The 144,179-nt window shown below is 43.4% G+C and overlaps 5 protein-coding genes and 1 pseudogene across 10 annotated transcripts; 3 read left to right on the top strand and 3 right to left on the bottom strand.

Annotated features, from left to right (window-relative positions):
• Nucleotides 1-7,388: 7,388 nt before the first annotated feature.
• LOC124017730 lies at nt 7,389-11,027 on the bottom strand (annotated as a pseudogene).
• A 1,103-nt stretch (nt 11,028-12,130) lies between these two features.
• LOC124032071 (beta-catenin-like protein 1) lies at nt 12,131-46,834 on the top strand. Its single transcript, XM_046344123.1, has 16 exons — nt 12,131-12,324; nt 12,821-13,003; nt 13,140-13,246; nt 13,638-13,777; nt 13,910-14,007; nt 14,414-14,507; nt 14,986-15,077; nt 15,265-15,337; nt 15,862-15,920; nt 20,125-20,273; nt 22,261-22,442; nt 32,352-32,449; nt 32,838-32,918; nt 41,882-42,019; nt 42,202-42,274; nt 46,470-46,834. The coding sequence occupies exons 1-16, from the start codon at nt 12,295-12,297 to the stop codon at nt 46,556-46,558; spliced, it is 1,686 nt and encodes a 561-aa protein (XP_046200079.1). The 5' UTR covers nt 12,131-12,294; the 3' UTR covers nt 46,559-46,834.
• Nucleotides 46,835-49,641: 2,807 nt separating this feature from the next.
• LOC124032069 (V-set and transmembrane domain-containing protein 2-like protein) lies at nt 49,642-86,382 on the top strand. The gene is made up of 4 exons (XM_046344119.1): nt 49,642-49,996; nt 78,577-78,743; nt 80,259-80,303; nt 84,662-86,382. The coding sequence occupies exons 1-4, from the start codon at nt 49,879-49,881 to the stop codon at nt 85,055-85,057; spliced, it is 726 nt and encodes a 241-aa protein (XP_046200075.1). The 5' UTR covers nt 49,642-49,878; the 3' UTR covers nt 85,058-86,382.
• LOC124032070 (TELO2-interacting protein 1 homolog) lies at nt 84,428-95,521 on the bottom strand. Of its 4 annotated transcripts, XM_046344122.1 has the most exons (7): nt 95,173-95,521; nt 94,260-94,771; nt 92,072-92,213; nt 91,783-91,921; nt 89,763-90,022; nt 89,043-89,148; nt 84,428-87,830 (listed from the first exon to the last, which is right to left on the bottom strand). In XM_046344122.1, the coding sequence occupies exons 2-5, from the start codon at nt 94,510-94,512 to the stop codon at nt 90,014-90,016; spliced, it is 543 nt and encodes a 180-aa protein (XP_046200078.1). In that variant the 5' UTR covers nt 94,513-94,771; nt 95,173-95,521; the 3' UTR covers nt 84,428-87,830; nt 89,043-89,148; nt 89,763-90,013. The 4 variants fall into 4 exon arrangements, 3 of the variants coding, with proteins under 3 accessions (XP_046200078.1, XP_046200076.1, XP_046200077.1); XM_046344120.1 differs by lacking the exon at nt 89,763-90,022; XR_006838202.1 differs by lacking the exon at nt 94,260-94,771 and having other exon boundaries at nt 91,783-92,213.
• A 221-nt stretch (nt 95,522-95,742) lies between these two features.
• On the top strand, nt 95,743-101,957 carry LOC124032068 (regulation of nuclear pre-mRNA domain-containing protein 1B-like). Of its 2 annotated transcripts, XM_046344117.1 has the most exons (8): nt 95,743-96,022; nt 96,355-96,566; nt 96,695-96,824; nt 98,286-98,425; nt 98,612-98,733; nt 99,025-99,151; nt 99,341-99,516; nt 100,281-101,957. In XM_046344117.1, the coding sequence occupies exons 2-8, from the start codon at nt 96,416-96,418 to the stop codon at nt 100,428-100,430; spliced, it is 996 nt and encodes a 331-aa protein (XP_046200073.1). In that variant the 5' UTR covers nt 95,743-96,022; nt 96,355-96,415; the 3' UTR covers nt 100,431-101,957. The 2 variants fall into 2 exon arrangements, with proteins under 2 accessions (XP_046200073.1, XP_046200072.1); XM_046344116.1 differs by having other exon boundaries at nt 95,745-96,566.
• A 12,643-nt stretch (nt 101,958-114,600) lies between these two features.
• LOC124032067 lies at nt 114,601-137,445 on the bottom strand. Of its 2 annotated transcripts, none has more exons than XM_046344114.1 (24): nt 137,176-137,445; nt 128,268-128,465; nt 126,555-128,055; nt 126,290-126,466; nt 126,063-126,186; nt 125,874-125,967; nt 124,301-124,387; nt 124,053-124,169; nt 122,450-122,548; nt 122,199-122,350; nt 121,956-122,094; nt 121,743-121,865; nt 121,423-121,617; nt 119,778-120,721; nt 119,346-119,595; nt 119,145-119,234; nt 118,816-119,034; nt 118,463-118,633; nt 118,067-118,244; nt 117,307-117,423; nt 116,957-117,214; nt 116,347-116,594; nt 116,146-116,203; nt 114,601-116,047 (listed from the first exon to the last, which is right to left on the bottom strand). In XM_046344114.1, the coding sequence occupies exons 1-23, from the start codon at nt 137,176-137,178 to the stop codon at nt 116,162-116,164; spliced, it is 5,526 nt and encodes a 1,841-aa protein (XP_046200070.1). In that variant the 5' UTR covers nt 137,179-137,445; the 3' UTR covers nt 114,601-116,047; nt 116,146-116,161. The 2 variants fall into 2 exon arrangements, with proteins under 2 accessions (XP_046200070.1, XP_046200071.1); XM_046344115.1 differs by having other exon boundaries at nt 116,957-117,187.
• Between the last annotated feature and the right edge of the window lie 6,734 nt (nt 137,446-144,179).

Genomic DNA, 144,179 nt, shown 5'->3' with positions numbered 1-144,179 from the left:
CACCTGGTCCTCTAGCCATCCTCCAAAGCACAGTCTCTCTCTCTCTTAACCTAAATCCAATGACATGGTGAAATGTTTTGTTGATTTCACATTAGTTGACAACTCAACCAAATGTAAATCAAAACTAAACATTGAACTGATGCCTGTACCCAAAGTACTACTTAAGTACTTTACACCACTGTTTACAGTATAACCAGTGGTGTAAACTACTTACGTAAAAGTAAGTAAAGTAAAGTAAAAATACTATTTAAGTAGTTTTTTGGGGGTATCTGTACTTTACTTTAATATGTATATTTTTGCCAACTTTTACTTCACTACATTCCTAAAGAAAACAATGTACTCTTTACTTCATACATTTTCCCTGACACCAAAAAGTACTCATTACATTTCGACAGGAAAATGATCCAATTCACGCACTTATCAAGAGAACATCCCTGGTCATCCCTACTGCCTCTGATCTGACGGACTCACTAAACACACATGCTTTGTTTGTAAATTATGTCTTAGTGTTGGAGTGTGCCCCTGACTATCCGTCAATATATATATTTTTTATGGTGTCATCTGGTTTGCTTAATATAAGGAATTTTAAATGGTTTATACTTTATACTTTTGATACATTTGAGCAATTCCATTTACTTTTGATACTTAAGTATATTTCAAACCAAATACTTTTGGACTCAAGTAGTGTTTTACTGGGTGACTTTCACTTTTACCTAAGTCATTTTCTATTACGGTATCTTTACTTTTACTCAAGTATGACAATTGAGTACTTTTTACACCACTGAGTATAACTGGCAAACCTATTTCCCCACAAATTCTAGTCATCATATTTTGTATTGAGTGATTAAGTATCAGTGATACCCTGTAATATACAGTACACTACATGACCAAAAGTATGTGGACACCTGATCATCGAACATCTCATTCCAAAATCATGGGCATTAATATGGAGTTGGTCCCCCCTTTGCTGCTATAACAGCCTCCACTATTCTGAAAAGGCTTTCCACTAGATGTTGGAACATTTCTGCGGGGACTTTCTTCCATTCAGCCACAAGAGCATGAGTGAGGTTGGCCACTGATATTGGGCGATAAAGCCTGGCTCGCAGTCGCCGTTTCAATTCATCCCAAATGTGTTCGATGGGGTTGAGGTCAGGGCTCTGTGCAGGCCAGTCAAGTTCTTCCATACTGATCTCGACAAACCATTTCTATATGGACATCACTTTGTGCAAGGAGGAATTGTCATGCTGACACAGGAAAGGGCCTTCCCCGAACTGTTGCCACGAAGTTAGAAACACAGAATCATCTAGAATGTCATTGTATGCTGTAGCGTTAAGATTTCCCTTCACTGGAACTAAGGGGTCTAGCCTGAACCATGAAAAACAGCCCCACACCATTATTCCTCCTCCACCAATCTTTACAGTTCACACTGTATTGGGGCAGGTAGCGTTCTCCTGGCATCTGCCAAACCTAGATTCGGACTGCCAAATGGTGAAGCGTGATTCATCACTACAGAGAACACATTTCCACTGCTCCAGAGTCCAATGGCAGAGATCTTTACACCACTCCAGCCAACGCTTGGCATTGCGCATGTGGATCTTAAGCTTGTGTGCAACTGCTCAGCCATGGAAATCCATTTCATGAAGCTCCCGACGAACAGTTATTGTGCTGACATTGCTTGCAGAGGCAGTTTGGAACTCTGTAGTGAGTGGTGCAACTGAGGACAGGGGATTTTTTACACGCTACGCACTTCAGCACTCAGCGGTCCAGTTATGTGAGCTTGTGTGGCCTACCACTTCGTGGCTGAGCCGTTGTTGCTCCAAGACGTTTCCACTCTACAATAACAGCACTTACAGTTGAAAGGGGCAGCCCTAGCAGGGCAGAAACTTTCATAACTGACCTGTTAGAAAGGTGGTATCCCATGACGGTGCCATGTTGAAAGTCACTGAGCTCTTCAGTAAGGCCATTCTACTGCCAATGTTTGTCTATGGAGATTGCCTGGCGGTGTGCTCGATGTGATACGAAGACAGGTGTGGCTGAAATAGCCAAATTCACTTTTTTTTAAGGGGTTTCCACCTACTTTTGTATATATAGTGTATGTGAATCAGTTGTCAGTAGTTAACACAGCCATAAAGTCATAAACCCTGCTTATTTTTAAAATGTCTCGTTTTAAAATCTGATTTTAAACCTAACCTTAACCCTATCCTGAAACATACTGAAAACCTTAGGCCTAATCGTATCCTTAAATTACAGGATTAAAAAGCACATTTTTCCACCCATATTTTTTTTAAACGATTATTACCCATTTTGACTTTGGTTGTGTTATCTAGTGGGAACCATTTGACTCCTCAATTGACACACCCTGACAGCTGTCACACACTTGCATGTATAGGCCTGATACAATTGAATGTAAATTGTTTTTTGGGGAGGGGGGGATAGCATGCAAGAGGAAGGTGGACATACATTGTATTTGGAAGGTATTCAGACCCTTTGACTTTTTTCCACATTTTGTTACGTTACAGCGTTATTCTAAAATTGACTAAATCGTTTTTTTCCCTCGTCAACCTACACATAATACCCCATAATGGCATTTTTTAGTATTTAGACCCTTTAGTCAGTACTTTGTTGAAGCACCTTTGGAAGCGATTACAACCTTGACTCTTCTTGGGTATGACACTACAAGCTTGGCACACCTGTACTTGGGAAGTTTCTCCCATTCTTCTCTGCAGATCCTCTCAAGCTCTGTCAGGTTGGATGGGGAGCATCGCTGCAAAGTTATTTTCAAGTCTCTCAAGAGATGTTCGATTGGGTTCAAGTCCGGGCTCTGGCTGTAACGTAATAAAATGTGGAAAAATTTAAGGGGTCTGAATACTTTCCGAATGCAATGTATCTCAGGGTGAAATGTGCAATTTGTGGTTGCACCATTTGACTGTGGAGTCAAACAATGCTTTGTCGTTGACTAATTCAGGCCACCAGATCACCCTGATGTTAAATAATGGAGTCACAGTGTGGATTCGGGTGCACTCAGTGTAGCTGCTCTGCTGTGATGCAATCACTGGTGACCTCTGCGGATTAGGTTAATCAGATCTCACAGCTTGTGTGAAATTATATTGTTCCGTTTGGAAGGATGGATCATTCAGTGGAACTTATTCTATGGAAATGATCCAGCGGCACAGCCCAAATACATTGGGGGGAAGAGATGTTATTAACACAGCCAGAAGACTCCGCATAAAAAGGCCCAACATCTTCAGGGATCATGGTACAAGTTAATCATTCTGTTGAACAGGGGATATTAATGGTGGCTTTGTGGTTCAGCAGGAGGAAACAAGAGTGGATTGATTTCAAGGTTTTATTTTTTATTCGTTTTTGCCAAATTGTCCTTTAAATTCATTGCTCACATGATGACTGTACGTACTGCAGCTGTAGATACAGGAAAAACCCTGTCCTCCTGTTTTATGTTTTACAGTACCTGACTTTCACAGACTCTGTCTTCTCAGGCATGCACGCCTAATGGCACTGACAAGGTTCTACCGTTAGTATAATATCCCTACATACAGTAGGTCTATTTGTTTTTCATGTTTTGAGATCAATGTGTGTCATGTCTTTCTGCAGGACGATTTAGTGTGGGCACCTGAGGAGCTGAATATAAACTCAGTTTGAAGCTAACTACATACACTTCTGGCTTTCCTTCTGTCAGGGGATCCCCTTTACAGTTGGTTGTTGATTAACATTGTTGTCAGAGCCGAGCCACTTTTCGGAATATGCTCCTGCATGTTGATTGGAATGCCATAAGGACAAAATGGAGGAAACAGTAACCACATCACATGTGTATTAATATAATAGAGTGCAGTTGTAGGCTTATACGGTTCCCTTGACCATCTTTAAGTTAAGGACCAGGTAAACTTCTTTAAAACAATAGTTGATGTTGTATCTGTGTATTAAAGATTAAACAAAGTTTTATCTGCAGTTCATCAAGTTATACATCTGGAGGTCGCTAGAGAGGAAATAATAGCACTGTATCAGGCCTTGTTTTATTGCTTTAGGGGGGAGGTAATAGAAAAGCATAAGTTTTTTTTTCAGAGAACCATAACAGTTTTTGCTAATTAGGTCTCTGGATAATGTATTTTCAGCCAAAGATTCATTTGACATATTTAATAGATGTCCCAATGGTTTCATTCAAAATATGTCTTGGGCCTGGTTTGTAATGCTGTACCATTCATCAACTGGGTTCGTTCTATAACTTCAAACCTTCACAGTAGATCTACAGTTCATCTCTCATGTCTTCGCAGGGAACTTTCACTCAAGCAAAGAATCCAGACAGACTAAAGTAATATAGACATGAAGCACTTTAAAATAACAAATTGTGCACTCCATGAAATAGAAATAGCTACATTTAATTTTGAATTACCACACACACTGCTTACAGCAAAAAGGAGTAATTCTCAGTAGCCAACCATTTACAGTTGCCATGGTTATGAGAGATGTCACCTCCAGCAGTGTTTCTTAGAGACCTTATGTTATATTTTCCATGTGGAGTGTGAGTTAAGACAGATATTAATTACATATATAGCAGGGAGACGTGTTGCTGCAGCCTGGCCTCAGAGCCATAAGAAATACACTTTACATATTTCTGAGCACCTCCAAGACGTACGATACCTACAGTACTAACGGTCTATTTAAATGAGACAGAAACGAAAGTAGGGAGATTGGTCGAGGAGGATGGGTGGGCATAATCTGTGACAGTCTAGCAATCCAAATGTTGCATGTTCGAGTCGCGACGGGGACAACTGTAGCATTGTAGTTAACCCTTCCCGTAACCCTTACTCTAAACTTAACCCAATTCACCTAACCTGCTACAGAAATTCACATAACCGAGGTAAATTCTCTTCTATTTATCATTTGGTGTCTCAGATAAAGACGTGCAATACTATCCTCCAAGACGTATGATAAGTTACATTATCCAATTCGTATGCTACTGTACAACCGGGTAAGAGGTATGATACTATAGGTCCTCTAATTCGTATGCTATTGTACAACCGGGTAAGAGGTATGATACTATAGGTCCTCTAATTCGTATGATATTGTACTACCGGGTAAGAGGTATGATACTATAGGTCCTCTAATTCGTATGCTATTGTACAACCGGGTAAGAGGTATGATACTATAGGTCCTCTAATTCGTATGCTATTGTACAACCGGGTAAGAGGTATGATACTATACGTCCTCTAATTCGTATGATATTGTACTACCGGGTAAGAGGTATGATACTATACGTCCTCTAATTCGTATGATATTGTACTACCGGGTAAGAGGTATGATACTATACGTCCTCTAATTCGTATGCTACTGTACAACCGGGTAAGAGGTATGATACTATAGGTCCTCTAATTCGTATGCTATTGTACAACCGGGTAAGAGGTATGATACTATAGGTCCTCTAATTCGTATGCTACTGTACAACCGGGTAAGAGGTATGATACTATAGGTCCTCTAATTCGTATGATATTGTACTACCGGGTAAGAGGTATGATACTATAGGTCCTCTAATTCGTATGATATTGTACTACCGGGTAAGAGGTATGATACTATAGGTCCTCTAATTCGTATGCTATTGTACAACCGGGTAAGAGGTATGATACTATAGGTCCTCTAATTCGTATGCTATTGTACAACCGGGTAAGAGGTATGATACTATACGTCCTCTAATTCGTATGATATTGTACTACCGGGTAAGAGGTATGATACTATACGTCCTCTAATTCGTATGATATTGTACTACCGGGTAAGAGGTATGATACTATACGTCCTCTAATTCGTATGCTACTGTACAACCGGGTAAGAGGTATGATACTATACGTCCTCTAATTCGTATGATATTGTACTACCGGGTAAGAGGTATGATACTATACGTCCTCTAATTCGTATGATATTGTACTACCGGGTAAGAGGTATGATACTATACGTCCTCTAATTCGTATGCTACTGTACAACCGGGTAAGAGGTATGATACTATAGGTCCTCTAATTCGTATGCTATTGTACAACCGGGTAAGAGGTATGATACTATAGGTCCTCTAATTCGTATGCTATTGTACAACCGGGTAAGAGGTATGATACTATACGTCCTCTAATTCGTATGATATTGTACTACCGGGTAAGAGGTATGATACTATACGTCCTCTAATTCGTATGATATTGTACTACCGGGTAAGAGGTATGATACTATACGTCCTCTAATTCGTATGCTACTGTACAACCGGGTAAGAGGTATGATACTATACGTCCTCTAATTCGTATGATATTGTACTACCGGGTAAGAGGTATGATACTATACGTCCTCTAATTCGTATGATATTGTACTACCGGGTAAGAGGTATGATACTATACGTCCTCTAATTCGTATGCTACTGTACAACCGGGTAAGAGGTATGATACTATAGGTCCTCTAATTCGTATGCTATTGTACAACCGGGTAAGAGGTATGATACTATAGGTCCTCTAATTCGTATGCTATTGTACAACCGGGTAAGAGGTATGATACTATACGTCCTCTAATTCGTATGATATTGTACTACCGGGTAAGAGGTATGATACTATACGTCCTCTAATTCGTATGATATTGTACAACCGGGTAAGAGGTATGATACTATACGTCCTCTAATTCGTATGATATTGTACTACCGGGTAAGAGGTATGATACTATACGTCCTCTAATTCGTATGATATTGTACTACCGGGTAAGAGGTATGATACTATACGTCCTCTAATTCGTATGATATTGTACAACCGGGTAAGAGGTATGATACTATACGTCCTCTAATTCGTATGATATTGTACAACCGGGTAAGAGGTATGATACTATATGTCCTCTAATTCGTATGATATTGTACAACCGGGTAAGAGGCATGATACTATACGTCCTCTAATTCGTATGCTATTGTACAACCGGGTAAGAGGTATGATACTATACGTCCTCTAATTTGTATGATATTGTACGACCGCTATTCCATTTATAATCTAACATATACTAAATGGAGTGTCACACATTTACTTACAAAGAAATATAAATTGCCCTGAGATCACGTTGGCAGTTGATGGGATCTCAAGCTTGACTGGTTTACAATGGCCTCCTGTTTGGATGTTGTTGCTATTGCACTACTGTCACAGATTGCTGGTCACAGTGAAGGGCGACAAGATGGAGGCCCCTGCCAGACAACACTCATAAATCCTGAATGACGCAGATTGAAAAGGTGATTTTCTGCTTGTCTCACATGCGGCCCTGAATCTTTATTTTGAATTTGTTGTAAACAGACACTGGTGGAGCATCTATAGAGGACTGTCAAGGCTGCACAGTGTGTGTATGTGTGTATGTGTATTTGTGTGTGTGTCGCATCATGCCATAATTGCTCTGTAATTATTTTATAATTAATAACCGTATTATGATTATGTAATTACAATGCTGTAAATTGCAGATACGGGCAGGAAACATATAATGAAAATCAATTGAGTAAGTCCTGTAAAAGTGATCACCTGTATAATTACCATATAACATCTCAAGTCAATGTCACTCTATGGTATCTGTGCAAACGTGTTGCCTCTGAATTTATGGAGACCAACAACTAAGGCCATTAGAATCTATGGAAGAACTGGGAACACGGACACAGAGTCATGTTAACGCAATCACCCAGAGAGGGTGCAAGATGGCCGATGGCGAGATGACGTGAGGCAGAAAGAAGGGCTAGATGTTCAAACTCTCACCGACATCTGTGAAATACAAGCCGAGTACACTTGATGAATGTGTACTGTGTCTTCCTGTCCTTCTTGGGCCCACACACATCGCAGCGCTTCTTCTTGTTGCTACCGGCTGCAATCCAGAATGATTAAAACACTTAGTTCAGGAATTTTACTAACATCTCTCTCACATATATGGTTACAGCAGGCCAAGGTAGGAGAGTCTGACACACATGCAACAACATCACTCACACTTACTTCTAGTATTGGAGTTGTTGGTTCTGTGGGTCGGGTGGATGGGGCACCAGTATCCTCCTCCTGAATCCTCCTCACGATGGCTGCAGAAGCTGGTGTCCTTGGGATATGTTGCCTCCCCTGGATTTGAGGTCTTACCAATGCCTTGCCCAGCTCTTCGAGAAAGAGCCGTCTCCTCTGGAGCTTACCTCTGTTCCAAACTGGGTTCAACGCCTTCCAGATAACAAACGCGTTGTACGGTGAGATGTCCAAGATGTTGAAGAATATCACAAGTGGCCAGTGCAGGGTTTTCCTTCTTTTGCAGCGGTAGCCAGTCACCAGCTTGTCTAAATTGTCCACCGCTCCTTTTGTGGCATTTTAATCCATTATGATTTCTGGTTTTTGATGTTCCTGGCCACAGATTCTCCCATCCCTATGGAGTGTACTCACGAGTACCACATTTTTTCCTTTCTTTGGCACGTAGGACACTAGGGACGTGTCGGCCGTGAACACAAACTTAGAGGAATTGATAAGCCTGTTCCGTGTATTTAATAGCTGAGGTGGGAGCTCTGGCTTGTTTTTTCGTACTCTTCCTACCATCATCAGCTTCCTCTGGAGGAGCTTGTGCAAAGTAAAAAAGTTATTGGATGTGATGTTGTGGCCACGGAGTCCCTGTGTCACATCCAGGACAACCTGCATCCTTTGGTTCTTCTCAGGTGCTCCTCCATCTGGCTTTCCCATATACAATTGCAAGTTACATGCATATGATAAAGCAGCATCACAGGCAGCCCAGATCTTGATTCCATATTTTGCTGGTTTAGACAGTACGTACTGCCTGAAGGGGCAGCGCCCCCTAAATGGCATAAGCTGCTCCTTCAACAGTAACATTGGGTCCAGGGTTGTAAAAAAGGGGAAGGCGGTCTAACCACTTGTCCCACACTGACCTGATTGCAGCTAGCTGGTCTCTCTGCCGCCGAGCTGGTCTGGTGTCTCGGTTATCGAAGAGGATAATCCTGGAAATAATGTGGAGGTTTTCCAGAGACATTGTTGCACTGAAAAGTTCTCTGCCAGCTTCTGCATCCCACAGGGATTCTGTAGATTCCCCATTGGATCTGAAAACACCTGCAAGGACAAGAACCCCAAAGTATGCATGTAAAATGAGTTTGGCCCATCGCTCTCCAAAAACACACCTTCCCACCAAATTAGTGCAGTGCAGAATGATTTTTGGGATGGTGTCTGGGATGAACAGTTTAAAAGAAGACATTATGTTCTGCACATGAGTAATGTAAATGTAAATGTAACCCCCATCCTCGTTGACCCTGGTTGCATCCTTATCACATTGGCAGCCATGCCTGGTAGCTCATTCCTCTGCAAGAAGACCATTCCATTTTTTTATTATTATTATTATTTTTACATATTTCTCCTCCTGCAGGCTACTGATGAGCTGGTTACTGTCGAGCTGGTACTGGGGCTGGCTGAGGGTCAATCTCATCCTCTTCTTCCATCTCACTGTCAAACTCCGAACTGAAAGAGACATGATCCTCATATTTGGAAAATTCTTCATCTTCCAAAGTGGAAGACGCTCCTTCCACACCAGCTTCTCTCTCTGCAGAAATGATTTCTAAGGCCCTCTGAGCAGAGATTATTTTTTCCACACTGATTGATTGTGGTAAGGAGCCACACATGCAAAGCTATTTATTTGTTGTCTCTCCCTCAATTTGCACCTAGCTGGAGTATGGGAAAATACTGACATGTTTACAATGTATTGAAAGAATGTATTGTAATAACATTGTGCAGGTTTGCACAAGACATTGTGTAGTTTCACACACTACAAAGGGTAAAGAGTGTGAGAAAAGCAGGAGACAGGCAGACAGGTTATTGGTGCTATGTTAAAACAGCAGGCCCAGGGAGGAGGAAGACAGAGTGAAGGCACACAGCAAAGTTTTTTTCAAATGTTTACCTGTTTTCACCTACAGACACACTTTTCCACATTTTTATTACCCTCGGGTCCAGTGGACCTGAACACCACAGTTGTAATATAAATGTGTAGGGAAATGCACAGTGTGCACTCAGTGAAAATGTGTTATTTTACATGTTCTACATAGAACATTTGCAAGGCCAATAAGTCTCAGTTTGAAAACATTATTAATTGTCAAATGTTTTTTTAGTAAAAATTGAAAATGGGTCCCACAGACCCGAACACCACACAAGGGTTAATGCCGATGATTTTACATTTACATTTACATTTAATGCCGATGATTTTGGAATGAGATGTTTGACAAGCAGATGTCCACATACTTTTGGTCATGTATTGTAGTTTAGCAAGCTGGCTAGTTAGTTAGATGAGTTGATAACGTTAGCTAACAGTCGCTAACCACAAACAGGACTCTTGGTGATGATAACTACACTGAACAAAAATATAAACAATATATAATGTGTTGGTCCCATGTTTCATGAACTGAAATAAAAGATCCCAGAAATGTTCCAAATGCAAAAAAAGCTTATTTCTCTCAAATGTTGTGCACAATCCATCCAACTGACACGTGTGGCAGATCAAGAAGTTGATTAAAAAAAGCATGATCATTATACAGGTGCACCTTGTGCTGGGGACAATAAAAGGCCACTCTAAAATGTGCAGTTTTGTCACACAACACAATGCCACAGATGTCTCAAGTTGAGGGAGTGTGCAATTGGCATGCCGACTGCATGAATGTCCAGAGTTGTTGCCAGAGAATTGAATGTTCATTTCTCTACCATAAGCCACCTCCAACATCATCACAACCGTAGACCATGTGTAACCACACCACTCTAGGACCTCCACATCCAGCTTCTTCACCTGCGGGATCATCTGAGACCAGCCACCCGGACAGCTGATGAAACTGTGGGTTTGCACAACCGAAGAATTTCTGCACAGACTGTCAGAAACAGCCTCAGGGATGTTCATCTGCGTGCACATCGTCCTCACCAGGGTCTTGACCTGACTGCAGTTCTGTATCGTAACCAACTTCAGTGGGCATATACTCACCTTCTATGGCCACTGGCACGCTGGAGAAGTGTGATCTTCATGGATTAATTCCGGTTTCCACCGTACTGGCATATGGCAGACAGTGTGTAATGTGTCGTGAGGGCGAGCGGGTTTGCTGATGTCAACGATGTGAACTGAGTGTCCCATGGTGGCAGTGGGGTTGTGGTATGGGCAGGCATAAGCTACGGACAACGAACACAAATTGCATGGCAATTTGAATGCACAAAGATACCGTGACGAGATCCTGCGGCCCAGTGTCGTGCCCTTCATCCACCGCCATCACCTCATGTTTCAGCATGATAGTGTACGGCCCCATGTCACAAGGATCTGTACACAATTCCTGGAAGCTGAACATGTCCCAGTTCATCCATGGCCTGCATACTCACCAGACATGTCACCCATTGAGCATGTTTGGGATGCACTGGATCAAAGTGTATGACAGCGTGTTCCAGTTCCCGCCAACATCTAGCAACTTCGCACTGCCATTGAAGAGGAGCAATATTCCACAGGTCACAATCAACAGCCTGATCAAGGAGATGTGTGGTGCTGTATGAGGCAAATGGTGGTCACACCAGATACTGACTGGTTTTCTGATCCACGCCCCTACTTTTTAGGTATCTGTGACCAACTGATGCATAACTGTATTCCCAATCACCTGAAATACATACATTTGGGTCTAATGAATTTATTTCAATTGACTGATTTCCTTATATGAATTGTAACTCAGTAAAATCTTTGAAATTGTTGCATGTTGCGTTCATATTTTTGTTCAGTGTACTTTATTTAACAGGCTAGGTTGGAGGATTATAGTCACATTAATGTTATACAGCAATAAAAAGCTAGCTTGTAAACATCTACAAAGAACTTAGGTAGCTACACCAAAGACACAGCTCAAAGTGCATGGCAAAATATTAGCCTAACTGACATTTCTTACTATTATTTCTGCCGACCAAGACCACACTCCGAAAGCTTGAAAATACACAGCAGCCACTCAAAACGGTTTTGAGCGGCAACAAATCTGTCCAATTAGCTAATTCGCGTTTCCATACACCAACTTCTTTTCAGCCTCCCACTTCTGTTGACACGCCCACTTCCAGACACTCCTGTTTGCAGTTTCCCATGACTCCTCGGAATATCACGACAACGAAGTTCTTTGCGACAGATTTTTCTGTTTTGAGTTGATAGCGGAAAATTGCAAGACTAGCAAGTTAGCCTGTATTCTTTGTGGATAGCTGGAGGTTGCTAACGGTTGCCGATAACTTAACATTTAATGGTTTATTTTTTCTACGTTTTGGATAACCTTTTATCATGGATGTAGGCGAGCTACTGAATTATCAGGTAACGTTCGTTAGTGAGACATATCCTTAGTGTTTGCTGCAATTGTTGACTAGCTTGCAAAATAAACGTTTAAGCCACCGCCATTGTCTTTGACCATAACCACATTGGCTAGCGAACAGGCTAACATGATTGCTAGTTAGCTAATAAACCAAGTTTACTAGCTAAGTTAAGGATGTGACAGATTAAAAAGATGGCAAGTTAGTCTTGCTACTTTGCTAACTAACGTTAGCTAGCCAACTCTTCTGTTGTAACTAGTTTGATAAACTCTTGCCTAGTTCGGCTGTATTAGCTAGCTAGCTAGGTAAAGCAGTGTCCCTCTCATGGAATATAATTTGAGCATCAAATATAAAAACTAACATTATGTTATAGGAATCAAGTACTATGTACATTTGACGATGAATGCATTTTAATTTTCTCTTCGCTTAGATACATTGCAAAGCCATATGACCTTCCTGTTTTGATGTACCTGCTTAACATGTGTTAATGCTCATTGTAGCCTGACAGGGGGGCAAAACGTCTACGGGCTGGTGATGATGATGATGATGACCCCAGAAACAAAAAGGCTGGCAGAGAACTGGCCAGACACCTGGAGGGAGATGACAGTGAAGATCCGAGTGGTGATAGGAAGAGAATACTGGAGAAACTCATGGATGATGATGAGGACGCAGATGACCAAGAGGTGGGAAAAGCTTAAGTGACATGATAATGCATGCATACATAGCTTAATGTGCTGATCTTGTTCCTAAAATACTTTTATGTTGTCTTGGTAACACTTTTCACTAAAGGGCACTCTTTTTTTTTTTGCAATTATACAGGGTGAACCAGTGGATGAGAGTTCAGTGAAGAAAATGATCTTGACCTTTGAAAAAAGGTCCTACAAGAATCAAGAGCTGAGGATAAAGTTCCCAGACACCCCAGGAAGGTAAAGTTAATGAGAGGGAAGCGTTTTTCCTGAGTTCAGCTATACATTAAATATTATTGCTTAATAAGTTATCAATCTATGTATGGTTATTTTTTTTATTTTACCTTTATTTAACCAAGCAAGTCAGTTAAGAACACATTCTTATTTTCAATGACGGCCTGGGAACAGTGGGTTAACTGCCTGTTCAGGGGCAGAACGACAGATTTGTACCTTGTCAGCTCAGGGGTTTGAACTTGCAACCTTCCGGTTACTAGTCCAACGCTCTAACCGCTAGGCTACGCTGCCGCCCCGTAAGGGTAAATTGACTTGCTGCTTCAATAACATGACATTGCATTCAACAAGACAGGACTTAATTTCCATGTACGACATATTTTATTACTCCACTGTCCAGGTTCATGGAAACAGAGCTGGATTTGAATGACATCATCCAGGAGATGCATGTCATAGCCACCATGCCTGATCTCTACCACCTGTTGGTAGAGCTCAATGCTGTCCATTCCCTGCTGGGCTTACTCAGCCATGAGAACACAGATATCCTTTCCTTCAAAGATGGCTTACTAAGCATCCTTCACTCTTTAATTCAGTTAATGTACCTGTATTTATGTTATTCTATGCATTTGACTGAACCCAGGATAAACTGAAAAAATCCTTAGCCTTTCCTACATATAGCCATTGCAGTGGTTGATTTGTTACAAGAGCTGACAGACATCGACACACTTCATGAAAGTGAGGAGGGGGCTGAAGTACTCATAGACTCTTTGGTGAGTCCAGTTTGTTTGTAAACAATCAATGCATGCATTTTGGTTCTGGCATTTTCTTATTTCTCATGCATCCACAACCATATTGTTGCTGATTATAATGATCTCAATAGAAAAAGCACATTCAATCCCAGCTAATGGCCATAGTTAAAATAGTCTATTTTAGCCCTCCCTTTGCACTCACTTTGACAGCAGCAAAGTCATTGGCCATTTTCTGGGAAAGGTTGAGTGCCCCGTCATAAAGTCTGCTGACATTTAAAAAGTCCATGGAGGCAAAGGTGAAATCGCTCTGGTCTTACACGACTTATAAATTAGCAGTGGAAATGAGGCATGAGCCTTTAATGTTGTCACACACGACACAGTATCCCATAATCCTGTGATGACAACCTGTGTATTTTTCTAACTGTAGCTGGAGGGACAGGTTGTGGCCCTTCTGGTGCAGAACATGGAGAGGCTGGATGAGCAGGTGAAGGAGGAAGCTGATGGAGTCTACAACACGTTAGGTAAGCCGCACTGCACAATGTGTACATGATTGGACAAAATATGGGGATTATTTATCTTCGTAAAATGTCATTTGGGCTCAGTACTTCTTGTGTTTTTATGGCGTATATCAAGGCCGCTCTCCAGGCTTGAATAAGTATTTTGTCTGCCTCCTGGTTGGGGCCTACAGGCTCATGTCCTCAGGATGGTGTCTGTTCAGTTGGAATTAGTGATAAAGGCTTCCTTCTCCTCCAGCAGGTCTCTCTTTCTGTGTGTTTCTCACTCATTGACTCTCTCCATCTCTCCCACTACTTCTCTCTCCCCTCTCTCTCTCGCTATTTTTTCCATTGGGCTTTTGCCGCCTTTCTGCTGAATGAGTGAGGTGTCTCAGATGGTTTTATAATGCAAATATTAGCAAAGGTATCTGAGACCTCAATACTTCTCAGGAGGTGCTGTCATAATTTGATAGTCCCATATTCACCTCTCTCTTCTCTCCATCAGCCATCATTGAGAACATGGCAGAGTTCAGGCCTGGCCTGTGCACAGAAGCAGCTCAGCAAGGACTCATGCAGTGGTTGCTGAAAAGAATCAAGGTCAGGCTATAACTGAAGATGACACATTCCATTGGTTATTGAGGCCGTATGTAGTCTGCGTCAATATGTCTGGTTGAAATGTCTGTTATAGAACTATACCTACAGTATGGTGTATATAGGCTTTCAATTGCTCATGCTGTCACAGATTTTGTCATGTTATCACTGATTTTGCCCCTCTCTCTTTCAGGCAAAGATTCCTTTCGATGCTAACAAGCTGTACTGCAGTGAAGTCTTGGCTATCTTGCTTCAAAACAATGACAGTACGTTTCCAGCCCTTTTCTCTGTAGTTGCTGTACAATGTGATGAAAATGGTTTTCAGCTAATGTATTCAGCCGTAGAGGTGATTGTTGTGGCTGTGGACCAAAATAGTAGAGTATCATGACCGGTTAAAGTATACTATTTGTCTGAGTGGCTGGGTCTAGAAGACCTTGGAGTGCTGCAGGACGACAGACATGCACCATGTCCAGATCAGTAATGGACTGGGATACATTGATATTCTTTTTGAGTTCTATCTCATTTTCCTCTGTTCCCCTCTGAGTGAGTTTAGTTACCTGGGTTGGTTGTGCTGTGTTGCATATAGCAGCTCAAGAGCTGGATCGATTCATCTTCTCCCTTGGTTTTTATCACCATGTTTTTCAATGTTTATGCGCCATACTCCTTCAACAGTTCGTCTCTCTCTCCTTCCATTTCTCTATCTCTCTCCCTCTTTCTCCTTTCCACTCCCTGCATCCTCCTCTTCTATTTTTCCTCTCCTCCCACCTCTTCTCTCTCACTCTACTTCCAGGCACCAGGGAGCTCTTGGGGGAGCTGGATGGAATTGACGTGTTACTGCAGCAGCTCTCTGTAAGCCTGTCTTATCACATGTTCTACTGCTTCTCCTAGGCTTGTGCAATATACCCTATACCGGAGTATTTTGAAGTAATATATAATAATAATAATATATGCCATTTAGCAGACGCTTTTATCCAAAGCGACTTACAGTCATGTGTGCATACATTCTACGTATGGGTGGTCCCGGGAATCGAACCCACTACCCTGGCGTTACAAGCGCCATGCTCTACCAACTGAGCTACAGAACTGACTGTATGATTTTCAATACCTTGTCCCCCCCAAAAAGTATTATTATTTATAAAAATTGTATTAACAAAAATTCAAATGAGCATGTCACATGGTATGTTTGTTTTTCAAAGAGCACATGGAGTAAACGTAATGTGACAATCCAATGTTGAGCAGCACAAAAGAGCTAAACACAGCTAAACACATTATAACTCTAAGTTAACGATCTTCGATGTGCCAAATACATTTTCTCCAGCTCAGTGTTACAGCTATGCATTTGGTTTACTAACTTCAAATCAAAGTTAATTTGTCACGTGTGCCGAATACAACCGGTGTAGACGTCACTGTGAAATGCTTACTTACAGGCTCTAACCAATAGTGCTAGCTATAGGTGGCTAGCTTGCAAGATTAAGCTTCTTGGTTACAGCAGAGACAATCAAACTCCTCCTGGATTAAGTGTGAGTAGCCTTTTGAGATAGCTAGTTGTATAATTTCATGAGCTGTGTTGTCTGACTTTGCATTTAGTTTATGTTCGCTTGTTAGCATTTAACTAGCATCCGCAATATCTTCCAACATACAAAAAAAATGTTTGGTAGAAATAGTGCCGGTAATACCATATCCCCCAGTATGGTACAGGAACGGTATGGAAATCTTGATACCGCCCAACCCTAGCTCCTCCTCTCTCTCTCTGATTCATCCATGTCTCAAACTCACCTCACACTGTTGAAGTTTCAGCAGATCATAAGAACTGTACAGTCGTGGCCAAAAGTTTTGAGAATGACACAAATATTAATTTCCACAAAGTTTGCTGCTTCAATGTCTTTTTAGATATTTTTGTCAGATGTTACTATGGAATGATGAAGTATAATTACAAGAATTTCATAAGTATCAAAGGATTTTAATGACAATTACATGAAGTTGATGCAAAGAGTCAATATTTGCAGTGTTGACCCTTTTTGTTTTCAAGACCTCTGCAATCCACCCTGGCATGCTATTAAATAACTTCTGGGCCACATCCTGACTGATGGCAGCCCATACAGCATTGCATAATCAATGCTTGGAGTTTGTCAGAATTTGTGGGTTTTTGTTTGTCCACCCGCCTCTTGAGGATTGAATACAAGTTCTCATTGGGATTAAGGTCTGGGGAGTTTCCTGGCCATGGACTCAAAATATCAATGTTTTTTCCCCGAATCACTTAGTTATCACTTTTTCCTTATGGCAAGGTGCGCCATCATGCTAGAAAAGGCATTGTTCATCACCAAACTGTTCCTGGATGGTTGGGAGAAGTTGCTCTCAGAGGATGTGTTGGTGCCGTTCTTTATTCATGGCTGTGTTCTTAGGCAAAAAATCCCTTGGCTGAGCAGCAACCCCACACATTAATGGTCTCAGGATGCTTTACTGTTAGCATGACACAAGACTGATGGTAGCACTCACCTTGTCTTCTCCGGACAAGCTTTTTTCTGGATGCCCCAAACAATCGGAAAGGGGATTCGTCAGAGAAGATGACTTTACCCCAGTCCTCAGCAGTCCAATCCCTGTACCTTTTGCAGAATATCAGTCTGTCCCTGATGTTTTTCCTGGATAGAAGTGGCTTCTTTGCTGCCCTTATTGATACCAGGCCATCCTCAAAGTCTTTGCCTCACTGTGTGTGCAGATGCACTCACACCTGCTTGCTGACATTCCTGAGCAAGCTCTGTACTGGTGGTGCCCCGATCCTGCAGCTGAATCAACTTTAGGAGACAGTCCTGGTGCTTGCTGGACTTTCTTGGGCGTCCTGAACCCTTCTTCACAACAATTAAACCGCTCTCCTTGAAGTTCTTGATGATCCGATAAATGGTTGATTTAGGTGAAATCTTACTGGCAACAATATCCTTGCCTGTGAATCCCTTTTTATGCAAAGCAATGATGACGGCATGTGTTTCCTTGCAGGTAACCATAGTTGACAGAGGAAGATCACTGATTCCAAGCACCGCCCTCCTTTTGAAGCTTCCAGTCTGTTATTCGAAATCAATCAGCATGACAGAGTGATCTCCAGCCTTGTCCTCGTCAACACTCACACCTGTGTTAAAGAGAGAGTCACTGACATGATGTCAGCTGGTCCTTTTGTGGCAGGGCTGAAATGCAGTGGAAATGTTTTTGGGGGATTCAGTTCATTTGCATGGCAAATAGGGACTTTGCAATTAATTGCAATTCATCTGATCACTCTTCATAACATTCTGGAGTATATGCAAATTGCCATCATACAAACTGAGGCAGCAGACATTGAAAATTAATATTTGTGTCATTCTCAACTTTTGGCCACGACTGTATGTCCTCCTTGTTCACATCATGCTGAGCGATTAGTGCTTTTTGAGGTCGCTTCGGGATTGGTTTGAATATTTAAAATATAATTGCAGTAAATGTATTATGAAATAATGACATAAAAATATATATTTTAGAGCTTTTTAATGGAAAAATAATGAACATCCAATTGCCAAAACATTGGGGGAAAAATCCACATTGAGGACATCAATAGAAATGCAGGAAATACTTATGAAATAATGCACTATTTCAGTTGTGTATATTACTTAGTTTTTGATTGATGAGTTTATTTTTCATTCCTTAAAGGCATCATCTCATCTCTGCTCAGGCAGTAGCAGCCAGCCAGACAACGTTATCTCTGTGCTCCCCATACTGTACTGTCTTTAGTCATCCTATCTAGCTAAACTAGCCTGTCTAGAGGCGTCCGTTTGTGCACTTATTATGGCTATTTTGTGACGTCTTGGACTTCGGTAAGGGCGTTTTGGGCTGTTCGGGAACACATTTTTTTCCCCCTTGAGGCAAGCTGAAGTCGGTTGCCGAAGTCTACACCCCTTTTGTCGGTGATTGATCAGTACGGATTCTTAATTATATTATAATTATTATCCAACTACTTTGCTTTATCTTGGCCAGGTCGCAATTGTAAATGAGAACTTGTTCTCAACTTGCCTACCTGGTGAAATCAAATAAATAAAAAATAGTCGAGAAATATTGAACTGAAGTCTTTGTTAGATGTAAAATTGCGCAACTAAGATTTCCTCAGCAAACCACGTTAACATTTTTCTTGCGTTATTTGAGATTAATTCTGACTATTTTGAGGAAGTGTATACTGGCTACGGCGACTCAAAATGGACAAACAGCACTATTGCCACTTTTTTCCATTTCAAAATCTTCAAGCGAAGAGGATTGTAAGGGAGGAGGCGAGCACACTCGTTCTGTTCGCCACTCAGCAAGGCGCCAGCCGAACTAAAGCGGTCTAAACCATGCCGACCGCTTAAGTATTCTGCAGAGCTGTCTGGTAAAATCATTTGACTAGTTCATCAAAGTCTCTATCCGTGTCTTTCGTTGTGTACATTCCTCTCTCGTGCAGTCTGTGGTCTATGTTTATCTAACCTAACGTAGCAGGTGTAAAAGTATATCCATCTCTGTCCTAGCCGGAAAGAACTAAATGACTTAAATGTAATGTAATGTAACAGGCGCAATGGATTTTGGTCATTGTGGTTAATTGCAACATTTATGCCCTGAACTTCTAGGAATATTTGCTTCAGCCCAGCATCCCACAGTTCTTGACTTAATTTCTCTCTAGAGACAGGGTGTGTTGGGCTCACAAAAACAGCCTTTTGGCTAATTATTATACTATTTGATATATTCAAGGCCTGTAGTAATAATGATGTCTGACGCAAATGAATAAGACTTAGAAGTGTAACTTGATTTTAGACAGATTTTCTGCTGTGCTTTGTAAGTCTCTTCACTCTGTTGGCGATGCTGGTTGCAAGCTTTTAGTATGTCCTTAGTTCTCAGGGCACTATACAGCATTGCACCTAAAATGCATTTGGTTGAATACTGGTCTATGTGAGGTGTTCCATACACACCCCAAAATGATTTCCAGTTAAACTGTTGAAACTCATCATTTCAACTGAATTTACCAGCATCACAGTTGATAGACAGAAGTATGGGTGTCATTCTCCTTCAGGTATTCAAACGCCACAACCCAGCCACAGCGGAGGAGCAGGAGATGATGGAGAACCTGTTTGATGCCATGTGCTCCTGTCTGATGCTGGCTGCCAACCGGGATCGCTTCCTCAGGGGAGAGGGTCTGCAGCTCATGAACCTCATGCTTAGGTAAAGACCCAGATGTTTAACACCTCCTGAAGAAATGAGTCTCCACACACAGCTGAGTTTTGATGTTTCAATAATTTAATGTCCTAAGCTTTTCAGCTAAAACAAATCATCATCCAAGTACCTCAATGGGGGCCGAATGTAGAGACTGACAGTTCCCCGGCTTGGCTGTAGTCCTTTTCTAATTTCAACCCTCCTTTCGATTCACACAGGTCACTGGTGATCTGATATCATTACGCAGTAGGGATATATGTAAATTGACATCTTTGAACTCAACTTTTGTTTGCTGTTTAGGCTGTCAGAGGGCGCACCATGAACCCCAGGGTTGAGTGATGTCTTTGTTTTTGCACAGCATGTCTCTGGCTCTGCTCAGCTGCCAGTCCAATCAATCAGTCGACAGAGCGCTGCAGCACCACGACGGGACCTTAAAGAGCAATAAAGAGACATTACATGTATTTATGAAACCCTCCGTGCCCAAGCTCTAATCATCATGACGACGCCTGGCAGGCAGACCGATTTAAAACCAAAATCGATATCTAATTCTAGCGATGCAAAACCCGCTTTTAAATCATCCACAGAAGGCTCTCAGAATAGGTTATCTAGAGAGCAACACGTAACTCTCTCTTTTTACTTCTCTTGAGATTCACAGAATCATAAGTTCTGCACCTCTGCTTCAATAGTTTTCTCTATTTTTGTAGAGGTTAGGATTTATCAAGAGGTTTGCAATATGAGCTTAGGAACACGGTTGAAGGCATCTTTATAATTGTCTCTATCTAAATTCTTAACTTTAACTTTGTTGAAAAAATTACTTCCTCATAAGCTTCTTAAAGGACTGCAAGTTGCAAGGGACTCCTTGTAGCTTGGTTACATACCTTTGGTAATGTAGTGTACTTTATGTGGACACCTGCTTGTCAAACATCTCATTCCAAAATCATGGGAATTAATATAGAGTTGGTCCCCCCATTGCTGCTATAACAGCCTCCATTCTTCTGGGAAGACTTTCCACTAGACGTTGGAACATTGTTGCGGGGACCTGCTTCCATTCAGCAATGAGTATTACTGAGGTTGGGCGATTAGGCCTGGCTCACAGTCGGCATTCCAATTCATCCCAAAGGTGTTTAATGTGGTTGAGGTCAGGGCTCTGTGCAACCATGAAAAACAGCCCTAGATCATTATTCCTCCTCCACCAAACTTTACAGTTTGCTCTATGCGTTAAGACAGTTAGCGTTCTCCTTGCATCCACCAAACCAAGATTAGTCTGTCTGACTGCCAGATGGTGAATCGTGATTCATCACTCCAGAGAATGCGTTTCCACTACTCCAGAGTCCAATGGTGGCGAGCTTTACACACTCCAGCCGACACTTGGCATTGCTCATGGTGATCTTAGGCTTGTGTGTGCCTGCTCCACCGTGGAAATCCATTTCATGAAGCCCCTGACGAACAGATCGTGTGCTGGCGTTACTTCCAGAAGCAGTTTGGAACTCGATAGTGAGTGTTGCAACCGAGGACAGACGATTTTTACGCGCTTCAGCACTCTGTGGTCCCATTCTGTGGGCTTGTGTGACCTACCACTTCGAGGCTGAGCCGATGTTGCTCCTCAACTTGTCTACTTCACAATAACAGTACTTACATTTGCCCGGGGCAGCTCTTGCAGGGCTGAAGTTTGACGAACTGACTTGTTTGAAAGGTGGCATCCTATGATAGAACCACGTTGAAAGTCACTGAGCTCTTCAGTAAGTCCATTCTGCAACCAATGTTTGTCTATGGAGATTGCATGGCGGTGTGCTTGATTTTCTACACATGTCAGCAACGGATGTGGCTGAAGTAGCCGAATCCACTAATTTGAAGGGGTGTCCACATACTTTTGTATATATAGTGGAGTCTGTGTGCCTGGCAAAAGACAATCATGTCCTTGCTGCTGTTGTGCCTGAGATAATTGATCCCTTATAGTTATTATAATGTTTTATTATTTTGCACTGCCTCTTCCCAGGGAAAAGAAAATGTCTCGGACCAGCGCTCTGAGGGTCTTAGACCACGGCATGATTGGCCCAGAGGGTTCTGATAACTGCCACAAGTTTGTGGACATCCTGGGCTTGAGGACCATTTTCCCCCTGTTCATGAAGACCCCCAAGAAGATGAGGAAAGCTGGGGCCGCAGACAAAGAACATGAAGGTCTGCAAATGTTTATACTCTCCAAATTTCCTTTTCTAAACAATGAAATATTTTTGCTTGTCTGAGTTTAGGGCAATTGCTTACAGTTGTCCAATGTCTGTACCCAAAACACAATTTAACAAGGCAGGAGATCTAATCAGGTTTGTCTAATGGCTTTTTCGTCTGTCGATTTAAGTTATCAATCTAACCTTGATTGATTTTTCTCCTGTTCCTCTCAGAATCCACTCTTGAATTGTGAAATAAGAAAATGAAAGCATCGGCGCTTATCAGCCACCCCTCCCTACCCCCCTTTTGGTTTTTGCAGTGGCTGCCTCGATTTAGCAGCGGCGCCACTGCTAAATGAATATAGGGGAAACACTGCCTTCTCTGTCTTTTAATTATATCTCATACGTCTGGACGGCCCACAAATTGGCTTCCTTTGTCTGTCTCCTTCATCTGGGGGACAGAATGAATTAACCTGAGACCTGCCTGAACCTCCGAGTAGGAAGCCAGACATAACAGGGCCCGCTAAAGCTTATCCCCCTGGTGCTCCCACTGATGGACCTCCTACTAGTCACAGCCAAGCCAAACTGCCATTAAGTGTGGTTACGCTGCTGTGCTGTGTGCTGCTTTGAATGCTCACTATAATTGTGGGCTGATGCCGGAGGGCATCTAGGCCATAGAGCAGTGGACTACAGCTCGTAACATACCTTTGGATTATAATATTCCTAGGCATGTCCCTAATGCATTGCATAATTTCTTGACTGAGATAGGCCTATTTTTCTAAATGACGATGATACTAAGCATTAGTTATGTTTGTCCTTACATCGTTTGTATTGTATTTATTATTGTGAGTGATGACCGATTATTTAGTGTAAGCTTTATTTGCCACTTTCAACTTTTTGAAAGTCACAGCTTTTTTCATAGCAACAATGTTTTACCATTAATTTGATATTGTTTTGAGGATGCATGATTGATTTGTCATAGTTGTTGACAGTAATTAGTGTCTCCTCTGCTGTAGTGATTTTTTTTTTTAAACAAGAAAGTGGTCCTCAAAAATAACACAATGCAGTCATAGATTAATTAATTATCAGGGGCTACACAAATGAGAGTTTAAGTAATTAATAGGTTAAGCACTCCAAACCCCTCTCCATCATAAAAAGAGATTGATCTCCATTAAATCGCCTCTGAAAATATACTGAGGCCCATTGGCTGTGAATTGTCGGACCACATTTGCATACAGTGGTTTTGAGAAAAAAAACATTGCAGAGGATCTTTGCAGAATGTGATGATTCCAATAGCGTACCTTTTTAAGGTCTGTATTCATTTCCATGTCCTAATGTTTTGCATAGATAGAATGAGATTCTGGCAGACTATATTTAGCAGGCTAATGATGCACACACAGTGTGATGGAACAGAAGTAAACACCCCATTTACATTAGTTCTGACTGCACTGCAGCCCTTTGTAGTTGGTTTTGTTTTCCTTGGATGTCGATCTAATGCTGCTGGGTGCACATGATTCTAAAACTACATTAGAAGAATAGGAGCTGTAGTGGAATTAGATTTTTATAACTTTGTTTCAGATAATAGGCCTAATTAACAGATATTGTGATCAGTGCAAAATACTGCACTAATTTGAGTCTTTTTTTTACCAGGAAAGTTGACTTGAGAACACATTCTCATTTACAGCAATGACCTGAAGAATAGTTACAGGGGAGATGAATGAGCCAATTGGAAGCTGGGGATGATTAGGTGGCCAGATTGGGAATTTAGCAAGGACACTGGGGTAAACACCTCTACTCTTACAATAAGTGCCTTGTGATCTTTAGTGCCCACAGAGAGTCAGGACATCTGTTTAATGTCCCATCCGAAAGAAGGCACCTTACGCTGGGCAGTGTCAATCACTGCCCTGGGATATTCTTTTTGACCAGAGGAGAGAGTGCCTCCTACTGTCCCAACACCACTTCCAGCAGTATCTGGTCTCACATCTAGGGACAGACCAGGACCAAGCCTGTTTAGCTTCAGAGGCAAGCCAGCTGCTGGCCAATCTACCAATAGTCTCTTTCCTTTTAACTCAAACTGTTCATAGTCTCCGGTGTAGTCAATGAGGGAATTTGATAATGGGAACTCATCCATACCTGCATACATATATCTTTGAATTGGTTTGGAACTTGGTCAGTCCATTTTGATGTTGCTGATACCCATCAATGACAGGAGCCATAATGAAGCCATCACATGATTGTCAACCATCAAAATAGCTTATGAAACGCAGCCCAGCCTTGTCAGTGATTTCTTCCCCTGGACTATTCTAGTCAGGTATGGTGGAAGTTTGCCTCAGACAGTGTAGACGAGAGTTCGTACCCTGCAGGGGTGCCTTTGGTCTGGCCGGGCTCGGTTGATTGCTTTCCTCAGGACACGGCTGGTTCATGTTCAATCTGTCCCCAGCAGAGAACTGTCAGGACCTGCCACTGTCTACCTCCTCTACTGCTCCTCCTCCTCCAAGCTCAATTGCCTGCCTCGTGGCCCTCTTTGCATGTTAACCTGATGGCTGCTCCAGGTTATTACAAACAGAAATACTCCTCAGCACCCCCTCATATGATCCCGTAGATGAAGAAGCTGGATGTGGAGTTTCTGGGTTGGCGTGGTTTATACATGGTCTGTGGTTGTGAGGACATTTGGATGTACTGGTAAATTCTCTAAAATGACGGAGGCTGTTTATGGTAGAGAAATGAATATTCAATTATCTGTCAACAGCTTTGGTGGACATTCCTGCAGTCAGCATGTCAATTGCATGCTCCCTCAACTTGAGCCATCTGTGTGTAACAAAACTGCACATTCTTTGTGGCTTTTTTATTGTCTCCAGCACAAGGTGCACCTGTGTAGTGAGTATGCCGTCTAATCAGTTTAATGATATGCCACACCTGTCGGGTGGATGGATTATCTTGGCAAAGGCGAAATAGGGGTGTAAAAAAATTAGGGCTGACCCTAATTAGTCAACTGGTCGATTGTTTGTCAACCGAGATTTGTTTTAGTCGAACAGTAATAAATACATATCATTTATAGGTATGTATGTATATTTATTTGTGTGTTTGTTTGTGTGCGTGCATGCGTATATACAGTTGAAGTCGGAAGTTTACATACACCTTAGAAAATACAATAAAAGTCAGTTTTTCACAATTCCTGACATTTAATCCCAGTAAAAATCCCTTGTCTTAGTTCAGTTAGCATCGCCACTTTATTTTAAGAATGTGAAATGTCAGAATAAAAGTTGAGAGAATTATTTATTTCAGCTTTTATTTCTTTCATCACATTCCCAGTGGGTCAGAAGTTTACATACACTCAATTAGTATTTGGTTGCATTACCTTTAATTTGTTTAACTTGGGTCAAACATTTTGGGAAGCCTTCCACAAGCTTCCCACAATAAGTTGGGTGAATTTTGCCCCATTCCTCCTGACAGAGCTGGTGTAACTGAGTCAGGTTTGTAATGCCTCTTTCCTCTCACATGCTTTTTCAGTTCTGCCCACACATTTTCTATAGGATGGAGGTCAGGGATTTGTGATGGTCACTCCAATACCTTGACTTTGTTGTCCTTAAGCCATTTTGCCACAACTTTGGAAGTATGCTTGGAGTCATTGTCCATTTGGAAGACCCATTTGTGACCAAGCTTTAACTTCCTGACTGATGTCTTGAGATGTTGCTTCAATATATCCACATAATTCCCCCCCTCATAATGCCTTCTCTTTTGTGAAGTGCACCAGTTCCTCCTGCAGCAAAGCACCCCCACAACATGATGCTGCCACCCCCATGCTTCACGGTTGGGGTGGTGTTCTTCGGCTTGTAAGCCTCCCCCTTTTCCTCCAAACATAACGGTGGTCATTATGGCCAAACAGTTCTATTTTTGTTTCATCAGACCAGAGGACATTTCTCCAAAAAGTACGATCTTTGTCCTTATGTGCATTTGCAAACCCGGTTTTGGAGCAGTGTCTTCTTCCTTGCTGAGCGGCCTTTTAGGTTATGTTGATATAGGACTTGGTTTGAAGAAATCAACTGTGGGAGCAATTATTAGGAAATGGAAGACATACAAGACCACTGATAATCTCCCTCGATCTGGGGCTCCACGCAAGATCTCACCCCGTGGGGTCAAAATGATCACAAGAACGGTGAGCAAAAATCCCAGAACCACACGGGGGGAGCTAGTGAATGACCTGCAGAGAGCTGGGACCAAAGTAACAAAGCCTACCATCAGTAACACACTATGCCGCCAGGGACTCAAATCCTGCCGTGCCAGATGTGTCCCCCTGCTTAGGCCGGAACATGTCCAGGCCCGTCTGACGTTTGCTAGAGAGCATTTGCATGATCCAGAATATCATATGGTCAGATGAAACCAAAATATAACTTTTTGGTAAAAACTCAACTCATCGTGTTTGGAGGACAAAGAATGCTGAGTTGCATCCAAAGAACACCATGATTTACGAATGTATATAGTTGCAACTGTATGAGAAGGCTTGCAAAACTGTGCAAAAAAATGGGGAGATTTTATTAACCATTGTCACGTACCTGATGGAGGTCAGATATACCCCCTTCCCCTGAAACACCTACAACATGGTCCCCCGTAGTGACCGTAATCCCAAGCATCGCCAAGCAGTCAGACCTTTGATTTTGTACCACCGTGAATGTCCGAGTGTGACCCCCCCCCCCCATGAGTTACTGCAGATAGTGTTGCTAGCTCTGCCACTGCTTGGGTGGGGGCACCCCACCGGAATCCCCACCGGCTAGGTACAAGGTCGTCAAGGATCTCATTAGCAGCTTTGAGAATGTCCTTGTATATTATGCTCTCCCATCAGGGGGCTGTGGCTTTGCAGGACCACCCCCTGCCAGACAGGCTCAGAACCTTGAGGGGGCGCTGCTGCTCTGAAGGTCTCTGATAGTATTTCTGATTGGCTTAACGCCAAGTAATGTTTTCTTTGTCTCAAACATCAAGCAAATGTAACTCTTTTTTTTACATCCATTGAAAATTACAATAGTTCCTCAATGTATTTAAAAAACCTTTCCAACTCTCTCCCTTTTGATAATCACTCAGTGTGAAAGAGAAAAATGTCTTACTCTGATCCAGTGAAAACACCATAAAATAGGCTTTTTATCAGTGCTCGACTAGGATTTAAATAGGGTCCGGTACTCAATTTGGGGTGTTCGTACTGTTTATATTTAGGTGCAGGAGTGCCACAATAATTATGAGCTAATATTCTACACGAGGAACAAGGGGCTCAAGCTGTAGAACATTTGAGGTGCAGGTACTCAGTTCTGGTGAACTCCTGCCCAAGTCGAGCACTGCTTTTTATCCCTTTTGCAAATAGCCTACAGCTGTGTCTGTCCGGAGCTCACTGGTGCAGGAACCTCTCTGAGGGCCTAGAATATTTTATACAATGTTGCAAGTTCGGTAGCTCTTGCTTCTGGCCTGACCCAAGTTAATAGTTGATACAATGTTTCAAGTTTGTTTGCAGACAGGCCATGTGTTTGCAATGTGATTCATAGGAAATACGCTGCAATGCTTTTATTTGTTGGCTTTGTGGGCTGTTTTTATGTAGTTGGCAATAAAAGTAACTTTAGGTTGGTGTCATTTTCATTTAGATTTGGATAGAATTTTCATGAACCACATGACAATGAGTTTGCGATATGAAGACGTTATTATAAATTAAATTAAACTTTCATGAAAATGTGCATATGAAAACCGTAACTGTTGTGCAGTAGAAATGGTAAGATAAATTGGCATTCCACATGAAAAAGGTTGTTGACTCCTCATGTAGCCTATTACTGGCAACTTCAGGAGAGTAATAGCAGAATCTGCGAAAGCCAGCAGGAGGAGAATGGTTTGGTCAGGTTATGTTTTTAAAAACATTTTGGTTATCTAGATCTCTGAAACCGTCTTGATGCATCAAACTGTAAGATTAAAGCAAATCAAATCAAATCAAATTTTATTTGTCACATACACATGGTTAGCAGATGTTAATGCGAGTGTAGCGAAATGCTTGTGCTTCTAGTTCCGACAATGCAGTGATAACCAACAAGTAATCTAACTAACAATTCCAAAAAAAACTACTGTCTTATACACAGTGTAAGGGGATAAGGAACATGTACATAAGGATATATGAATGAGTGATGGTACAGAGCAGCATACAGTAGATGGTATCGAGTACAGTATATACATATGAGATGAGTGTGTAGACAAGCTCAATGCATATAGTTGATTTGATTAAAATGTCTATATATATATATTCGGTCAACCAACATTTTTTCTTAGAAGGGGACAGCTCTAAAACAAATTTGTATACACAATTTGAGAGAAATAAGCTTTTTGTGCGCATGGAACATTTCTGGGATTTTTTATTTCAGCTCATGAAACATGGGACGAACACTTTACATGTTGCGTTTATATTTTTGTTCAGTGTAGTATTTGTTCTGCTTTTCATGCAGATGAGATTTTCAACAGATGTTGATGATGGTAATACAGTAAGTAGTAGCATGTGTAACAGCATATCTTCCTTCCCTCTCCTCGTCCCTACCTGGGTTCGAACCAGGGACCCTCTGCACACATCAACAACTGCCTCCCACGAAGCATCGTTACCCATCGCTCCACAAAAGTCGCGGCCCTTGCAGAGCAAGAGGAACAACTACTTCAAGGTCTCAGAGCGAGTGACGTCACCAATTGAAATGCTATTAGTGCGCACTCCTCTAGCTAGCCATTTCACATCGGTTACACATGGACCATTTTTTGTCAAATTGGGTCACCTGGTTGTGGTTCCATTAGACTAGAACAGAAAGTCTCTAGTGCTCATGAATATGATCACCACTCTAGACTGAGACTGTTCACAGGCGCTACCCAAGCTCTCCCAGAGACGGGTATTATTTCCTCATGAATGTTTTTCACTTGTCCCTCACTCTCTCTGTGCTGCAGTGGCTGTGATACGGGAAGCATTGTTTTCTCAGTCTCTGCTGCTGCTGACTTACCGAAGAGGGGGAACTAGGGATTGTGGTAGAGGGAGCAGGGTGGTGGCATAGCCTATGTGTTGTCTAAGCTCATGATGAGTTCTACCAGCAATGTGCAACATGCATATCCTCCCATCATTCACCAAGGAGGGGAGGATGCCGTTGAAGCTTGTAAAAGCACACTGCAGCATTGAGCTACTCTCTGAGAAACCGGCAGCATCAACCATGCTGGTCCTCTATCAGTTGGGAGACCTAAGACTAATATTGCAGTCTATGCTATATCTTATTGTGATGTGCCTTTGATAAGGGTAATAGAGCTGCATCATTTTTCTAGGTCACATCTAATGAACAGTTGGCCAATGCAGCCTTCCTGTATTGAGCGAATGGGGTTAAACCGTTGTTATTATGTGTGCCTTTGGTAATGTACCGTGCCTGTATTTGATATACCATTCTGTTTTTGCTGCTCTTTGTTCTTGGTGGTTTGCTTGTTGTTGGTTGTGTAAAAGCGAGGGTAATGGGGTAATATACATACATCTCCCGCGCTGGTGCCATCAATCTTGTCAGCCATTTTCTTTACCAGTTGCATGATTCCATTAACACAAATTAATCTGTATTTAAGTGAACTGACAGCCATTTTGTTTGCCTAATGGTTTGTTAGTGAGCACAGGGAGCTGTATTTTACTCACTGATTGAAATTGCATTTATCTGCCTTATGTTTTATAGATTTGTGATAAGGAGAGAATTGGATAAATCATTGACGATACATTTAATCAACCATGTTTCACTAATTTAGCACATTCACCTATTCCTACAATAACTACATTGGAGCTTTATCATCTTTGTGACCACATTTAACCAAACATAGCCCCTCGAAGTTGGACCAATCATGTTGAACCAACCAAGTTTGGGTATAGAAATGACTTTGACAGGAACATGTCTCATACATACATACATACATACATACATACATACATACATACGTACATACGTACGTACGTGTATGTATGTAATGGAGCCATGATTACTGCACTAAGGTGTTGAAGCTGAAGCCTTCTATCACACTTGGGATGTAATCATCAGGCTGTGGAAAGTCACACTGCAACCATGACCCTGTTGCTAATGGCTTTTCTCATTGAGGGGCTCTGGAGCGTGCCATGGTCTGGTGGCATTTTAATGAGCTAACTCATAGAAACACCCTATCCTTTTACCCTTGTAACAGTGATGAGCAGGCCTGGCCTACAGTGAAGCCCAGGGCATAGATTATGTCTTACATACAGTAGTAGACTATCTCAGAGATGAGCTGCCACTCTCCAGTCCAGCTCGTCTCCCACAGCATGCTCCAGCCCAGGGAGAGTTTTAGCAGCGGTCCCAATCCTTCAGCTGAAACACTATTTATTCAGCCTCTAATAATGTCCTAATTTATCCACCACACCCCCACTGTGCCCATGTGACTCTGGTCCTCTGGAGGGCAGGTGAGCAAGAGGCGAGACGGCAATTCCTCTCTGTGCTGCTGTTTGATGAACATGCTGTTGTTCTGTTTGTGTACTTCCTGAATTAGAAATCCCTCTGATTGTACAGGCTTATCACTGTGACTGTCAAAAGATGGGTTTATAATTAGTAAGAGGATGGCTGATTTTTTTCCTTTGAAATATATTTGATTGGTCCTTCTCAATAATTTGGCTGTTCGTTTTCATAGAAAAGCTATACGTTTCTTCTCATTTCTTGTCAGCATAGTTGAGCTCCTAAAGCTTGAGGTGACGGCAGCTCCTCTCATGCCATCGGTATTCTAACTCCACCCTCACCAGATGACAAGTGTCTTAATCAGCATCAATCATCGATCTTGAGCAACAAATGCCAGACGCCCCCAAATTTTCTGGAAACCGTGTTCTGTATGTGGAGGGTGCCCTGTAGCGATCAGTAACTTCCCACTCTGGTGTCAAGGTGCTGACTATAATTGCTACTCGGGTTATGTTGACAAATTAGTGTCCCCGGAAGTTGCATTCCTCTCATTATGTGCACACAGTAGAGGGACAGTCCACTTGGTGACATTACAATGGTAGTTAACTCTCATAATGAACACAAACAGTAAATGATAACACTAATGAATAGAGGTGTGAGCTTGCTTTGTGTGGCACTTATCTCTCTTCAAAATGTGTTTAATGAATGGCACATGGAAGAGCAGTATTGAGCACCTTGCTGAAGACTAGTTTTAACATCAAGAATCAAGTATTTTGCTTGTTGCTTAGCAACTTCCAAGATGAGTTGAACTTAAAAGTTGACCTCCAATGAATAACAACATGTGACTGTTATTACACCATATTCTCTTTATTTATTGTTTAGTCAGATTTAGCCCTAAATGTCAGATGCAAGTGTAAGCCCTTAACAACATGGATGTGTCTCTGGGGTAGAGTAAATGTTCTGTGATGCGTGTATTAGGTTAACAAGAGTAGTTCTAGGACCAACTGCCTCTTTGTTAGTCATTTTGTCTGTTGACCAGATGTTTTGGAGCCCAAGCTCATTAAATGGCCACACATCCTCAACGGAAGGCTTTTTTATCACCACCAGAAATTCAATTCGATGACAAGAATAACAGTTGTGGAGCATAACAGCCTTTTAATGAAAATAGATTTTTACTTGTCATAAGTTTTTTAAATGTTTTCCCTGTTTATATTCTCCATGCTTTGCTCTGCAAAGAATTAGCAAATTATCAGTTGTAATCATATTTTTCCATTCCTGCCACTGTCAGACGATAACCTGATCTTGGAATATACGTTTTTACAATAGTCTTACTCCTATGAATTCTGAAAATGCATAATATTTTCACATACAGTATAATATTGGCTCCCAGCACTGTGGGTTCAGTAACACTAGGATACTTCTAACCCCCCATGAAGATGAAGCTGAGCTACCTCAGTGGCACTGATATTGTTCTCCTCCCTTTGCAGAACACGTGTGTTCCATCATATCTTCCTGCCTGCGGAACCTGAAAGCCCAGCAGAGGACGAGGCTCCTTAGCAAGTTCACTGAGAACGACTGTGAGAAGGTGAGATCTTCACTGATCCACCACTGTTGGCAGATCATTTTCACAGCAATATTTCTTAAAAAGCAAGGATTGCTTTTTACATATTCACTTCCCTGATAGAGATCCCCTTGTACAGGTGTGAGTATGTATTGATCAGCCTGTGACTGGTCACTGTTAATGACTAAAATATTGATCCTGTGATGGAAAGAGTTAACTTCACCACCAGTGACAGAGACAACAGTCCCTCTGCTACTTGAGTGGTGCTACAGATACATACATGGTTATAGACATACTACATGCTACTACATGCTAGCCTCTGGCTGTCTGAATCCTATTTTCTCCCTCCATGGGGTTTTGTATGCATAGCGCCTTGCATTGGTGTCTGATGTCTTCTCCCTCTGTCCTACAGGTTGATAGACTGATGGAGCTGCATTTTAAGTACCTGGAAGCTGTTCAGTTGGCTGACAAGAGGATAGAAGGAGAGAAACACGTAGGAGTCCTACACCTCCCCCTGCTATCAACAGCTTGCATTCTAACCTTGACTGGCAATATCTCTGAAACAAGAGCAGCTCCAAGTGTCTAGATAAGAAGTCCTTTTAGAGAGGCTTGTAATTGTCACAACTTCAGGACTAGAGGCTAGCTTGGAGAGGGGCTGGAATCCTTGATTCAAATCTAGTGCCTTAAGTCATTGTCTACATTAAGAAGCTCTCCACCTCCTACTGCATGGACCCACTCAGAATATGCTGCGGTGTGAGTGGGTGATGTCTCTTTGTTGTCGCTAGAATCCCTCTCCATTGTTACGGACAGAGATTGCCAATAAGATCCGATCAGCCTCAGCTAAACAAGGCAGTGTTTCAGTTTGATGCCCCGTGGTCCTAGAGAATGTGTGAGGTCCAGATTAGTCTGTAGGCTGTGCTCACTCAGACAGGTGGAAGGAGCGAGATAAGAGATGAGGAGTCTCTTCTCCAGCAGGAGAGAGAGGGCAAGAGAAGGTAGTAGAGTTTTAAGAGGGAGATAGCTTTCAGATTCATATCTGAAGAGAGATTAATTCTTTGCAAAAAAAGCAGGACAGCTTGACATTCATTTGAGTGCAAGTATAACCAAGTAATAACCAAAGAGCCGATTTTCTGTCTTCACTATCTAGATGCACCTGGATACCCCTATTTCATTGTTCAAATGTTTAGTTATAGGTTGAAGAAACTGGTAACAATTTCTTTGAGTATCTTGTTCAGTCCTGGCTAGGATGTTGTCTTGAACGCTACATGACTACAAGTATGTGGACACCTGCTTGTCAAACATCATCTCATTCCAAAATCATTGGCATTAATGGAGTTGGTCACGGAGTGGAGTTGGTCTTGCCTTTGCTGCTATTACAGCCTCCACTCCTGGAAAGGCTTTCCAATAGAGATTGGAACATTTCTGCGGGGACTTGCTTCCATTCAGGCATGAGCATTAGTGAGGTCGGGCACTGATGTTGACTGATTAGGCCTGGCTCGCAGTCAGCATTCTAATTCATCCCCAAGGTGTTCAATGGGGTTGAGGTCAGGGCTCTGTGCAGGCCAGTCAAGTTCTCCCACACTGATCTCGACAAACCAATTCTGTATGGACCTCGCTTTGTGCATGGGGGCATTGTCATGCTGAAACAGGAAAGGGCCTTCCCCAAACTGTTGCCGGAAAGTTGGAAGCCCACCATTATTCCTCCTCCACCAAACTTTACAGTTTGCACTATTCATTGGGGCAGGTGCGTTCTCCTGGCATCCGCCAAACCCAGATTCATCTATCTGACTGCCAGATGGTGAAGCGTGATTCATCACTCCAGAGAACACCTTTCCACTCTTCCAGGGTCCAATGGTGGTGAGCTTTACACCACTCCAGCTGACGCTTGGCATTATGCATGGTGATCTTAGGCTTGTGTGCGGCTGCTCGTCCATGGAAACCCATTTCATGAAGCTCCCGACGAACAGTTACTGCTGCTTTCAGGTGCAGTTTGGAACTCGTAGTGAGCTGTTGCTTCAGCACTCGGCTGTCCCGTTCGGCTACCAAATTGCGGCTGAGCCGTTGTTGCTCCTAGACGTTTCCACTCCACAATAACAGCCCTTACAGTTGACCGGGGCAGCTTGAGCAGGGCCGAAATTTGATGAACTGACTTGTTGGAAAAGTGGCATCCTATGACAGTGCCACGTTGAAAGTCTCTGAGATCTTCAGTATGGCCATTCTACTGCCAATGTTTAGATTGCATGACTGTGTGCTCGATTTATACACCTGTCAGCTACGGGTGTGGCAGCAATAGCCCAACCCACTAATTTGAAGGGGTGTCCACATACATTTGTATATATGGTGTATCTATAAAGATGACATTTCCTGCTGTGTCCTGATCTCCCTCCTCCACTTCGTTTGTTTTGTACAACTGGCTGCCATCAGCAGTTCTGTTTTTATCACTGCACTTTCGTTAGGATGTTATTTTGGGGTGGTAAGCTAAATCTTTTCCTCTCTGCAACATATTATGAGCAGATATTCCACAGGAGTATATTTCTCAGCATCTGAGGACTGGATTTAATAAGCTCCTTATTCCGCCAGGCTCACTTTTTCTTGGTGGTGGGAATAGTAGGGATGCTATTTGAGAGCGATTTAAAACTAGAGTCCCTAATTCAAACAATAACAACGTTGACACCCCGCCTCTGTTTTGGCAAAAACCTGAAGGATTGGAATCTGGAGAAATGTGACCACTCTCAAATTTATAGACCGAGCTATGGATGCAATGGCTGACCGTCCATGCTATCAAAATTATAGTTTTAAAGCTATACCGCATTTGTTTACATTAACATTGTTTTTAACATTGCTGTAAGAACAAGCTTATATTTTGGATTCTGATGGGGTATGGCAGTTGAATAAGGCACTTTAAGTTCTATTCTTCTAGAATCAATTGGTTAACTTTGAGTGTACAAAACATTGGGAACACATTCCTACTATTGAGTTGCTACCCCCCCCCCTCCTTTGGGTGGTGGACCAGTCTTGATACACACGGGAAACTGTTGAGCGTGACAATCCCAGCAGTATTGCAGTTCTTGACGCACTCAAACTGGTGTGCCTGGCACCTACTACCATACCCTGTTCATAGGCACTTAAATATTTTGTCCATCCACCCTCTGAATGGCACACTTACACAATCCATGTCTCAATTGTCCCAAGGCTTCTTTAACCCGTCTCCTTCCCTTAATCTACACAGATTTGAAGTGGATTTAACAAGTGACGTCAAAAAGGGATCATAGCTTTCACCTGGATTTACCTGGTCAATCTGTCATGCATAGAGCAAAATTCCTTAGTGCGGTATTGAGAACCCAGAAAGGTCTGTCTGTTTGCAACAAATGAAACTCATCTCATCTTCTATTTAATGGTTGTGTTAAGAAAGGCACTGTGAATTGGAATTAGTCCCCACGTTGTCGTCCGCCCCCCTCTCTCTCGTGTCTTATTGCAAGGCAGGTAGGCAGAGGGAGGCAGACAGAAAGTGCTAAGTTGCTGTGCAATTGATTGGCGCTGACAAGTAATTACTGCTGCAGCCCAGGTTTTCTGTTAGCCAGTAATAGCTAGCTTTTGGCAGTTTTTTTATTCATTAGAAAAGCCAATAAATAAAATAGGCGCAGGCCAATTGTCCGGGAGTTGAAGAAAAAAATCCTCTTTCGAAATAATGCTTTTTAGCCTCTTCATTGATGGAAATACCAGTTGATGGAAATACATTTGACTGGTCATGCTTATCGGTCTATAGGTTCATTTAGTGGAAATTAATTGGCGTGTGTGTACAGTATATTTTGTTCAGTATCTCAATCACACGCGTACAACATACAGATACGGAACCTTTTGAGCGGAAAATCTGTCAGACAGCGCGAGAGCTGCTGCTACAGCATCTCAAATAGTAAATGAGTAGGCAACAGAAGGCAGGCTTCATCAGCATCTCAAATAGTAAATGTATAGGCAACAGAAGGCAGGCTTCATCAGCATCTCAAATAGTAAATGTATAGGCAACAGAAGGCAGGCTTCATCAGCATCTCAAATAGTAAATGTATAGGCAACAGAAGGCAGGCTTCATCAGCATGTCAAACAGTAAATGTATAGGCAACAGAAGGCAGGCTTCATCAGCATGTCAAACAGTAAATGAGTAGGCAACAGAAGGCAGGCTTCATCAGCATGTCAAACAGTAAATGTATAGGCAACAGAAGGCAGGCTTCATCAGCATCTCAAACAATAAATGTATAGGCAACAGAAGGCAGGCTTCATCAGCATGTCAAACAGTAAATGTATAGGCAACAGAAGGCAGGCTTCATCAGCATGTCAAACAGTAAATGTATAGGCAACAGAAGGCAGGCTTCATCAGCATGTCAAACAGTAAATGTATAGGCAACAGAAGGCAGGCTTCATCAGCATGTCAAACAGTAAATGAGTAGGCAACAGAAGGCAGGCTTCATCAGCATGTCAAACAGTAAATGTATAGGCAACAGAAGGAAGGCTTCATCAGCATGTCAAACAGTAAATGTATAGGCAACAGAAGGCAGGCTTCATCAGCATGTCAAACAGTAAATGAGTAGGCAACAGAAGGCAGGCTTCATCAGCATGTCAAACAGTAAATGTATAGGCAACAGAAGGCAGGCTTCATCAGCATGTCAAACAATAAATGTATAGGCAACAGAAGGCAGGCTTCATCAGCATCTCAAACAGCAAATGTATAGGCAACAGAAGGCAGGCTTCATCAGCATCTCAAACAGCAAATGTATAGGCAACAGAAGGCAGGCTTCATCAGCATCTCAAACAGCAAATGTATAGGCAACAGAAGGCAGGCTTCATCAGCATCTCACGCAGCAAATGTATAGGCAACAGAAGGCAGGCTTCATAAGCATCTCACGCAGCAAATGCGTAGGCAACAGAAGGCAGGCTTCATCAGCATGTCAAACAGTAAATGTCGCTCTGGATAAGAGCGTCTGCTAAATGACTTAAATGTATGTAAATGTAAATGCGTAGGCAACAGAAGGCAGGCTTCATCAGCATCTCAAACAGTAAATGTATAGGCAACAGAAGGCAGGCTTCATCAGCATCTCAAACAGTAAATGTATAGGCAACAGAAGGCAGGCTTCATCGGCATCTCAAACAGCAAATGTATAGGCAACAGAAGGCAGGCTTCATCAGCAAATGTGTAGGGAACAGAAGGCAGGCTTCATCAGCATGTCAAACAGTAAATGTATAGGCAACAGAAGGCAGGCTTCATCAGCATCTCAAACAGCAAATGTATAGGCAACAGAAGGCAGGCTTCATCAGCATCTCAAACAGCAAATGTATAGGCAACAGAAGGCAGGCTTCATCAGCATCTCAAACAGTTACATTTACATACATTACATTTAAGTCATTTAGCAGACGCTCTTACCCAGAGCGACTTACAAATTGGTGCATTCAGTAAATGTATAGGCAATGTATGCCTATGCATCTCAAACAGAAAATGCATAGGCAACAGAAGGCAGGCTTCATCACCGTGTTACACACCACTTTGCAATGAGCTGGAGACAGTATGCATTTTGAAAACATATATTTGTTTGAAACCTGAACGCTTTACTACATATTATGATGCGTATCTTACCTTGCTTCAAAGTAGCCTAGCCAAAATCATACCTTATCCGTCGGATTATTTTATATAAACGTTCTTTCATTGTCCAGTAGCCAAAGGCACAATCCTAGTCATATTAGCAGCTCAGGTTAGTTGTTGCATATTAGAACTCCCCTCTTTCTAAATATCTAATGGATATTTTCATCCCTGTCACATGAAACCACTCCTGTGTGCGGTGTGCTTTTGACAATGTGGTTTTCCAGCTAATTGCATTATGGAACAAACTTTCATGCGTAGCCTACTGCGTTAGGACACTTGCTGTTTCCATGAGACTGACCAGGTGAAAGCTATGATCCCTTATTGGTGTCAATTGTTAAAGGTTAAAGAAGGATTTTTATGCCTTGAGACAATTGAGACTGGATTGTGTATGTGTGCCGTTCAGAGGGTGAATATGCAAGGCAAAAGATTGAAGTGCCTATGAACGGGGTATGGCCGTAGGTGCCCGGTGTATCGGTTTGAGTGTGTCAACAAATGCAACACTTCAGGGTTTTTCACGCTCAACATTTTCCTGTGTATCAAGAATGGTCTCCCATCCAAAGGACATCCATCCAACTTGACAAGACTGTGGGAAGCATTGGCGTCAACATGGGCCAGCATCCCTGTGGAATGCTTTCGACACCTTGTAGAGTCCATGCCTCGATAAATTCAGGCTGTTCTAAGGGCAAAAGGGTGGGGGTGCAACTCAATATTAGGAACGAGTCCCCAATGTTTTATATACTTAGTGTATAATCTGTCCAATGGTCTGTTTGGAATAGGCTATTTCTTTCTTGACAAACTGACCAATAGAATAAGTAAAATGTTAAACTATGGGGGATAGTAGGTTGAAATAGGATAGTGATGTTGCTGTTAGTTACTCGTCTTGTTGGCTGAGGAAAAGTAAATGTGATCAGTTGTTCTAACATCTTTAAAGTGCACAAGAAGGACCGCACATTTTTGCATCCTCGATTTGCATATTAATATGAATTAAAATAACCCAAATGTGATTTCTGAGCACCGTGGGTAAACGGCATAATTAGGTTACACACGCAATGCTTATAGATCCGGTAAATTTCTCAAATGTCCAATAAAATAAAACGCTCCCGGTCAAATGTCTGGCGACACATTTTCCTAACAGAAACCCTGCTGCAGCCACTGTCGGGTTAGTCAGGTCTCTACTGACTGCAGGCAGGGACCCAGGAGGAGTCGTAACTACCACTAACTCTAGTAGTCAGCCACACTATCCTAATGATCATGCTATAGATGTAGACATGCACACCCTGCACATTCGGCTTGCAAACTACATTCATAACTGGGCGTTTCAATGCTGAAAGGATTTCAAAGGAGAAAGGATTTCAAAGGATCCAGAAATGCAACTTGCTTTCGCCTTGCCTATAGCCTACCATACCTTTCTTCCAATTTACGTGTACGTGGTTGGTTTTCAATGCATTGGTTATTTTTGCTCTTCTCTCTCCCTGCTTCCTGTCTTCCTCCCCTGACCTGCTCCTGCCTCATTAAGGGAATGGAGCTGTAGCTCAGACATCCATTACCTCAGCCTCTGTGTGCAGGAGGGCTCTGGCTGTGTGCTGAGGGATTGATGGGAGCTGGGTAGGGATCAGGCCTGGAAAGGTCCTATAGCTCTGACTCATCTCCCAGCCAACTGCTGGAGTCTTAGTGTGTGTGTGTGTGTGTGTGTGTGTGTGTGTGTGTGTGTGTGTGTGTGTGTGTGTGTGTGTGTGTGTGTGTGTGTGTGTGTGTGTGTGTGTGTGTGTGTGTGTGTGTGTGTGTGTGTGTGTGTGTGTGTGTGTGTGTGTGTGGACAGCTATGTTTGTGTGTGGGTGGTTGCCTGTATGTCTGGGACTCTATTACCTAGGTTAGATCAAATTAGAGGAAAATGCCATTTGATTTCTGAAAAGCCTAAATCATGGTTCCCCAACTGGCGATGCAGGCCCGTGACTTTATTTGGCCCCCCAAGTTTTTATTTGATTTGTTGGACATAAAAGACCTGTAAAAACACCAGCAAATCAGCTCCAAGAGATTTTACTTTTGGAAATGTGTTCCAAAGTATTCCCCTGCATAATATGTTAATTTTATTGTATACAAATCTAAGCAAGATTTAAAATCATTGTTTTAGTCAAATATGATATCTGTTTGGGCTTCTTGCGGTCAATTTGCAGTCTACAAAGTATTTGTAATTACGTTCTGGCCTCCTGACCATCCACTCCAGAAAGAAATCTAGTTGATGATCCCTGACCTACATGGTCATCTGTGTGATTATCAAAAGGGAAAATCAGCATCTCTCTCCTCCTTAGCATGTTTTTCTCCCTTTACCTCAGCTACTCTTACACAACACAAGTGAAAGGATTCAGTAAGCCCTACAGACGGCTACAGTAAGCTCAAAGGAGGTGCTGACAAGGAAGTCACATTAATTCAGTCTTTGCATCCCACCAGAGGAAAAGCATGGAGCCAGCGTTCGTTCCATTTTGCTGTTGTCATATTAACACCTGCGCCGGAATAGGATGTGGAAAGGGAAAGGAATAAGAATCTGTCCTTATTACTTTCTCCTTGGCAGTCTGTTGTCAGACCTTTTATGCCTTTAATTGAGTCATCCAGGCTTCCTTTGAAAATGTTTTTCTTCACTCCAATAATTTACTGTGTAATGAGGACGGACTAACTGGTATGTTTGCTAGTCCCCTTGTCCCTAGGGTTTGCTATACATTAGCATATACAGCCATTTTTATCCACTGGATCTGATGCAGTAGCAAGCCTGCGTGAGAGGACCGCCTTGGAACAAGCAGCCGTTTTTTTCCTGAAAGCTGCACCAGTCTTCTCCCCAGAGGAAAAGTTTTCCTCCATTTGAATGTTTTTTTTTTAAGATATATTTTTTAAATCATGTGCAGGCCTATTGTTTTACATCTAAACAGGCTAGAGTTGCAAGTTCCCAAAATAGTTATCTGGATTTATACTGTGAAACAGACTAAAGATATTTTAAGATTAACGTCATACATTTTTCGAGCTTGAATGTGTCTTGATATGATTTCTTTGAATTGATGAAGCCCTTAAATGTTGTAATGCTTTCAAATTCAAACCAACAGACAGACCAGCTTCAGTATTTGAATCTAAATGTCAAGCACACAGTATTACCCTTTGGCTCCTCATTTGAAGAGCAATTTGTTTTCATCACAAACCCCTTTAAAGGATCCCCTATTTGTTTGTGCGCGTATATAGAGCGTTGATTTCATTTTCCTGTTGGATGCCCTTTGTTCGTCTACTAAAAGCACACTTTTGCTGCTGTGTACATGCCAGAAATATGACTCCCTCTCCAAGGGGTTCTGATGCCAGAATATCCCTTGAAAGGAGATTTAGTCCTGAGGGAGGAGGCCAATTTCCAGCAATGTGATTATATCCATTAAATAATGCCAACTGTCATGTTCCCCACCTGGGCTGGAAGCAGGGTAATGGCTAACATGCACATCAGAGTTCTGTTGAAGTTCTTCACTGTCAAGTCGTCATTGTTAGGAGTTAGGCACCACATGCTAGAAGCCCCTTCTCGGTCTGTTTCAATGGCTCAGAATGATGATTAATGTGGCCGTCGTGCATTGACAGCCATACATTATTGGCATACGGACCGATTTGTTAAGATTGATAACTATGTAGGTGTGCATGCCAACAGAGCAGACCCTCGAGCCACTTAACTATTTAATCAATTGATTTGCAGGTTGACACGATCAATAAAGAAATTGAATGTGCAAAGGTTGAGAAACAACACTTGAATTAATGATTCCTTCAATTTTTATCCCTCCCTTTTTTTGTGTGTGTGTGTGTGACAGGACATGGTTAAACGTGGTGAGATTCTGGATGATGTGATGGAGGATGAGTTCTACCTACGGAGGCTGGATGCTGGACTGTTTGTCCTCCAGCTCCTCTGTTATATCATGGTGGAGATCAGCAACTCTGGGATATCCCAGGTAGGATGTCTGTATGCACAATGTATATGGAGATTCAGCTCCTGCTTCTGGTACCTTCTAGTTATCTTCTTAGCGAAACCTCTGAGTGAAATAGTGTAACTGTATGTCACAGTGTACAGTCCGCTACCGTTATCAGGGATTCGGTGAAAGTCATGACCCTGTCTTTCCTTTTTTCCTCTCAGCTGCAGCAGAGGGTGCATCAGATCCTCAACCTGAGGGGAGGCTCTGTCAAAGTAGTGCGGCACATCATGAGAGGTGAGAGTCCACTCCCCACCCTGCTAGAGGCAGAGAGACTAGTACTGACATGGATTTACTCCGAAGCCATACAACACTAGTATATTTAACAGCCTCACTCTTTCCTTCTTCACCTAAAGGTCATAAATTCATCTGTCCTCTCTGGCTTTAGTTGATATATTCATGTTATTGTATTTTCAGTTATTTATTGACTTGTATGTCATTGTCAAATAATACTGGGAAGCTGTGGACTGCATGGCTCTTTCAGCCCTGGTGACATGTAGTGGTGTAAATGGAGCCATCCGTCATGTGTCACAGCCTGGACAGGGTAGCGAATGTCATGTTGATCTGCAGCACGAGCCCCTCATCCCCGGTCTCCTGTCCCTCGAGACACTTTATATTCATGCTCTGCTCAGATGTGTGTGTGCGCGCCCACAGAGTGGGATGCTCACCCCTGACCTCTCCAATTAAAAGGCTGACTCCTGCATTGGAAATGGCAGTATGAAAAGGTTAAATAGATGCAGCGAGGATGTCAATGGCTCTTTAATGAATACTTATGGAATCACTTTTATTCCATTATACACTAGGCCAGCGTTTGCCAAACTCGGTCCTCGGGATCCCAAGAGGTGCACGTTTTGTTTTTTGTCCTAACACTGCACAGATGATTCAAATGTTCAAAGCTTTAGGATCAATTGATTGCTTGAATCTGCTGTGTAGTGCTTGGGGAAAAACAAAACATGCACCCATTGGGGTTCCCGGGACCAGGTTTGGGAAACTCTAGGCATATTACATTCTGTCTGCTCCAGATGATGCAGGATATACAGTGCCTTCGGATAGTATTCAGACCCCTTGACTTTTCCACGTTTTGTTAGATTACAGCCTTATTCTAAAATTGAATAAATCTTTTTTTTTTCTCATAAATCTACACACAATACCCCATAATGAGAAAGCAAAAACAGTATATATATATTTTTGGTGCTAATGTATTTAAAAAATAAGTGAAATATCACATTTACAATATTACATTTAGTCCGGGCTCTGGCTTGGCCACTGTTTCGGGTTGTTGTCCTGTTGGAAGGTGAAGCTTCGCCCCAGCCTGAGGTCCTGAGCACTCTGGAGCAGGTTTTCATCAAAGTTCTCTCTACTTTACTCTGTTCATCTTTGCCTCGATCCTGACTAGTCTCCCAGTTCCTGCCTCTGATAAACATTCCCATAGAACGATGCTGCCACCACCATGCTTCACTGTAGGGATGGTGCCAAGTTTTCTCCAGACGGGATGCTTGGCATTCAGGCCAAATAGTTCAATCTTGGTTTCATCAGACCAGATAATCTTGTTTCTCATGGTCTGAGAGTCTTTAGGGGCTTTTTGGCAAACTCCAAGTGGCTGTCGTGCCTTTTACTGAGGAGAGGCTTCCATCAGGCCACTCTACCATAAATGCCTGATTAGTGGAGTGCTGCAGAGAAGGTTGTCCTTCTGGGATGAACTCCACAGAGGAACTCTAGAGCTCTGTCAGTGACCATCGGGTTCTTGGTCACATCCCTGACCAAGGCCCTTCTCCCCCAATTGCTCAATTTGGCCGGGCGGCCAGCTCTAGGAAGGGTCTTGGTGGTTCCAAACTTCTTCCATTTAAGAATGATGGAGGCCACTGTGTTTTTGGGGACCTTCAATGCTGCAGACATTTTTTGGTAACCTTCCCCAAATTTGTGTCTCAACACAATTCTGCCTCAGAGCTCTAAAGACAATTCCTTCAACCCCATGGCTTGGTTTTTGCTGTGACATGCACTGTCAACTAAGGGACCTTTATATAGCAGGTGTGTACCTTTTTAAATCATGTCCAACCAGTTGAATTTGCCATAGGTGGACTCCAATTTGTGGAAACATCTCAAGGATGATCAATGGAAACAGGATGCACCTGTTGTTGAGTCTCAAAAGCAAAGGGTCTGAATACTTAAGGTATTTCTGTGTTTTATTTTGGATACATTTAAATATATATTATTATTATTATTATTAATATATATATTAATAATAATCTAAAAACCTGTTTGCTTTCTTATTGTGGAGTATTGTGTATAGATTTCTGAAGATAAAAAAAAAAGTACATTTTAGATTAAGGCTGTAACGTAATTTTGAGGAGGGACAAGTCTATGAATACTTTCCGATGGCACTGTATGTCCAGGCCTCTATTGTCCAGCAGCCCCAGTGTCCATGCCGGGTCAAATTACCTTGTCTAACTCGCTCCCACCGGATGGGGCTTTTTCGCCCTCAGCTCAGTCTGGGAGGTTCTGTGAAAGCAAGGTATCAAAACTGTGTTGGGGAATTAAGAATGTAGCTCAGATCGACAGCAAGCTCAGTAAAAGGGCCCAACCTGTGAAGTCTGTGTGGTGGACGGTGCCATCCAGAATCCTAATGATCCCATGATCATGTTGTGTGTGACTGTCATGTCCTCTGTCTTCCAGACTACTAACTACAGATTTAAACGTGTTGTTCTTGGTGGAAATGTAGCATTGCAGTTCTTCAGTGTCTTGACAAGAAATGCAGCAGTCTGCACTCCCTGTTATCTTCAGTTTGTAACCTCATCAGTGACACATCAGAGGTGACAGTTGAAAGTGTCAGGAGTCAGATGAAATTGTCAGGAGTCATTCACTTTCAAAGGTTTCTCCATTCTGCAAGATATCCTTGGATGACTAACCTACTTGTCAACAGTGAGACATTAAGTTTGACATTTGTGACCGAGCAATAAGCCCTAGTTGGTGACCCGGCAAATGATGGCAGCGTTTGTCATGCCATATTCCCCTCAGCCTGGTTGCCGCGGTGACAGGAGGAGTGCCTCAGAATGCCAGCCAGTGGTTCTGGATAGTGAGTCTGTCTGTCTTGAAGCTAATTCCAGGGGATGTTGGGATTGTGTGGGTGACTTAAGGAACCCTGCTAGCTCACACACACACATTTGGACTGAATGAGCAAGGTACGATGTAGACTGTTGGGCTTCAAGAAACAATTTGGAATCCTTTTTTTTGTTACTGCTTGATACCACTGTGTCTAGTGTTGAATTTCTGCTCATGGTCGTGGCTGTGGACAGTGAAATTCATGAGGAGATTAGTCTTCTCTGTGTGCAGGCTTTTTGTGATTCACCCTAGAATTTTATTGGAGGCATGTTTTTCCTCTTGCCCCAGGCCATTGTCAGGAAAACAAATGTATTATTTATTTTCTGGCATTTAAAAAAAAAAACTTTTTTGGGGGGCAATCCTCTCTCAAGGTCCCAGGGCTTAACTGGTAATCCTGCAAGTGGGAGCTACCTACTCTTGGCCTCTGCAAACTCTCCTTCACATTACTCACAAATAGACTGCTGCTTTGAGGCTACGCCTGTGTGACAGGATTTTCACAGCGAGTTTGCCTCAGTCAGAGAAGTGTCTAGTGTAGTGTGAGTTGGCAGGGAACATAGGCTGAAGGTATGTACCCCTCAAGAGACAAGGTGTAAGTCGGGGGATAAAGGCTGACGTTATGTACCCCTGAGAGACGAGGTGTAAATCAGGGGATATAGGCTGAAGTTATGTACCCCTGAGAGACGAGGTGTAAATCAGGGGATATAGGCTGAAGTTATGTACCCCTGAGAGACTAGGTGTAAGTCAGGGGATATAGGCTGAAGTTATGTACCCCTGAGAGACGAGGTGTAAATCAGGGGATATAGGCTGAAGTTATGTACCCCTGAGAGACTAGGTGTAAGTCAGGGGATAAAGGCTGAAGTTATGTACCCCTGAGAGACGAGGTGTAAGTCAGGAGATATAGCAATAAACATTCAGTATACTGCACTGATAACACTGGATTGACAGGCTAGAACATCGGGTTGGAGATACAGTTTCAGTTTTTTTTTTTAACAAGGTATACCACCAATTATTTTTCTAGGTTTCTAGACTGCAGCCTTTTCCAAATCTCTCCTTTTTGTAGTCTGGTCTTGGTACAAAACCCTGGGTTATTTTACTCACGTATGGAGAACTGGGTGTGTGCTCTGTGTTCACACACAAATGCTGGGGTTGGATGTGAGAGATAGGAAAAGAGTGGGAGTTGTGTCATTGTAATTCAGGAACATCCTCCTAGGATTGAGTTCCCTTGATATGTGTGGATTACAGGATCCATGCCCATGGAGAGGTTTGATTAAAAGAAGACTGCATGAAGAGCTCATAGTCAGCCAAACTTAACTTGGGGGTGTGTCTTTTTCAGAGTATGCTGAAAACATTGGTGATGGGAAGAGTGAGGAGTTCAAAGAGAGCGAGCAGAAGAGGATCATGGACCTGCTGGAGAACTTCTAACCCTAACCAACCACTGGGGGGAGGGACCTGACCAGCGGTCAGAGCTTCGACATGGACGGAGGGTCTCCACACACTCAGACAGAAGATACCAGGGCCCAGCAAGTGCAGATAAGGTGTATTGATTGCTGACTCTGGGCTGGAACATGTGATGGACCATAGTGACTCAAAATATATTAACAAAGATACGCAGTCTTAAGCTGCAACTATTTCAGAGGCACATGTTTGTGGTGTTTTGAGTTGTGTGTTTTATAATAAACATTTGGTAATAAAATCCTATCTGGATAAGATGTTTTTTTTGTGTGGGAAAAAAAAAACTAATTTACACCTCATTTCAGTTATTATTTTGAGAAAAAGACTTAAGTTATAAGGTAGAAAGATTTCTGTTACATAGTTTTTTTGTGCAGATGAATTACATGGCATTCCAACTTTTGTTACTGTTGGCAGGGTTGTATTTGCAGTAAGCGAGGTTGAGGAAAGACCAGTGTAGGCCAGGGGCATGATGATGTACAACCTGAAAAGATGCCTAGCCATCCACTCTCAGGCCTTTTGCCATCAACTGGTAAGACTAGAATAGTATTATTATTTCAAGTATACACATGTAATGTTTTTAAACATGGCATTTGGGAGAATGATGTCTGAATTTATGCCTCTTCTACACAGAAGGACTGCCACAGTTGGATTGTGAAGTCACAGGGGGGACATATCCTGCACATAGTGGTAATGTGGTCTGATGCCTGGGATTCCCATGACGGCATAAATGCCCCGGTATCATACTGCACCATGTATTTTCATATTATTTCCCAGTGAATCCCAGTGGAATAGGCCGGGTTGGCTTTGTTCGCACATCTTAATAAAAGAAAAGAAAAGTAACATTTTTGCTTTGAAATAGAAATGAAATGTGCTTGGAAAACATTCCTATATGTGGGCTCTGTGGTTTGATCATGTGTAAATGTGTGAAAATCCTTGTCAACCCACACTACCTTGTCTGCACTGTCCTTGGGAGAGTAACGAGGGATTTCATGCAATTCTGCCGTTATTGAAGGAAGCAGAATAGCACACACAGCTACATTGGGCACAGACCATTCTCTCTCAAATTCAAGGCCTGCAGAGCCTTTTCATACAACATCTCCCTCCTGGCTAATGTGATGCAGAAAATTATTATGCTTATTCTTCAATAGCACAGCTTTCTGTCCCATGTCTTTGTTTACTCTTCAGTGCTTATGCCCCATGCTCCCCTAATGCCACTTTCCTCAGCATAGATGTTTACATAAAAAATTCAGTTTTAGAAATGGAATGCTTCATATTGCTCACAGCTGTTCAGTCTAATGCTCTGCTGGTGCAATAGGTCATGGATTTCCAAGATATCCCAACACTTTTCACACTCAATTACTGCCGTCTCCCTGGTAACTAGAATCTTAAAGTAGTTTGAATAAATCCTGTTTGTGTGCGTGTGTGTGATGCGTTAGAGGCCATATGTGATCAGGGGTGTCATATGAGGGAGTGCATTTTTATTGATGCTCTCTTTGCCACAGCATCGAACTTAACATGCAAATGAGAGCGAGCCACCGGCCCAGGCTCATGCAGAGACTCAAGGACATCACCATAGTGATGCTTGTCAAGAGCACGTGGGAGCAATCTTGCTATGCCAATCACTCATGTCTTGGGTTGCTGTGGCGGCGTCACGACGGGGAGGAGAGACAGGAGGCCATTCTCCAGCAGCGTAACAGCTGCTCTGCAACCTACGCTCTAATATTGCTTATAACTAGAGAATGGTCATTTGCATATTGTATTCTCAGGAACACACCCTATGTATCTCTTATCAGTGATTATGACGCCTCTGTGTTAACAGTTGCTGTACAGCATTTTCACAGCTGAGAGGAGGTAGAATAATTGTTTTTTACAAATGATTGAATAGAACTGTGCTGTGATTTTTGGCCCTGCTTCCTTAGTGTACATGGTGGGAAGACAAACTGTATCTTGAATGTTATTTAATATATTGGGTTCTGGTGGAAAATTCAACGTAAGACCCTTAAATCATTGCAGTTTTCATGGTAAAGGAGCATGGAATGGACACTGAATTACCATTATTAACCACATGATCTTTAGTTAAATTATGTAGCAGTGTTCTTCAATCCTGGTTTACAGATTCTTGTTCTAGACCGTTTGCCTTGAATGGCTATTAAAACAAAATAAATAACACTATCTCTGAACATGATAAGACAAAGTTAATGAGAAGGAATACATTGTTCAATGTTCCTGGCTGCAACAGAATATTTACATAGTGTGTTACTTATATTTCTATGGAGAAGATAATTGATGCAATTCCATTCCCAATGGTGCTATGCTATCCCATAGTCTGTTCACTGTGTGCTGTGTGCAGCTGCATTCGGGGTACAGGGCTCATCCTGTTCATTTGGTGCTGTCCATGGTGCTGAAATGGCATTGATGCCTTTGTGTGCTTTTACGACCAAACCGGAGACAATAGCCTATGTTAGGCTTGACGATCAGGAAAATATTTCCTCCCAAAACTATAAATTGCCCTCAGTATACCTCTTTCTCAAATTCCATATGAACTGTCATGCGGAGCTGCCTACATTAACATTGACATTAACATTGCTTGAGTTTTGCGGCGCATGGAATGTTTCATGATAATAAAGCAGTGATATGATGTTTCTGTCACTCGCTTTAGGGGGATCATATGAGCGCAATACCACACAGCATGCAGTCAGACCTCCAAAACCTAAACACACCAGTCATAACATTATTTATTTTTGAATCGCATTAAAACTTGCCTTCGAATTGAGATTAGCAACATGTCGCTGATGAAGGCAAAGACATTAATTAATCGTCCACCTGTTGGTATCCAACAGGCTTAATTGACCAAGTACTTTTGTTGCGTCAATTGTCATAATTTGTTTTTTCGCTTTGCGTCGTGTGTCTTTATGCTTATGCAGTTCAGACGGATAGTTTGTCAATGACGGATGGTTCTACAGCTCTAAGAATTACAGTCTTGTAAAAGTGTATTCAATAAATCACTCGCTCAGATCATTCCGTCTAATTGATATTCCCCATTGCAAGCAGAGGTACTCCCCTTTTTGTGTGAAGGAAAATCTCCCTCAGTCGCATCCAAAGCCGATCAAGCTGAAGAGACATATCAGCGACTTGAACTAGCGGGCGGCTGCACCATCACACCGCTTCTAATCAGCGACCTGTGCTTTAGTCTCAAACCGTTACAACACGTTAACTGGATTTTATTTTGTAAACTTACTACACCTAATGTGAGAGAGTGGCAAATAATACTGGAATATCAAACAAAAGAGATGGGTGCCTTTGGGGTGATAGTAGGGACTTTACATTACATGGGACTCTACATCCAACTTACTGCCTCCACAAGGCAAGGTGGACACGCAGAGTTAGTGAACCACATCTCCGGGAACGGTATGTTTCTGCGCTCTAATGTTTCATTTGGTTCAATTGTAATGATATGAGTGAGCAAAATTCAGAAAGGAAACCGTAAACACTAGGAAGATGCTGCTGGTATAGAGGGAGTGAGTGTGTTCAGAGTGGAGGCAAGTGATGAGAAGGTGTTTTTCTTTATAATGGAACACCTGAGGTAGGAGGTGAGCTATGTATTTTGTACATTAATATCAGTTAAGCGCCTTGGGTTAATTCATGTTCTGTATATGCACAGTTATTGAACTACATTTTGTTATGGTCAAATCTACATAGCCTACCGTTTTCTGTCAAATAATAGTTCATATTTAGTACACTGACAATGCTCATGGCAGTACAAGAGTGGAAGCAGAAATACACTCTATCTACAAAAGTATGTGGACATGCCAAATTAGTTGATTCAGCTATTTCAGCCACACCCATTGCTGACCTGCATAAAATCGAGCACACAGCCATGCAATCTCCATAGACAAACAGCCGCACCCAAGCCTAAGGTCACCATGTGAAATGCCAAGTGTCGGCTGGAGTGGCGTAAAGCTTGCCGCCTTTGGACTCTGGCGCAGTGGAAACACTTTCTCTGGAGTAATGAATCACGCTTTGCCATCTGGCAGTCTGACAGAATCTGGGTTTGGCGGATGCCAGGAGAACGCTACCTGCCCGAATGCATAGTGCCAACTTTAGTTTGGTGAAGGAGGCCCCTTTGTTCGTTCCCCGCAACAATGCAAATAAGTCAAAAGACTTACTTAGCTGGAGGGCCAAAATATCTGTGCTGGAGACTCATACTCTGATGTTGCACCAACACTGTATCTGGCTTCCTCTTGTCTATTTTACAATTGCATCATTCAGCTAAATGTGTATTGTCTGGCTTCATCATCTTGTGTTTGGGATCCCAACTGTTTGGCTGTCAGCTCAGCAGATGTGTGGGCAGACGTTTGGCATGGGTAGAAAAATGGACTGTCGAGAAGAGAAGATTGTGTGTGGGGCTAAGTGCCTCCATGCCCTTGAGCAAGATACTGATGATCCCCTATAACAAAGTGAATATCAGAGGCTTACTTCTGCCAAATCTTCTTCTACCATCACCATTGTGCCCACTGGTATTACTAGCAGATACCAGTATGATAACATGCATGGTATCATTTCTCTGATTGGGTTGTGTGATCAGTGACAGAAGTGAGATCCCTCTGACTCATTAACTTTTAATCCAAGGAAAAGCAGAGGGAGGAAAACTGCCCAACGTTATTCCACCATGGAATATGTTGCCCTGGTAAAACTCATCATTGGGTAAACCAGTTTAAAAATGGGAAGCATCTTGGTGTCCAAAAATGAATGTGTATAAAAAATTGAGTTGTGTATAAAATGTGTATAAAAAATTGAGTTGAAAAGTTGAGCCCTCATCAGGATGTGAGCAGCTCATTACCTGCTCCTCCAGGGTGTGTGGGTCAACCTCTGGCCAGTGGACTGGACCCAGACAAACCAGTCTGACAAACAACTCTACAGGTGCATGACTCTCCCACTGCCTCTTACCTAAATGTGACAGCGACTTAGCATGAAGCAGGGGTGGGGCACACTAGACCTGGAGGGCTCCAATGTGGGTTAAGTATTATAGTGCCCCTGCTGTTGACAGAGTCGGTTAGCATTTCCCGAAGCTGAAAATCACATAGTGAATGTAAAAATATTTGTAATTCACTACAGATTTTCTGAATTATGCCGTCTGCATCAACAACTGTTTTGGTTGTTACTTTTCAATTAAATCCTCATTTAGGCCAGGAATATCCAGAGGGGGTTTTATCTTGTCAATCAATGACATTAATCAATGAAGTGCTAAAGAGGAAAGAAAACAACCACGTAGAGACTGAGATACTGAGAGCCAACAGTGTATACAGATCATGAATATACAGTGGGGCAATAAAGTATTTAGTCAGCCACCAATTGTGCAAGTTCTCCCACTTAAAAAGATGAGAGGCCTGTAATTTTCATCATAGGTACACTTCAACTATGACGGACAAAATGAGGGGGGAAAAATCCAGAAAATCACATTGTAGGATTTTTAATGAATTCATTTGCAAATTTTGGTGGAAAATAAGTATTTGGTCAATAACAAAAGTTTATCTCAATACTTTGTTATATACACTTTGTTGGCAATGACAGAGGTCAAACGTTTTCTGTAAGTCTTCACAAGTCTTCCTCCATGCAGATCTAGTCTAGAGCAGTGATGTTTTGGGGCTGTTGCTGGGCAACATGGACTTTCAACTCCCTCCAAAGATTTTTTATGGGGTTGAGATCTGGAGACTGGCTAGGCCACTCCGGGACCTTGAAATGCTTCTTACGAAGCCACTCCTTCGTTGCCCGGGCGGTGTGTTTGGGATCATTGTCATGCTGAAAGACCCAGCCACGTTTCATCTTCAATGCCCTTGCTGATGGAAGGAGGTTTTCACTCAAAATCTCACGATACATGGCCCCATTCATTCTTTCCTTTACATGGATTAGTCGCCCTGGTCCCTTTGCAGAAAAACAGCCCAAAGCATGATGTTTCCACCCCCATGCTTCACAGTAGGTATGGTGTTCTTTGGATGCAACTCAGCATTCTTTGTCCTCCAAACACGACAAGTTGAATTTTTACCAATTTTTTATTTATTTTGGTTTCATCTGACCATATGACATTCTCCCAATCTTCTTCTGGATCATCCAAATGCTCTCTAACAAACTTCAGACGGGCCTGGACATGTACTGGCTTAAGCAGTGGGACACGTCTGGCACTGCAGGATTTGAGTCCCTGGCGGCATAGTGTGTTACTGATGGTAGGCTTTGTTACTTTGGTCCCAGCTCTCTGCAGGTCATTCACCCTGTGTAGTTCTGGGATTTTTTCTCACCGTACTTGTGATCATTTTGACCCCACGGGGTGAGATCTTGCGTGGAGCCCCAGATCGAGGGAGATTATCAGTGATCTTGTATGTCTTCCATTTCCTAATAATTGCTCCCACAGTTGATTTCTTCAAACCAAGCTGCTTACCTATTGCAGATTCAGTCTTCCCAGCCTGGTGCAGGTCTACAATTTTGTTTCTGGTGTCCTTTGACAGCTCTTTGGTCTTGGCCATAGTGGAGTTTGGAGTGTGACTGTTTGAGGTTGTGGACAGGTGTCTTTTATACTGATAACAAGTTCAAACAGGTGCCATTAATACAGGTAACGAGGAGGACAGAGGAGCCTCATAAAGAAGAAGTTACAGGTCTGTGAGAGCCAGAACTCTTGCTTGTTTGTAAGTGACCAAATACTTATTTTCCACCATAATTTGCAAATAAATTCATAAAAAATCCTACAATGTGATTTTCTGGATTTTTTTTTAGTTAAAGTGTACCTATGATGAAAATTACAGGTCTCGCTCATCTTTTTAAGTGGGAGAACTTGCACAATTGGTGGCTGACTAAATACTTTTTTGCCCCACTGTAACAGTAACATTATTTCAACCCAATAGGCCATTGAATAAATGGAATTTCCTCTTCAACAATAGTTAGGGCTGCTATAAAACTAACAAACAGCCACCAAACGTCTGTCTGGCTTTAGCCTCAGCAGTTTGTGTTGACTATTCATTAGCCAGGCTCACGCTGAGAAGGATAGGCTGACAGGCTGGTCTCTGACCTGCTCTCAGCGGTGGGGCCCTGGCTGGGCTGGGCAGGTATCAACACTTCTCCTCTTCCTGCCAGGCCCAGCCAGGAGGAATCCTTCTGGGACAGATGTCCCTCTGCTGGGAAGGGGACTGAGGCCACAGCCTGACCAGGTTACCCTGAGACCAGGCTGTATAAGCTGCTCTGAATGACACACCTCCTATTCACTCTGTTATTTGAGTGGGATGATCTATATTAGACGTTTAGATGTAAAGTAATTACACAACAAAAATACAACTGTGTTTTGTGTGTATTTTGAGGGCCTTATATGAAGCGAACCATTGAACTATTTTTTGTTTGTTGCCTACCACCATTTATCCTACAGTAGCAGTGGGTTGACCATAATGTCCAGCAGCATAAGGAGCACAAAGTACTTGATATGAGCAAGGGCCCCTATTACATTCTTCCTGATACAACCATTTCTCTCTTTTGCTCTCTTTCTCCTTTTCCCTTTCCTCTCTCTCCAGATTGCCCACTTCAAACACAGCCCAGTACAAACTGTAGGGTCAGCAAACAGTCATTCAATGTGTTTTCTCTCTGAGTACTCCGTTCTGATAGTTAATGAGGAGTGTAAGCGCCTCAAAGTGAACAGATATGTTCCTCGTCATTTCCCTTTCATGTCCTATGTTTCTGGTCAAACATATTCCCAGAGCACCTTGGAGAAGGAACTATTTCCCTTTCATGTCCTTATGTCTCTGGTCAAACATATTCCCAGAGCACCTTGGAGAAGGAACTATTTCCCTTTCATGTCCTATGTCTCTGGTCAAACATATTCCCAGAGCACCTTGGAGAAGGAACTATTTCCCTTTCATGTCCTTATGTCTCTGGTCAAACATATTCCCAGAGCACCTTGGAGAAGGAACTATTTCCCTTTCATGTCCTTATGTCTCTGGTCAAACATATTCCCAGAGCACCTTGGAGAAGGAACTATTTCCCTTTCATGTCCTTATGTCTCTGGTCAAACATATTCCCAGAGCACCTTGGAGAAGGAACTATTTCCCTTTCATGTCCAATGTCTCTGGTCAAACATATTCCCAGAGCACCTTGGAGAAGGAACTATTTCCCTTTCAACAGGCGATACGGAGTCAGAGAGTCTCTCTTATGTCCCTTTCATGCCAGTGTCTCTGGGAGTCACCGATTTTTCTGGCTCTCCCTGAACCATATTTCCTCCAATCTTGATATTAAGATGAGTGGATGGAGGGAACTTTCTGGGCTCTGGTTGGAAGAGTGAGCAATCTTGTCTCACATTAAACACATGACTGCTGTGGTGGCCATTGCAGACCTCCTGGGGAGGGCTTGGCTGGGCTCATCTGTTGGCTGTCAGCATGAGGAGTGGAGTCGTGTTTATTTGCTTTAGTGGAGTCTAGCTGATATTTGCTTCTCCAAATAGCTTGCTTACCCCTATGGGTGTCCCAAAATAAACCGACGAAGACAGCAGCTTGAGTTAATTTTAGTTAACACTCCACAAATTTCTTCTTAACAAACTATACTTTTGGCAATAATTCACTCTATCACAATTGCAGTGGGTCAGAAGTTTACATACACTAAATTGACTGTGCCTTTAAGTAGTTTGGAAAATTCCAGAAAATGATGTCATGGCTTTAGAAGCTTCTGATAGGCTAATTTACATCATTTGAGTCAATTGGAGGTGTACCTGTGGATGTATTTCAAGGCCTACCTTCAAACTCAGTGCCTCTTTGCTTGACATCATGGGAAAATCAAATCAAAACAAATCAGCCAAGACCTCAGAAGAAAATGGTATACCTCCACAAGTCTGCTTCATCCTTTCCAAATGCCTTTCCAAATGCCTGAAGATACCGCGTTCATCTGTACAAACAATAGTACGCGAGTATAAACACCATGGGACCATGCAGCCGTCATACCGCTCAGGAAGGAGACACGTTCTGTCTCCTAGAGATGAATGTACTTTGGTGCGAAAGGTGCAAATCAATCCCAGAACAACAGCAAAGGACCTTGTGAAGATGCTGGAGGAAACAGGTACAGAAGTGTCTATTTCCACAGGTAAACGAGTCCTTTTATCGACATAACCTGAAAGGCTGCTCAGCAAGGAAGAAGCCACTGCTCTAAAACTGCCATAAAAAATTGCACATGGGAACAAAATCTTACATTTGGGAGAAATGTCCTCTGGTCTGATGAAACAAAAATAGAACTGTTTGGCCATAATGACCATCCTTATGATTGGAGGAAAAGGGGGAGGCTTGCAAGCAGAAAAACACCATCCCAACCGTGAAGCACGGGGGTGGCAGCATCATGTTGTGCGGGTGCTTTGCTACAGGATGGACTGGTGCACTTCACAAAAGAGTTGGCATCATGAGGAGGAAAATTATGCGGATATATTGAAGCAACATCTCAAGACATCAGTCAGGAAGTTAAAGCTTGGTCGCAAATGGGTCTTCCAAATGGACAATGACCCCAAGCATACTTCCAAAGTTGTGACAAAATGGCTTAAGGACAACAAAGTCAAGGTATTGGAGTGGCCATCACAAAGCCCTGACCTCAACCCTATATAACATTTGTGGGCGAGCAAGGAGACCAACAAACCTGACTCAGTTACACCAGCTCTGTTAGGAGGAATGGGACAAAATTCACCCAACTTATTGTGGGAAGCTTGTGGAAGGCTGCCTGAAACGTTTGACCTGAGTTCAACATTATTATTATTTTTACATTTTACCCCAATTTCGTGGTATCCAATTGTATGTAGTTACTATCTTGTCTCATCGCTACAACTCCCATACGGGCTCGGGAGAGACGAAGGTCCTCCAAAACACAACCCACAACAAGAAACACCGTGCAACCTTGGTTAGCGTGCACTGCGCCCAACCCGCCACAGGAGTCGCTGGTGCGCAATGAGACAAGGATATCCCTACCGGTCAAACCCTCCCTAACCCGGACGACACTAGGCCAATTGTGCATCGCCCCACGGACGACAGAGCCTGGGTGTGAACCTAGAGTCTCTGGTGGCACAGCTTGCACTGCGATGCAGTGCCCTAGACCACTGCGCCACCCGGGATAAATAACAGTCATATGCATTGAGTTGGACACTTCACCATCATGGAAACTTTGCCCACTCTTGATGATTCATAGGTTTTGACATCAGTATCACATGGTTGATAGGCACCAACAAATTATTACTCCCATTATCAGCATTAGACAACATTCAAGGGTTTGAAGAAAAACACATTGAGATGGATTTGGGTCACATCAGTACAAACAATATAGATCCATATTCATTTAACTGCTTTGCTTACAGTATGTAGCTATTGAAAGTATGTAGGCTAGCTTCCAGTATTATTCAGTCTGGTAGCCTACACAGTGTTAAAAAAAACAATGTTATCATGGTGGAAATACAACGATAACCATTCACCGTGTTCCCATACATCATATCAGAGGCCTGGCTCAATTAGAAGGCCCGCCTGGGGCCATGTTGAGACAGGGACATCCATTATAATGTCTCTATTTCTGTGAAGTGACCAGCCCTAATTATGCTGCTGTGGAGCGGCTAGTTCACGCACAGTGGGTGAATGGAGACCCAGCAATGCTGTTCAATCATCTCATTCTGGGAGTGGACTGACTAACCCAGAGGGGGAGATGGGAATACACAGGAAACTCACTCTGTTTCTGTTTCTCTGTGTATTTACAATGTGTCTCATGGTGTTATGATATTTTCATAGTTTTAATGATATACATACAAGGCTGCATTTTACACAACAAGAGCAGATAAATGTGTAGAAACGTTGGAATAACTGTGAGCAGTTTAGTAGTACAGGCTATTTGACGACCAAGCATTAATACAGGGAATTGATATCTGCACGCATGTCGCATGTTATTCACAGCATCATTTGAATACCAACCAGTCGTGTTATTTCTGCTGTCTGTCAGCGATTCAGAGCTCCTGTCTTTCATATTCAGTGTGTCTGTCTTTCACCAGTCCCTCTAATTGCTGTCAGAAACCTTTGAGGGGCTACTTGGTATTTCAAAAGGCTGCTGGGCTGGATGGCTTGCACCTATCAGTAATGTAGAATAGTAAATTACATTTTTTTGGTGGTTTTGTATTGCTTGACTGCACACACCTCCTGCAGCTCCTGCAGCCCTTCGGGTGCTGTCTCTACCCAGTTACTTTGTTATTAGATGGGTGCTTTATCCAAGGACAGACCGTTCAATAATGATATGTTCATTACACCAAATAGGGCTTTTGCTACATGTAATTAGATCGCCATCTGGCTATCATATCATACACACTTATACAATACCATCACATTAAGGCTTATTTTATGCTTGTGGGGTGTTTGTCATTCTAAACCAGGAAAACGGATGAGCATCTATCATCTGAAACAAATCAACATTTCCCTATGCATCTCAAATCTGTCAGATCCATAAACCCCCGTCTGACTAGCTGTGGGGTCTTGGGGAGGTGCTAAGAGGTTTTATAGGGTTTTTAAAGTAGACTCCATAGACATCTCTGTGTCTGCCATAACCAGCAGAGGCACCTGCTCCCCCTCAGCAAGACAAGCTGTGACAGGTGCAAAGCTGTCCTGTGTCAGTGGTAAAGTTCACGCTCGTCTTGAACTGTCAGACTGGAAAACAACCTGGCAGCTCCTCAAATGAATAAGCTGGAGAGGGGGAGGGAGGGGAGAGTAAGTGTGAGATGTTGGTGTGATATTAAAAGATAATGACCATAGGGTTACTCGGTGCAGTGACACACAAGTTTAGATTCATGTAGGCATTTTTGGAGTGTAGTGCACTGCTGTGATGAACAGTTAAAAGCTAGCTTATCCCCCCCAGTTGTTAGACGTGATTGAACTTGTCATCACTTTAGCTGGCCAGGCTTTTTCATCAATGGAGGACAATGTTTAGAAGGGAAATACATTTAGCTACAAGATATTATACATCCTGCTGCAGATAAATTATTATCAGGACGTCATATTCACCCTCTCAGGATGTCTGGGGACTTTTCTGCAGACGGTTGATGTGTTTCGGCCAATCAAATGTGACACTTTTCATGGCTGTTATTCTTTTTAATATGGCACGTCAAACTCATCGCTGCGCTCTCTCTACAGCCACACTGTCAAAGGCGCCACTGATGTGGAATCGAGAGAGACTCTTGAAAAGCCGGATGGTGTTCTGTGCTTTTCAAGGACAGAGAGAAAGTCTCTGTCTCAGAGTTCTCAGAAGTGTTTTATTTTAAATGGATGGAATGAAAAAGTAGGATGGGTGTCTTTTATTTATCTGGCGTTCTGTTCTTGTGAAGGATATTGGCTGGTATTCTGCAGTCATTAAATAGAATAGCTCATCAAGGATGGAGCTCATGGTATGCTAGGACTGAGTATAAGAATAACAGTGAAATGTAAAAAGAAAATCCAGGTATTAAATGTACTTTTAAGTCATGGTTGTAATCATGTTGAAAATGTGTAATAAAAGTACACATTTAACAAAAATCTCTCCCTATCTTGTTTTTACCTTTCGGAAACAGCAAATCACTGTTTGCTATTGTATTCGATAATCTGGAATGTTCCAACAAGACTTTCCTGTCTATATAGTACTTCTGACTCGGTATCTACAGTGCGCCTGCTTGCTCCTGTCTGGTTCCATTCATTTCAGATGAGCTCTAAACATAAGCAGTGAGCTACATCATTCATCAAAGTCACCACAAATGGATGGAGAAGAAAAAGAGAGCTGTTTTGTTGAATCCCCTTGACTACATGTTATCGAAGAAGGCAGTTTATTTCTTATTTTTGGTGTCAGGCCGCCCAATGAGAATCCCTTTGGGAACGGAGGAGAAGCAGATTTAGGTGGAGGTGAATTTCAGCATCACTGTCAGGTACACATTCAGCTCCTCTCCCCCTCTCCTGGCCCTGGCTGGTTCTCTGAACTGTCAGCTCCCCTCTCTGTCTCAGCTGCTGGAGAGAGAGACTCCTGGGTGCATTAGGAGGGCGAGGAGATTAGATACCAAACGCTGATATCTCTCGTAGCGCTGCATCACACCATTTGTATCTGGCCCCAGAGACCTGGCTTGGCTGGCTGCTGGCTCGCTAGCTGGCTGGGGAGATTTAAAGAGCATGCTCATTTTGGTTTTCATTTTCCTATTTAGTTTTCAAAAGATGTCAGTTGATTTCTCAACTTTAACTAGCTGTGTAGGCTGTTGTGTGTGGATGTATTGCTATATGTGCTTTTTGAATCCATGTTTACTGAGTCCTGATAGAGCTTCTGGATGCCTTTACTAGGCACTACTGTTGTGATTATTGATTGTCCTATCTCTGAGGTGAGGTATTTGCCTCTGAATTCATTGATTGTTGTGGGGAGGCTATTTAATTGCTCTCCTCCGTGACGGCCGAAACACAGTTGGAACTGTACGATGGGGGAGACACGATTTGCATATGTCAATGGACTCAAAAGCCCCCAGAGCCCTACATGTCTCAAAGCATACTGCTTATTGTTATGCAGGCAGCACAGCATGGGGCTCAGTGTGTGTCTGTCATGTGATGAAAAAAATGATACCACCTATATTCATCCCACTCATTTGTGTTTAGCCAAGTTGAACATGCTTTGTATTTTTTTGTCCTTTTAGCTCAGACATTCCATGAAATGGTGACAAAGTATTTAACATATTCTCCCATTGGATAATTATAGCAGTGTTGGTTTTTAATCCATTTAGGTATGATGGTATTTTAACCAATTTCTCCCAAGTGCTGTAATAAGAAAAGTACTTTGTATGCACAACAATAACCAATGAACACCTCACAGTAAATTACTGAAGTGAATAGTCTCGCGGAATTATCATGTGATCATTCTGAATATCACTATTTTGACTGTTAGATATGTTGTAAGTAGCTATTTTTACTATCAATGACTGGATTATAAAGCATTGGCATTTTTACTAGATCATTTTAACCATCCCAGGCCATTAATCACTGTTTTATAACCATTTAGATTTAGACCCAAATCCATGCTTTAAAAAAGGTCACAAAATCTCTCATTGTGGTGTAATATAGGCCTACACTACTGGTCCAAAATTTTAGAACACCTACTCATTTTTCTTTATTTTTACTATTTTCAGTGAAGACATCAAAACTATGAAATAACACATATGGAATCATGTAGTAGTAGTCAAAAAAGTGTTAAACAAATCTAAATATATTTTATATTTGAGATTCTTCAAAGTAGCCACCCTTTGCCTTAAAGACAGCTTTGCACACTCTTGGTATTCTCTCAATCAGCTTCACCTGGAATGCTTTTCCAACTGTCTTGATGGATTTCCCACATATGCTGAACACTTGCTGGCTGCTTTTCCTTCACTCTGCGGTCCAACTCATCCCAAACCATCTCAATTTGGTTGAGGTCGGGGGATTGTGGAGGCCAGGTCATCTGATGCAGATCTCCATCACTCTCTTTCTTGGTAGAATAGCCCTTATACAGAATGGAGGTGTGTTGGATCATTGTCCTGTTGGAAAACAAATGATAGTCCCACTAAGCCCAAACCAGATGGGATGGCGTATGGATGTGGTGGTAGCCATGCTGGTTAAGTGTGCATTGAATTAAAAAATAAGTCACAGACAATGTCACCAGCAAAGCACCCCCACACCATAACACCTCCTCCTCCATGCTTTACGGTGGGAAATACACATGTGGAGATCATCCGTTCACCCACCACGTCTCACAAAGGCACGGCGGTTGGAACCAAATATATCCAATTTGGACTCCAGACCAAAGGACAGATTTCCACCTGTGTAATGTTCATTGCTCGTGTTTCTTGGCACAAGCAAGTCTCTTATTCTTCTTATTGGTGTCCTTTAGTAGTGGTTTCTTTGCAGCAAATTGACCACGAAGGCCTTATTCTCCTCTGAACAGTTGATGTTGAGATGGGCCTGTAATGCTCCGGGTGTCGTGGGTGTGGAGTCAAATGCAGGAGACAGAGTTCAATGCTGTGCGTCTTTTACTAGCACCAACGCACCACAGGGTGCTCACAAAAGTAACGTTCCCAAACACAGGGGAAAAAGTACAATGGAAAAAATCACGACTAGGCATTAAGCACGTAACTCTACAACAGAGCCGAAGGTTTACAATGAAATAATCCCGCACAACAACCAGGCGGGCCGGCTGTCTAATAAAGACAAACTAATTAAACATGAACAGGTGCTACCACTATACATACAAGGAGGGGGAGGAAAAACAGTGGCAGCTAATAGGCCGGTGATGACGACCGCCGAGCGCCACCCGCCCGGGAAGGGGAAACACCCTCGGTCGGACTCGTGACAGTACCCCCCCCTCTGACGCGCGGCTCCCGCAGCGCGCCGACACCGGCCTCGAGGTCGCCCCGGAGGACGAGGTGCAGGGCGATCCGGATGGAGGCGATGGAAATCCCTCAACATGGATGGATCCAAGATGTCCCCCACCGGTACCCAGCACCTCTCCTCCGGACCGTACCCCTCCCAGTCCACGAGGTACTGCAGGCCCCTCACCCGGCGTCTTGAGTCCAGAATGGCCCGGATCGTGTACGCCGGGGTCCCCTCGATGTCCAGAGGGGGGGGGGGCCTCCGGTACCTCACTGTCCTGCAGGGGACCAGCTACCACCGGCCTGAGGAGAGACACATGAAACGAGGGGTTAATACGATAATAGGAAGGGAGTTGTAATCGATAACACACCTCGTTTATTCTCCTCAGGACTTGCCCTGCGGACCCAACTTCCGGCAGGGCAAGCGGAGAGGTAGGAGAGGTAGGTTTCGGGTCGAGAGCCAGACCCTGTCCCCCGGTACAAACACGGGGGCCTCACTGCGGTGGCGGTCAGCACTCCTCTTCTGCCATCCACTCGCTTGTCGTAGAGATTCCTGGACGGCCCTCCAGGTCTCCTTGGAGCGCTGTACCCATTCCTCCACCGCAGGAGCCTCGGTCTGGCTCGGATGCCATGGTGCCAGGACCGGCTGGTACCCCAACACACACTGAAAAGGGGACACGTTAGTAGAGGAGTGGCGTAGTGAGTTCTGAGCCATTTCAGCCCAAGGAATGTAACGTGCCCACTCCCATGGCCGATCCTGGCAATACGACCGCAGAAACCTACCCACCTCCTGGTTCATTCTCTCCACCTGCCCATTACTCTCGGGGTGATAACCGGAGGTCAGGGTGACAGAGACCCCCAAGCGTTCCATGAACGCTCTCCATACCCGAGACGTGAATTGGGCCCCGATCAGAAACGATGTCCTCCGGCACCCCGTAGTGCCGAAAGACATGGGTAAATAATGCCTCCGCAGTCTGCAGGGCTGTAGGGATACCGGGCAACGGGAGGAGACGGCAGGACTTAGAAAACCGATCCACAATCACTAGAACCGCGGTGTTCCCCTGAGACGGCGGGATATCGGTCAGGAAATCTATGGACAGATGTGACCATGGCCGCTGTGGAACGGGGAGGGGTTGTAGCTTCCCTCTAGGAAGGTGCCTAGGAGCCTTACTCTGAGCGCACACTGAGCAAGAGGAGACATAACCCTTAACGTCCTTAACCAACGTAGGCCACCAATACCTCCCCTGAAGGCTCCCCACTGTCCTCGTCACCCCAGGGTGACCCGAGGAGGGTAGGACGTGAGCCCACCGAATCAGTTTGTCCCGAACACCAAGCGGCACGTACCTTCGCCCCGCTGGACACTGAGGAGGCGCGGGTTCAGCCCGTAACGCCCGCTCGATGTCCGAGTCCACCTCCCATACCGCTGGGGCTACCAGCTTTGAGGCGGGAAGGATGGGAGTAGGTTCGGTGGACCCATCCTCGGTGTCATAAAGGCGGGACAGTGCGTCAGCCTTCACATTCTGGGAGCCCGGTCTATAAGACAAAGTAAACCGGAACCGGGTGAAGAATATGGCCCACCTTGCCTGACGTGGGTTAAGTCTCCTAGCTGCCCGAATATACTCCAGATTCTGGTGGTCGGTCCAGATGAGAAAAGGGTGCTTAGCCCCCTCAAGCCAGTGTCTCCACACCTTCAGAGCTCTAACCACCGCTAGCAACTCCCGGTCCCCCACATCATAGTTACGCTCCGCTGGGCTGAGCTTCCTTGAGAAGAAAGCGCAGGGGCGGAGTTTTGGTGGCGTACCCGAGCACTGTGATAGCACGGCACCCACCCCAGCCTCGGAGGCGTCCACCTCCACTATGAATGCTAGAGAGGGGTCCGGATGCGCCAACACGGGCTCATCAATGAACAGCACCTTCAACTTGTTGAATGCTCTGTCCGCCTCTGCTGACCACTGCAACCGCACTGGGCCCCCCTTCAGCAGTGAGGTAATGGGAGCCGCTATCTGGCCAAAACCCCGGATAAACCTCCGGTAGTAGTTGGCAAAACCCAAAAACCGCTGCACCTCCTTTACCGTGGTTGGAGTCGGCCAATTACGCACGGCCCTAATGCGGTCACCCTCCATCACCACCCCCGAGGTGGAAATGCGATATCCCAGAAAAGCGACGGCTCGTTTAGAGAACACTCATTTCTCAGCCTTGACGTATAGGTCATGCTCCAGCAGTCTACCAAGCACTTTGCGCACCAGAGACACATGTGCGGTGTGAGTGGCCGAGTAGATCAGAATGTCATCGATATAAACAACCACTCCCTGCTCGCACAGGTCCCTGAGAATCTCGTCTACAAAGGATTGGAAAACGGCTGGAGCATTCTTTAACCCATACGGCATGACGAGGTACTCATAGTGGCCGGATGTAGTACTAAATGCGGTTTTCCACTCGTCTCCCTTCCGAATACGCACCAGACTATACGCGCTCCTGAGATCCAGTTTTGTGAAGAACTGCGCTCCGTGGAACGATTCCACCGCCGTAGCGATGAGAGGTAGAGGGTAACTATACCCCACTGTGATGGCGTTTAGACCTCTATAATCGATACACGGACGCAAACCTCCCTCCTTTTTCCTCACAAAAAAGAAACTCGAGGAGACGGGTGAAATGGAGGGCCGAATGTACCCCTGTCCCAGCGACTCCGTGACATATGTCTCCATTGCCAACGTTTCCTCCTGGGACAGCGGGTACACGTGACTCTTGGGAAGCGCAGCGTCCACCTGGAGATCTATCGTACAATCCCTTCCCAGTCGATAAGGTGGTAATTTAGTCGCTTTCACTTTACTGAAAGCGATTGCCAAATCGGCATACTCGGGGGGGAATGCACACCGTGGAACCCTGGTCTGGACTCTCCACCGACGTGGCACCGACGGAAACTCCCAAACACCTTCCAGAACACTCCTCTGACCACCCCTGGAGAACCCCCTGTCTCCACGAAATTTTAGGATTGTGCCGGGCCAGCCAGGGGAGTCCCCAGCACCACTGGAAACGCAGGCGAATCAATAATAAAAAAAACTGATACGCTCCCTATGATTCCCCTGTGTCACCATGTCCAGTGGGACCGTGGTCTCCCTGACCATCCCTGACCCTAATGGCCGGCTATCTAGGGAGTGCACGGGGAAAGGAGAATCTATCGGCACCAGCGGAACCCCTAACTTAAGGGCGAGTCCGCGATCCATAAAGTTCCCAGCTGCGCCTGAATCGACTAGCGCCCTATGCTGGGAAGAGGGAAAAAATGTGAAGGAAAGAGATTAAGACAAACATATGGCCAACAAGGGGTTCTGGGTGAGTTTGATGCTGACTCACCTGGGGTGACCGAGAAGCGTTCCGCCTGCCATCTCTACTCCCAGACGGACCCCCCCAGCACCGATCAGACGTGTGCCCTCTCCGACCACAGTTGGTGCAGGGAAGGCCACCTCCTCCTGTACCCCTCGGCGTAGCCCCTCCCAACTCCATGGGAATGGGAGCGGAGGGGCTGGGTGGTGGAACGCACAGAACCCTCTCTGAACGCCCACGGGCAGCCAGCAGATTATCCAGTCGAATGGACATGTCGATCAGCTGATCCAGTGACAGAGTGGTGTCCCGACACGCTAACTCCCGGGCGGACGTCCTCTCGGAGACTACACCTGTAGTGGTCCATAAGGGCCCTGTCGTTCCACCCAGATCCGGCTGCCAAGGTCCGGAACTCCAGCGCGTAATCCTGGGCGCTCCTCTTCTCCTGCCTGAGATGAAATAGTCGTTCTCCCACCGCTCGGCCGTCTAGAGGGTGATCAAACACGGCACGGAAGCGGCAGGAAAACTCTGTGTAGTGCTCCCGCGCTGAGTCTGGGCCATTCCAGACTGCGTTCACCCACTCCAGAGCACGACCCGTGAGGCAGGAGATGAGGACACTCACCCTCTCTGCTCCTGAGGGAGTGGGTCTGATGGTGGCCAGGTATAGCTCCAGCTGAAGCAGAAACCCCTGGCAACGCGCCGCCGCTCCATCATAAGCCCTCGGTAGCGTCAGACGGAGAGTGCTGGAGTCGGGAGAAGGAGAGTCCGGAACCGTGGGTGCCGAAGGTGGAGAGAGGAGACCACTCTTCTCCCATCTTTCCATTCTCTCCATCACTTGATCCATCGCGGATCCGATCCGATGGAGGACGGTGTTGTGGTGGAGAACCCATTCCTCCATCGATGGGAGACGGTTGGCTGCTGCTCCTGCTGACTCCATCAATCTGATAGGTGCGGGATTCTGTAATGCTCCGGGTGTCGTGGGTGTGGAGTCAAATGCAGGAGACAGAGTTCAATGCTGTGCGTCTTTTACTAGCACCAACGCACCACAGGGTGCTCACAAAAGTAACGTTCCCAAACACGGGAAAAAGTACAATGGAAAAAATCACGACTAGGCACTAAGCACGTACCTCTACAACAGAGCCGAAGGTTTACAATGAAATAATACCGCACAACAACCAGGCGGGCCGGCTGTCTAATAAAGACAAACTAATTAAACATGAACAGGTGCTACCACTAAACATACAAGGAGGGGGAGGAAAAACAATCAGTGGCAGCTAATAGGCCGGTGATGACGACCGCCGAGCGCCACCCGCCCGGGAAGGGGAAACACCCTCGGTCGGACTCGTGCCAGGGCCTGTTACTTGAACTCTGTGAGGCATTTATTTGGGCTCCAGTTTCTGAGGCTGGTAACTCTGATATCTTCCATATTGACTGACCTTCATGTCTTAAAGTAATGATGGACTGTTATTTCTCTTTGCTTATTTGAGCTGTTCTTTTACCAAATGGATATCTTCTGTATACTACCTTGTCACAACATAACTGATTGGCTCAAACACAATTTCCACAAATGAACTTTTAACAAGGCACGCCTGTTAATTGAAATGCATTCCAGGTGACAAACCAGCTTCATGAGGTTATGTACGATAACTGTTGACTTTTTGTAATCAGCTGCGTAAATCCAAACTCTCTCGTGTCAAAATTGTTATTTGGAAATGTAATCATATTTTGATTTTACTTACCCCGGTTTCCACTGTTCTCCAAAAGATGTACAATACCTTTTCCCTGGAACGTGACTAGGCCTAAACATGTAGGCTATTTATTACAAACAGAAATATCTACATAGCATTTCAGCTGAAAAGAATGAAAGCAAAAGACATTCAGGAAAAATTCATTTCAGAATGCGGAATATACATTAAATTACCTTTGGCTAGTCAGTTGCTGTCTGTTTACTGTGTCTTCAAGAAGCTTACAGGTGTCTTTGAAACATGGACACTACTATTTACATTATTTTTAAGAGAGCATCGTTAGAAGAGACAATTATTTTAGTGGAGTGGATGGAGCTGGCTAACTGGCCTGCCAGTGGTAAGTGGGAAATCAAAGGCAGAGGCTGAGCTCGGAGACATGCCTCTCTCTGCCTGGGTCTGTGGGGGCAACTCCAGAGGTTAATGAATCTGCTAGGCCAGCTATCTAGGGAGGGAGAGAGTATCAAAGCACATCACTCTCATAACAGGTTTTTCCTGCTCTTTTTTTTTTATCCAGGGTTGAAAGCTGAATTTACTGCCTAGTTATTTTTGTGTGTAGATACTGTCATTTGGATGAGTGTTGTTTAGTTAAAACAACACTCATAAACGAAATGCACTAGTTTGTGTGTACAGAGTTCTGCATTTTTTGTAAGTTCATTTATATTCCCAGGGCCCTGAATGTGGTACCTGAGTACGATGCCGTCTTTTTAAATGTCACTGTTCTCCAGATCCTCTTTTTTCATTAAACTGTCCCTTTTCTTTTCACTTTTCTCTTTCTCTCCTGACACCATCTTCACCCCTGGTGTGTTTCTCTCCGTCTCTCGCTCCCTTTGTGATCTCTCTGTCATCCCACACACCTTCTCTATATTCACCCTCGCTCCCTTTGTGATCTCTCTGGTTTCTCTCTGTCTCTCGCTCCCTTTGTGATCTCTCTGGTTTCTCTCTGTCTCTCGCTCCCTTTGTGATCTCTCTGGTTTCTCTCTGTCTCTCGCTCCCTTTGTGATCTCTCTGTCATCCCACACACCTTCTCTCTATTCACCCTCGCTTCCAGTTCCCCGCACCTACATTCTATTTTCCAAAGTGTCATCTACAATCCCTGAGTTTCTGGCTCCAGATCAGTAGAAATGTGTAGTTCATTAGAGCTTCCCCCCGTGTAATGTAGAACACTGACATCTTATGTAGAGGCCTGATGATGGCATGACTCACATCACTCGATTGCTTTATAGATACCAGACAGGCTGTGCTGTAAGGAACAATACCATCATACTTCATCTTACAGTAGCAGAAGCTCTAAGTGTGAGAGGCAGACCCCCAGCATGGCTCATCACGGCTATGAGAGCTGGGGTTTTACATGTACCTGTCACTGTTAGTGATACAACATTCAACAATCCTCAGCGCTGTGGATGATGGCTGAAACAACAGATATTTTAAGGCCCTATAAAATCTACAATACAAAGAACGTGGATGAAATCCAGATATTAAATTGGAAATTAAATTAGTTAACAAAATAAAAAAGACATTGAACAGTAGTGAATCAACTAAATATATTGAACAGAATTGTATCAGTGATTCGTATTTCCTGCAACTTTCTGAAGAGGCAACGAGAACTCCCCTTGTCTGTGTATGTGCATCTACCACTTTGTGTAGCCGTTGGCGACGATACTAATGAAAAGTCTTCTGGTAGATGGAAACAATTTCCCCAAAACCTTCTCAATTAAATGTTAATTACAAAGTAGCCTATGCTTACCTGGCAGAATGGTATCATGATTGTTTACATCAATCCAGTGGGTGTTTATCATCACATGTTAGCTACAAAAATACTGCAAAAAAACTGCCTCTTGCTGATGCACACTGGAAAGAGTTACTACACGCAAAATCCATTGCCCAATGTTACAGAATGGCGTTGGAATGTATTGCGGCCGGTTTGCAGGCTCCTGCTATTTTGTGTTTTCTTTCGCTAATCCGAACTTTTTTTGGACATAATGTTTCCGCCATCGTTTCCTATGACCGAAAAAAAGCTTCTGGACATCAGAACAGCGATCACTAACCTCGATTTGGATGAAGATTTCTACTTCAACTAGTGGAATGCACAGGACATACAGCACTGTTCACCCCGGACAAGGCCCTAATCCCCGAGACTCGGAAGAGACTGAGACGGCGATATAGAGGCGGGCTTGCAGGCACCTTAATGAAGCTACGCCGGAGACGAAATTAAGAACGGTAATATCCTATGTTTCTCGGAAACTTTTCTGAATAAGGACATGGATAATACACATATACTGGAACTGGTTTCAATATGCATCGGCAGGACAGAACGGCAGCGTCGGTTATGCTCAAGGTGGATGGGTGTGTCTTTGTTAACAGCAGCTTTTAAGGAAGTCTCGAGGTTCTGCTCCGATGAGTTTGTTCTACTGCTTAACATAAAGTATTCTTACTACTTACCAAGAGAGTTTTCATCTAGATTTTTCATAGCTGTCTTTTTACCACCACAAACCGATGCTGGCACTTTCAGATCGTACTCAATGAGCTGTATAGGGCCAAAAGCAAACATGAAAAGCTCATCCAGAGGCGGCACTCTTAGTGGCCTGTGATTTTAATGCAGGAGAACTGAAATCCGTTTCACCTCATTTCTACTGTGCAAATAGAGCCGAAAAAACCTCTACATTTACCTTTACTCCACGTACAAGCTCTTCCTGACAGGACGCCCCCAAGTGGTGAGGGTAGGCAACAATACATCCACCACTCTGAACCTCAACACGGGGACCCCTCAGGGGTGTGTGCTTAGTCCCATCCTGTACTCCCTGTTCACCCACGACTGTGTGGCCTCTTACAACTCCAACACCATCATTAAGTTTGCCGACAACATGATGGTGGTAGGCCTGATCACAGAAGACAATGAGACAGCCTATAGGGAGGAGGTCAGAGACCTGGCAGTGTGGTGCCAGGACAACAACCTCTCCCTCTACGTCAGATAGACAAAGGAGCTGATTGTGGACTACAGGAAATGGAGGACCGAGCACACCCCCATTGACATTGACATGGCTGTAGTGGAGTGGGTCGAGAGCTTCAAGTTCCTCGATGTCCACACACTAAGGCTCTATCATGGTCCAAAGACACCAACACAGTCCTGAATAGGGCAAGACAAGTCCTTTACCCCCGAGAAGACTGAAAAGATTTGGCATAGGCCCTCAGATTCTCAAAAAGTTATACAGCTGTACCATTGATGCTCCCTGACATCAAGGACCTCTATACCAAGCGGTGTCAGAGGAAGGCCCTAAAAATTGTCAATGAATCCAGCCACCCAAGTCATAGACTGTTCTCTCTGCTACCTCACAGCAAGAGGTGCTGAAGCACCGAGTCTGGAACCAACAAGACCCAGAACAGCTTCTACCCCCAAGCCATAAGACTCCTAAATAGTTAAATAGTTAACCAAATAGCTACCCGGACTACCTGCATTGACCCTTTTTTGCACTAACATTTTTGGCAGCCTCACATACGCCGCTGCTACTGTTTACTATCTGTTACTTGTATTCCTAGTTATATGTACATACAGTGCATTCAGAAAGTTTTCAGACCCCTTGAATTTTTCCACATTTTGTTACGTTACAGCTTTATTCTAAAATGGATAACCCCCCCTGTCTGTGTACGTGCGGTACGTGAAGAATGGGAGAAACTCAAATACAGGTGTGCCAAGCTTGCAGCAACATACCCAAGAAGACTCAAGGCTGTAGTCGCTGCCAAAGGTGCTTCAACAAAGTACTGAGTAAAGGGTCTGAATACTTGTATTAATGTGATATTTTCATTTTGTATTTGTAATAAATTTGCAAAAATGTATAAAAAACATGTTTTCTTTTGTCATTATGCGGTACTGTGTGTAGATTGATGGGGGGGGGCAATTTAATCCATTTTAGAATAAGGCTGTAACGTAACAAAATGTGAAAAAGGTAAAGGGCTCTGAATACTTTCCGAATGCCCTGTATCTAGGAGAAGCCCAAGTCAAGGATGTGGATGGTACTGCTGGGTGTAATGAGAGACAGCGCTGAAGTTTTGGCATCAGAATTATTGCTCCATAATCGGTTGTTCAAAGCCAGTGGGACTTCTCTCGCTCTCTGCTACCGGGGAGAACCAGCAACGAACACACAGTCCTCATCTGGCCACCATCCCAGCAAATGTTGTCTACCAACTATTGTCTAACCACCAAAACAAGGGAAGGATCATTTCAAAACTTTCAAACTCATAACCATGTCACAGAATAGAAGCATTTATATTCAGAGGTGGACCTAGTGACTGTGGTTGCAGTGTTATGAGATATTTAAAAAGCAAGAGAGTGAAAGGGGAAGACTGTTGTGATGGAATTTCATGGGGGTGAGGGTGGAATTTGGATGAGTTGTTGTGGTACAGCAACTTCCAGCCCAGAATATGGATCAGAATAGGAAAATGCAAATGATGGTTGTGTAATGGCGTGATGTTGTCTGTGCTGTGCAGTGTGACTATCAGACTGCAACTTGGAATTATGACTTATTTGGAGCCTTGAGCAGAATTCCTCCACCTGAGTTCAAATAAGCTGCTGCTGTACATTCTAATAAGCAAGTTACCACACAGCTCGCCTCGCTCATTAGATCTCACAGGAATAGATGATATAAATGGTTTATTTCCCATCCCAGCCATGCTCAGTCATTTTTCATACTGTCCAATCAATAGATATCCATCTCTCCACTTACGGTACAGTGTGGGCTGCAATCCCCCTTCCTTTAGGCCATTTTCTCAAGATACCACAAAGAAAATACAAAGATTTAGGAAAAGGTTACGTGCAGTGAGAAAGTGGCGAATCTCTATTTGTCTGTCATTAGTGATATCTTACAAAAAAAGTTCAAGTGTTGAGGTATTCTGCATTAAAGACAATACCACGATGAGCCACCTCTAGCTAGCTTTGATCAACGCACAATAATAACTCCACATTTCAACGGAAGATGAAGACAGCAGTCCTCCCAGGATTTCTCCAGCCTAAAAGATTCCTCTCCATCTTATCCTGCTCCCCTTCGTCTGTCTTTCTGTTGCAGTTTTTCCAGCAATTATTGAAGTGATTTGATTATTCTATTACTCCAGACATTTCAGATCTAATTTCTAAAGTCCATTGAGGCCTCTAATTAAAATGTGCAGATAGGGTGTTAATTATTAGACACGCCATCTTTGAATTAGCATTGTATCCAAATCATTGTAGTCATTCATGTAGGCTTTGATCAAATAAATATACACAGACTGTTGTATTGTCAATCATTCACACATTTTCCCTATAAACCCATATTTGGCATCATGTCATACAAATGTGTCATCCCGATGCATACAGAAACGTGATCAACAACCACTACAGAGAGCCTATCCATTTAATGACTGTTTACATCAATGCTTTGAATACAAGAAAGCTTTAGGCCTAGATTGAATCAATCAGATCTAATGTTAACCGTCCATAGCCGACACCCACATAGCTGAATGTTTTTGAGGTGTAACTGTGTTGGAGCTGTCAAATCGGTGAACAGCTGCTCTTGATCATTGTCACAAAGCCACATCTGTCACACTCCTGTTAGAAGTTCACAATGACAAAGTGTAGGCTATATAGAAATAATGACGCTCAAATTGAAAATCATCAAACTAAATAATGAGGATTCTATCAGCCTAATTGAGGTGTAGATTACATCTCACATTCCAGTGTTCAAACTTGTAAGCAAGGCTACATGGAATTTCTCTTAATGTGACTCTTAATGCATGGGATTTCTCTTAATGTGACTCTTAATGCATGGGATTTCTCTTAATGTGACTCTTATTACATGGGATTTCTCTTAATGTGACTCTTATTACATGGGATTTCTCTTAATGTGACTCTTAATGCATGGGATTTCTCTTAATGTGACTCTTAATGCATGGGATTTCTCTTAATGTGACTCTTAATGCATGGGATTTCTCTTAATGTGACTCTTAATGCATGGGATTTCTCTTAATGTGACTCTTAATGCATGGGATTTCTCTTAATGTGACTCTTATTACATGGGATTTCTCTTAATGTGACTCTTAATGCATGGGATTTCTCTTAATGCATGAGATTTCTCTTAATGTGACTCTTAATGCATGGAATTTCTCTTAATGTGACTCTTAATGCATGGGATTTCTCTTAATGTGACTTTTAATGCATGGGATTTCTCTTAATGTGACTTTTAATGCATGGGATTTCTCTGAATGTGACTCTTAATGCATGGGATTTCTCTGAATGTGACTCTTAATGCATGGGATTTCTCTGAATGTGACTCTTAATGCATGGGATTTCTCTTAATGTGACTCTTAATGCATGGGATTTCTCTTAATGTGACTCTTAATGCATGGGATTTCTCTGAATGTGACTCTTAATGCATGGGATTTCTCTGAATGTGACTCTTAATGCATGGGATTTCTCTGAATGTGACTCTTAATGCATGGGATTTCTCTGAATGTGACTCTTAATGCATGGGATTTATCTTAATGTGACTCTTAATGCATGGGATTTATCTTAATGTGACTCTTAATGCATGGGATTTCTCTTAATGTGACTCTTAATGCATGGGATTTCTCTGAATGTGACTCTTAATGCATGGGATTTATCTTAATGTGACTCTTAATGCATGGGATTTCTCTTAATGTGACTCTTAATGCATGGGATTTCTCTTAATGTGACTCTTAATGCATGGGATTTCTCTGAATGTGACTCTTAATGCATGGGATTTCTCTGAATGTGACTCTTAATGCATGGGATTTCTCTTAATGTGACTCTTAATGCATGGGATTTCTCATAATGGCAATATCCGCTTAATGCATGGGATTTTTGAATGTGGTATAATACCAGTAGATTTCTCTTAATGTGCTTAATGCATGTGGACTCTAACACAGTTCCACCGCTTGTGGACTCTAACACAGTTCCACCGCCAAAACAACCGCTATGCAGATGTTGGCTAAAGTGAATCTGCTTGAATAGAGCCCTTAGGCTGCTGCTCCTCCACTTCCCACCATGTAATGCTGAATCAATGCAAAGTGTGTTTTGTGTCTGGCAAATGAAAAATACAAAGGGGTTTGATCAATTTACAAGTGAGATATGACTGAGGGCTTGTAGCTTTCCGGAGTGGGAGACATTGTGTTCTCGGTGTGCACATTTAGTCCAGATATTTAGAGAGGCTATTAAACTAAGACTTGGGAGCGGTGGATTACAAAGAATGTTAGATAGAAATTTGAAGAAGAAATGGAATTTCTTTATTGCCTCTATGCAATGTCCTCCGGTATCCTAGTGGAGATTGAATAGGCCTACCACCTGGGAGCTGACGATAAGCTAGCAGGAGCACCGGACTTTCAGCACCATGGCCAGCTCCTGCTCTCTGTGTCTCACATTGAATGCAGTTCTCTCTCTCATTCTCTCAGTTCTGTCTCTCATGAATACTCAAGGTTGATGTGATTTTTGAGGGTAGTGTTTTCTAAGAAGCACCAATTATGTTCCAGCACTTCCCTGTGGAAAGTGGACTATTTGAGGCATTGCTAGAGTTTGATATTGTGCTACCCATCTGAGTTTTTTGTGACTTTTTGGAGGTTACTCCTAGAACACAATGGTTTGCCATGCTGACTCCGTTGTCTGCCGAGGAAAGAAACTCTTACCAGTGTTAGACATATTTTTAACAGTGTGAGCAGCAGTACACCAGTGGGGTTGTGTGGTTGCTTCCTCTGAGCCCCCGTCACCATGAAGGGGATTAGCTACAAATTAAAAATGTGTTTTAAGAGAGTGTTTAAGAGGATTTGGGCCCAGTTAATAGGCAGATGTGCTGCGATCAGAAAAACTGATGTCTTCATTCTGCTAAAGCTAGTTTACCCATGTGGGGGATTTTAGCCCGTGTTATACATGGAGAGGAGCCAGCTCAGCCCAGGCAGCTTCCCCGCTCTCCTCCCACCCAGGCAGATGTCTGGAAGGAGGCCCATATCTAGCTCCACTTCCCTGTGAATTACAGTGGGAAACAGAAGATGTTCTTACTTCAGAATGTGCTACGCTCTTTTGACATTCAGTAGGTTAGCTGATATCCACGTGGGCAAGAGTAAACATTTAATGCAGGCTTATATCCCCGGGGCCACGAATGTGTAAAATGTATGCACGCATGACTGTAGGTCGCTTTGGATAAAAGTGTGTGCTAAATGGCATATATTTAGAGGTTCACAGCAAAGCTGTGAACACACTGTTGTTGTCTGAATTCTTATTAACTTTTTTTCTTAACATCAAATGACTCAAGCATAGACTGGTAACTTGTTTTCTAATTTGGCACACAGAAAAGAGTAAGACCTAGAGGCCATGAGTAACCTGGTCAAAAATAATGGCACCAATTGACCTATAAGGGGCACTGTTATAAGCAGTCTCACATATACGTCGCCCTGTTTGACTTAAAGACTTTAAACTTTGTGTGCATGATGAACAAATTTGCCCGTAAGTTCTGTCAGGATTTCCATCCTAGGACATTTTTTTTGAAAACCTATCTCCAAATACATCTGTTAACTTAGTTTGAGAAACGCTAAGGGATTGGTTAAAGCTAGAATTCTTAATTGAAAGAAAAACAAAGGGTCACCCCACCTTTATTTTGGTTTTAAAAAAGCTGTGGGATGGGAATGAGGAAATGTAACCACTCTCAAATTCATAGACAGAGCTAGCGATGATGACCCTCCATGATTATAGTTTTAACCATCTGTTGAGGCTATACAGTGTTTGTTTACATTGACTTATTTTACTAACATTGGAGTTAAACAAACGTATATTTTTGGTTCTGATGGGGTACGACAGTTGAACTAAGCTCATGTGGCAAGTTATATGAATCAATGGTTATATATAATTCATTAAGTCCAAAAATGTATCTAAGGGTTCTAGTTTTAAGAGATGGCTGAGTTATTGACGAATCAGTCTTTTGTACATCCACTCCACAATGAACTATGAACTTAAAACGTTTATACATTTCCATGATGAACCATGTTAAGTTTGGCAGATCTTAAAAAATAAGGAAACTATTAACAATTCACTTTTTTTGACTATGTACACTACCGTTCAAAAGTTTGGGGTCACTTAGAAATGTCCTTGTTTTTTAAAGAAAAGCATATCTTCTGTCCATTTAAAATAACATCAAATTGATCAGAAATACAGTGTAGACATTGTTAATGTTGTCAATGACTATTGTAGCAGGAAACGGAAGATTTTTAATGGAATATCTACATAGGCGTACAGAGGCCCATTATCAGCAACCATCACTCCTGTGTTCCAATGGCACGTTGTGTTAACTAATCCAAGTTGATCATTTTAAAAGGCTAATTGATCATCAGAAAACCCTTTTGCAATGTTAGCACAGCTGAAAACTGTTGTTCTGATTAAAGAAGCAATACAACTGGTCTTCTTTAGACTAGTTCTTTAGACTAGCATCAGCATTTGTGGGTTCGATTACAGGCTCAAATGGCCAGAAACAAAGAACTTTCTTCTGAAACTCATCAGTCTATTCTTGTTCTGAGAAATGAAGGCTATTCCATGCAAGAAATTCCCAAGGAATTGAAGATCTCGTTCAACGCTGTGTACTACTCCCTTCACAGATAAGCGCAAACTGGCACTAACCAGAATAGAAAGAGGAGTGGGAGGCCCCGGTGCACAACTGAGCAAGAGGACAAGTACATTAGAATGTGAAATATCATGAAAATAACACTAATCCATTAATCAAATTGAACCCAGAATTGATATATACTGAACAAAAATATAAACGCAACATGCAACAATTTCAAAGATTTCACTGAGTTACAGTTCATATGAGGAAATCAGTCAACTGAAATCAAATCAGTAAGCCCTAATCTATGAATTCCACATGACTGGAAATACAGATATGCATCTGTTGGTCACAGACACCTTAAAAACAATGGGCTCACAATGATCTCAGGATCTCATCATAGTATTTTTGTGCATTCAATTTGCCATCGATAACATTGCGCAATTGTATTTGTTGTCCGTAGCTAATGGCTGCCCATACCATAATCCCACCATGGGACACTCTGTTCACAACATTGACATCAGCAAACCCCTCGCCGACACGAAGCCATACATATGGTCTGCGGTTGTGAGGCCAGTTGGATATAGTGCCAAATTCTCTAAAACGACATTGGTAGAGAAATTAACATTCAATTCTCTGGCAACAGCTCTGGTGGACATTCCTACAGTAAGCATGCCAATTGCACACTCCCTCAAAACTTGAGACATCTGCGGCATTGTGTTGTTTGACAAAAATACACATTTTAGAGTGGCGTTCAGCACAAGGTGCACCTGTGTAATTATCACGCTGTTTAATCAGCTTCTTGATAGGGCACACCCATCTGAGTTTTTTGTGACTTTGGATTATCTTGGCAATGGAGAAATGCTCACTAACAGGGATGTCACCAAATTTGTGCACAAAATTTTAAAGAACATTTCTGGGATATTTTATTTCAGCTCATGGAACATGGAACCAACACTTTACATGTTGCGTTTATATTTTTGTTCAGTATATAAACTCAATACATTAAGTGATGACTTTAAGTATGATTACCTGCTGCATTCAAACCAACCTAGAGCACTAGACTAAACTTCACTTGTGTCATGCTTGTGGTATTGAGATAAACATTGTAAAGCTTTCACTGATTGCATATACATTAAGATAGTTCATACATGATAGAGTGCTTTCTTTGTTATCCAACTGATCTTGTGTTCTTTCTGTTATCCTGAGAACCCCGTCCATTGCTGCTTGCAGCTGTATTATTACATGATATTATTATGACAGGCTATGTAAACTGTATTATTATTGCACTGCATATTTACACGTTGTGTTTGTGAACACATTCACCACTATCTGAGTGTTTGTTTAGTAAGCACTCCATCACAGATTGAGTGTGGTTTTATGCTGGAGAGAGATACACCCAAGTCCTCTTTAGTTTGCCAGCCCTTCAGCAAGGCTGACTTAATCAGTTATGACATTGCTTATCATAACTACTTTTGAGAATATACCAAAGCTGTCTGTTATAGTTCAAAGCTATATCTTAACTGAAAAAAACAAAACAATAGTATTTCTTCTTTAACAGCAACTAGGGAGCTGTTTTGACAGTAATGCTTTCTTTAGATTACATGCAGAGTGGTAATATTAATACCAACACTTTTTATTACAAACATTGAATAATTACGCTAACTAAATAGCAAGCCAGGTGAGCACAATGAGATTCATCAAAATATAAATGTTTTATCTAGTAAATGAGGATTTATGATTTAAAATCCTCATAGTTGCTTAGAAACACAAGTCTTTATGGATTGTGTTCCTTAAAGAAGGCCTATAGCACGGAAATACAATTTCTTTATGCACACTATTACTAGGGTTTACTCAACATTCTATTTGAGACTTTTACAATCACAGTGTATTATCACTGTAAATCAAAGAGCAAAACAGCTCTTTGTCTTCAGAGAGGACTGGGTCATCTTTTTCATAGCCAACTGCTTTTTCTCCATACAGCTGTGTTCACAGAGGTTCCCCATGACATCACAGCACAGAGTGGCCAGGACGTGGAGATGGCGTGCTCCTTCCGGGGGGCAGGCCCCTCCTACTCCCTGGAGATCCAGTGGTGGTACATCAGAAACCACAGAGACTGGACGGAGAAACAGCCCTGGACCACCAATCAGGTAGCTAGACTGGTATTTGGTATTTTATTAGGATCCCCATTTGCTGTTGCAAAAGCAGCAGCTACTCTTCCTGGGGTCCACATAAAACAAGCCATATTATAGAACATTAATAGACAAGAACAGCTCAAGGACGGAAATACATCAACTTTTTTTTAAAGGCACATGTAGCCTACATATCAATACATACACACAAACTATCTAGGTCAAATAGGGGGAGAGGCGTTGTGAGGTATTGCTTTAAAAAACAGATTTGCTGTTTTTTTTTTTAGCAAAATGAAATGGAATGGAGTTCTATGCAATAATGTCTCTATATAATACTGTACGCTTTCTTGATTTTGTTCTGGATTTGGGGACTCTGAAATGACCCCTGGTGGCATGTCTGGAGGGGTAAGTGTGTGTGTCGGAGCTGTGTGGAAGTTGACAATGCAAACAATTTGGGATTTTCAACACATTAAGAGACTGCTCGCTCTCTGTCACTGCTTAGAGAATGTTGCTGAGGAGGTGTTCTGTGATCAGTGATCACAGGGATACGGCAGAGCATGGATAGTTGTGGAACAGTCTTCCTATTCTCCTTCATTGCAAATCACAATGTAAATAGCAAATAGCAGTAAGTAGTGTAGGATATGCACACAAACTCCTTTACTCAGTCTCAATCTTTAGTTTGCCATCGTGCACAGCTATACAGGTCAAAATCAGAACCAACTAATGAAGTACACAGAGGTAAACTGAGTGAGGTGAGCAGCACGTAACAAACCACACATGAATCACCGCAGTAGGCAGAAATAGCAGCAGGTTCCCCAGGTGCCCCGGAGGCACAAGAACAGAAGAGGAGGCTGAGGAAATATTTCATCAGGAGGACTACCTGAGCTGGGCAAAGCAGAGCAGGTTTTCCATAAGGACGTGACGTTTTTCAGGCCTCCTGCTGTCTTTCAACACTTTATAATTGGAAAAGGGAGAAATGTAAAGAAACTTCCTCTCACCTCACTCAGATTCATTATTCATGATGTGCCCCTGGAGGACTGGCTGTTACACCATGCCTCCCTTGCTGGAGCGTGGGCCAGGTGGTGCTACTGGCCTAGAATACTGTACAGTCTGTGTTGTAATGTAGTCAGGCCTACACTCTTTTCCTGGATGAACCATGTCTACAGGATAATATATTGGTTCCTCTCAGGTTGAAATGTATTGCATACATTTGAGTTATGCTACGAATGTGGAGATGAGTACCTTGGGGGGAAACACAGGTTTCACTTCTAGATCTATTGCTCTGAATAGAGTGGTGATTCTCCGCATACAGTATGCAGACTATGCAGAGGAACACTGGGTTTATGTCATTTTGAGTCCAGCTGTACCTTTTTGATGCAATTACCTGTAAAGTGGGCATTATTAGGCCCATTGTTCTGCTCTGATCAAATGACCTGGAAGTGGACTCATTGATGTAAGGCATTTTTACGCAATGAAGAAAATGTTATAAAAGTATGTCTAATGTTTCTCATTCTTTGAAATATTTTCCTATAGGTTGTACCCCAGGATGAGATGTCAAAGGATGCTACCAAAATAAGTGTGAGTCTTTACTGCATTATATGTGATATCTCCTACCTGTCTGGTGTCTCTTGTTGGTCATTTAGTGTCCAATAGAGGCTTCATTACCAAAATTATACAATAAGTGGTAGGGTTAGGGGAAAAACAAAATATATATATATATATATATATATATATATATATATATATATGTGTATTTACATTTTTTTTTAAATTATATACAATTAAAGTCTGAGGTTTACATACACCTTAGCCAAATACATTTAACTCAGTTTTTCACAATTCCTGACATTTAATCCTAGTAGAAATTCCCTGTCTTAGGTCAGTTAGGATCACCACTTTATTTTAAGAATGTGAAATGTCAGAATAATAGTAGAGAGAATGATTTACTTCAGATTTAATTTCTTTCATCACATTCCCAGTGGGTCAGAAGTTTACATACACTCAATTAGTATTTGGTTGCATTACTTTGAAATTGTTTAACTTGGGTCAAAAATTTCAGGTAGCCTTCCACAAGCTTCCCACAATAAGTTGGATGAATTTGGGCCCATTCCTCCTAGAAGGAGCTGGTGTAACTGAGTCAGGTTTGTAGGCCTCCTTGGTCGCACACACTTTTTCAGTTCTACCCACAAATTATTCTATAGGGTTGAGTTATGGGCTTTGTGATAGCCACTCCAATACCTTGACTTTGTTGTCCTTAAGCCATTTTGCCACAACTTTGGAAGTATGCTTGGGGTCATTGTCTATTTGGAAGACCCATTTGCGACCAAGCTTTAACTTCCTGACTGATGTCTTGAGATGTTGCTTCAATATATCGACATCCTTTTCCATGCTCATGATGCCATCTCTTTTGTGAAGTGCACCAGTCCCTCCTGCAGCAAAGCACCCCCACAACATGATGCTGCCACCCCCGTGCTTCACGATTGGGATGGTGAAAACTTCGGCTTGCAAGTTTTTCCCCTTTTCCTCCAAACATAACGATGGTCATTATGGCCAAACAGTTCTATTTTTGTTTCATCAGACCAGAGGACATTTCTCCCAGAACTACGATCTTTGTCCCCATGTGCAGTTGCAAACTGTAGTCTGGCTTTTTTTATGGAGGTTTTGGAGCAGTGGCTTCTTCCTTGCTGAGCGGCCTTTCAGGTTATGTCGATATAGGACTCGTTTTACTGTGGATATAGATGCTTTTGTACCTGTTTCCTCCAGCATCTTCACAAGGTCCTTTGCTGTTGTTCTGGGATTGATTTGCACTTTTCGCACCAAAGTACGTTCAAATTTAAACAAATTTAAATTTTAAAAAGTAATCAATAAATATAGCAATTTCTTGGAAGCTGATTGTCAGTACACTTGCTTCTGCTACGGTTGTGTGTTTCAGATCTATAGGAAACAGAGGCTACAGTGCAGTAAGGTCTTCTTTTCTTCTCTCAGTAAAGCATGAATGGGCCAAACTTTACAAGTGCTGTCTTTACAAGTGCGATCTGCTGTCTTAATTTAAAAAAAGAGAGACTGCGTACTCCCTGCTGAAGAATGATTAGAGAGTCAACGGATCTTTTGATAGCTCATCTGGCGTGGCATAGTTCCTTGTTGCCACCAGGCTGACTGAGGGTAATGATTTGTTAACAGCTAGTTCTGTGCTCGAACAGCAGCTATTCATCTTGCTGTGTGTGGAGGAGTATAAACCAGGTTCTCCCTCCATTGTCTCCAGGAAAAGATTAAGCCTATCTCTGATCTGATGTTTTCTCCCTGGTTCAATTCCCTATTGGCTGGCTAGCTGCTGCTGACTAACTATAATGAAACCACCAGCTGTGGTGTGGAAGAGGATGTCACTGGGCCATCGCTCAGCTGGTAAAACGGTGTCATCAGTTCCAGCAGACATGGATGCATACCAGCCTTTCATGTTTCCCCACAAGTATAGCTAATGGCATCAACCAGACTGAAAACACCAATCAGCTTTTCGGCACCTTGTATATGGCCTTAAGAGTTTAAGTATTTTCATGTTCTATTCGATGCTATGAGATTATACTAAACCATGCAGACCTACAGTGGTTGGCGAATGTATTCACCCCTTGGCATTTTTCCTATTTTGTTGCCTTACAACTTGGAAATAAAATAAAAGATAAAATAAAAATTTGGGGGGGGGGGTTGTATCAATTGATTTACACAACATGCCTACCACTTTGAAGATGCTAAATATTTTTTATTTGAAACAAACAAGAAATAAGACAAGAAAACTGAAAACTTGAGCGTGCATATCTATTCAACCCCCAAAGTCAATACTTTGTAGAGACACCTTTTGCAGCAATTACCCCAAGAGACTTGCAGCTGTATGTCTCTATAAGCTTGGCACATCTAGCCACTGGGATTTTTGCCCATTCTTCAAGGCAAAACTGCTCCAGCTCCTTCAAGTTGGATGGGTTCCGCTGGTGTACAGAAATCTTTAAGTCATACCACAGATTCTCAATTGGATCGAGGTCTAGGCTTTGACACAGCATGATGCTGCCACCACCATAATGATGTTCTCGGGGTGATGAGAGGTGTTAGGTTTGCGCCAGACATAGCGTTTTTCTTGATGGCCAAAAAGCAAAATGTTTGTCTAATCTGACCAGAGTACCTTCTTCCATATGTTTGGGGAGTCTCCCACATGCCTTTTGGCGAACACCAAACGTGTTTGCTTATGTTTTTTTTAAGCAATGGCTTTTTTTATGGCCACTCTTCCGTAAAGTCCAGCTCTGTGGAGTGTGCAGCTTAAAGTGGTCCCATAGACAGATCTCCGCTGTGGATCTTTGCAGCTCCTTCGGAGTTATCTTTGGTCTCTGTTGCCTCTCTGATTAATGCCCTCCTTGCCTGGTCCATGAGTTTTGGTGGGCGGCCCTCTCTTGGCAGGTTTGTTGTGGTGCCATATTCTTCCATTTTTTTAACAATGGATTTTTTGGTGCTCCGTGGGATGTTCAAAGTTTTGGATATTTTTTTATAACCCAACCCTGATCTGTACTTCTCCATAACTTTGTCCCTGACCTGTTTGGAGAGCTCCTTGGTCTTCATGGTCCCACTTACTTAGTGGTGTTGCAGATTCTGGGGCCTTTCGGAACAGGTGTATATATACTGAGATCATGTGACACTTAGATTGCATACAGGACATTATTTAACTAATTATGTGACTTCTGAAGGTAATTGGTTGCACCAGAACTTATTTATGGGCTTCATAGCAAAGGGGTTTTTTAGAATTATTTTTTAAGAATTTTTGAAACAACTTATGTTTTAAATTTCATTTGACCAATTTGGACTATTTTGTGTCTGTCCATTACATGAAATCAAATAAAAATACATTTAAATCACAGGTTTTAATGCAGCAAAATAGGAACAACGCCAAGGGGGATGAATACTTTTGCAAGGCACTGTACTATCTATAGTCCTAAAATAGTATTTGTCTGTTTTATTGGTCTTAAGGTTGAATGTGATTGTGTGATTTTCTCTGTAAGCCTAGAGGACTCTGGACTGATAATAGAGATAGACAGCCACAGACAAATCATCAGCCTTGGGTACACTACCTGAATGGTTGGAAGCTAATAAAGACAACTGGATTTGTATCCTGGTGCGTCACAACCAATGACATTCCCACAGCATGTGATCACTTTGTGTTATCTAAGATCTGACACCATAAAATGTATTTTCCACAGCCTTTTATAAGCCAATGAACTATTACATCCTTACCCAGTAAAGGCATGTTCTGTATGTACAGCATGCAGGGCACAGCATCTCCTCATTTGTTCAAGGGAGCAAATGGAACAGCTGTCTGCAACATGGAAACAAAGGGACTGGCGCCTATAATAGGACATTGTTCTGAGTGTGTGTGTGTACATGCCTCCTCACATGCCCACTCAATCTGTTTGGTTGCCAGACAGCTTTATTGACGCAGGGGCCGGATGGCTGGACTCTACTGGGCTCGGTGGGGCTGCCAGCAGTACAGGGCTTGGGGAGGCAGGGGCAGCTGCTCTGTAAGTGTTGCACTGTGGCGCATCTGTGGTAACGCAGCCAGCATTTCATTACAGAGCTGTCTTCCAGCCTCATCCGGACCAGTCAGCCTGGCTCATCCACACACACACACACACAGAGGATGCAGGGACAGAGAAGGGGGTGATGGTGGAGATGCACAAGGAAGTTTATTGTTTTTTGGAGTAAATTGAATAACAGATACAGACAGTATTTTCAGATCTGAATGAGAAATTCAGCTGGAGGACAAATTAGGGTTGAGTTATCATGATGTGAGGATTTCTAGTTTTTGTTTGTAATAGATAGGGTATACAGTCATGGACTAAAATGTATAATTTAACTCTTGGATGTCGACCAATGAAATATCATTTTGTTGGTCTGTTTTGCAGGTGGTGAAGGTTGCCGGGAGCAACATCTCCCACAAGCTTTGTCTGTCCAGCGTGAAGCCGTCTGACGAGGGCACATACGAGTGCCGCGTGATCGACTTCAGCGACACCGACAGCAACGCCCGCCACCACAAGGTGAGGGCCTACCTGCAGGTGGAGTCAGAGAGAAACCAGAACCCGAAGCTGCGCCACCATGGAGAAGACTTCCAACCCCAGGACACCAAGGGACTGGCGAGCAGCAGGCACCAGCCGGAGCATGGCAAGCACTCGCCAGCAGCCCACCACAGCCACCACAAACCAACAAGCACTGGCAAGGAGCTGAGGAAGAGGTCTGCGGAGACTGGCAGCGCTACTGACTGTACTGACAGCTGTCCTCTACACCTCACAGCTCACCCATAGCCTCCTCTGCCTGTTTGGTCTGGCCTCAGCCCCACACCCCGGGTGGGTAGTTCCAGTCCCGGAGGGCCGCAGCGCAATGTACCCAGACCTCTGATTCATCCCAGCTGATTGCTCACCCACCCCTACCACTGCTCCAGACACCAAAGGGACTATATCTCAGTGCCACCTCAGTCCTATATCTGACCTCTGCCCTCACACTGTCACATCAAAAACATCCCAAGTCCTCTCCCAGGCCAAACTCTCTCCCACCCCTTCTCCTTACCACAACCCTCTAGATCAGGGGTGGGCAACTTTGATGGGGATGGGGGCCACAAAAAATCTGAACTGATCCTGAGTGGCCACAGTGTGCGCACCCACTTCCATACCCACACATGCAGCCAGAGCCGGCCCGTGTTTTTCACCCTAAGCTACATTTTGTTGGGGGGCCCCCCACCCTGCGAGCAAAACATTTGAGCATCCCCCACTTTTAACAATGGAGAGAATTTTTGGTTTGTTTTAGAGTTACTTTCCTGCAATTTTACTCATTTAGCCATGGGGTGGAGACATATTAGCCGTGTTTAAGCTAATTTCCTGCAATTCTACACATTGTGTTCTGACTTATGCCATGTTAATATATCTGAGTGAGAGTGACAAAAAAAATAATTGATGGGGGGGGGGGCCATGATTACTATGTTTAGATTGCTGGCTAGACTCATTTACTAATCTAAAAATGTGTAGCTAATTGAGTGAGTTTCAGTGACTGACATAAGATAAAGATGGCTGATGCACAACCTAACTCTCAACAGTCAATTCCCCCAAATTAGTTCCTATTTATTTCAATACATTGTTTTGGGTTTGATCTGCCAGTTGCCCATCCCTGCTCTAGATTGTCTACACTGTACATGTTACTGTATATAATGATAAAGAGTGCATGTTTAACATGTTTTCTTACTAACTTTTTCAATCATCTAAGAGGACGTATAAGCTGGAAGGGTTACTTGTTGCTCTATTCATTTGGATTTGTTTTCTGAGCAGTTCATTCACTGTTTCTCCATGGTAAATCCAGAGTTCAGATAAGTCCAGATTTCCATCCAACCAGAGCTGGATGGAAACCAATGTTTATAAAGTAAAACCTGTTCATTGTGTTTTGTGCTTTCCCAACAGATAATGTGGCTGTGAGAAAGACCTGAAGGATCATGGAATTGTTTCTTGCTCTAACCTTTGCTTTGATGTTTTGTAAGAAATCATTGTAAAAATGTTGTACATTTTAGAATGTCTTCTAGGATGTTGGTCTCGCACTAAATTTATGCCTTCATCAAATTAAATAAAGTGTACATGAACCTATCTATTGTGACTTGAATGTGATCAGCCTTCAGAATATTTAATAATTCAGTACCTGTAACATGTAAGCCCTTGAGACGTTGATGATAGATCGGAAATGTTTGTATTACATTCCTGAAAAGTCGACGTCTGACTTTGCTATCATAAGTGAACACACACTGATTTGTATGCTGCCATTGTAAAGACATAATTATTAAAATTCAGAATACTCCATCACAGTTACCTCATAAGGCAGTCGCACATTCTCTCGCCAGTCTCCTTCCTCACGCCCATGTATCCTGAGCAGCAATGAACACATTCGGTCTTACAGTATGTCATTTTCTCAGATCTGTATTATCTATCCATTGGTGTGCCAAGCAGTGCCTGCCAAATCAGTCAAGCCATGCTTGTGTCAGATGATTTGATGATTAACAGAATAAAAAGCCTGGTTTTGGGGGATAGCGCATTATCCTATCCCTGGCTGTGTTTTTATGAGCTGCCAGACAGGCCCTCCATGGTTGATGAGTAATGACGCTATTGTCAGCTGGATAAATAGCAAAGTACGGAGGAGATAAAGCGCTCCCTCGCCAACGCAAAACACGTGGCAACCCTGTTCCCATTTCCCCGGCACGCACATTCATTATGATGTCAGAGAGATTCTTCCAGACCCCTCAGTCTAAACAAGACTTGACAAACAAGCCCGGGCTGTAACCTACACTTGAACCCTCAGGGGAGTTCAAGTTGTATTCAAAATCATGCTACAACTTTCAATCAGGCATTTGTGCAGCAAGTAGCAGATCTATTCTGTGTGAATCAATGGGAGGTTTGTGTGGAATGACCATTTACATTTAAGTCATTTAGCAGACCATGACGTCTGGTTATTAGAGGAATGGAACCAAGATGTGAATTTGAAGCTGGAATGGAAGGAAAAATGAAAGCTCTGTCATTCTACTTATGGTGGAAAAGGTCAAATATGACATTGATTGCTATATCTACTTGTATAAAAGGCTAAGCAGTTACAATGAAGGTCAGGCATTTAAAAAAAATCTATTATAATAAAGACTTAATTACTACTTTAACATTCAAAATACTGGCATTTAGTCCATCCCTTGAGCACATTGGAATATGGACACCTTTACCCAACACAACACTTGCACAGAATCAGCACTTAACATTTGTGTTTCAAAGTCACTGTTAAACTATAGGATGATGTCTGCAAGATACAGTCCCTGAAAAGAGGTTGGGGAAGACTAGGACACGCTGTGCTGTCCTGTGGCTGTCGTCAGTGTAGTGTTCCTTCCTCCGCCTGGGGACAGTCGGGTGGATGACTGGGGAACTGTTTATTGGTGCAGATCACTGGATCTCTATTGCTGCTGGCTGTGTGTCCAGAGGTAACCCAAAATCCTCCCAAGAGTTTCAGGATGTTGTCTGTGTACTCGGTCTTCTTAAGGCCCATCCCACTCAGCTCCACAGGCTGCAGGTCAGGGTGGGGTGTAGGAGCAGGGATAGTAGAGAACGTTCAGAGTCAACCAAAAGGCATCAGGGTCCACCTCAAATCAGTTGCCGGAAGACACGGCACAGAATAGCACATTGATACATTTAACTGAATAAAATTATAATAAAGCTGATAATAAGGTCATAAATTGAACCACAATGTATGATGTATTAAAATACACGACCAAAAGTATGTTGACACCTGCTCATCGAACATCTCATTCCAAAATCATGGGAATTAATATGGAGTTGGTCCCCACGTTGCTTCTATAACAGCCTCCACTCTTTTGGGAAGGCTTTCCACTAGATATTGGAACATTGTTGCGGGGACTTGCTTCCATTTAGCCGCAAAAAGCCACACAGAATCATACAGAATATCATTGTATGCTGTAGCGTTAAGATTTCCCTTCACTGGAACTAAGGGGCCTAGCTCGAACCATGAAAAATAGCCCCAGACCATTATTCTTCCTCCACCAAACTTTACAGTTGGCACTACGCATTGGGGCAGGTAGCGTTCTCCTGGCATCCGCCATAAGATTTGTCCTTCGGCCTGCCAGATGGTGAAGTGTGATTCATCACTCCAGAGAACGCTATTTCACTGCTCCAGAGTCCAATGGCAGTGAGCTTTACACCACTCAGGCCAATGCTTGGCATTGCGCATGGTGATCTTAGACTTGTGTGCGGCTGCTAGGTCATGGAAACCCATTTCATGAAGCTTCCGATGAACCGTTCTTGTGCTGACATTGCTTCAAGAGGCAGTTTGGAACTCTGCAGTGAGTGTTGCAACCGAGGACAGATGATTTTTACACACTAGGCGCTTCAGCACTCCTGTTCTGTGACCTTGTGTGGCTGAGCCGTTGTTGCTCCAATATGTTTCTACTTCACAATAACAGCACTTACAGTTGACTGGGGAAGCTCTAGCTGGGCATACATTTGACAAACTGACTTGTTGGAAAGATGGCATCCTATGAACGTTACTGTGCTCTTCAATAAGGCCATTCTACTGCCAATGTTTGTCTATGGAGATTGCATGGCTGTGTGCTCACCTTTATACACCTGTCAGCATTTGATGACTTGAAATAGTCAAATCCACACATTTGAGGGTGTGTCCACATATTTTTGTATATATAGTGTATGACAAGGCCTTGTAATATATTGTACTTCTAGATGTATTATTGCTTTACACGTATACCTGAGACATGCCTCTTGTAGTTTGGGTGGCTGTCTGCAGCCGAGGTAGGGCAGGCAGGCAGGCTTCCGTTTCAGCATCCAGGTCTGAGTCCCCTGGAAATACAACACTTAAACCAGAAGGAAAGCCGAGGGAAAGAAAGAAGGGAAAAAAAACAGGGGGAAAAAAATGGAGTGTGTTGAGGAGAAACTGCTAAAATCCCCTGGGAATTTCACAGCAGCCTGTCTCTATCCCTAGATTTCACACATCCACTCCCCCCTCTCAGTACCTTTCATAGTCATGGCAACTTCATCACTTTGTAGTAGTAGCCCCCCCCCCAACCCCCAGACACATATTCCCTAAACTCCTAACTGGACCACCATTCAAACATCATTTCAAAATAAGTCTTATCGCATCTTCCTCAAGGTCTTTAGCAACGCTTTGCTTATTTGGCAATTCAACCCACACGGTTGAAAAACAAGCCTGAATACATTGGTGCATATTTCAAAAGGTAAATGGGATTATTTCAGCATTAATTTGATCCTGTATCCCTATCCCTTCTGTCTCGTGTGGAAACAGGAGAAAAACACAGTGAAATACTGAGGGAGAGTCCAGCCCAGGAGTTTCTCTATGGGGTAAATAAAGCTAAAAGCATATCACATTAGGAGAATATCTTTCTCTGTGGCCTGGCTAGTAATTGCCTTTCTGGAGACGTTTCAGCGGTGAGGTGGAGCCAATGTTTACCAGTGTGTTCTTGTACTGCTTCTGCAGCCTGTCTCTCGATGTCTCAACTTCAGCCTACCCAGCTGTATTCCTCTGGGGCTGATGAGGAAATAGGCAGCATCTTCAAGCACCAAGGAAGACCATGTATCGACTCAGCTAGTTGAAGTGTATCCAAACCGATCTACTGTTGAAAACCAGTGGGTATCATGGTGTCTCTGCCTTGTGTGCGTCTCCATTTCCCTTGACTAAGGCAGCAGCGATGTCTTTTTCACTTAGGAGCTCTGTTGGGGACATTTACATGCACATACACCATTCAATGCAGTCTAATTCAAAAACAGTTCAAGATTGACACCTAGTGGCCAAAAAGCTAAACTCAGCAGAAAAAGTGTTCCTGAAAAAGGGACATTTCTCTCTTTCAAAGATAATTGGTAAAAATCCAAATAACGTCACAGCTCTTCATTGTAAAGGGTTTAAACACCGTCTCCCATGCTTGTTCAAAGAACCATAAACAATTAATGAACATGCAGCTGTGGAACGGTGGGTAAGACACCAACAGCTTACAGATGGTAGGCAATTAAGGTCAGTTATGAAAACTTAGGACACTAAAGAGGCCTTTCTACTGACTCTGAAAAACACCAAAAGAAAGATGACCAGGGTCCCTGCTCATCTGTGTGAATGTGCCTTAGGCATGCTGCAAGGTGGCATGAGGACTGCAGATGTGGCCAGGGCAATAAATTGCAATGTCTGTACTGTGAGACGCCTAAGACAGCGCTACAGGGAGACAGGACGGACAGCTGATCGTTCTCACATTGGCAGACCATGTGTAACAACACCTGCATAGGATCGGTACATCCGAACATCACACCTGCAGGACAGGGACAGGATGGCAACAACAACTGCCTGAGTTACACCAGGAACACACAATCCCTCTATCAGTGCTCAGACTGTCCCCAATAGGCTGAGAGAGGCTGGACAAAGGGCTTGTAGGCCAATTGTAATGCAGGTCCTCACCAGACACCAACGGCAACAAGGTTGTCTATGGGCACAAACCCACCGTCGCTGAACCAGACAGGACTGGAAAAAGGTGCTCTAAACTGACGAGTTGCGGTTTTGTCTCACCAGGGGTGATGGTCGGATTTGCGCGTTTATCGTTACCCCGAGGCCTGTACTCTGGAGCAGGATTGATTTGGAGGTGGAGGGTCCGTCATGGTCTGGGGCGGTATGTCACAGCATCGTCGGACTGAGCTTGGTGTCATTGCAGGCAATCTCAATGCTGTGCGTTACAAGGAAGACATCCTCCTCCCTCATGTGGTACCCTTCCTGCAGGCTCATCCTGACATTACCCTCCAGCATGACAATGCCACCAGCCATACTGCTCGTTCTGTGCGTGGTTTTCTGCAAGGCAGGAATGTCAGTGTTCTGCCATGGTCAGCAAAGAGCCCGGATCTCAATCCCATTGAGCACGTCTGGGACCTGTTGGATCGGAAGGTGAGGGCTTGGGCCATAAATGTCCAGGAACTTGCAGGTGCCTTGGTGGAAGAATGGGTAACATCTCACAGCAAGAACTGGCAAATCTGGTGCAGTCCATGAGGAGATGCACTGCAGTACTTAAAGCAGCTGGTGGCCACACCAGATACTGACTGTTACTTTTGATTTTGACCCCCCTTTGTTCAGGGACACATTATTCAATTTCTGTTAGTCACATGTCTGTGGAACTTGTTCAGTTTATGTCTCAGTTGTTAAATCTTGTTATGTTCATAAAAATATTTACACATGTTAAGTTTGCTGAAAATAAACGCAGTTGACAGTGAGATGATGTTTATTTTTTTGCTGAGTTAAAATAGTTTTAACATTCCCAATACAATTATGAAAAAAAGAGCTGAGTGTGACCCAGAATAAAGAAGTGAGAGTGTGTTGGTGACCTCTGGACACACCGGTGTCATCAATTATTAAACTATATAAACAATCATGAAATTATAATTATTCCACTGAGTTAAATAGTAGTGTACTAGTAGCCAGAGTGGTGGAAGTAGTGAGATACCCTTAAGGCTTGGAGGGCAACTAACGGATCATCAGCAGTGAGTCGGAGCAGGAGGTCAGGCCAGCAGCAGTGAGCTATGGGGAGCAGCTCATTCTCCTTCTCAATCAGCACAGACACACAGCTCCAGCACATCCACGACCTGCAATACACACAAGGGGTCAGCTCTACAGAGCCTGGGACATGGGGACCAACTGCTCTGGTGTCACTAAACACACAGCAACATGTGGTGGCAAAACTAGTTGCATTTTCAGTTTTCAAGCTCCTTATGTTCGAGTGCTAAACATTCTACAACTGTATGTTGAGGCTGAGTCGGTGGTCGGTGGGCAGGTGAATGCAGCGTTCCATGGCTTCTTTGGCGATGTGGGCTGGGAGTTCAGCTTTCACATCAGGACCATCAATGTCTTCTTCAAAATCCACCGGAGGTGGGATGACTGAAATGATAACCACAGAACACTTCAATGCAGTGCAAAGGAACGTAGCGAGTCATAACACTGATGGATTCTGATTTCTGTAGAACAGCTTTCAATAGACATTTGTGAAACACGACTTGAACTGGGAGAAGTACACCACACAAAATCTGCCGATCCCTAAAAAGCTCTGCATTGACTTGGGACCCAGCTGTGAGGAAAACAGCATGAGTGAAACTTATTCAGGTCTGACATGGCACAGTAGTACTAAGAAGCTTCACCAAGCATAGCATTAATGTTGTGCATCAGTGTGACAAATGATCTCCCAGGGGAATAGTGTGGCAGCCAGAAAGAGAGAGCCCCAACTAACCTGGGTGCTCTGTGCACTGCTCTACCAGATCTTTCTGTTTGTGGTAGTCCAGAAGAAACCGGTGCACATTCAGCTGGTCCTGCTCACGCCACGCCTTCTTGGTTCATTTATTCTCACTGGTTCCCCCAACACTAGAGAGGAACCATCTCGCTGTGGTTGAAAATAAACATGATTAAGATTGTGTTACTTAGGCTGTGTTATAGCTAAAGGCTGTCATTTTCTGTCCTGTATTTCAATTTCCTCTGAGTTCTCCTATTAAAAAGTATTGCATAACATGGTGATAACAATGTTATAAACTAGGGAAAACATTTAAGTGGATATGGAAACTTCACCTAGAGCCTTCATAAGTGAGTGCAGCACAGTGCAGAACAGAGGGGACATCTCGTCGTAACTCATGTCCAGAGCCAGAAACACATCCTGGACGATGTCCCCCACCAGAGGCAGCAGGCTGGGGTTGGAGTGGCTAAACATGACGGTGAGGACCCTGGGGGCGGACGCCCAGCCTCTGGAGGTTCAGAGACACATTGTTCAGCAGGTAGCCAGAGTTCTCATTGATCATATCCTTCAGGGAGGAGTATCCACAGGCCTGGTTAATGTCCCACATGGCATTCAGTGCTGCCTGGCTGATCAACAGAGTCTCATCCCCGGCCTTCTCCAGAACCGGGTATAGTGATGTCATCAGAATTAGATGGAAGTCCATCCCCAAGGCCTGGGTGAAGCCGCCTATTCCTTCCAACTGGATGCATATCTGCCAGATGCTGCTGTTCAGCTCGTGGATTGTGGAGCTCGTGGACTACTAGGACCAACTGGAGGAGATTCCCTTTAACCCCATTATAAATGGAGAGGAGACTAGACTGACTTAGCTGCTCCTGTACCCCTCTGTCAGACTCCTCACTAATAAGGGTTGACAGGTGCCAGTGGCTCAGGCTGGTTTACTCCTCTATGATGGAATCCAATGCTGCTTTCAAGTCCTATTGACTGGGCACACCCTGCTTGTCCGTGCCCACTGCCACCCCGATGCTCGCTGTCCCTGTGACCATCTCATTCATCACCATGGTAGCCTGTTTCCTGTAGACCGACGACTCCTTGTAGACCGACGACTCCCAGATCCATAAAGTGATCCCCTAGGAGATACACATTTCCATAGTAACCTAACATCCTGCATATCTCCTTGAGAATGGAGATCCTTTGGTCTCTGAAGTAGAGGAAATGTTTCTTCTGAGCATGTGCCCCGTGGGGCCATGTCTCCATGGTAACCAAAGAGTTCCTCTCCTACACGATGAGGACATCCATCACGTTCAACTCCAACACCTGTATCAGGACCTTGGACACCCGCTGGTGGTCTGAGAATTTGACCATGTCAAGCCTCACTCTCCAGTGCTGATGAGCTGAGGTGCAGGATATTATTTTAAAAATGAACAGTAAGGCTAGCCTCCCAGGGGTGTTTCTCACCCAGTCCCGAGTTCTCTGCACTACTAGCTCCCCTACTCTCCCCAGCTCCCAGGGCTGTATCTTCCCAGCCCTGTTGTTCTGTAGCTGGCCGTCAGCCATCACCAGTCCCACTGTCTTGAACCACACCTTTATTGCCCTAACAATAACAGCATGTCCATGCCTAATAATCCCAGTGATCATATGGCTCACAGCGATTCAAGGTAAGAAAGAAGCCATGGTGTTGCCTAGGATATGCCTCTCTTACTGACCCACTGACACATGGTCCAGAGAACAGTCACACTGGAGGGTCAGGGCCTGCAGGCATTTCAGTGCAACGAGGGACTTCTCCTGCTCTCCCAGGGCAAGCAGCAGAGAGATAGCGGCCACAAGGCCAGGCAGCATGGCGGGCTCAAACAACTTGAAGACCACGTCACGGTAGGCTGCATGCAGCAGAGCATCCATGTACCACAGTACTGCAGCTTTCAGCACTTCTGAGGCGGGTGCTGGCTTCCTTGGGTCCATGGGGGAGCAAAGGCAGAAGCTCAGAAAGGAGATCCCTCAGCGTCTCCCAGCTCCGTACACAGGTGTTCTCCAGGAGGTAGCCCATGGCCTCGGCCACAGCCTGGACCAAGCCATCCCGCTTGGGGCCAGGGTTTTTGAGAGCGAAGCAGAGAGTGAAAAGGACATGGAACCCTGCAGCAGCTGCAGGACTATCATTTGCATGCCTCAGCTGTGTGCTCCACATTGCCCACCGTGGGCTCACGAGCCAGAAGCACACAGGCTGGAAGGAGGTAAGCAAAAGCAAGCTTTGGGTCGTCAATCAGAAAAGTAAGATATTAGAATCATAGCTACCATTGACTCTTTAGGAAAGTAGTAGGATGCTGTTCAGCAGTATGCCTGCTCAATGCACTAGCAAATTCATTTTATCAGGATAATAGCTTAGAGGTATATCTTTGTTACCTAAACGTTCATTTTATAAGTCAAATTTGGTATGTTGCTAATCACCCAAAGCAGAACTTTGCCTGACCACCTTTGCTAAAGCTAGTTACCATCATTGTTAAAGCTAGTTAGCTAGCTAGCCAGATATACAGTATCGAGCTATCCTAGTTAGCTAATGGAATGCTTAAATGACAAAGCTAGAACAACCTAACAAAGTAAGATTCAAGACTCAAATAAGCTTACCTTTGCTAGTATATATTTAGTGACGGACATCTGAGACGAACTAATTTCGAGATACAGCACTGAAACTAAATGAAGACAGGCGAGCTGTCCTAGCCACTGATGGTCCCTGCTGTCCGTCACACAAGCATCACTATTCCTGCAGTACGTCACTATTCTGCGACGCATACAGTTGTGTATGCTTCCCATGCTTGTTAGCGAGCTTTGGTGCACTTCATACTTTAAAAGAAAGATACTGCAACAGTTTTCAGATAAAAAAGTTCACTTCGCCCAGGTAGCTAAGCGAGTAGCCTGAGATACTCTTTGGCTACGCTAACTTACTAACAGTAAGCTAGCTAGCTCAACATTTTTGCTGATGATACTGTACTTGTCTTTTTTAAATATTATTTTTATTTCACATTTATTTTACCAGGTAGCCCAGTTGAGAACAAGTTCTCATTTACAACTGCGACCTGGTCAAGATAAAGCAAAGCAGTACGACAAAAACAACAACAGAGAGTTACACATAAACAAACGTACAGTCAATAACATAATAGCATAGTCTTGACCGACGTCGGTTGATCTAGCTAGCAACTTTGCATGTCATTTTAAGTCGTTTGAATAATGTTTCTAGTCATGATCTAATTTCACAAGATTCACAAAGGGTTTTGAACAGACTTTGAACCCTGTGTGTCGGGTGAAAGGTCAAGCGGCCATCTTTGAAGCGATCCAGAGAGCTGTGGTGGTTTCTAGAATGCTAGTTAACTAGCTACTATACTAGTACTGTAGCTAACGAAGAAACGTACGTTTCAAAGTAACGTTACAGCTACATGTATTCAAACGGCACATTACTAAATTATAAATAGATGTATTGGTAAGTAACTTACATCTAGCATCGTAGTAGCTAGCTAGTAAACAAAGCAAGTGGATAGATTAGCTAGCTTGCTAGGCTACCTACCTAGGACTTTCTAGTTGGACATTTGTAAACATATAGCTATTATAGTTTTGTCGCTAGGTAAACAAGCTTACACACTTATCAATGTAAATGCGCATGTATATTTTACACGGGTTCGTAGCTATCCTGTTAGCGAAGAGAAGTATAGACAGACTATTAGCTACTAACGAGTAGCTAGACAGTTTTATGCAGCAGGTTGCGTGTTTAACTGGCGGGACCTTTGTTTTTGTGGACATTGTTGGTTTCCTCAGTTAACCTCAAAAAGTTGTGGGGTGTGTAACGGTACACCAAAGAGTACTTTCTGGGCACATCATGTCTTCTTTTTCTGAGTCTGCGTTGGAGAAGAAGCTTTCGGAGCTCAGCAACTCTCAGCAAAGCGTACAGACGCTGTCTCTGTGGATCATTCATCATCGCAAACACTCGCCGCTCATCGTCAAAGTATGGCACAGAGAACTGAAGAAAGGTGAGAACTTATGAGCGTCGCCACCTCGACAGCATTCTTTAACTGCTATTTACACACTGAAACGTTGATGTCACACGAAGTATGCCAAACCATATTTACCCGGTCTACGTTCTCTATTTGCCTTTCAGCAAAAAGCAGCAGGAAGTTGACTTTCCTGTATCTTGCCAATGATGTGATTCAAAACAGCAAGAAGAAAGGTCCAGAGTTCGCCAAAGACTTTGAGACAGTCCTTGTTGACGCTTGCTCTCATGTTGCAAGGTATGTGGTCTGGTATGATACCGTTTCAGAGCTAAACTTGTCTAGCACTGAAATGTGCAGCTTTGTGATGCAGGCCTATGTTTTATTGTAAACTGGGTAGTTTGGGTACTTGTAGCCCTTGATCAGGACTCTCCATTACATTACACATAAGTCATTAGACGAAGGCATCTTCTGTACAGGGGAGTTTTGGTAAGAGCTCCTATGCTCAATCTGAACATTAACACCCATCGCGTGCGGTACGGTTTTGGAAGCATAAGGACTTTCATATCAGCTAGAATGTTTCAAAAATCAAACAGTTAAATTGATACACACCTTGATAGGATTAGTGTTCTCACATGGCCATATCTCCGTGTTACAGGGCTTGTTTATGGAAGATGAGGTGAGCACCTGTGCTAATTAGAGTGGCACAGCGGTCTAAGACACTGCATCTCAGTGCTTGAGGCATCACTATAGACACCCTGGTTTGAATTCAGGCTGTATCACAACCGGCCGTGATTGGGAGTCCCATAGGGCAGCGCACAATTGCCCCAGCGTCGTCTGGGATTGGCTGGTGTAGGCCGTCATTGTAAATAAGAATTTGTTCTTAACTGACTTGCCTCGTTAAATAAAGTTTACATACAATTAGGTACATGGCATGCTCCGAACACCTGTTTGTGAGAGTAATTCGGAAGTGTAGTGTCATCGGATGAAGGAACCCATAGCTGTATGGATCTGTGAAAAGCTGCTACAGTAAGTGTACTTTTTTAAGGATTCTTTCTCGCTGATGAAAGATAAGGACAATATGTTTCGAAAGCCATATCGCAAGCAATGATTATTGGCGTTACGAAACGTTAAAGCATAGTGTCGGGGTTGTAGTTCACATGAGTTAGTCGTGGGCAAAGATAATGGCTGAAAACTGTAGGGAGAAAGCAGAATGTCGACAAGTTTTTGAGAGCTAGGGTACCGAATGCTGATTAGCTTCAACAGCATTTCAGCCATGTGTGTATCCGACACTATACCACGGGTATGATGCAAAAATATGTGTTTACTGTTCTATTTATGTTGGTAAGCAGTTTATAATAGCATCAAGTCACCTCAGGTGTTTATAGTATTTGGCTAATTAATGTTGTCACGATACCAATATCGTGATACTAGGAAGTAAAGAAGCAAAGGAAACAAAACATCAAGCAGACTTAAAGTCTTAAGGAAAACAGTCCTATGTTGTCACCTAGAGTCACATTTGTTTCCAAGCTATAGAACACAATATTTTACAATGCCAGAATTTATCTGGGGGTGTTAATTTTAGGCCCTGGTTTGACATTAACCTGCTTCAAAATATTGGTAAATTGATTACACTGCTACTGTCTTTTACAGCAGCATAACAAGACAAGAACAAAGAGGATCAAATAAGTTATTGAGTTGCTCGGGGAGGAAGAGTTGAATTTCATGATGAATCTCTGTCTCTTTCTCTCCCTCCTTCAGAGAGGCAGATGATGGCTGTAGAAGGCCCATCGACAGGCTGCTCACTATCTGGCAGGAGCGCAGCCTCTACAAGGCAGAGTTCATCCAGCAGCTGAAGCTCGCTATCGAAGACTCAAACAGCCCCCAACACCAACCCACAGGTACAGTCAGAGTCCCCTGGGTCTCCACTGACGGAGCAGTTCAGCTTTACTAAGTTAGTTACTGGTGATGGCTTGTTTCCTATGTAGGCATTTTGGATGTCAGAATTTCCAAGAAACATGCATGTTCAATTTGTTGTTTTTGTGAATATGGATGTTTTCCTTCTAAATCTGTGGCATCTTTTGCAGAGGAGAAGAAGGCCCCTAAACGGACCTATCAGAAGATGATCCAAGAGCCGGAGGAAGAGGAAGAAGATGACTACAGGGGCAACATGTCCCCACAGAATTCAGACTTCTCAGGGCCACAGCTGGTAGGCTGAACAAACACAACTCCATAAGCCTTTAGCTCATTCACCAGTACTTTGTCTATTAGACTGCAATTTGTGACAGCTTTTCACACCAGCTGAAGTTATCTCCCAACTCTCCTCTAGGTGTCAGTGATACAAAGGTTGTCCCATGGGCTATTGATTTGGAAGATTCTAGCTTTTAGTTTTTGCTCTGGTTGTGAATTGTTGTTTAGAAAAATGGTCAAGCTTGAAAATGGGATGTTGTTGGCCAGAGCTATCACATACCCTTCTCTCCTTTCCTCCCTCGTCCCTCAGACGGAGGAGCTGGTCAAAGCCCTGCAGGACCTGGAGAATGCCGCCTCGGGTGATGCTGCGGTGCGCCAGAAGATTGCCTCTCTGCCACAGGAGGTGCAGGATGTGTCCCTGCTGGAGAAGATCACAGGTAAGGAAGCCTTCATGGTACCTGAAGCACAAGGAAACTTGACCCCCACCTTTCTCCAACCTCAATGTGTATTGTAGGCCTACGGGATTGAGTTTTCTCAAACTTAATGTTGTTTCTATTCAATTGTTTCAATATTATGCCTAAGTAAAAACTCCACCTTATTTGACTTGACTCACCCTGTCCCTATAGATAAAGAGGCAGCTGATAAACTCTCCAAGACAGTGGATGAGGCCTGTCTACTGCTGGCTGAGTATAACGGACGTCTGGCTGCTGAGCTGGAGGACAGGAGGCAGCTGGCGCGCATGCTGACAGAGTACATCGGTAGCCAGAAGGAAGCCCTCACAGAGAGGGAGAAGAAACTAGAAGCAAGTCTAAACCATCAAAATCATTGTTTTGCTTGTCTGTTACAAACAAGCAATTAGAATGTGAAAAATGTACACTACCATTCAAAAGTTTGGGGTCACTTAGAAATGTCCTTGTTTTTGAAAGAAAAGCACATTTTGTCCATAAAAATAACATCAAATTGACCAGAAATACAGTGTAGATGTTGTAAATGACTATTGTAGCTGGAAATGGCAGATTGTTTTAAAAATGGAATATTTACATAGACGTACAGAGGCCCATTATCAGCAACCATCGCTCCTTTGTTCCAATGACACGTGTTAGCTAATCTAGTCTAAAGAAGGCCAGTTTTATTGCTTCTTTAATCAGAACAACCGTTTTAGCTGTGCAAACATAATTGCAAAAGGGTTTTCTAATGATCAACTAGCCTTTTTAAAATGATAAACTTAGATTAGCTAACACAACGTGCCATTGGAACACAGGAGTGATGGTTGCTGATAATGGGCCTATGTAAAAATATATATATATATATATATTTTGATTTTTTTTAAATGCCGTTTCCAGCTACAATAGTCATTAACAATGTCTAAACTGTATTTCTGATCAATTTAATGTTATTTTTACTGGATATTTCTAAGTGACCCCAAACTTTTTGAATGGTAGTGTATATTTTTCCATTATCCAACTAGAGCAGCTTTGTGAGTCACTTGGGATTGTTTAAAAGAAGTAGAAAGTGGACCCACCGGAACTGTATCGTCTGACATGGGTACTGTTCGTTGTATTGCAGGAGTACAAACAGAAGCTGGCACGAGTCACGCAGGTGCGCAAGGAGCTCAAGTCTCACATCCAGAGCCTGCCTGACCTCTCTCTGCTGCCCAATGTGACGGGAGGCCTGGCCCCTCTACCCTCTGCTGGAGACCTGTTCTCCACCGACTGAGCTTCCTGCTCCCTGTCACACCCTGCCTCTCGCCAGGGCACACACTCCCTGTCGAACCCGCTCACTAGCTACTGAACCCTAGGGAGAGACTGAGAGGGACATTGGAAGCTTGGGGACATCCCTGGTGGGAGAGACGATGGTTGTTGAAGATTCCGTTCCACCAGCTTGGACAAATCTCCTTTACATTTTTATTCTGAACGCCAGTCAAACACTAGCTAACTGGTTCTGTGTTGAAGAGAAATGTTGAGTCATTAGCCAATCCCCATTTTTGTGTTCATATGGTGAGATGGTGGCTCGCACACGCACTAGATCACGTGTCAAACTTATTCCACGGAGGGTCAACTGTCTGTGGGTTTTCACTCCTCCCTTGTACTTGATTGATGAAATAAGGTCACTAATTAGTAAAGAAATCCACTCACCTTGTTTCTGTGTCTTAGGGGAAAGCAAAAACCCTCCATGGAATGAGTTTGACACCCCTGCACTAGATTGTTGTGACAGCTTTGTGAAGAGACACATCACATTTATTTTAACGGCTTTAAGTTGGTTGCTTTTTAATGTTGATGAAATTTCAGGTGATTTTTGTTAGGGTGTATGTAGGGAGGGGGCCTGTTTTTCCATGTAGGTTGTCATTATTTACCATTCTCTGTAATTCCAGTTCAACACACAACAATATCCTTACCTTCAGGTTTGTCATACATAGCACTGAGTGGCCAATCATCGGTCAATAACATTTCATCCATGTAGTGGTGTTTCTCAATCCATTGTGAAATAGTTTAGCCCTCAGACAAGTGACTGATTGAAGTTATTTGAGCAAACTTGGGGCAGATTGAGATGCTCACTGTCTTTGCTGAGCTCTGCTGATGTCATCCTTTGTCACAGATGATTGTATCACTTGGTACACATGTCAAACTAAGAGGCTTTTCAGGACTGAGCCCGGCCACTACTTATTCAGCATTATTCAGACTTTTTTGAAGAGTAGCAGAAAGTTAACATGGTTCGTTCTGTCACTAGTTTGGATTATGTGCACAGACCTGAGAGATAAGTGTTTCTCCATGTTGAAGAATAGTAATAAGACATCTGCCCATGGAAATGTTGCTTTACTACAGATGGTAGACCTGTGTGGCATGTATTTCTCTGCCGATGCTTTACTACAGATGGTAGACCTGTGTGGCATGTATTTCTCTCTGCCGATGCTTTACTGCAGCAGTAATTTCACTGCTAAAATAATTCCATGGATAGAAATGAAATGGAACCATTAGGAAAGAGCTGTGCTGACTGGTTTATACTCTGAGTAATGTGACATTGATACGCTGGACCTGTTCATGTTTTGGGGTGGACGTTGGGAATCTATCGACTTTCACCAGTGTCTTCCGACAGGTGGCGTCACTCATCCATGAAGACGATGGACTTTCACAGTGTTCACGAAAAGAAAAAATATATATATATACTGAACAACAATAGAAATACAACATGTAAAGTGTTGGTCCCATGTTTCATGAGCTGAAATAAAAGATCCCAGAAATTTTCCATATGCACAAAAAGCACATTTCTCTTAAAATTTTGTCCACTAATTTGTTTACATCCCTGCTAGTAAACATTTCTCCTTTACCAAGATAATCCATCCACCTGACAGGTGTGGCATATCAAAAAGCTGATTAAACAGCATGGTCATTAGCCAGGGGCACCTTGTGCTGAGGATAATAAAAGGCCACACTAAAATGTGCAGTTTTGTCACAACACAATACCACATATGTCTCACATTTTGAGTGCATTTGGCATGCTGACTGCAGGATTGTCCACCATGGCATATATTATTATTATAACTGTTGCCAGAGGATATGTTTATTTCTCTACCATAAGCTGCCTTCAAAGTCATTTTAGAGAATTTGGCAGTGCGTACAGGCAAACATTGATAAATGTTACTTTGTCCGAGAAGATTTACAAGGGTATCAAAATCCCACGCCAGGGTAAGCCTACACAAAACACCGCCCTTTTAAAAGAAATTCTGAAATCCCCTATGGGAAAAAATGAATGGTGGAAAAACGATTGGAACCATTTCCCTGTTTGGCCGCTAGGTTTTATAGGTATTATGACTCATACTGTGGCACTCTATTAACGATGTGTTATATAGGTTTTGTATATTTCAACCAGTAGTTTTGAAAGTAGCGCTCACAAATGCATAAGTATTCACACCCCTGAGTCAATACATGTTATAATAACCTTTGACAACAATTGCAGCTGTGAGTCTTTCTGGGTGAGTCTAAGAGCTTTGCACACCTGGATTGTACAACATTATTATTTTCAAATGTCTTAAAGCTCTGTCAAATTGGTTGTTGATCAATGCTAGACAGCCATTTTTAAGTCTTGCCATAGGTTTATAAGTCGATTTTAAGTCGAAACTGTAACACATTCAATGTAATTTTGGTAAGCAACTCCAGTGTATATTTGGACTTGTGTTTTAGCTTATTGTACTCCTGAAAGGTGAATTTGTCCCCCCTGGTGTCTGTTGGAAAGCAGACTGAACCAGGTTTTTCTCTAGGATTTTGCCTGTGCTTAGCTCTATTTCTAGTCCTTACCGATGACAAGCATACCCATAACATGATGCAGCTACCACCATGTTTGGAAATATGAAGAGTGGTACTCAGTGATGTGTTGTGTTAGATTTGCCACAAATATAATTATAGGACATAAAGTTAATTTATTTGCCAACATTTTTTCAATTTGACTTGAGTGCCTTATTGTAAAAAAGGATACATGTTTTGGAATAATTGTATCCTGCACTCTGTCATTTAGGTTAGTATTATGGAGTAACTACAATGTTGATCTATCCTCAGTTTTCCCCTATCACAAACATTAAACTCTGAAACTCTGAAACTGTTTTTTAGCCACCATTGGCCTCATGGTGAAATCCCTGAGCGGTTTCCTTCGTCTCCGGCAATTGAATTAGAAAGGATGCCTGTATCTTTGTAGTGACTGGGTGTATTGATACACCCTCCAAAGTGTAATGAATAACTTCACCATGATCAAAGAGATATTCAATGTCTGCTTTTTATTTTATTTATACCAATCTACAAATTGTATTCCTTCTTTGCGAGGCATTGGAAAACCTCCATGGTCTTTGTGATTGAATCTGTGTTTTAAATTCTGAGGGACCTTACAGATAATTGTATGTGTGGGGTACAGAGATGAGGTAGTCATTCAAAAATCATGTTAAACACTATTATTGCACACAGAGTGAGCCCATGCGACTTATTGTGACTTGTTAAGCAAATGTTTACTCCTGAACTTATTTAGGCCATAACAAAGTGTTGAATATTTACTGATTCAAGACATTTCAGCTTTTAATTTTGTATTAACTTGTAAAAATAGCTAAAAACATAATTCCACTTTGACATTATGGGGTTTTGTGTGTAGGCCAGTGACACAACATCTAAATTGAATCGATTTTAAGTTCAGGCTGTAACACAACAAAATGTGTAAAACGTCAAGGTGTGTGAATACTTTCTGAAGGCACTAAGTCACACATCAACACCTTCATATCGCTTGACCCATAAAGGCAGTGAATACATTACAAGTAGGTGCAGATTACAGTCTAGACGGTGATGCAACTGGTCAGAGTGCTCTCGATGATGCAGTTGTAGAACTTTTTGAGGACCTGAGGACCCATGCCAAATCTTTCCAGTTTCCTGAGGGGGAAAAGGTTTTGTTGTGCCCTCTTTACAACTGTCTTGGTATGTTTGGACTATGATAGTTGGTTGGTGATGTAGACACCAAGGAACTTGAGACTCTCAACCTGCTCCGCTACAGCCCTGTCAATGTGAATGGGGGCGTGCTCGGTCTTCCTTTTCCTGTAGTCCACGATCATCTCCTTTGTCTTGCTCACATTGAGGGAGAGGTTGTTATCATGGCACCACACTGCCAGGTCTCTGAGTTATGGTCAGGTTTGCCAAATGGAGGGCGAGGAGAGCTTTGTACGTGACTCTGTGTGTGGACTAAAGGTGGTCTACAGTTTTTCTTCCTCTGGTTCCACATGTAACATTCTGGTAGAAATGAGGTAAAACAGATTTAAGTTTCCCTGCATTAAAGTCCCCACCCACTAGGAGTGCAGCCTCTGGATGAGCATTTTCTTATTGGCTTATGGCCTTATACAGCTCGTTGAGAACGGTCTTAGTGCCAGGTTTGGTTTGTGGTGGTAAATAGACAGCTATGAAAAATATACTCTCTTGGTAAATAGTGTGGTCGACAGCTTATCATGAGATACTCATCATCAGGCAGGCAAAACCTTAATATTAGATTTTGTACACCAGCTGTTATTGACATATAGACACAGACCGCCCCCCCAGTCTTACCGGAGGCAGCTGTTCTATCTTGCCGATGCAGTGTAAACCCAGCCAGCTGAATGTTATCCATGTCATCGTTCAGCCACGACTCTGTGAAACATAAGGCACCACGGCCTGTGTCCCCTATATCTCTGTCTCTTCTTCATACGAATGACAGGGATTTTGGTCGGTGTATGAAAATCCTTTGTGTCTGACTCGTTAAAGAAAAATCTTTGTCCAGTACAAGGTGAGCAATCTCTGTTCTGATATCCAGAAGCTATTTTCGGCCATAAGAGACGGTGGCAGAAATATTATGCAGAAAATAAGTTACAAATAACATGAAAAAAACACACAATAGCACAATTTGTTAGGAGCCCGTAAAAGGGCAGCCATCACCTCCGGCAACAAAATGTTACACATACAACATATTCAGGTACAGCATATACTGTACACACAACATATTCATGTACAGCATATACTGTACACACAACATATTCAGGTACAGCATATACTGTACACACAACATATTCAGGTACAGCATATACTGTACACACAACATATTCAGGTACAGCATATACTGTACACACAACATATTCAGGTACAGCATATACTGTACACACAACATATTCAGGTACAGCATATACTGTACACACAACATATTCAGGTACAGCATATACTGTACACACAACATATTCAGGTACAGCATATACTGTACACACAACATATTCAGGTACAGCATATACTGTACACACAACATATTCAGGTACAGCATATACTGTACACACATATTCAGGTATATACTGTACACACAGCATATTCAGGTACAGCATATACACAACATATTCAGGTACAGCATATACTGTACACACAACATATTCAGGTACAGCATATACTGTACACACAACATATTCAGGTACAGCATATACTGTACACACAACATATTCAGGTACAGCATATACTGTACACACAACATATTCAGGTACAGCATATACTGTACACACAACATATTCAGGTACAGCATATACTGTACACACAACATATTCAGGTACAGCATATACTGTACACACAACATATTCATGTACAGCATATACTGTACACACAACATATTCAGGTACAGCATATACTGTACACACAACATATTCATGTACAGTACAGCATATACTGTACACACAACATATTCAGGTACAGCATATACTGTACACACAACATATTCATGTACAGCATATACTGTACACACAACATATTCATGTACAGTACAGCATATACTGTACACACAACATATTCAGGTACAGCATATACTGTACACACAACATATTCATGTACAGTACAGCATATACTGTACACACAACATATTCATGTACAGCATATACTGTACATGCAACATATTCAGGTACAGTATATACTGTACGCACAACATATTAATGTACAGTACAGCATATACTGTACACACAACATATTCATGTACACCATATACTGTACACACAACATATTCATGTACAGTACAGCATATACTGTACACACAACATATTCAGGTACAGCATATACTGTACACACAACACATTCAGGTACAGTATATACTGTACACACAATACATTCAGGTACAGTATATACTGTACACACAACATATTCATGTACAGCAGATACTGTACACACAACTGTTTAGGCCGTACAAGGTCAGAGTCATTGTGCCGTGAGGTGTTGCCTCACTTTGTTTTGCTGCTTGCCTGAGTGACCCGAGTTGGAAGTGTTCCATGTGACCATCGCTCGGTACAATACTGTGAGTTGCCTTGAGTGCATTCTGGATTTGGGGACTGAAGAGACCCCTGGTGCCATGTCTGGTGGGGTAAGTATGTGTGTCAGAGCTGTATGTAAGTTGATTATTCAAACTATTTGGAATTTTCAAAACATTTATGTTTTTTTTACAAGAGATGATGCAGTCAATTCTCTACTACTTTGGGCCAGGAAAGACTGACATGGATGCTGTTGATATTAGCCTTCTGTGTACAGTGAAGGGCAAGACGTGCTGCTCTGTTCTGAGCCAACCGGAGCTTTCCTCGGTCTGTTTGCGCAGCTCCTGACCATATAACCAGGCAATAGTCAAGATGTGATAAAAACCACAGCCTGCGGGACTTGTTTGGTTGAATGTGATGTTTAAAATTTTCTTTATCACAGACAGACTTCTCTCCATCTTTCCAACAACAGCATCAATATGCATTGACCATGAAGGCAACACCAAGAAGTTTAGTCTCCTCTACATTCTCAAGAGCTACATTATTCATTACCAGATTCATCTGGGTATGGGGCAGTCGGACAGCGGAGGAAGCTAAGCTGTTATCAGCACTCTGACCACTGCTACACAGTCACTGATGCCTATGACTAGGTATCCTCCTTTCCCTTTTCCTAATATACGGATTTTATACAAATCCTTGTACATTAGTGCTCACACCTACCATGGTACTGACTCACATAAACTCATATTCTCCTTCCAGAACAGTCTGCATCGGCATTTGACATTATCCAGGAGAACACATCCAGCATCCCATGCTCAAACTGCAGAGGGAGAACCAGGACACAGGGATGATAGGAAGATTGCTATGGCTTGTCTTCTAATGTACTTCATTCTGATTCCCCATGATGTGTGCCGCATTTATTGTATCTATCACATAACGATCTTCGATGGAAGCACCATGTGTGCCACAGAAAGCTGTTGAGGGGAGGACGGCACATCATAATGCCTGGAACGGAGCAAATTGAATGGCATCAAACACATGGAACCATGTATTTGATGCCATTCAAGTGATTCCGCTCCAGTCATTGCCACGATCCAGTCCTCCCCAATTACAGGTTGGTGCCACCGACCTCCTGTACATAGCAAAACATCCACGGGGAGGCTTTGATTTGTTTCGTTGTAAATTTGTAGATGAGACGAGCCTGGGATAACACATACTCCTACCTGTCTCTCTCTTCCTCCATGTAAACTGCATCCTCTGTAGCCAAGAAAAATAGACATCTGGGTTAGAGATCATATTCATTACACAGCTCCTTGGTCTAATGATGGCGACAGATGGTGCAAAGTAAACACTTTTACTTGGTACCATCTCATAGCTCCAAAATGAGATAGGGTGCAGGCCAGGCAGCAGGCTGTTAGCCAGCCTGCCAGCTTAGTGGAGTCTGCCACTAGCACAGTTAGTGTAGTCAGCTCAGTAATGATAAATTCATGAACTTCTTTGATGAAAAGATCATGAGCATTAGAAAACAAGTTACGAGTTCCTCTTTAAATCTGCGTATTTCTCCGGCGTGTGGGACTGTGGGTCAATTAACTTTGTCAGAGTGGTTGCCCTGATCCTAGTTTGTGAGCTAGGCAGGCTACTGCATGGGAAGATCTCCTACTCAGAAGTACGAGATGGGGAGGAGGTGTGGGTAGGTGGACCTCAGGTCTCCCTACCGGAAGCCCGAGGTAGTGGGAGCGGTGGAATCTATCAAATAGGGGGGGGGGGGCTCAGAGCATGCACAGACCAGCTGGCTGGTGTATTTACGGACATATTCAATCGCTCCCTATCCCAGTTTATTGTCCTCACATGCTTCAAGATGGCTACCATTGTTCCTGTACCCAAGAAGGGACTACCGTCCTGTAGCATTTACTTCTGTCATCATGAAGTGCTTTGAGAGGTTAGTCAAGTATCATATCGGCGCCACTTTACCGGCAATCGCCATCACACTGCACACTGCCCTATCCCATCTGGACAAAAATAATAACTATGTAGGAATGCTGTTCATTGACTACAGCTCAGCATTCAACACCATAGTGCCCTCCAAGCTCATCATCAAGCTGGAGGCCCTGGGTCTTAACCCCGCCCTGTGCAACTGGGTCCTGGACTTTCTGACAGGTTGTCCTCAGCTGGTGAAGGTAGGAAACAAATCAAATCAAATCAAATGTATTTGTCACATACACATGGTTAGCAGATGTTAGTGCGAGTGTAGCGAAATGCTTGTGCTTCTAGATCCGACAATGCAGTAATAACCAACGAGCAATTTAACCTAACAATTCCAAAACTACTACCCTATAAACACAAGTGTAAATGGATAAAGAATATGTACATAAAGATATATGAATGAGTGATGGTACAGGACGGCATAGGCAAGATGCAGTAGATGGTATCGAGTACAGTATATACATATGAGATGAGTAATGTAGGGTATGTAAACAAAGTGGCATAGTTTAAAGTGGCTAGTGATACATGTATTACATAAAGATGCAGTAGATGATATAGAGTACAGTATATATATATACATATGAGATGAGTAAGTAGGGTATGTAAACATTATATTAAGTAGCATTGTTTAAAGTGGCTAGTGATATATTTTACATAAATTTCCATCAATTCCCATTATTAAAGTGGCTGGAGTCAGTGTGTTGGCAGCAGTCACTCAATGATAGTGGTGGCTGTTTAACAGTCTGATGGCCTTGAGATAGAAGCTGTTTTTCAGTCTCTCGGTCCCAGCTTTGATGCACCTGTACTGACCTCGCCTTCTGGATGATAGCGGGGTGAACAGGCAGTGGCTCGGGTGGTTGTTGTCCTTGATGATCTTTATGGCCTTCCTGTGACATCAGGTGGTGTAGGTGTCCTGGAAGGCAGGCAGTTTGCCCCCGGTGATGCGTTGTGCAGACCTCACTACCCTCTGGAGAGCCTTACGGTTATGGGCGGAGCAGTTGCCGTACCAAGCGGTGATACAGCCCGACAGGATGCTCTCGATTGTTTATGTGTAGAAGTTTGTGAGTGCTTTTGGTGACAAGCAGAATTTCTTCAGCGTCCTGAGGTTGAAGAGGCGCTGCTGCTGTCTGTGTGGGTGGACCAATTCAGTTTGTCCGTGATGTGTACGCCGAGGAACTTAAAACGTACTACCCTCTCCACTACTGTCCCATCGATGTGGATAGGGGGGTGCTCCCTCTGCTGTTTCCTGAAGTCCACAATCATCTCCTTTGTTTTGTTAATGTTGAGTGTGAGGTTATTTTCCTGACACCACACTCCGAGGGCCCTCACCTCCTCCCTGTAGGCCGCCTCGTAGTTGTTGGTAATCAAGCCTACCACTGTAGTGTCGTCCACAAACTTGATGATTGAGTTGGAGGCGTGCATGGCCACTCATTCGTGGGGGAACAGGGAGTACAGGAGAGGGCTCAGAACGCACCCTTGTGGGGCCCCAGCGCTGAGGATCAGCGGGGTGGAGATGTTGTTACCTACCCTCACCACCTGGGGGCGGCCCGTCAGGGAGTCCAGTACCCAGTTGCACAGGGCGGGGTCGAGACCCAGGGTCTCGAGCTTGATGACGAGTTTGGAGGGTACTATGGTGTCTAATAAATGGATCACAAGTCACTTTAAACAATGCCACTTTAAATAATGCCACTTTAATAATGTTTACATATCTTACATTACTCATATCACATGTATATACTGATTTTATTCCATCTACTGCACCTTGTCTATGCCCCTCGGCCATCGCTCATCCATATACTTATATGTACATATTCTCATTCACCCCTTTAGATTTGTGTGTATTAGGTAGTTGTTGGGGAATTGTTAGATTACTTGTTAGATATTACTGCACTGTCGGAACTAGAAGCACAAGCATTTCGCTACATTCGCATTAACATCTGCTAACCATGTGTATGTGACCAATACATTTGATTTGATTGAGAATTTCTAAGCAAACAGCTGGAGGCAGGGCTTTATCCTATAGAGCTCAATTTTTATGGAATGGTCTGCCTATCCATGTGAGAGACACAGACTCGGTCTTGACCTTTAAGTCTTTATTGAAGACTCATCACTTCAGTAGGTCCTATGATTGAGTGTTGTCTGGCCCAGGGGTGTGAAGGTGAACGGAAAGGCACTGGAGCGACGAACCATCCTTGCTCTGCCTGGCCGGTTCCACTCTCTCTCCACTGGGATTCTCTGCCACTAACCCTATTATGGGGGCTGAGTCACTGGCTTACTGGTGCTCCTCCATGCCATCCGGGTTGGCACCCCACTTCGGGTTCGTGCCGTGGGATGAGATCTTCGTGGGCTATATTCGGCCTTGTCTCAGGGTAGTAAGTTGGTGGTTTGAAGATATCCCTCTAGTGGTGTGGGGGCTGTGCTTTGGCAAAGTGGGTGGGGTTATATCCTGTCTGGTTGGCCCTGTCCGGGGGTATCGTCAGACGGGACCATAGTGTCTCCCGACCCCTCCTGTCTCAGCCTCCAATAATTATGCTGCAATGGTTTATGTCGGGGGGCTAGGGTCAGTCTGTTATATCTGGAGTATTTCTCCTGTCTTATATTCTGTGTGAATTGAAGTATGCTCCCTCTAATTCTCTTTCTCTTTCTCTCTTATCTCTTAGAACCTGAGCCCTAGGACCATGCCTCGGACTACTCAGGACTACCTCAGGACTACCTCAGGACTACCTGACTCCTTGCTGTCCCCACTCCACCGGGTCATGCTGCTGCTCCAGTGTCAACTGTTCTGCCTGCGGCTATGGAACACTGACCTGTTCACCGGAAGTGCTACCTGTCCCAGAACTGCTGTTTTCGACTCTCTCTCTCTACCACACCTACTGACATTTACTCCTGAGGTATTGACCTTTTGCACCTTCTACAGTACAGCCACTGTGATTATTATTATTTGACCCTGTTGGTCATCTATGAACATTTGAACATCCTGGCTATGTACTGTTATAATCTCCACCCGGCACAGCCAGAAGAGGACTGGCCACCCCTCAGAATCTGGTTCCTCTCTAGGTTTCTTCCTAGGTTCCTGCCTTTCTAGGGAGTTTTTCCTAGCCACCGTGCTTCTACATCTGCATTGCTTGCTTTTGGGGGTTTTAGGCTGGGTTTCTGTAGAGCACTTTGTAACAAAATATTGTGATTTACAGGCACACCATGGATTGAACAGCAGTAGAAACTCCCACAGTTTGACTTTCTGGCCCTGGTCCAAAGTCAAGAAGTACAGTCCAATGGGGACATCAGGAGGAGAGGTCACAGATACTGAGATGACATTCCCAGAGGGAGTAGTAGTGAATGCACTCCAGCCTGTCTTTGATGCAGAGTCAGTCAGGCTGAAGGTAGCCTTGGTGCCTAACTCCTCTCTCGGCAACAGCCCTGTAGAAAGATACACAGGACAGATGTGTTCATGACATATCAGTGGACCGTATGCAGAAAGGAGACACCTAAAAGTACATACTTGTAAACTCATAGCTACAGTCTTGCTGTCAAAATACTGAATGTTCAGGCAAGGATTCCCCGACTAATGAGGTCTTTATATTGTGTCCACAGTACTGTACTTGTCTCTGATATGAACCTGAAGGTGCTGACGCCTTCTTGGAAGTGACTCCCAGATTTTAGGTGCAAAGTGATGGTGAATGGCAGGCCTCTTCTCACTATCAGTCGGTCAAACCCATTCTGTTCGGTGTGGTGAGTAGTCATGCTGATTTTACTATCAAAAATGCATTGTTCTATATCCAAGGCTGTGAAAAAAGCCAAATAAAAAACATTTCAATCGTATGAAGACCATTTTCTTAAGTAGTAATGTACATTAGGGACACCTTCCTAATATAGAGTGGCACCCCCCCCCCCATTCTTGATATACACAGGGAACTGTTGAGCATGAAAAACCCAGCAGCGTTGCAGTTCTTGACACACTCAAACCGGTGCGCCAGGCCCCTACTACCATACCTCTTCAAAGGCACTTCAATCTTTTGTCTTGCCCATTCACCCTCTGAACGGCACACATACACAATCCATGTTTCAATTGGCTCAAGGCTTACAATCCTTCTTTAACCTGTCTCCTCTCCTTCATCTACACTGATTTGAAGTGGATTAAACAAGTGACATCAGTTTTCATCTGCAACAACTTCCAATATGTACATTTTATTTTCTGCTGATGGTATTTCATTGCAAAATAAGTCATCAATTGTTTAACAACCTGTCAACCAACGTGTCAACCTTGGAGTGTTTCCATCAGTAAACAACAGACATTTTTTTTGTAGAACCATAGTACGTTTTTATCTACTGTAAGTATAAGGGTACAAGGCAAGACCCATATGCAGACACAGGAGGCAGATGGTTGAACTCCGATATTTATTATAACACCAGGGGTAGGCAAAAGGCAGGTTGGGTATAAGCGAAAGTCCATAAACCAGGTCAGAGTCCAAACAGTACAGGGCATTAGACAATCTCGAGGTCAGGGCAGGAAGAATGGCCAGGTCAGGCAAGGGTCTAAACCAGGAGGCCTAGGAAAAATGTGCTTCTGGGAAAAACAGGAGCTAGGAGATAAACGCTGGTTGACTTGGCAAACAAGACAAACTGGCACAGAGAGACAGAAAACACAGGGATACATGCACTGGGGATGATGAGCGACACCTGGAGGGGGAGGAGACAAGGACAAGTGAAACAGATCAGAGCGTGGCAGTAAGTCTATACCTTGATCCAATAGTTTAAATAATGTCTGGTGTTACTGGTCTTAGAGAGTGTGCTTGATGATATCCTCGCTTCAATGTTACTCCAGGGATACTTGTAGTATTTGTAATATGACTATCTTGTCTGTCAAGCCGCGTCCTTCTTGAAGCTTTTTTTGGTCATGTTAGTTCCTTCCTCAACATGGTTCAAATGGTTTTCATCACATAAAGATGCCATAGTGAAACGTAAGTTTGTAAATTCAGCCTATTGTAAAGCTATACCACTTACTATACAATACCAGTCAAAAGTTTGGACACACCTACTCATTCAAGCGTTTTTCTTTGTTTTCACCATTTTCTACATTGTAGAATAATAGTGAAGACATCAAAACCTTAAAATAACACATATGGAATCATGTAGTAACCAAAAAAGTGTTAAACAAATCAAAATATATTTGATATTCTTCAAAGTAGCCACCCTTTCTCTTAATGACAGCTTTTCACACTCTTGACCTTCTCTCAACCAGCTTCATGAGGTAGCCACCTGGAATGCATTTCAATTAACAGGTGTGCGTTGTTAAAAGTTAATTTGTGGAATTTCACATTATGGCAAGAAATGCTCAAATAAGAAAAGAGAAACGACAGTCCATCATTACTTTAAGACGTGAACATTTCTACAAGTGCAGTCAAAAAACCATCAAGCTCTATGATGAAACTGGCTCTCATGAGGACCGCCACAGGAAAGGAAGACCCAGAGTTACCTCTGCTGCAGAGGATATGTTCATTAGTGTTACCAGCCTCAGAAAAAGCAGCCCAAATCAATGCTTCACAGAGTTCAAGTAACAGACACATTTCAACATCAACTGTTCAGAGGAGACTGCGTGAATCAGGCCTTCATGGTCGATTTGCTGCAAAGAAAACACTACTAAGGGACACCAATAAGAAGAAGAGACTTGCTTGGGCCAAGAAACATAAGCAATGAACATTAGACTGGTGAAAATCTGTCCTTTGCTCTGATGAATCCAAATGGGAGATTTTTTGTTCCAACCGCCGTGTCTTTGTGAGACGCAGAGGAGGTGAATGGATTGATTAGGAGGTCAGATGGTGTGGGGGTGCTTTGCTGGTGACACTGTCTGTGATTTATTTAGAATTCAAGGCACAGTCAACCAGCATGGCTTCTACAGCATTCTGCAGCAATACACCATCCCATCTGGTTTGCGCTTAGTGGGACTATCATTTGTTTTTCAACAGGACAATGACCCAACACACCTCCAGGTTGTGTAAGGGCTATTTGACCAAGAAGGAAAGTGATAGAGTGCTGCATCAGATGACCTGGCCTCCACAATCACCCGACCTCAATTCAATTGAGATGGTTTGGGATGAGTTGGACCGCAGAGTGAAGGAAAAGCAGCCAACAAGTGCTCAGAATATGTGGCAACTCCTTCAAGACTGTTGGAAAAGCATTCCCGGTGGAGCTGGTTGAGAGAATGCCAAGAGAGTGCAAAGCTGTCGTCAAGGCAAAGGGAGGCTACTTTGAAGAATCTCAAATCTTAAAGACTCACATCTAAACTTCACACCTGCATGCAGGTCTGCATATACTTTACAACAACTTTTTTTTTACTTCCGAAAAAATAATAACTAACTTTTTTAAATTCATGATCCTTTTATTGTTTTATGTCACATACATGAATAAACACAGAGGTTATAATTAAATGACTAACCAAATGTAAATAAAGAATATCTCAATGAGTAATTAGTTTACTGATATTGTATGTAACCCATTTGTGACACAAACTGTTCAGGACAGCGGAGGGGGGCTATGGTAGAGGAGCGTTCAGTTCAACAGGGTGACCTACACAACAATGTTATCTGATGCTTAACCGATGGCTATGTGCTGACCAAAAGGGCTACTCTTGGTCAGTCAGGTCACAATGTTTAATCATATACATGGTTTGTAATGAATATTGTAAATCAATATGTTGACTATTAGAACAACTGGAGAAGTCTGAAGACACTGGTTCCTGATGAGTTGAAAATGCCAGATGGACCCCTTCAATTATTCCAATTTAGTGGTTTTCTCCCTTTCCAGACATTTTTCACAGCAATATAGTACAAAGCTGGGGAAAAATGGGAAAAAATATGAAGTAACTTGCTGCTCCTCTGCTATCCCACCTGGACATCAATAGTTGATCCCTAATTTATCTATAAATCTGGGCAGGAAATTATGTCAGAGTGCCACTGACAAGTTGTCCTGAGCCTGCAGAGAATACTGATGGGAACAAGTGTTTCTGTAGTCAGTTGTTTGAGTTTGACATGTGTACCGGTACATTATAAACACTGTTAAATGTGTGTAATTTGAAGAAAAAAATATTAACCCATATTTGACATTTCATGGGAATATGGGGTCATCAAGAGATGGGGTCATCAATATGGGGTCATCAAGAGAGTCAACATGACATGGTGAGAGTGATGTGTAAATTCCAAAGAAATCCCTTGTAAAAGTTAACAGCTGAAATACTACTAGTATTACAAAGACAAAAAAGTATGTTCTATGAACCAATGACAGTAAAACAATAGCCATTCAGTTAAAGCAGTATCTGATAAAGAAGTGGTTGCTTAAGAAGTATTATTAGATAAATGGACACCATAAGCACTTTGAAAACTGACCAATCCATCATGTGTTCCTTTTCATGATATTTCAGCTAGAATATTCCAGATACTTTTAATGTAAATGTTCTTCAAAGACACAAAGTCACTTTCTCTTCAGTGCTTGTCAACTAGTGGTCCATTCAGTCTGTTATCATAGTTTTTAATTGACTGTCAGCCTGATTGCTCTCCATCATCACTGCTCAGAGATCCACAGGATGAACCATCTAGAAGGAAATCAATCCCATAATATGTTAAACAACTACATTGCACATGTATGCACCTTGTATGGTCATAAAAAGTACTGTATTTGGTCTCAACTCACCCATTAAATCCACTGGTTAAACTTCTGTTGATTTTCCTATAGCAACCATGTTTTTGCCCTGTGAAGAAATTATTGGCTGTAAGTTTTCTTTGATCTTGATAGAGATTTTATATAAAATATGATCCATGATCCATTTGAAAATGTACAGTGTAATTATTATGAACGTTTATTATTAGGTCCAATTACATCATTTCACCACACCTTTTGCAGGCTCCGAGGAGCAGCCAGCACTGGTGGTTTGGGAGCAATGGAGGGCTTCTTCCTGATCATAGCAGGGGAGCTGTTCTTCCTGAGATTGGGTGCTGCTGTTCTCTGGGTGACACAGGACTGGGAGCTCTGGGACAGGACAGATGACGAGTCCTCCACCTCTCCACCAATGGCAGAGAGGCAGCTGCACTCCGAGCTGCTGAACACACTGCCACTCTCACCTGACGACTCCATGCTGTCCACTGGAATCAACAGAAAGGTAAGTAGATATGGCATCACCCACGTTTAGTCACATGCTTGCACATATCAAGTGTCATGTTCTGCATGTCTGTTTGTGTTAGTCTGCAGTCATGCACCATGCATAGGGCCCTGTGTTTTGGTTAATCATGTCAAATTACCTGGATTTCAACCTTTTGTTTAAAGATTTATCACTGTCCCCTTTTCTTTTTATGTCAGATGGTCCAGCACCATTCTCAGACAATTACTTACTTACTTTGGTCTAATTCTCATTTCTAGAAAATACTTAAAGCAAAGGTTCAAATTCAGGTAATTTGGCACGATTAGCCAAAACACAGGGCCCTAATGAAAGAACAAGAAAACTCACTGAGAAGATGAAGGTTTTGTTTCTGGTGATTATGATGGTTATTGGGGTCATCTTCAGTCACAGTCTCCGGGGAGGAATAGACAATGTGATTGGTTTCCCCACCTTGTATCTGGTTACCAGGGTAACCTACAGGAGGTAAAGAACCTCGTCCAGAGGAGGAAGATGAGTGGCTGCAGGAGGTAGAGGCACTACTGCCTGAACCAATGGAGTTGGGCCGGAGACATTCAAGATCTGTTTGTGGAAAAGACGACACAGGAGCTGACAAAGCAAAGAGACAATTCAGTCAGTGAGTACATTACACATTTGTGTTGTCAGTTCCTGGGTATGGGACTTGGCTGTGGACTTGTTACCTCTTCCTAGCAGGACACAGTTGGTGGCCCTGTCACAGATGGCTGCCTCGTTAGGTTGTATGTCCATGAAAGGGTTCCTCCCCGTGCCCATGAACACCCTCTCCTGTATCCTCAGTTCTACAACACACCAAACACAACACCTGTCTTAATGCTCAAACTTACTCAACCAAAACATCAATTGGATGTATTTAGTGTCTGATAAAGCATTTCTTCACAATTGCACCCCCACAGGGGTTCCCAAATCTTTTCACTCGGGCTCCCATTCCAGCATTGGGGAAAATCCCCAACGTGGCACCACATCTATTTCTATGGACACAATCACTGTTCATGACACACTGTTCACACCCCTCTTGTAGGCGGAGAGAAAAATGTGTAGGTTTAAAGCTTATTTCCTGCAATTCTACACATTTTGTCATGGTGTGCAGAGAAAATAGTGCAGTTTTAAGCTAATTTTCTTGCACTTCTATACATTTTTCCATGTCTAATGTTTATTCGTGTGATATTTGAGTGACTCAAACATTACAAGAAAATCGATGGGCTAAAAAACCTAGCTACAGAACATTATCTGACATGGGCTAGTTGATCTGGACATTTATAACAAGTTATAAATATCTCTCTAAGGTATGTAATGACTAACATGACAAGAGGAACTGATGATGCACGACCCAATTTAGAAATAGCACCTTGTGATTCTACTATTACAACTTTTAAGATTAAGTTGAAAGCCAGATTGAGTTCCCCCCCAAAAATGAGGATTCACCTCTGCTGTAGGCAGCTTGTTCCCAGAGGATCTGCTCCAGGTCTCTGGTCCAGGCCCTTTTCACCTCTGCCCTGTCAGCCTTCAGAGTGTACGTGTCCTGGAACTTCCTCCGCCGGAACCAGATCTCAAAACAGAAACCACTCTCTCCAGAGTTATGTGTCATCCCGATATCAGATGTCTAGACAGAAACAGAAGTGAAAGAAATACTAAATAAAGAATGCTTGCTGTTACCAATGTCAACATAAGGGCTGGATGACTTGGTCTTTGTATAGAAAACATAAAGGCTGTTAAGATAGCATTATTTTTGTTGAACAATAATTACAATGCTCAAAATCCATTCTGTAAATTGGGTCTTATGTTCGTTTTTTTGTATTTTTTATAATATGGTATACACACCTTGAAAGACTGTTTGTAGACGTACACATCATTGCCCACATTGGTCTTCTTGGTCTTGCTGAAGAGGATGAGATCCTGGAAGAGGAAAATACGGCGGGAGCATTTCTTCTTTCTGAAGAACACGATAAACTCATCCTGGCGAACCAGCTGGCCCTGCTCCTTCAGATTCACCTGGTGGCGGAGGCAGGAGTGGAGACAAATACATCCATGTTTATTCCTGAAAATCCTTGATATTGTTCATTCAATAATGGGTGATCATTTCCCACTTATATGCCCACATTTACCCCTCATTTGGACAGCTGTTCATAAGTGACACATTTTGGAGGTTGTGATGATTTGGATGGTAAACTTACGTCACAGTCCTGGATGGCGTCCATGGTGAGGAGGTCGTTGCCATGACGCATCTGGAAGCGGACCACTTCGGCTGCAGCCTGGAGCTCTTCCCTGTCTCTCTGAGGCCCACACATCCCCAGCATGTCCTGCAGAAGCAGGCTGTACTTACTGATCCTCTGGATGGGCCTCAGCAGGTAGGAGGACAGGTCCATGTGATCCCCCAGCTCCTGCTGCTTCCTCTGGGGTGGAAGGAGAGGAGACAGAGGATTGGTCACAGTAGGGATGGCGAGAGCATTGATACGAAGTGAGCATTGATCTTTGACATTGAGCATTGATGGGAGTACTTCACCTTGAAGATGTCAGGGCGATGGTGAAGGATTAAGGCATCCGATTGAGGCTTGTTCTTGCTGTAGAGAGCATAGAGGCCTAAACTGTCTCTCTACATATAGGAGGAAGAGTTTACAGTTACAACAGGAATATTAAATGTATTCAACTTCAGTAGCAAATTCAGCTAAACAACAGAGTTATAGGACACAAACATGTAACTCACGTGTCTCAGGAAGCAGCGAGCCACTTGTAAAGGCTCTGTCTGACAAGCTTCTAGCTCTCTGAGGAAGAAATGGCCGTGGAAGTCATACAGCTTCTCCAGGTTCCCAAAGATGATTCCACGTTTGCCCCGCAGGTCTTGTGGCACGTCAGGCCTCTCCAGCAGGGGGAGGTAATGAGTCAGGATGTAACCCAGGGAGCGCACATACTCCCTCTCTGTTAACAGTAGCTCGGCCATGATCCGCTGCAGCTTTCTACAGATAAAGTTACATCAACAACACAGCCAAACACACATTTTCAGTCCTCTGGAAATAACAGAAAATGAATCATTGAAATGTACATTTGTCAAGATAGTGCAAGTTTAGAGTAGATGAAGCAAAAGTAAAAACACATTGAGTCAATCTAAGGTGAAGGTCTTTCTCCATTAGGAACTCACATAATATTGCCAGCCTTCTCCTCTGAACTTGCCAATGATGCTGTTCCCTCACACCTCCTCACTGATGGGCTAGTATTCCTTGAAGAGGTCCTCTCTGCCCCCTCTCGGACACTACAGGATTCCTCTGAGCAGAAGCTGCCATGCCGTGAGATCTGGAACTTCTGAGCGGCCTGCAGGATCCGACAGGAGGGTTTCCCGTGGGAACAGGAAGGCGTCTGGACGCAAGACTCAGACTGACTGGACGTGGCGGTCGCACACGAGTCCTCGCTCGTGGACCTGCCCAGGCCCCCGCGTTGCCACGGGAACCACTCACAGCCCACAGTGTGCAAGTCGGCAAGGGTGGCGTCCTCTCTGCTCCTCCCTCGGCAGGCCTGTCTCCCACTGGGCTCTCTCTCCGCTCTCCTAATGGATCTGATATGGGGAGAGGCCGGCATTGTGGTGGTCTTTGACCGTTTACAAGGTCTGTTATTCTCATGCTTGAAGTTTATATTACAGCAGGTCACAGAGTTGTTCCTGCTCTCCAAGGCCCCGTGATACCTTCCCATCATAGAGCCTGATGGGGGATTGTACCAGTGTGGTAGACCAGGTCTGGGCAGTACCAGAACTCCATCACGATGAGTCACTGTATGAACCAAGGCCTCATCCTCACGAGCTCTAAGTTGTTCATGCCAGGGGCCTGTGTTCCGCAAGGCCCTCTCCACATCCTGTAGTCTCTCCTCTAGCTGCTGCCTGACCTCCTGACACTTTAGCCAGGCTACATTCCACACCCGCATGCCCCTGGAGCCCCTCAGAGCACACGCCTGACCCTTCACTTCCTGGAAGAGCTCTGGGGAGAACTGGACAAAGCTCTCCTGGTACATCTGGAGTGTAGAGACATCATCCGTCTCTGGGCGTCTGACAACCTGGTCCAGGTATTGTCTGCAGTCTTTGGCCAGCTCAGTAGCCTGGAAGAAAGGCAAAATACTTATCCAAATGGAGTGGCTGTGGATCCGACTTTTCTGGAACTTTCTTCCCGATAGCTAAAGGTACCGAAGTGTCTGTGTGATTCTCTACTTTACGCACAGTTTCTGCTCTACTCGTAGAGAACAGGCTACTCTGGTGAATGGTGCTTGTTTAAAGGGAACCTTTGTGATTTTGGCAATGAGCCCATTTATCTACTTCCCAGAGTGAGATGAACTTGGAGATAACATGTTTTTTTCCCTGTGTCCAGCAATTGTACAAGAGCTAGTTAGCAACTTCCTTCAAACTGCAAGCAGAGACATAAACATGGTATCCGCGAGTTCATCTGACTCTGGGGAAATAGACAAGGGGCCTCCAGAAGTATCCCTTTAATGAAGTTAGATCAAAGCTGAATCAATGTCTGCAAGATCACACAATGATAGTATTCTACATAACAGGACCGAATATAATGGCATAACCTTGCTACTGTAAGACAAAAACACCACCTAATTTTTTATAAGATTTTAGGATAATTGAGACCAAATGGTCACATTTTTCTTTCATGTGGTCAAAATTCAGGTCCAGAAATGTCAGATCCGCAGCCTCAACCTATTCAAAAACCTTGAAAGAGACAACAGAGTTGACTGAAATGTTTACTAACCAACGTGGAACAACAACCAATCCAGTTTTCAGTATAGACACCAACCTGCTCACAGAAGTTGCACACAGTGACCATAGTCTCCAGCTCACTACAGCACCTCTCTGCCCGGGAGAGGAAGTCAGCCAGGCCAGATTTGAAGGTGCAGACCATGGTCCTGAACACCTCAGTCTCAGGGTATGGGGATGGGCCCTGGATCTTCTCTGCCTCCGTCACCAGGGCCATAGCCTTGTGCTTCTGCTCCTAATGGACAGTTACAGGAAATATGTGATTCAATTGAAACATGGACTTTCATGGGCACTTACATTTCTGCATGAAACAGTGTCACCACTTTGCGTCATTGGGTGAGTGGAGATAGACTGACTTACATTGGCTTTAGTGAGGAATTCACTGAAACTGCAGAGAGTCTGCTCCACTCTTTTTCTAGAGTCCTCCACGGATTCTGCCTCCAACAACCGGCGTTCCCCTTCTGCATCAAACCATTCCCTGATCTACAGAAGGGAGGAGGGTTACTAAATATCCTAAGTGTTTACCTAATGGATATAAAGTACGTATACCATATGAGGAGCCTCTGAATGTACCTTAGAGAAATGGCCCTCCATTTCTCTGAGTTGGAGCAGGTATTCAAGGTGCTCCAGGGACATGTTGGACCTGTGCACCAGCACATGGGCCTGCTCCTCTACATGGTTGTACATGTAGGTCACAGAATCCACTGCATCACTGCACAAAGCGGTCATAGGTCAAGGGAATAATACATTGATAAGCATCCTTTGAAGAAGGCCCACAATTATCCTGCTCATAATAAACAGTGAGAGGTAGTGTACCTGTAATCCTCACAGTGAGAGTATCTGAGGTCACTCTCCCTTCTCAGTCTAGCCAGCATGGCTCCTCCCTCCCTTTGCAAAACGACCAACCGTCTGTCCTCCAGAACATCCTTCATCAGAGTTCTCTGTTCTAGAATACACCTCTGTACATCCTGCCACACAGGGAGAGAAGGGTTTGAGGATAATAAGAACCCCTAGTCCATTCCAACATGTTTTCAATAATACAGTGTCGTCAAGGTTAAATCCAATACCTGCACTGTGTCAATCTTACGGTCTTCCTCTAGTTTCCTGATGGCTGTTAGTAGCAAACCTGAGGCCTCCTGGAGATCTGACATAAAGGGATGAAGTTTCTGAAAGATAAATGTTCTGAACATCAGACGTCAAAGCAGAACAAACAAGAGTTCTGTAGTGTCTGTTAAAAGGCCGTGGCGTAATATCCAGTCCAAACGTGACCAAATGTTGTGCCAGTTTTGTTTATTTTGGTGTTTTTTTTTGTTGCTCTTCGGCACACACAATTTATTTTCTCAAGGCAAGTTGACGTTTGGTAGCCGAAGTATACTTTAGTCAAATGTATAACCTATCAGCCCCTTTGTCGGGGATTGATCAGCTGGTCATTTTTCAAGGGAAGGTCTCTAAGGGAGTATGCAATCACAGTCGGTGATTGATTAACTGGTCATTTTTCAAGGGAATGTCTCTAAGGGTGTATGCAATCACAGTCGTGCGCTAAAGCCTAGACGAGTTCTGCTAGGAGCAAACAGAACCTAGTCTGAGGTTGCTTTGATGCTCTGACTGCCCTACCTGATGGAGCCAGTCCTGGTGGCTTTAGGACAGGGTGTCCTCAAGGGGCCTACATGATGGAGCTGCAGCCAGTCTTAGTGGCTTTAGGACAGGGTGGCCTCTAGGGGCCTACATGATGGAGCTGCAGCCAGTCCTGGAAGCTTTAGGACAGGGTGTCCTCTAGGGGCCTACATGATGGAGTTACAGCCAATCATGGTGGCTTTAGGACAGGGTGGCCTCTAGGGGCCTACATGATGGAGCTGCAGCCAGTCCTGGAAGCTTTAGGACAGGGTGTCCTCTAGGGGCCTACATGATGGAGTTACAGCCAGTCTTAGTCGCTTTAGGACAGGGTGGCCTCTAGGGGCCTACATGATGGAGCTGCAGCCAGTCCTGGTAGCTTTAGGACAGGGTGCCCTCTAGAGGCCTACATGATGGAGCTGCAGCCAGTCCTAGTGGCTTTAGGACAGGGTGGCCTCTAGGGGCCTACATGATGGAGCTGCAGCCAGTCATGGTGGCTTTAGGACAGGGTGTCCTCTAGGGGCCTACATGATGGAGCTGCAGCCAGTCATGGTGGCTTTAGGACAGGGTGTCCTATAGGGGCCTACATGATGGAGCTGCAGCCAGTCCTAGTGGCTTTAGGACAGGGTGGCCTCTAGGGGCCTACATGATGGAGCTGCAGCCAGTCCTAGTGGCTTTAGGACAGGGTGTCCTATAGGGGCCTACATGATGGAGCTGCAGCCAGTCCTGGTGGCTTTAGGACAGGGTGTCCTCTAGGGGCCTACATGATGGAGCTGCAGCCAGTCCTAGTGGCTTTAGGACAGGGTCTCCTCTATGGGCCTACATGATGGAGCTGCAGCCAGTCCTGGTGGCTTTAGGACAGGGTGTCCTCTAGGGGCCTACATGATGGAGCTGCAGCCAGTCCTGGTGGCTTTAGGACAGGGTGTCCTATAGGGGCCTACATGATGGAGCTGCAGCCAGTCCTGGTGGCTTTAGGACAGGGTGGCCTCTAGGGGCTTACATGATGGAGCTGCAGCCAATCCTGGTGGCTTTAGGACAGGGTGCCCTCTAGGGGCCTACCTGATGGAGCTGCAGCCAGTCAATGTGGTTGTAGGGAAGGGTGCCCTCTAGGCCGGAGGTCAGCTGACTCCCCTCCACCAGCTTGTGCAACCCCTTCAGTGAGGTCACCACAGCAATCTACTTATAGATAGAGAATGGCACAGTCAGTGACATCAGAGAGCAAGCCACCTAGAATGAATGCATTAACTATTTCTAAAATTCTAAGCTTGATGGAAATCATTAGAGGAAACCCTTGATTAAGATCTGACCTGTAGTCTAGGACATTTCTCTGTGCGATGGCAGCTCTCCTTCTCCACTAGGATCAAGACACTGTGTATTGCATGGGGAATCTGCTCCTGTAACATAATCCAAATAGGAGACCTCACAGTAATAAATAGGTATGAGTAAATACAGTAGCCTATAACTGCAGGTAAAACTGAGCACAATCTGGGGAGTAAAGACAAGAATAAACAGAGGGAAAAGTCCAGAGTCCGGGTAGGAATAAAATAATTCCCTCATTATGTCAAGATCACAACTTATTTATCTCATGATCACTACATAACGAAAGTTATTTTGTCGAGATCACAATAATTTTCTCATGATCACGACACAGCAAAATAGGAGTGGACATATTGTGGATGTATTGATGACAGATTGACAGTATGGCTGAGGCAGCAGAGCCCATGGTGGATCAGCGCACACATTTATATTGATTGCTACACTAAGGGATGGTACATTTCATGCTAACATCACACTTTCATTTGTGTTTGGCGCTCATTATCCGTGTATAACTTAGAATGTTAGCAAGTTAAATTTACCTTACCTGAGGCCTTACCTGAGGCCTTACCTGAGGCGTTTAACCCCTGAACGATGTCTGACAGGCCAAGCCTGTTTGCCACCCCCAAGCAACAACACAGCTAACTTGGCTAGATTTGTGAGTGACTGAGTACGAGCTAGCTAGTTCTGTTAGCTAGACTAGCTTGTTAACTATTCTGGTTGTTGGCTTGCATAACTCATACAGTATGTGTTTAATTGTAAGTGACACTTAATGTTTTATGAATTATATTTACATTTACAGAGTGGCTGTATCCATTCCTGACAGGCAGATCAGATTAAATTTCAGCCTCATAGGCTGATAATTTCAGCCTTGGAATCTGTCAGCAAAGGCACAATTATGATTAATCAGCCTTTGGGGCAACTATTGAATCTGATCAACCTGCCAGGAATTGAGCTCACCCATTCTGGATTATATGCATCTGCCTATAAAGCACTTAGACATTTAATCTGCCTGCAAGGAGCCTTAATTATAAAACAGCCCACAATGCAGCATCCTGACTTTTCAGCCTATTGAATCTGATCAGCCTGTCTTGAATGGAGCTCACCCACAGTAAATGTAAATATTATCCACAAAACAAGTGTCTCTTATAATTTTAAACATATCTGTTATGCAAGCTGACAACCAGCATAGATAACATGCTAGCTAGCTAACAAGGCTAACTAGCTAGCTCACCAGACTAGCCAATTTATCTGTGTTGTTCCTTTCATGCGATTGGCTGTGGTCTTGGGGGCCAGCACGGCGCCTGGGAGACATGCCCCAGGAGTGCATTGCGATCAATGCAGCCACAAGGCTCCTTGATGAAGTGGTTATTGTGCATCTGAACAAATGAATGGATGATGCGTGGTACTTTTCATTATCTTGTGATCTCGACATAACAACTGAGATAAATAAATTGTGATCTCGTCATTACAAGGGAATACTTCTTTAGATAGTTGCTACCCTCTTGTGGTGATGTTGTGTAGTGATGATTCCAAAATGACAAGGAAGATGCCAAGTCTTCTTACCTGAACCACCAACAAGGCCTTATTGAACTGTGGTGGAGGTGGAGTCTTCCGAGCATCAATAACTAGTGTCATTCCAAGTTCTCTTAGTTCTCGCCTATAAATTATGAAGATGAAAACAATGAATTAAGAATGGTTCCAATAATTCAGGCTACATAAGCGAGGGACCAGCCCAGGGGGTATCATACATACTTGATTACAGAGTGGAGGTAGAGCAGAAGTTTGCTGAGTTCCAGACTTGACACTAAAGGAGATCTCCATCCTTCCTTGTCTCCGTGCACCTCAACCACCAACCGACCTGTCCTGTCTCTGCCACCTGAGTATGGGAGAGGGGAACATGAGGATCTGATACACTTTCCCTGGACAGACATCATACACCTCTGTCTCTGAGGCAAACCATGTAAGGGGGTTTTCCATACCAGTTAGACATGCGACTCCCATCTGGAGATGGTGAGTGCTGTGTTCTGCTGAGGCTGGTAACAGAACCTTAGAACTGGGCACAGCATAGTGACCCAGGGGCTGCTGGGTAATTTCAAGTGGAGGGGTCTGGTGTCCGTTTGTAACGGGTATGAAGGGTTGGCCAGCCTGGGAGACATCTTTAGGAAGGAGGGATCATACAGAAGTATGTGATATATTTAATATACTACAGAATAACAACAACATGCCATGCTGTAGACCTCTTACCTTGGTTGGGCAGTCTCCGCCTGTTCATCTTTGGGGAAACCAGTCCAAAAGCTGTCGTGTTTTTACATTTCATTACATGTAAGCTGGGAATCATCTTTGTAGTGAAGTCAATGTCCCTACTTTTTCTTCCTTGTATCACAACTTCACACTTCTCTGATATGTCCACAATAGTGGTCGACAGAGAGGAGGGACATCTCCCATCATCCCCTATGGTGTCATTCAGGCCTTGTAAAATTCCACTGGATTTGGTAGTCATTTCTGTAGACTCCCTAGTGCCACATAGGCCTTGCAAAACTCCACTGGATATAGTGTTACTTTCTCCAGACTTCCAACAGGAAACCGTGCTAACAGGGGGAGTCTGGTTATGGTGACCTGGGTCTGGATGGTAGCACTGCTGGGAGGGACCAGGACATAATTCTTTACCCTCTGGTCCCAGTCTCCCCTCACATAGACGAGCCTCCTCCAGAACCGCCAGTGTATTCAGTCTATTGTCTCTCTCAAAGGTAACAGGGTTCTGCAGTGCTGAATGGTAAGACTCTCTGTACCGGCACCTGAGCTCCTGTGCTTTGGACACCTGGCCCATTCTCCTCCTCATGCAAGGGGTGCAGGGGGGGTTTTCGGGGAATCGGATGGTCTGGCCACAGTGTAACGGTTCTCTGAGGGGCCGGTGGGGGGCAGGAGCCAAGGCCAGGGGCGGGGGCAGGGCTGGAGCCGAAGGAACACCAGGCCTGTTGAGGGTAACAGGCCTAAATATGGGTGCTCTGGGGTGTGTGTGACTGTGAGCCCCACTGAGCAATGCTTCTTTCTGCTTAGTGAACTCCACCAAGTCTATGTATTCCCCCTCAACTTCAGAGGTGTTGTTGCTGCGGCTGTCCCATGTGTTGGGAGACACCCAGCCAATTGGCTTAGCCACAGGCCTATCCTGATCCACCTTAACCAGCCTGGAGCAGTTACTGTCCACCAGACACAGCGAAACCGCAATGCCATGTTTAGCAGGAGAGATCCTAGTCTCCACAGAGTACCCAGAGGCAGGGGGAGGCAGCGCCAACGAGGGCACTGGCCTTGCCACTTTCTCCTGTTGAGTAGCAGCAGGGTTAGGAGATGACAAGGCCATAGTTCTGGGTTTATCCACAAACTCAGGTAGAGCCACCTGTGCCCATGGCACCTTCACCATGCCCTGGTCTGTGGAGAGGATACAGTGGCTGAGAAGGGTGCCATGGCGGCCATGGTTGAGCTCCCCCAGCCAGTCCTCAGTGAAGATGCAGGGGTAGGAGGTCTCAGGGATGGGTGTCTCCTCTACCTCCCGACCCTGTCCCTCCTCCTCCCCCAGCAGGCTCCGGACCACAATGCGGGCGGACTGTTCAGAAAAGGGTGTCACCTGCAGGTAGAAGTCCCCTGGGCGCAGCAATAGGGGGTTGATGGAGGCAAGCTGGATCACCACCTTCTCATGCAGACACAGAGGCCAGCCCTCACAGCGAAACACCACATCAGAGTACTGGGCCTGATGGGAAAAATGACAGACATTTCTTTACCATTTCATTTGTCTTTACACTTAGCATTACTTTGCAAGCTTTGTAATTGAGGTAACTTTGTTTTGTATAGGTGGTCTTTATTTGAGCCTAAATGCCTGTATATAATGTGTATGGTGAACTGTTATGTATTTTTTGTATAGCATCTGTGTTGATGTGTATAACTCGGAGGCTGTTGACTCACACAGGCAGCCTGCTGAACACTCTCAAGGATGTGTTTAGCTGTAATGAGGAAGTCCAGCAGACACTTGAGTGCGTCTCCTTGGTAACATTCCTCTATGACCTGGAAGAGCTGGCTCAGGACAGTGGGGGCTGTGGCCTCGAAGGGAGGGTAGAGGTCTGAGAGGGTGTTCTGGATGGACCTGTCCAGAGACTCAGAGTTCTATTAACATAAGAGACAGGCCTGAGGTCAGCACAAACATAAGTTAAAATATTCAAATGTTTTTTTTGGCCCAAGAAAATATGGAGATAAAGATTAGATACAGACAGGAGTTGTTTTTCACATACATAGGCTGCGGTACATTTGTATCACATATCGAATTTCGAACATCTAAAAGCAGTTCTGCATCCCTTTAAAGAAAAGCTTAATTGACATCCATAAGGTCATAAAACACACAAACACCATTGTCTGCTATCCTTTGTTCCTGGCATCCCTTAGTATGTTTCCAGTAAGACCTCAGACCTTTTTCCTTCTTCCTTCACACAGAACAATCCATAACCATTCACCAGAGACGTTGACAAGGACAAAGTTGCTGTGGATGTCAGGGTGGCTACAGTATCACATGAGATATTTGAGCAGCATAAGCAGCATTTCGGCAGATACCAAGCATCCATAAACAGACTGGGGGAGAGGCCTGGTTTATGGTTTCACATTCTCTCTGACATCCATGGTGGCCCATCAACCACTTTTAGGCCCTGCTTAATTTAGCTTTGTGAAAGCCATGCATCTGCTGTGGGAGGTAAATGCATATGTGGATGTTTCTTGTCTCAATGGAGAGTCTCTGTAGGAGGAAACATGGTTCTTATGGTCCCTGGTGCAATGTGGTTACCATGCCTTGCCAAGCTACGTAGACTGATTTCAATATAATTGTAGGGATATTATGACTGGCAAATGTTACTAGACACCACCCTCTTTATTGTTCAATTATATTTCAACAGATCATGAATTAGAATACATTTACACAATAGAGTTATGAAGCCATTTAATCAACAATAAACATTTTCCTCAATGGGAAAATATGTTGCCTACATGCTCATAGTGATGAGTTTGTTTTGATTTATTTTGATTTTTTATTTAACCTTTATTTAACTAGGAAGGGCTCATTAAGATTTAAAATCTATTTTTTTATATCCCCATAGTCAAGTAAAGGCATAAATGTAGCTGATACTAGCCTTTCAAAAGAAAAACAGGCCGTATTCCTAAAATAAAATCCCAATTTCAGCTTCAATTTTTTTTGTGAGTTGTTGAATATGCAATTTAAAAGAGAGGCCGTCGTCAATTAAAATTCCAAGATATTTATAAGAGGTTACAACCTCAATCTCCTTGCCCTGACAGGTAGTAATAGGTGAAAGGTTCAGAGGTCTATTTCTTGCTTTAGAAAACACCATTAGTTTATTTTTGTCAGTATTGAGGATAAGCTTCAATTGACACAAGGTATGTTGAACAGTATCAAAAGCAGTTTGCAAGTTCTGGAAAGCTTTTGTAAGAGACGAGGCACAACAGTAAATAACAGTATCATCAGAATAAAAATGAAGTTGTGCATTTTGGACATTTTTGTCTAAATCATTTATATAAATAGTGAATAAGAGAGGACCAAGTACAGAGCCTTGGGGCACACCATTAAAGACAGACAATTTAACAGACATAAGCCGATCAAATTGAGTGCACTGAGTTCTATCAGACAGATAGTTAGCAAACCATGCAACTGCATGCTCTGAAAGACCTACACCTGACAATCTCTGCCTTAGTATAGCATGATCTCCTGTATCAAAAGCCTTAGAGAGATCAATAAAAAGTGAGACTGCTGTTTTTTGTCAATGGCTTCAGTGATATAATTTAAAAAAACCTTCATGGCTGCTGTAATTGTGCTATGCTTCTCCCTGAAGCCCGATTGGTACATTGATAAAATAGAGTTAGTAAATAAAAACTATTTTAGCTGTTCACTCACAAGGGTTTCAAGTATTTTCACCAGGGGTGACAGCTTTGAGATTGGCCTATAATTATTTTAAAGAGTTGGATCTCCCCCTTTTAAAAGTGGTAGCACAAATGCTGATTTCCAGATTTTCTGAATTTCATTACATTCCAGGGTTAGATTGAACAGATATGTAAGTGGTTCAGCTATGAAATCAGCTGCCAGATTTAAAAAGCAGGGATCCAAAAGATCAGGACCTGCAGGTTTTCTCTGATCTAAGGATTTCAGGGCGTTATGTACCACCTGCACTGAGAATGGAAAAAAGCTAAAAGTTTGACCAGCTCTCACTCGTTCATCCACACAGTATTGTACAGAGACAGAGGACACTGAATCAAACAGCCTACCAGATGATACAAAGTGCTCATTGAAACAATTCAGCATTTCAGTTTTATCATATACAGCAACAGAGTCCTTCAAAACACATGACGATAATTCATTAACATTACTGTTACCAGACATAGACTTAATAGCCTTCCAAAACTTTCTAGGGTCATTCAGGTTATCAGTGGTAACAGACATAACATATTCAGACTTGGCCTTCCTGAGAAGAAAAGAACACTTGTTTCGTAACTGCCTAAAAATAAGACAATCACCATCAGAACATGATTTCCTTGCTTTAGCCCAGGCTAGATTACGGTCGTGAATAATACAAGACAGCTCAGAAGAAAACTATGGATTATACCGCCCTTTAACCCTGAACCTGCGGAATGGGGCATGTTTGTTTACTATTTGGAAAAAACCATCATGAAATCATTTCCAGGCAGATTCAACATCAGGGATAAGCTCAAACTTGCTCCAGTCAAAATAAAGCAAATCATGAAAGAAAGCCTGCTCATTAAAACACTTCAAATTTCTCTTACGAATAAAACGTGGGTTTGTCTTAGGGACCTTATTATTTCTAACAGCAACAACAGCACAATGGTCATTTAAATCATTACAAAAATCACCAACCGCAGAATATTTATGTGGAACATTTGTCAATATCAAATCAATCAAGGTAGATTTATCTGGGCATTTATGATTTGGGCGAGTGGGTGAGTTAATCAACTGGGTAAGATTCATAGAATTACAAAACATTTTTAATTCATCAGACACCGGCTGTAACCAACACCAGTTGAGATCACCAATCAAGATCATTTCACTGTAAAGACGTTTAGACATAAGGTGCATCGAAGAAGATGCACCTTGAATGGAGGAATGCCACTGTGATGATTCCACAGATCATTCCACAGAACTCAGTGCATCCCAGCTCCGGTGTGGAGATGGAGGGAGAGTCTGGGCATATCAGGTCGTGATCAGAATGATCCCTTTGGACCTTGTCTGGCTGACTAGCCCACTTCCTTTAAAGCTCTCCGTTATTACTCCATCTACTAGTCTATGTTGGACAGGAGAAAAACCAAACCTTTGTCGTTTGTTGTTATCAGGCTTGGCCGGTGTTGCCCAGAGTTCGTTCGCCAGGGGAGGCATCTCCTGCCTCTCTTCCCCCCATCCGATAGCGGAGTCGAAGGAACACAGCAAGAGAGGCCTGGAGTGGATACAAACAACGAATAGTTTCACCGCCCTGGAGCCTGATCTTCCTGCACATTGGTCGCTGGGGTACCTGTGTCTGTGGTCGCACGGCTTACTCCTTCCCTTACGATTTCAAAGTCGACGTCGGCAACCTTCTGTCCCTGCTCTGGATCGAGTGAGGCTTCTCCATCTGTCGGTGTCCTGCACCAGGCGCCGGGAACTACGGGCTCAAGTTATCCTGCCTCTTGCCCGTCCTTAAAGGGTTCTCAGAATCCTGTGAAGCATGGGAGTGGGCAGATTTCCTCGTCCATGGAGATTTTGGGCAGCTCCATGGTAAGGAATGTGACTGTTCCTGGTGCAAAAACAATGTCCTATCCTGGAGCTGGAGTAAATTACATTACTAAGATGCTCCAGAATGTACTATGCCAGGACATGGACATTGATTCTATCATAGTCTATGTTGGTTTTAATGACATTATGAAGGGCAGCTCTGAGCAGTTGAAACTGGACATCAAAGAGCTGATCGACTCTCTGCTAGACACTAATAAAATAGCCATCATATCTGGCCCTATACCCTCTCTGAATTGTGGCATTGAACACTTTAGCAGGTTTCTTCTTCACAACTGGCTACGTGATTATTGAAGCTCAATGGGTGTAACTTTTGTTGACAATTTTGATACCTTTTGGAAACAACACGTTTTATAAGGAGGATGGGATCTACCCAAATCATTTGGGTTCCTGGATCCTTTCAGAGCATTATAAGGCTGTGTTGAGACAATGACTTATCAATGACCCAAGCCCAGCTCAGTTAATCCCTACCATTGTGTCGCTGAGTCATCATAACGCTTTAGCAAATGTACATGTAACGTAATTTATGTCCCTCTAACTGCCCTGCATGCCTCTGCTGATCCTACAGCTATTGTATGCAGCCATCATGTGCCTATGAACCAGATTTATGCTGTTAGCACTGAGGCTGTGTGCCCTAGTAGGTAGTCCACTGTGTGCAGGTCACCCTGCACTAACATAAATAACATGACAATATCTACTAAGCTTCCCAGTAAAGCAATGAAAACAAACAAGCATCCCAGAAAAGTGCAAAAAATAGCCCACGTTAACATATGTAGCTTAAGGTTCATGAAATGAATCACTTGCTTGTAACGTATGACATTCATACTCAAGAAAAAGCTTCACTGTAACCAGTGCCTGCAACCTGGTTCAGGTTATCAGTCAACCTACCAGCGTAGTTACAAACAGCACGGGAATGAAATCATCAACATGTATTGATCACATATTTACTAATGCTATATAAATGTGCTTGAAAGCAGTATCCAGATCCATCGGATGTAGCGATCACAATATAGTAGCCATATCTAGGAAAACCAAAGCTCCAAAGCTGGTTCTAATATAGTGTATAAGAGGTCATACAATACGGTTTGTAGTGATTCCTATGTTGTTGATGTAAATAATATTTGTTGATGGTGTGTAATGAGGAGCAATCAGATGTTTCACTTGACACAATTATGAAATTGCTTATCCCAGTTACTAATAAGCATGCACCCATTAAGAAAATGACTGTAAAAACTCCCTGTGGATTCACGAGGAATTGAAAAATTGGTTGGTTGAGAGGGATAAGGCAAAATTAATGGCAAATAAGTCTGGCTGCACAACAGATTGGCAAACATACAGAGAAATCATGTGACTGAACTGAATAAAAAGAAGAAGAAACTACACTATGAAACAAAGATAAATGACAAAGAATGATAGTAAAAAGCTTTGGAGCACCTTCAATGACATTTTGGGAAAAAAGGCAAACTTAGCTTTATCATTAATTGAATCAGATGGCTCATTCATCACAAAACCGACTGATATTGATATAACTACTTCATTATTTCTTAATAAACTTAGGCATGACATGCCAGCAACAAATGCTGACACTACATATCAAGTATATCTGACCAAATTATGAAAGACAAAAATTGTAATTTTGAATTCTGTAAAGTGAGTGTAGACGAGGTGAAAAAATGATTGTTGTCTATCAATAATGACAAAACTGACAACTTGATTAGAAAATTACTGAGAATAATAGCGGACAATATTGCCACTCCTATTTGCCCTTTTTTATTTTCATTTTTTTCATTTAAGCCTACTAGAAAGATGTGCCCTCAGGCCTGGAGGGAAGCAAAAATCATTCCTCTACCTAAGAATAGTAAAGCCCCCTTTACTGGCTCAAATAGCCAACCAATCAGCCTGTTACCAACCCTTAGTAAAGTTTTGTAAAAAATTGTGTTTGACCAAATCATATCCTGGGCTGACCCATTGGAACATGTCACTGACCTGAAAACACTTTCCCAGCACCTGTAGGGGGTTCTGAATAAAGCTTGTGTGTTATGTCATACTATGGTTGGATGCTTCTTGATCTCTGCACATAAGTAACCTGCCCTACAGTGCTATTTTATCAAGGCATGATGACAAGCTCTAAGAAAAGCATGACAGGTCACTGCTGGTTTGAAATGAAAAAAAGATGAGCGCATCCAAGGGTTTGTAATGTGGGAAAGTGGCATTAGCAGGGCTAGCAGGCTCATGACTCATGGTTACTGTTATGTCTGAGCAACAAGAGAGCACCCTGTGGGTGTAAACAGCAAGCCTGCCTAACGGTCTGCTGCTGAGTGCTGACATTTTGCTGAAGAAACACTGGGGACTAAATAAATACACATCCCTCACACTCGGCCACTAAAATAAATGTCTTGTCTCAGATTGCAGTTTATTGCATTAGGATATCCCAGTGTGGGTAGAGTACATTCTGATATTTAACATTTCTCTTCACTTACCAGCTTACCCAAACAACTCCTTCTAAGCCAGTGGCGGACGTTGAAGTATCTTCAAGCATTTCAGTAAAAATGATCTTGTATACATAATGTCTTGGAGAAATACTATGTATAATAGCGAGCCCATGGATTATGTAATTTAGCAGAGCATCTGAGCCATTTCTGACACCAATATAACTTCAAAAGCTACATTTCCTGTGTTTGTTCCTGTGTTTGTGTCTGTTTTTTTATTTTGAAGTTCAACAAATCAGATGCGGATTCTCCCAGACCAGACCAAGTAACTTTGTGATGTCTGAGCAACAGCTCTCTAATGGTCATCAGGAGATAACACTGTCCTGTCAGCCACCCCCAGGATTACCGTCCAAATACCACACATCCTTCTCAGTGATTCTCCAGGGCAGACAGGCACAAACACACAAAATGAATGGTGAACTGGAATAGCAGCTTGACCAATAGAGGGTTGCTATAGCATCCGTCCCTGTGTATCTCTGATATCCTACATTCTGTTACATTATTCACGTTTCTATTCAACATTTTAGCACGTGGGTCAGTTCTGTGTGACTGCTTTTGGCAACCACTAAGCAACCAACACATACTAGCTTTTTAGGAATGCTTCACACTGGAGATGAGAACAAAAGTGTGTATTGTTTAGTTGGGATGAGCTGCCTGTCAATAACCAACCAAGATGCTATACATCTGTTCAGTTGAGAAGCTGAGAAGCACCTACCATGTATCCAAAGTATAAGACCTTAACATAAAGCCACAGCGTTTGTATTTAGAAGGAACCTCTTTCAATAAAATATGGGAGTGAATCAGTAAGAAAAGTACACTGGCGTTCATTTTACGGTCCCTGTGTTGATGATGTGCTTTAGTCTTATGTGCTTTAGTCTTAAGGCAAATAATGCAAACTAACACAGTACTTAACACGTTTTCTTTGTAAGCTCAATCATATGTGCTGTTTGGGTTTTGTGCCCAGATTTGGACTATTTAAATGTACTGGCGAGCCGTGACATTCATACCTGTGAACTAAATAAATCAACATTGCTGTAACATTGTTTTAATTCACGGGCCAGTTAACAGAATGATCTCATTGCATCATTTGAAACAAAACTCAGCCCAACTGCACTAAAGACACACTGCCGAATCATTACAGACACTTAATCAGGAGCTGTCTAGGTTTAGTGTCTTTTGGGTTCCATAAATGGTTACCCTGAGGGGGACAGACTGACTGCTGCACTTTTACACACTAATTCAACTCTCCAGGTAAATTGGCTCGTCCCCCCCTGTGCTTGTCCCCATAGTAATGGAACTAGCTATATTATTAAATAGAGGGTAGAATTTAAAGATAACTTCTCCTTGATAATACCCGAACAAAGTCATGCTACATGTTACCTGAAGTAAATTGGCCAGGGGCGCATAACATGCTGAGGGCAAGTATCTTGCATTACACAGCTAAATTTACAGACAGGCATTTAATTACATAGCAGATTTCCTAAACATCTTAGTTAACCACCTCAGGTTAGAACGTGCTAACGCCCTCCATGAGAACACGCCAAATGACATGAGAGAAAATAAACAAAGGCCTAATCTTGTGGCTCTACTGTAAATCATCACTTAGCCACTAAAAAAAGCAGATGTTATATTCAGTTTGCTTTGTAAATGTGGCCTTTCTTATGATGCCTTGAGCAGCAGAATGGCTTGAAGTTGGTGGCAAACCAGTAGTCCAGCAGTAGCAGTGATCTTAAAAACACTTCATTATATTAAAAGTGGGGGATCAGTTGCACATTGTCCTACCTGTAATTAAGTCACAGCTGAACATAGTGTTATTCAAACTGCCAGTTTTCCCTCCCTCCCATGATCACAGATATAACAAGTACACAGAGAGCATTAACTTAAAGCCTGAATTGTATAACGTTCCATGAGTGACCTCAATGTTTGAGAGCTTACTGAGGTAACCAGGCAAGACAGTACATCATTTTTACTGCTGAAGAAAGAACTTTTGTTTTCATGTGGTGATTCAGTGGAAACATACTGGTATGATGGTCACTTCAGTTCCTAAGCCTACCTCTCCAATGTACTCTCATACAGAGCTATAAAGAATATAAACATATAGCCATCCCCTCTCCAGAGTCTGAGTAGCACTTGAAACAGCAAAACATTCATTCAGTAACTTTTTCCCAAAGGGATCCTTCTTGTAATTCTATGTGCTAGACTCATGCCTTGCTTTTAAAAGGGGAGATGCAGGCCAACCAATACGGCGAGTGTTTTGTGAAATCACTGGGAATGCACAGTAATTTGAAACCCTCACCTTGAGTCAAAACATTTTGCTGTGTTGCTAGCTATGTTAAGTGGGAGCACAGGAGCATCAAACCTACATGTGTGTTTGTAATGACAGAAATTATAGGGCCAATTTAGAAATTTGAAAGTAAATGTAAATGTAACACATGTAAAAACATGATGGACAATGATGAAAATCATATCAAAACAGCAAATACTGACAATAAACACATATGAAATGGAATGGCATAAAGTCAAAGTAGGCCATGTTGAGCAACAGTTACATTACCATGTTTCCTACAGTGTGTTGGTTGTCCAGTTAAGCAGGGACGACTGTGAGTACGGAGTCCAGTCAGGAGAATAATCATTAGACCGACGGGTCTCAGAAGTTGACAAACTGATCACACTATTCGCCATTCTATCCACATTGACTCCAAATTGCTTAGTGAGGAGATCAGGACTTTAAGTAACAGGACGACTCTAATAAATAAACATCTTAGAGCTCCTGGGTGATCTTCTGCTGCTGCTAATAGCTCTCCCTGGTGCTATGTTTGTCTGCCCACAGTTTGACAGGAGGCAGCATGACCATGCAGAGTATGAGAAAAAGCATGTAGGGAGAGAGAGAGAGAGAGAGAGAGAGAGAGAGAGAGAGAGAGAGAGAGAGAGAGAGGGGAGGGGGGGGAGGGGGGAGGGGAGGGGAGGGGAGGGGAGGGGAGGGGGGGAGGAAATCGCATCAAGATTCTTTCTTACTTTTCTTTGGCGTTACTCTTAACCTCCATCTCACCTCTCCCTCTCATTCTCTCTCTCTTTATCGCTACCTATCCTCTTGTCTCTTTCTCTCACTCTCTCACACATGCACCTTTTCACTTTTCCATTCCTTGGCTCTCATCCCATTCCACATTCCTGTCTTCTTTTGGGTGTCTGCATATTAACTAAATGTGCTTGTTGGTATGGCACTATGAGCATAGAGAATGTGAACAGGGTGGATATACTGTAGATACAGGTGATTTCACTCAGGAGGCCTAGCTGTGGTTCATTCTTTTTATTTATTTATATTGGCATTCTAACCAGCTTTCTCAAGCTCACATTACCTTGCACATTAAACTCATGGACAATATATGAACAGGTCTTCTTATCACAGCTGTGAGGTGAGAGAGAAACAACCAGAAACTATACTAATTTCACCATTAAGAGTGAGACAGACAAACAATGTAGCCACTGATGAACTTTGCTGTCATTGATGTCCTGCCACTGGACTGGGTATCCTTACTGTGGACAAGCACTTGTAGGGCCAGACAAAGACTAAAGTGATACATGGCATCTGCAGTGGCAGGAAAAAGTATGTGAACCTTTTGGAATTACCTGGATTTCTGCATAAATTGGTCATCAAATTTGATCTGATCTTCATCTAAGTTGCAACAATAGACAAACAGTGTGCTTAAACTAACAACACACACATTATTGTATTTGTTCTTGTCTTAATTGAATACATAATGTTAACCCCTAGGCTAATGACTTCTCCAAAAGCTAATTGGAGTCGGGAGTCAGCTAACCTGAAGACCAATCAATGAGACGAGATTGGAGATTCAAGGCATTTCGCTATTCACAAGAAGCATTGCCTGATGTGAACCATGCCTCAAAAGAGATCTCAGAAGACCTAAGATTAAGAATTGTTGACTTGCATAAAGATGGAAAGGTTTACAAAAGTCAAAAGTATCTCTAAAAGCCTTGATGTTCATCGGTTCACGGTAAGACAAATTGTCTATAAATGGAGAAATGTCAGCAGTGTTGCTACTCTCCCTTGGAATGGCCGTCCTGCAAAGATGACTACAAGAGCACAATGCAGAATGCTCAATGAAGTTAAGAAGAATCCTAGAGTGTCAGCTAAAGACTTACAGAAATCTCTGGAACATGCAAACATCTCTGTTGAAGAGTCTATGATACATAAAACATGATAGGACACCACGGAAGAAGCCACTCCTGTCTAAAAAAAAACATTGCTGCACGTCTGAAGTTTGCAAAAATGCATTGGATGTTCCACAGCGCTACTGGAAAAAATATTCTGTGGACAGATTAAACTACAGTTGAGTTGTTTGGAAGGAAGGAACACACAACAATATGTATGGAGAATAAAAGGCACAGCACACCAACATCAAAACCTCATCCCAACTGTAAAGTATGGTGGATGGAGCATCGTGGTTTGGGGCTGCTTTACTCTCTCAGGGCCTGGACAGCTTGCTATCATCGACAAAAATAAATAATTCCCAAGTTTATCAAGACATTTTGCAGGAGAATGTAAGGCTATCTGTCTGCCAATTGAAGCTCAACAGAAGTAAATCAACAACGGAATGGCTTCAACAGAAGAAAATACACCTTCTGGAATGGCCCAGTCAGAGTCCTGACCTCAACCCAATTGAGATGCTGTGGCATGACCTCAAGAGAGCAGTTCACACCAGACATCCCAAGAATATTACTGAACTGAAACAGTTTTGTAAAGAGGAATGGTCCAAAATTCCTCCCGACCGTTGTGCAGGTCTGATCCGCAACTACAGAAAAACGTTTGGTTGAGGTTATTGCTGCCAAAGGAGGGTCAATCCTCCTTTTCCCACCCTGCACTGTGAATGTTTACACGGTATGTTCAATAAAGACACAAAAAATTATAATTGTTTGTTTGTTATTAGTTTAAGCAGACTGTGTTTGTCTATTGTTGTCACCTAGATGAAGATCAGATCAAATGTTATGATCAATTTATGCAGAAATCCAGGTCCACATACTTTTTCTTGCCACTGTATGTGTATTTGGACAGTCATTGTTGCCCTCCCAGCGACCCTATACTATCTCTGTATAGAGAGCTGTGTGCAAACACACTCTCCCATGGACCAGCTCTTGCAGAGCACACAGGGAGAGAGATCTCTAATTTATACCCAGACATCCTGCACTTAATGACAGTGTGTTGAGAGATAAATTCTAGTCCTCTGAAGAAACATACTTTGAAGAAACAAGATAACCCTCTAAGACTACATTCTAACAGAGCCTCCATCCCTCTCTCGCTGCTTAGTGTGCACTGACTGGACCCCTTTTCCCTGCGGTAAATGTACATTTCATTGTGTGGATAGATCTTGTTTAGAATACCAGGAGCGTTTTCTGGCCAATCCTTTACACAATATGCACGTAGAGACTCCAGACAGGAAGCCACACTGGGGAGGAGTGAAGAAAGTCATCAGTCCATTTCCTTGTCCTAACTCTGTGGTCTAAAGGGTGGAACTATACAAACAGAGAGGGGTGTGTGATGAAATACCTAATAACTCACAGCAGTTGAGAGTAACTGTTCTAAAGGAAGTGGAACATGTATCTGGCCCGTACGGCTGAATAAGCAAACCTGGCCAGAGAGAGTAGTTGGAGAGCCAGCCAGGGAGGGGAGAGCATTGAATCTGACCCTGACCGTGGGAGAAAAGACCCAACCGGCACATTCCTCTACAGCATACAGCACCGCTCAGTTCATCCAAAGGACAGGAAGTGTGTTTGTGTCTGTGTGTGTGTGTGTGTGTGGTTACAGTATATGTAAGGGATAGATATCTACACGTTTCCCAGTTTGCAGGTTCATTCCACAGGCCTTATAATGCGCTAATATCTAAACACATTAAAGGAGTCAGCTTCTCCCTTGTGGACAATGTTTAAGTGTTTGCCACGGCTTATTCAGTGTAATAGCAAAATCATTCTTTCACAAAAATGAAATGAGCAGTTATTAAGTATTACCTGACTTAGTACTATACATGCAGTCACATGAGACAACGCATATAGTAATTATCCATTATCCCATCAAACAATCCAGAGACTGGCCACGGGATGATGAAGTAAATGTTGACCCCCATAGCCATCAGAGAGACATCTTAAACCATGGCGAGGATGATATGATCAATTGTATACTCCCATTATGGTTGCATTTCAGCAGGCTACCTTGTGACGGTCATCAGCCAATGTGTCCTAGTGACCAGGCTTTCCTGTTGTCTGTAATACGTGTGTAATAAGTACGTTACTCACTTTTCCTTGGCCTTTGCTTGTTTGCTCATGCTAGACGGCAGTGCATTGCTCTGACTAACACATACTGGGCATCTTCGGCTAGGCCCATGGGCAACATGAAGAATGTCCTGCCACATTTCTGGCATTTGGACCAGCATGTTATGGCCAGGGGAGTTGTCCCTGGTTTATGCATTAGTTAGCCAAGTCTTGGTTGACCTTGTATCATTGACCTGATATCCCACGGGTGACCACAGTTCCACTGTGACCCACAGGAGTTGACGGTCACAGACAGTCTACACAAAGAACACTGCCAGTAGTCTGCAGGTGTCTATAACAGTAGCACTGTGGAATGGACTGTTTATGGTCATAGTGTTGTTAAAGCTGGTCCTTCGGAAACAAACTGACCTCGCACCTCCACACTATTTTTGACTTGAGAATCCATTGAAAGTATGGCATGTATGAACCAAACCCTTGGCTAAAGCAGCTAACGCGACATTATCATTTAACAAAGCAGTTAACATACGAGACGAAATGCCTTGAATAAGCAGTCAGTGGCTGATCGTATTATTTACAATAGAGGCCTAATTAGGAATCTCAAAGCACTTTAACATTTACATTTGTTTTTCTATGACAGATATGATGAGTGAGATAGATAGACTCAGTGGGAGAGGTCTATTTTGGCATTCATCTAACTGGCTGTGTGAAACCCTGACCCAGCCTCTTAGGCTGAACTCTGACCCTGCCACTGTAAATCACCCGCCTGTTTGGTTTGTTTCAAAGGGTCTGGCTTGAAAAGCAGCTGCATCCCTTTTTTAAGTTTTCACATTGCTGTGCATGTACTTTGTATTTTTTAACTGACCTGTGTCTGGTCTGGAACACCATAGAGGAGAGTTCAGCCACTTGATAAGAAATGTTTGTTAAACTGTCACGTCCAGCTGCATCCAGACAGTTGGTAGTTGAGGCATCAGAGGGAACCGCCTGGAAAAAACCTCACCGAACTCACAGAGACCACCGAACTCACAGAGACCACAGAACTCACAGAGACCACCAGAACTCACAGAGACCACAGAACTCACAGAGACCACAGAACTCACAGAGACCACAGAACTCACAGAGACCACAGAACTCACAGAGACCACAGAACTCACAGAGACCACAGAACTCACAGAGACCACAGAACTCACAGAACTCACAGAGACCACAGAACTCACAGAGACCACAGAACTCACAGAGACCACAGAACTCACAGAGAGACTCACAGACCACAGAACTCACAGAGACCACAGAACTCACAGAGACCACAGAACTCACAGAGACCACAGAACTCACAGAGACCACAGAACTCACAGAGACCACAGAACTCACAGAGACCACCGAACTCACAGAGACCACAGAACTCACAGAGACCACAGAACTCACAGAGACCACAGAACTCACAGAGACCACAGAACTCACAGAGACCACAGAACTCACAGAGACCACAGAACTCCGAACTCAGAGACCACAGAACTCACAGACCACAGAACTCACAGAGACCAGAACTCACAGAGACCACAGAACTCACAGAGACCACAGAACTCACAGAGACCACAGAACTCACAGAGACCACCGAACTCACAGAGACCACCGAACTCACAGAGACCACAGAACTCACAGAGACCACCGAACTCACAGAGACCACCGAACTCACAGAGACCACAGAACTCTAGATGACACAATACATGACAAAACTGATGGCTAGGAATGTAATGATAGTGAGTTACAAGACAAGTTAGACGTGCTAAGTACGGAGGAAGGGGGAGGCATTGGGAAATCTTCACTCACTCTAAATATCCAGCTGAAATGCTGAATATAACCATAACCCTTTATCTAAGCAGGGGTTACTGATGAATGAAGAATCCACGTTGAATTAGAAGACACTTTACTTCAAGGTAACTATGAGTCATCACTGTCTTCCTTCAGGCTAATTGACATGGAGCCTTGTTTTTGACTCATACATGTCCCCCAGGGTATCTCTAATGATGCCCTCTCTATTATGACTCACCCATGGACAAACCAATCACATTTTAACAGTATGGACAGTCTGCTGGTAATAAGGCGTCACTGTGACCCCAACCCTCCTCATGTACCCGAAACTAAATCTAATATGACCCATGGATCATATAGACTGCCAACCCTGCTGGTGGTCTCATCCCTACACACATTCACTGTCTGGCTCTCCCAGCATGCATTCTGTGGAGGCTGCCAGGGGCAGGTCTCCTCCCTGACTCACCCTGGCCTCCTTCTCTCCTCTCCCCCACCCCTAGCTGTTCTCCTCCTTCTCTCCTCTCCCACACCCCTAACTGTTCTCCTCCTTCTCTCCTCTCCCCCACCCCTAGCTGTTCTCCTCCTTCTCTCCTCTCCCCCACCCCTAGCTGTTCTCCTCCTTCTCCTCTCCCCCACCCCTAGCTGTTCTCCTCCTTCTCTCCTCTCCCCCCCCCACCCCTCCCCCAACTGTTCTCCTCCTTCTCTCCTCTCCCCCACCCCTAACTGTTCTCCTCCTTATCTCCTCTCACCCACCCCTAACTGTTCTCCTCCTTCTCTTCTCTCTCCCCCACCCCTAACTGTTCTCCTCCTTCTCTCCTCTCACCCACCCCTAGCTGTTCTCCTCCTTCTCTCCTCTCCCCCACCCCTAACTGTTCTCCTCCTTCTCTCCTCTCACCCACCCCTAGCTGTTCTCCTCCTTCTCTCCTCTCCCCCACCCCTAGCTGTTCTCCTCCTTCTCTCCTCCTTCTCCCCCACCCCTAGCTGTTCTCCTCCTTCTCTCCTCTCCCCCACCCCTAACTGTTCTCCTCCTTCTCTCTCTCTCTCCCCACCCCTAACTGTTCTCCTCCTTCTCTCCTCTCACCCACCCCTAGCTGTTCTCCTCCTTCTCTCCTCTCACCCACCCCCAGCTGTTCTCCTCCTTCTCTCCTCTCCCCCACCCCTAGCTGTTCTCCTCCTTCTCTAATAGAACGATTGGACTGACAGTGTGCAGCTGCTTAAACAACACAACGGCTGAATGTCTTGCACTTCTTGGCATTTTATTTATAACTCGTTGCACAGGGGCAGTCCTAGTGGAGAGATACAGACAGCAACAGCTGGCAAGGAACAGAGAAAAGTAGTACAGTGGGGGACCATTGGAGGGATGGAAGATATGTAATGGAAATAAGAAAAGGATGGATAATATTTAGCTGAGCTCGTGAAGCAAATGATTCATTTTCTCAAACCTGGACAGTTCTGGTGTTGGCTGTA

Source organism: Oncorhynchus gorbuscha, linkage group LG03 (assembly GCF_021184085.1).
Source record: "Oncorhynchus gorbuscha isolate QuinsamMale2020 ecotype Even-year linkage group LG03, OgorEven_v1.0, whole genome shotgun sequence".
Taxonomy (NCBI): Eukaryota; Metazoa; Chordata; class Actinopteri; order Salmoniformes; family Salmonidae; genus Oncorhynchus; species Oncorhynchus gorbuscha.
Note: the sequence above shows the minus strand (reverse complement) of the source record. Positions and strands in the feature narration are given on the sequence as shown.

Excerpts from the sequence above, each read along its gene's own strand:
- LOC124032070 (XM_046344120.1), bottom strand. The coding sequence starts at position 94,512 with ATGGACCCAAGGAAGCCAGCACCCGCCTCAGAAGTGCTGAAAGCTGCA. Across the intron at positions 92,214-94,259 it reads TCTGGACCATGTGTCAGTGG|TCATCCCACCTCCGGTGGAT; the intron begins GTCAGTAAGAGA and ends TTATCATTTCAG. Across the intron at positions 91,922-92,071 it reads CTCAGCCTCAACATACAGTT|GTCGTGGATGTGCTGGAGCT; the intron begins GTAGAATGTTTA and ends TGTGTATTGCAG.
- LOC124032068 (XM_046344117.1), top strand. The coding sequence starts at position 96,416 with ATGTCTTCTTTTTCTGAGTCTGCGTTGGAGAAGAAGCTTTCGGAGCTC. Across the intron at positions 99,152-99,340 it reads CCTGCTGGAGAAGATCACAG|ATAAAGAGGCAGCTGATAAA; the intron begins GTAAGGAAGCCT and ends CTGTCCCTATAG. Across the intron at positions 99,517-100,280 it reads AGAGGGAGAAGAAACTAGAA|GAGTACAAACAGAAGCTGGC; the intron begins GCAAGTCTAAAC and ends GTTGTATTGCAG.
- LOC124032069 (XM_046344119.1), top strand. The coding sequence starts at position 49,879 with ATGGGTGCCTTTGGGGTGATAGTAGGGACTTTACATTACATGGGACTC. Across the intron at positions 49,997-78,576 it reads GAACCACATCTCCGGGAACG|CTGTGTTCACAGAGGTTCCC; the intron begins GTATGTTTCTGC and ends TTCTCCATACAG. Across the intron at positions 80,304-84,661 it reads AGGATGCTACCAAAATAAGT|GTGGTGAAGGTTGCCGGGAG; the intron begins GTGAGTCTTTAC and ends TCTGTTTTGCAG.
- LOC124032067 (XM_046344114.1), bottom strand. Across the intron at positions 126,187-126,289 it reads GGGAGTCGCATGTCTAACTG|GTGGCAGAGACAGGACAGGT; the intron begins GTATGGAAAACC and ends TCCCATACTCAG. Across the intron at positions 116,595-116,956 it reads ACAAAACCTTCATCTTCTCA|TGGACAGCATGGAGTCGTCA; the intron begins GTGAGTTTTCTT and ends TGTTGATTCCAG.
- LOC124032071 (XM_046344123.1), top strand. The coding sequence starts at position 12,295 with ATGGATGTAGGCGAGCTACTGAATTATCAG. Across the intron at positions 13,247-13,637 it reads TTCCCAGACACCCCAGGAAG|GTTCATGGAAACAGAGCTGG; the intron begins GTAAAGTTAATG and ends TCCACTGTCCAG. Across the intron at positions 13,778-13,909 it reads ACTCAGCCATGAGAACACAG|ATATAGCCATTGCAGTGGTT; the intron begins ATATCCTTTCCT and ends AGCCTTTCCTAC.